Below are 121,686 nucleotides of genomic sequence, written 5' to 3' on the forward strand. Positions count from 1 at the left end.
GATTTAATAAAATTACTTAGAATTGTGTATTCTAAATTTTTATTATTAAATCAAATAAAATTAAAGATTTGGATTTTTTTTTTGAAAAATCGTTTTGAAAAAAAAAACATAATATTTTCTTGTGATGGTGGATGATGAATCGATCGACATAAACCTATTATTAAACACAGTTGGTATCGATAACTTTGTTTTGCTAGAAGATTATAGATCCATAGAAGCGTTTGACGAGAATTTGCATAAGCGTTTTGACAATGATAACATATACACTTACATTGGCCAGATTTTATTATCCGTTAATCCATTTCGTAAGATACCTGGCATATGCAGGTATTTATCTTTTTTTTTGTTATACTATTTACTTTTTTAAAAAAATTAAATTTTTTAGGCTGCATTTAATAAATTTAAGCAATCTTTTGATCAATTATTTTTACGAGGGATTTTATATTTGACGGAAGATTTTCTCAAGAGTCTTCCTACAATCTATTTTTTATCATTTAACTCCTCCGAGTAATAATAGACCTTTTTTATTTTTTTTAAAACTAATTTTTCCCTTTTTATATAGATGTATTCCTTTAAAAAAAAATATTTCATGTTTACATTATGCTTTCTTTAATTTTGTTCAATTTAAAAAATAAATAAAGTAAAAATAAAAATAAAAATTCAACTCATTAAGATTTTATGAATGCGATCAGCTTTCCAATCTTGCATCTTCATAACAGTTTAAAGGACACAATACATGCTTTTAAGATCCAAATGAGATAATCATTGTAAGAGAGAACGTAACTATATGGCTGGTGGTGTGAAAAAAGAAAACGGCTATAACGCTTATATATAGATTTAATTGTTTCAAAATTTGTCGAAAGATATACTTTTATAGATACTATCTACTATGTTCATTAAGTGACGAGGGCTCTGCATTCAAAAATGTTATTGATTAACAATATTTTAGCACTTTTTACTAATCTTTTATTTGGTATTTTCTTGCTTCGAGACAAAAGTACTTTTTATATAGGATATATTCTTTAAGATTTATTGACATGGATGGAGAGGAGTGGTGGGGTTAGCTTGAATTTCTGGTTTTGATCAATATTGAGAGGTGTTATAACTGGTGACATGAGACGCATTGAAGGTGGGATTAGGAGGAAGGTTGGACGGAGTGACAGTGGAGCTTGATTGGAGCTCAGGGTTTTGATCAAACATCACGACATAATTCTTAACGAGGACGATGGAAGTGCATGTCATTGGCTCTGGTAATAACCAACACAATCTAGTTTTTGTTAAGATGGATATTAAACCAGTAGTAAATATACTCATAAGTAATCGAGCGAGGAAAAGGTAGTTTATTCAAATATGCCTTTTAACTAATTTGACACTATTAACTGATTGCCTGTTCTATGTTCAAAGCTTAGACTTATAGGAACATGGTTTAGCAAGTAGAGGACCTAGTTTTCTTAAATTTTTTATAATGATGAGGCTATCTTATGATAATTATAATGTTATAAAACAAAATTAAAATTTTGCCGCTAGAAATTAAAATACCTGCTTAATAACTATCCGGTCTACTCTATTTTGGAAAACACATTAAAACCTTGATTGTTATTTTTTAGATATTGTCTTGCATTAAAAATATTTTGGTAAAAAAATGTTTTGACTTTGAAATTCCTGTATTTAATGATTTGAAATAAATTTTATTTTAGAGCCTCATTAATATTTTATTTTAAAATGTAATGATATATTTATTAAATATGTTCTCTAAATTTTTATCGGCATAAAAAAATTAGAGAAAATCAAAATCAAAAAACAAATTTTAAAATCATTTTTGTATGATTTAGTATTTCACAGGTTTTTATGTATATTATCTCATAAAAAAATTTCGAATTATATTTATATTTAAAATTATTCTTAATTTGATTTTATCTATACACAGCAAGAAGATGATGATGAAATACAAAACAACAAACTTGTTGGAGCTACCACCACATATCTTTGCTTTATCTCAAAATGCTTATGTGTCTTTGTTAAACGAAAGTAATAGGCAAAGTGTTCTTATTTCTGGCGAATCTGGTGCTGGTAAAACGGAATGCTTGAAGCAGATACTTTTGTATATATCATCAACAAGTCACCAAACAACCAATATTGATAGAATAAGGGTTTAAAAATTTTTTTATTTTTTTTATAATTAAGATATATTATAATAAAATAAAAACAAGTTTAACAAGTGGAAGGAAACTTTAAATATAAAATTAAAGGTTATTTGCTCAAATTTCATCTTTAAAAATAAGATACGAGAAATAAATAATTTTAATTATTTGTTTTTAACATCTTTAAAAATCGAAAATAATATTATTAATATCTTAGTCAATTATTCTTTGGAAATCCTTATACAAAACACCTAAAATATACAAATAATAGATACGACTATATAGGGGAAACAGGAAATAAGTAACCATGTTTTTGCTCCAAACATTAATATATAAAATAAATGGCGAAGGTTAGGTTTTTAGATTATTTTGAGTGAGTATTTTTTTGACCAATCAACATATGCAGGGTGTTGATGACGAGCCATATACCCCGATTTGACTTATAAAATTATTTACAAAATTTCCTTAATTACTTATAAAATCCAAAATTTAAAAGACTTCTGCTAGTCGAATAATAATTGGCTGAACCGGATTGAAAATTGACACATCTGCAGCAGGTCAGGTCTCATAATATACAAAAAAATACATTTTAAAAATTTGGCAAAAAAAATAATTATATACGTTGCATAATTTATATTCTTTTCGTTATGTTGGCATTAGACATATTTTTTCCATTCTGAGTCAGGGCATTCCCTATCCAAATACACATAAGGAAGACCCAATGAGATTATTTATGTCAAGTTGATTTGTTGATTTTTATTGTGTGGGACTGAATTTTGTGACTTCTATTGTATTCCTATGTCTAATATTATATATAGAATGATAAGTTTCTTTACACGTGTTAAATTTCGATGCATCCTGAATCTTCACGATTGAATTTTGTCACTTCCATCTTATTTGAATTCTTTATGTCTAATGTTATATAAGGAGTGATTATAGTTAATAATATCTGTACAAACTAAGATTTCGACTCTTCTTGCTAACATGATAGATAATATTAAGTGATATTCATCAATTATAACTTTTTTAGACTATGTGAAATTTTATAACTCTATTTACTCAAATATTGTAATAATCGCACGATAAAAAAAAATACAAATAAATTAAATTTTTATTTTTTTTGAGATGATAATCCTAATTTATATTTACCGAATATTTCAATTAAGAAACAATTGAATAGTTCTGTGCCCATACTAGAAGCTTTCGGCAATGCCAAAACAATAAGGAATGACAATTCAAGTAGATTTGGTAAATATATGGAGCTCCAATTCGATGCCATGGGGTCTATCATAGGTGCCAACGTTACCAATTATCTTTTAGAGAAATCTAGAACCATTTCCCAATCATTGAATGAAAGAAACTATCATATATTTTATCAAGTATATACGTGATTAAAATTTTAACTTTAGAAATTATAGATTATATAAATAAACAAGATGCTAAAAGCTGACAAACCTATCTTGGATCATTTAAATTTAGAAGCCAACCCTGACAAATACAATGCTATTAGTCACGGAAAGTCGGCCAAGGTTTCAACGATTGACGATGTTAAAGATTTTAAGGAGGTTCATGAAGGATTGAAGGTATATACGTGATATAGAATAATTAATATTAATTTAACCTTTAAAGTATCATTTTTAAAGTAAAGGGCATTATTTCAAACCTACAGGTAACACTATAAATTATTAATGAAACTTCAAATTTCAATAATTATTATTTGTAGATGGATATTGTAGCACCCTGTACAAAGTGTAAAATGCGGAAAAAATATTTCTCTCCTAATATATTTGGAGTTGTAGTTCCAAAAACGCTTTTTTTTTCCAAAATACATATCTTTTGCTACTTTTGATGCATTCTGGATCAAAATATCGTCTACAGTAAGTCATAACACTTAAGGGATATATTTTTGACAAAATTATCGTGGTCTGGGCCATTCCAGCAGCAAAATTAGTCACAAAAATTGACATTGAATGCAAAATATATATTAAAATATAAAAATTAGAAAAGAACTTTTAGTTTTTTTGTTTTATCCGCCCTATGTCTGAATATTGATTAAATTTGATTTTTAGATTGAACTTCATGGCTGAAAATTATTACTGCCTATCTTGTACAATGTTTTTTAACAATTTAAAAAACAATTAAGGTATGCGAATTTTCGGAAGAGGAAATTATGGATTTATTTGGAGTTGTAGCTGCTGTTTTGCATCTGGGGGAAATGGAGATATCAGAGGTTGAGAAAACGAAATCTAAAATAGAGAGTACCAAAGTTCTTAAATGGATTAGCGAATGTTTAAAATGCTCTGAGAGTGATTTAGCGGGAGCTATATGTACCAAAGAAGTGAAAGTAATAATATAATACTATTTATATGTTATAATTTATTTAAGACCGAAAAAGAGACCGTTTATAAGGACCTAACTAAAGCAGAAGCAATATTTGTTAAAGATTCTATGGCAAAAGCCATTTTTTCCAGAACATTTAATTGGCTAGTAGAGAGAACAAACAAGATTATGAAGGCTGACATGAAATGTTATTTCGGAAAAATAGGTTTAAATAAATTGTTAAATATAAAATGTTTTTTATGCACTATATTAATTTTAATTAATAAATCAAATTTTCGTAAATGTTTACATTGGTGAATAAAAGCTAAATTTTAAACATCGAGATGCGCCGATACAATTGCGATTTAATTCTGATGCGGATTTCCAATACCTATATTCCAGTATTACCTTGCTGATATAAAAAATTAAATTACTGAACACTAGCTTATTTAGCGGTAGTCATCATCAATCAATTTTGTTTAATAATAATTTTCAGAAACATTTTTTTTTAATATACGTAAATCAACTTTTTATTAAATAAAAAAATTGATATTAGATATAAAATAATTTATAATTCTATTTTTAATTAATATTAATGGAAGAAAAAATTTATTTACTAGCTTATTACAACTCAAATTTTATTTTTCAATTTTAAAATTTAACAAATATATATTCATAAGAGGGCGTTATATTCATAAATATGAAAATATCATCTTGGGAAACCAGAATGACAATTGGTTAGCGCATTTTTTATATTTGGGTGTAAATACATGTGGAAAACCTGAAAATTAAAAAAAATATTGTTCTACGATATTTAATTTATGATTAGGTTTAGAGTCTTAAAATAATAGATAATTTGTAAGGCACATATTGCTGGCGTTATCCATGAAAAATTCTTTATTTGTGGTCTATAAGTACATTTGTGTGGTAAGCATGATCCTATAAAATATTTTGAAAATATTACGATTTAACCGAATGCCGAGCTCAAAACCGACCACTTATTAAATATTCAATTGACAAAATTTGCTAAAAATATCAATTGAAAAATATTCATTTTTGTATTATCATAAATTCGTTATATCCCAAAAAGTATTTAAAAAATATCGTGATTTAACTGATAACCGATTTGAAACCGACTTAATATTTAAATACTACATTGCTGGCGTTAACCATCGAAAATTCTTTATTTTCGGTTTATACGTGTACATTTACGTGTTGCGAATTAACCTAAAAAATATTTTGAAAATATAATGATTTCATGCCTAGCTCAAAACCGACCACTTACTCTATAAATCATCATAAAATTTTTAATTTTATATTGTATTGGGATCTACATATGGGTTTATATAATTTTTTAACCTTATTTTATTCGCACTTAATATTTTGTATTTTCCAATATTTTATTTATTGTGTTCGAAAGTAAAATATTAGAACCCTCTCCCCACCTCGGTATAAAATTCCTGGCTATAATGTTTTACACGTATTTATAGATATATAAAACAAAAATGAACATTTTTCAATTGATATTTCTAGCAATTTGGTCGATCTAATATTTAATAAGTGGTCGGTTTTGAGCTCAGCATTCGGTCAAATCATAATATTTCCAAAATATCTTTTAGGATGCTTACCACGTAAATGTACATGTATAAATCAAAAATAAAGAATTTTCCATGGATAACGCTAGCAATGCATTATTTAGTCATTGGTTTCAAATCAGTTTTCGGTCAAATCACAATATTTTTATAATATTTTTTGGGATAATGTTTTACACGCATTTATAGACATATAATACAAAAATGAATATTTTTCAATTGATATTTTAAGCAAATTTGGACAATCGATCAAATCATAATATTTTCAAAATATTTTAATAATGCTTACCTCACAAATACACTTATAAACCAAAGAATTTTCCATGGATAACGCCAGCAATATGTGCCTTACAAATTATCTAATGTTTTACTACTCATAAATTAAATATCAAAGAAACCTATCATTTTTTTTAATTTTTAGGTTTTCCACATTATTTACACCCAAATATAAAAAAAACGTTAATCAATAATTATTCTGGTTTCCTAAGATGATATTTTCATATTTATGCATTTAATGCCCTCTTATGGATATATATTTGTTAAATTTTAAAATTGAAAAATGCAATTTGAGTTGTAATAAGCTAGTAAATATATAGGACCATGATAAAGAATTTACTTGGATTTCTTTGAATGGGAAGAGAAAAAATTTATTTTGATGGTTGATTCTTTTTCGAAGTGGATAGAGTTTGCTGAAGTACGTGAATTAACAACGGGAACGGTGATGAAATATTTTCAAGATTTAGAATACCGAATATAATTGTATCTTATGGAGGTCCAGCTTTTATAAGTGTTGGATTTAAAAATTTTTGTGTGAAATTAAATATAGAACATATGGTTGAACCACCATATTATCTTAATGGGCAGGCTGAGAGGATAGTGGTGGCTTATAGTAAAAAATTGGTTAATAAAAACTAGAGAAGACCGAGTGGAGATGTGGATATTGCAGTTGTATTATAATAATGCTATGTAATGATGGCAAATCACCTGATGAAAAAATTATCGGGCATAAAAATAAATACGTTTTTAGATATGTTTAGACCCCCATAAATATTTGAGATTCAGGAGAATAATGATCAAGTGAAATACAACGTAAATTAGTGTGGATTAGAATGTATGGAAAAATGAAAAAATAAAAGGGAATAGAGGTAAAAAATTTAGGGAAAAATTGTGTTCGGTAATAATGGACAATCAAAGTGTGGAGGTAAAACACTGTGATCAATTAAGAGATCTATTTAAATAAAAATTGGTACATGTAAAAAAATCAAAAATATTCTACTATTACAGAATGGCTCCCTCCATTATCACATTTTACAGATTTCATTAACAATATTTTTATTAATTTGCCTTACATATATAGAATATTATGCATGTATATAATATAAAATGAATTTGGGGGTGAGATATGGCTTGATCAGTTTGAATTCCTTGAAAAAATTTAATGAAATCGTATGTTGAAATTTTGTAGAATTACATTTTGTACATGTTTTTATTTTTATATCAGAAAAAGCTTATTTCTTCTTTTTTTCGTCAAAGTTTCAATGTGAATTGTATTTTTTGATATTTTAAACACAGTCTCAGAAAGACACCACTTTAAAGGCTATTTTTAAAATATAAAAAAAAATTTAATTCACAAACTTTCGCAACTTAAATGAAAATAAATAAATAAGTTATTTTATGCTGCGTCCAAAATAGCAAAAAATTAAATCCATAAACTATCGAAACTTTGATAAAAATAAATAAATAAAGCTATTTTAAATTTAAAAATAAAAACATGTCTTGTAGAAAATAATAATTTCAAAAATTTAACATACGATTTCAATATAATTTTAAAATTTGCCAAAGTTTTGAAACTTTTAAAAAAGATTTTGGACATAATAAAATTAAACAAAATTTCCAAAACATAATTATAGAAAATTTTATATAAAGAGACATAATTTCTTGGATTGAATTATTAAGACTTCTTGCGTCACAAGAATAAAAAACTGCAAAAAGCATGCCTGACAAATATCTTCGACAATCAAGCTGTTACAGTATTTTCGATTTAAAAAAGCCTATTTTGAAAACCCTTGGATAAATATTAAAAAGGCTTGAACCAGATATTTTATGAAGCACGTACATTATTTGATTCAAAACGATAGTCGATTTATTTGATTGGAATGTATCAATAAGTTATTCAATACACCACAATTTTAATCAGTATTTTTCAAATAAATGATATGGAATTGGATGATAATACGCGAATCCAGAATAATATTATATTATAACTTAGAGATAATCGATTATTTCACGAGTTATACAGGTTTGTTGAGGTGTAGGCAAGATTATATGATTTTGAAAATTGCAAGCCTAGACTTGTACCTAGACAAAAAATAGTTATCATATTAACATGGACTCAAGAGAATTATTAAAAAATAGCCGTTTTTATTTCAATTTTGAATACATTTCAAATCAATTAACTATTTGTGATTGGATTAAATTGCTCTATCCAATTTACAAAAAAATATTACCTATAAATACTTCTGAGGATATATTAAATCTTGATTTTGAAAAAATTAAATATTTAGCTCAATATTATTCAGAGGTATAAATGTATCTAAATACAGAATTTAAATCCTGATATGAGAGATTAATTTTAGTAGATAATCTTCCCAGAAACGCAATGGAAGCAATGCATAATTTAAAATATATTATGTAGTTTTTTCCAAATATATTAAAATGAGTGGATATTTTGGCAACAATACCTATTATTACAAACACAAATGAGAGGACCTTTTCTTCATTATGGATAAAAACTGACCTCAAGAGCACAACATCTTAAAATCTATTGAAATTACTTTACTTAATATACATTTAATCCCCATATGGAACTAATTATTAAAAAATTGTGCAAATGCAAAGATAAAATTTTCGTTGATTGATGATATTTTGATTAACTTTTTAAATTATCATATAATATTTAATTCTATACTTTACTCTAATTTATATATTTGAAAAGTACTGACTAACGCGCCTGTATATAATATATTTCTTCATGCTATCGCACCATATTTATATGATTAAAAAAGGAAACTCTTATTCGCAAATAGCATGGAATAATTAATTATTATATTATAGGTTTACTAGATATATACGGTTTCGAAATATTCCAAAATAACAGTTTTGAGCAGCTTTGTATCAACTATTGCAATGAAAAACTCCATCAACTCTTTGTGGAACGTACCCTTAAACTAGAACAAGAAGAATATATTAGGTCTGCTTATGAAAAATTTTATTTATTTTATTATATATTTAAATTTTAATTATTTGATAAATCCCTTCCTCATTACATAAAGTTTTGAATTATTGTTTTTTAAAACATATGTTGAGCTTATTTTTAATTTGCACATTTTTTTTTCTTTCATAATAATTATTAATCGTATATCTCTAAAGAAGTTCAATTTCAATTTTATTTTCAAATAGATCATTTTGGAGCTAAAAGTAGAGGATTTTTATCCCCCAAAACTTTAGAAAAAGGGCTATAAATTGAGAATTATCTTTTTATTTGGAATAATTCGCGAAAGAATGAAAACGCCAAGTCAATATATCTTGGCAGGTCTTATTTAAGACTAATAAATAAGTTTAATTTTTTTTATCATGATCTTCTGTTATGCATGAAAATTACATAAAGGATTTTTTATAAAAAAAATTCAGACATTTATAGATAAAATTTGATCAAAAAAATCTCTTCTTCAATAACAATATCTTCAAATATTTTGAAGATTTTCCAATCTCTAGGTTTTTTTTTTGTTTTTCAAAAATATAAATTCAAATATTTAATGTATGAATTTTTGTCATTATAATTTCAGATATTCTCATACAATTTTGAATAAAATGGAATAATTACAAATATATTTAAATAATAGGAATAAAGGAATATTAATAATTTTTATAATTATTAGATCGATTAACAAGGAGACTATAATTCCTCGGCGGACAATATTTTTCATAAATCGAATCAAAGATATTATTATTTGTATTCGTAAAAATTCAATTCGATAACGAATAATTTATTTCAGTTTTTATATGGTTTTAGAACAGTTATAATTTTGATAAATTATGAGTTTTTAAAAAGGTGGCTTTTTGAATAAGTAAAAAAAAAAGCATTAGAAAATGAAATATAGTAGACAATGGAATATTATAGTTTAAAAAAAATCTCATTCAAGTCTAATTTTTATATAAATTTGTTTTTATAACCCTTCTTGGGTATATTTCATATAACTTTTTTACTATTAATATAATTATGAATTAAATTTTATTTTTAGAGAGGGAATCAAATGGGAAACTGTAGACTATTTCAACAATAAACCTATATTGATTTTTATCGAAGAAAAAAATGGGGTAATATCGAGTTTGGACGAAGAATGTACATAACATTATATATTTATCATTCTTAAAATTTTTTTTCCCCTCTATATTAAAATTTATTTTTTTAATAGGCATTTTACCCGGTAACCGAACTGACGAAACGTTTCTGCAAAAATTAGAAGAAAATTTTAAAGCCTTCGAATATTTTACCACGCAAAAGTAGATGTTACAAAATTAATTTATTATTCTTCTTCCCCACTTAATAATAAATAAAAATGTAATAAGAAATTACATTTAATTTAATTTTAAGCGTCAATGGCAGCCACCGTAGCTAAGGTGAGGGAAAAATTGTTTTGGCCCCAAAAACTTGGTATCCAATTTTTTTTTCTAAAAAAAATATCGAATTTACCATGCAAAAGTAGATGTTACAAAATTAATTTTTTATTCTTCTTCCCCACTTAATAATAAATAAAAATGTAATAATTACATTTAATTTATTTAAGTGTCAATGGCAGCCACCGTAGCTAAGGTGAGGGAAAAATTGTTTTGGCCCCATAAACTTGGTATCCAATTTTTTTTTCTAAAAAAAATATTGAAATAAATGTCCCCTCACCCTACCTGAAACTTTCTGGCTACAGTCCTGATCCGTGGCAATTTGTTGAGTATAAAAAAATATTTCAATCCTTCGGAATTCTTCTATGATAATTTGAGTTTAAAAAAAAATCCGGGCAATGCACAAATTAGAAAGATGGCATTATTAAAATAAATATTTATAATACAGTGACATCGATGGGGAAAAAAAGAGTTTATTTTTTTTTTTGATTTTTCCAAAAAAAAATGTTTGGCTTTGATGTAAGCGTTTCGACTCCCTATTTTTTTTAGATTCAATATAATATGGAAATAATTGATTGTAAATCATTTATAAAGGTTTTAAATCTAAATCTAATTTTTAATTTGATATAACATTAAGATTAACGAAGGATCCTAAGTTAAGGAAGGCTCTAGGAAGAACTGATTTTTCCATTACACATTACGCTGGACCCGTCACTTATAACATTACCAATTTTTTAGAAAAAAATAAAGATTTATTATACAGGTATATATATCTTATAAATAAATAAATAAATATATTCTTTTAATAAGCTTAAGTTTACATTATCACAATATTTATTCGAAAACTATGTATAATATTTCGAAAGATATTTTCTCTTCTACTTCCTACTTGTATATAATATTGAATGATATAATATTTCAAACATTTTTCCATTTCACCATTTTAAATTTTGGATTCATGGGAAATGTCATAAACGGGTTTATATCGTGACTACAATGATAACCTATCTCGCATTAGCAATTTTCACGATGATCTTGTATTATATGCATTCCATCATGGGCTAGGACATTATATGCCCCCAGATTATAATGAATTTTGTCAGGTTTAGCTAACGGTAAATTTTATTGGATAGTAGAATATAATAGAGGTCTAAAAACCAGTCCAATAACCCCAGTCCAATCAGAAACTGGCTCAATTTAAATAAAAATAGTTACATAAAAAAACAACTTTCTTTTTTAGATAGTAAAATTTATACACATATTCGGTTAGGTTATTATAATGTTTCTATATCTACTTTGTTGCAAAATGCTTTTATATTCTTTATAACCACAGTAAAAATGTTAAAATATAGTTGAGAATAATTATTTGTTTCATGATTGGTAATTTCCTATTTAAACAAGTAATTTTTTTTTGATTTCTTTCCTGAACGAATTTTAAAAAAAATGGAAATAGAAGGCTATATTACTCAGCCGATGATAAATTTATAAAAATATTCGTTAAAATATTTTAAAAACGTAAAGAAATATGAAAAAAGTTTTGATAGAAACGAAACATTCCATTCTGTCAAAATGTTTTACGGAAGTTGATTTAGATGTTAAAAAAAGACCTGATACCGAGGCTACGCAATTTAAGAGCAGTTTGCAAAAACTGATCGATGTACTGATACAGGATGACCTCCATTATATAAGATGTTTAAAACCAAACGACATAAAAGCACCAAAAACATATGATCAGAACATGATAAAAAATCAAGTATATTATTGAAATTCTTTCCCGTTTTAATAATAATTTGTTAATAGACTAACCGCGGGAGGAAATAAAATAATCATTTAAATATCTGTTAAGAAGTGTTTGAACTTATAAAATACATCTTGAATTCTTTTAAAACTCTAAAATATAAAAATTTAATTAGTTTTAAATCATATGGAAACGTAATAATCGGAGTGGGTTTTATCATTTCATATTATAACTTTTAATTTAAATAATAAAAAATTTATTTAGATTAGATATTTGGGTTTGCTGGAAAGTTTATGTGTGTGCAGATCGGGATATGCGTACAGACGTCCATATAATTTATTTAACAAACGGTATTACATAACTTGTCCGAAAACATTTCCAAAATATGCCCACTTAGATCCTAAAGCAGCTACAACAGATATATTAGACGGTATGAGTTTTGTTGTGAATGAAGATTATCAATTCGGCAAAACGAAAGTGAGTTTAAAAATAAAAGGCGTTATTACCAATTGAAATATCAGTGTTAGAATTTGTAAAAATCCCATAGAAAATATATTGTGAGCAATTTAACAATTATTTCCAGAATAGATTTATTTAATAAAAATTTTGTCATTTCATTTTGAAAGATTTTTAATACTTGAAAATTAAAAAAAAATTACTTAAGGTTGAGTCCTAAATATCAAAAATATAAATAAATAAATTATTAATTTTGAAGAAAATAATAATATAAGCTATTTTTAATGTAAAACCATTTCATTATTTACAAAAATTTTTATTTTTAAAAAATAATTGAGATAAATAAATTTATTTATATAGGTAATTTATATGAAAAAATTCTATTATTTTTTTTAAATTTTGTAAAATTAAAATAATAATTCAAAAAATTGGCAAAATTCTGAAATTCATAGGATAGGTACTATTCCAAACATGATGGAATACATTTATGACAAAATCAGATTTTTAAATTTAAAAAAAAGCGTTCAAAAAATGATTTAAATATTTGCTATTAGGAATTAATAAATATTATATTGTTATTTTATTTGTTATATTTTTTGTTAAAACTTCTAAATATAATATTCAGATATTCATACGAGGTGCCAAATCAATTATGATGATTGAAGAAAAATTACTCAAAATCAAGAATCAATTTATAACGAATGTCAAAGCGTTATGGAAAGCTTACAATCAATTAAAAATATTTAAAAAATTAAGAAAAAATGGTTATATTTTATATTAGAAATATAATTTATTTATAATTGCGTCACTAGTATTTATAGTTTAGGAGAGCTAAAAAGTCAAAGGCTTGCTCAGTAAGGTCAACGGTCCAGTCTAGACTCTCCCATTGGTTATAGGTTTAGTCCGCTCTTGGTTTCGATCTTTCAAATTAGGACTCCGTTTTGTACAATCTTTTAAATTTAAGACAGTGAGCCGACTCAAAAAGATATTTTAGGTGCCCTCCCCGTCCTAGCGATGCCTTTGATAAGAATTTTTATTTATTTAAAGATGACAAATCATTTTTTTATATTGTGTATATTAGCTATAATAACGCAGAAATATATTAGAAGATGGCTAGCAAAACGTTTGAGGAAAAAAAGACGAAAAGCGGCAGATGTCATCAGGGCTTTTATAAAAGGATTCAAGGAATATAGAAGTGGCATAGATACTCCATTATCGCAAAAATTTTCTAAAAATGTTACAAGGAATTTCCTCAATAAATTGAAGGCCAAATTACCTGTTAATTGTAATTTCGTAGAATTTATTAATGATTTCTTTTAACCTATTATGCCATGGGTTTAAAAATAATATATGTCTCAAAGTGAAAGTTACAACTTATAAGTTTTCAAAAAATATTTTTCAAGCACTTATAATAACTAAAATTAACAGAACAAAAAAGTTACGTTTTGTACCACTGCATTCATCAAGGGCTTTTATTTTGTGGTACAAACACGAATGACAGTGATAACTGATAAGGGTTAAGACATTATTGTTTTATATAAAATTTATTTAAAAATAGGAATTCAAAAATAATAATATTATAAAAAAACGGTAAGATAATGGTCTGTGAGCCATAAAATTACCATTGGTTATCTTTTATTTATTTATCTGTCATATGATTGGTTGAATTTTATTTATATTTTTTTGTTAAATGATATTATTATCGAAAACCCAATGACATGTAATAATAGCTAGACTAACGATGCATTCATAATAATGCATTTGAAAGCGTCGTTGAATACATCAGCTGAACCTGCCATTTTGGTAACCCATATAGTAAATATTCTCATGTTAAAAATTACTATATATTTTCTAATTTTTTAAAACAACATACATTATTATCCCAATTTTATGATCCAGATTGATGTTATTTGAAAATATGTTATTTGAAAAAGAACGGGTAGGGTCCCTGTTTTTCATACACTTTATGAATACATTGTCAGTCTAGGTATTATAATGTGTCATTGCATTGCGAAAACCATTAATTTTTGCACATATTTTTTTTTCAAAACGAATTATTCAAATGTTAATATATTTTTTTTTAAATGTATTTATTTTAGATTTTTTATAATTTTTAAATTTTAATAAATTTCTTAATAGTGAGAATAAATATTTAAATATTTGAAAATAATATTATACTTTATTGTGGACCTAGAAGCATAAATAACCAGTCTAGCGTCTTTGGCGTGACTTCAAAACAAAATATGTTATATTTGGGAGGTCCCAGGTTATGGGAGATTTCATAGAAACATATATTTATTTAAAGAAGTGAATAAATTTAATCTATTGTATATCTTTAAAAATGTTTTATATTCAAGCATTTCCTACATTTTTATATTTCAATTTTGAAAAATTAATATTTAAAATAAAGATTCAAGTTGTATGCTCAGAGATTATGTAATTAGAAATAAAGCTTATAAGTAATGATATGAGCTGAAGTATGCAATCTAAGTAGTTTTGTTAAAGAGCTCGATTTTTTAAAACGACTAACCCAATATTTTAACCAAAAAAATTATAAGCAAACCTCGGGATTTCGTTAATGGATGTTCCAAACCTGTATACCATCTTTGAGCAAAATTCCCAGGCTTGCAAAATATTTTTTGGCTAAAATATTGGGTTACTCGTTTTTAAAAATGGACCGTTTGACATCACTAAATCTAAGTAAGAAAAACAATTGGAAATGGTATCTAAATTACAAATCTGCATGACGTCTATATAATCCATAAATTTTTTTTACCCAATTTGCCCTTCCCTATATTTAAAATTTATACTGTCTAGTGTTGTTAAACAGCTCATTTTGAGCCGATTTTTTAAAATGGCTAACTCAATATTTTAGCCAGAAAAATTTTGCCTAAGTCACGAGTTCGTTTGTATATGTCTAGACCTTTGTTCCTTCTATGAGCAAAATCTTCAGGCTTCCATATTTTTCTGGATGAAATATTGAGTTAGCCGTTTTTAAAAATCGGCTCAAAACGAAGCTGTTTAACAACATTAATCCTGCCCAACTCATTTTTATTTATCTTTTTTACAAAAAATGGCTAAATAATTTTCTATAATAATAATATCATTCAACAAAATATTCAAAAAAAAATATGTGTAAAAATTAACAACCAATGGTTTTCGATAATAAAAATATCAATCAACAAAAAAAATAAAAAAAAATTCAACCAACCATTGATAAATAAATTTAAGATAACCAATGGTAATTATGGCTCACAAACCATAATCTTATACTAAAAAAACATTATATAAAATAATGAAAATAAAATAATAAAAATTATCGATAGTGTTGAAACGGCTCGATTTGAGCGGATTTTTAAAAACGATTATCTCAATATTTTAGCCAGAAAAATTATGGCTAGCCTTGATATTTAGCTATTAGATGTCCAAATCTTTGTTCCACCTAGGAGCAAAATCTTAGGTTTGCGTAATATTTTTCTGAATAAAATATAGAGTTAGCCTATTTATAAAATTGGCTCAATTGCAAAAATCTTAATGGAAATTTCAAAATAACCACCATTTTTATTTTCATATGCAATAAACCTTGTCAAATTTGGGCTCTTGATAATTCGGGAAATTCTCTAATTTGACCAAAATTTTGAGTTCCAATTCAAATTCCTATTATCTAATTCTAATAAGTATTAGAAAATGCCTTGATAAATTAGGCAATTGTGTGAGTTTAACAATAATCTTGATTCCAACGATGCCCAAATTATAAAAGTTTTATTAAATTATAACATCTAGTGGGTAAAATGCCAACAATCACCATAGATGAAGAGGGTAAAATATGTTATTACAAAATTTGAATAATTTTAAGAAGATAAGAAATCTATTTTATGACTTATCCAAAGAAATAAAATCCAGAAAACCCTTAGTACATCCGAAGAGTATACTAAAATGCCATTATTAAAATATTACTTTAATATTCTAAGAGACCTGCAGAGATACCATTTGCAATACCCAGCCCGGCCAAGCTCGGATTTTTTAAAAATAAATATAATTTTTATAGATAATAAATGACGATTTAAAATATTTAGTTTTAAAATATATAGCCCAGTCTGGGTTTTTTTAAAAAAAATTTTTCTTAGGCCCGGCCCGAGCATATTTAAAAAAATTAAATACGCCTGCATACTGTTCATAAATTATGACAATGAATGCATTACCCTGCATTTACAGTTAACGCGAATTCGCGGTGATAAAATACTATTTTCAAACATAATTTTAATGAAATTGCATAATAAAATATGTCAAAAGCTCATTTTTTGAAATAGTGTTCAGTAAATAAAATATGTATCTCTATAAATCAATTTATGTTTTAAATATTTTGTTTAGTTTTGACCACTTAAAATTTCCTTCGAAAATTAGCCCCAAATAGAAAATCCATCTGAAATAATTAACAAAAAAATAAGATTTCCAAAATGTTTAAAAAGTTCTTTCAAAATTTTTGATGTGCCCTTGAGGCAATCGTAATGAATTGCTTTCATGTTATTATCCAACCCTAGTCAACAGCAGCTTCAGGCTTGAGAAAAAATTTTCCTATTTTTTGTTTTATTAGGAATGATGTTAAAAAAATTCTTTACTTCTCAATGAAATCAGGGATATATATTTTTATATTATATCCCTTCTTTTCTCTATTAAAACTCTTTCTTTCTTTTTAATTTTACGCATTCTTTTTTTTTTATAGTGAAAGATAAAAATTGGCTCAAATGTCCTGAAAAATTGGCGGAATTCTCGACTTTACTAAAATTTCAATTTTACCGTAATTTAGCCAGAAAGTTTATTAAAAGTTTACCGCCAGACGACCCAAGATGGGAAATACTTAAAAGTGCCACCGTACAAGAAGAAATTGAGCAAAATAGAATGGTTTCATTTTAAAAAAAATGAATTGGACTGGATTCATAGCTAGCATAGTCAATCCGAAGCGATTTAACAGCTGATTGATTAAAAATTATTTTTTTACAATGAGACTTTTTCTTTATTAAAATCAATAATTCTTATTATTATCCCGAATAGAATTAAAAATAAAAGACAGAATTCTAAAATCGAACAGCTGTTGAATCATGTCTAGGATCGGATCCCACTATGAATCCAACCTTAAATTATATATTTTTAAAAAAAATTTTATTGTTGAAAAATAATGAAGAGTCACCGAATGTGTACCGAACTTGAAAGGTTAAAGGCTAGACGTAAATCATCCCTTAGGAAAGACATAAAACTAGTAAATATTATTTTTTTTTCCAAACTCAAAAATAAAAAATAAAATTATTTTCAAAATGGCAGGTGTATCATCCAGAAGCTGTTGAGGATACATGGAAAGCCCTTAATACTTATGCCATTTCACAAATCTATAAACAGAACAGTCTTTTTGAAATGGAAAGGAAATTCTTACATTATCCCGACATCATTGGTAAATGTTTAATTTCAAAATAAAAGATAAAGATGAAGATGGTCCTTTGAAATTGAAGAGGGGGGTAGAAGTTATCACTAATGGAATAAAATTAGGGGAGAGTAGGGGGATAAATGAATGCAAAATGGGTACGTTAATTTAGAATTGGTAGAGGGGTAATAGAGTCATTGGCTCAAAGATAGGGGGTAAGTGGTGTTTAAATGCCTGTATAAAAAAATATATAAGTGATTTAATATTCCCCGCGAATTTAGAAAATATTAACGATGAAAATTTAAAAAACTGGGCAAGCGGAAAAGTTTACGAAAAAAAGGAAGATAGAATATTGGCCAATCGCTACAAAATAAAGCAATCCTTCTCGATACACATGAAAATGAATTTCAGCGAAACTATAAAGCATAGAACACCCTGGGGTCATGTTGAACAGATATATTCTATACGATATAAGTATTTAATATCAAATTATATTAAGCAATGTGAATACGATTGGTTAAGAATAGGTAAATCCGATTTCGGACGTTAGGGAGGGCTAAAAGAAGAGAGAGAGAAAAAAAATTAAATAATAAATATTATTTTTATAAATATGATACAAGGAGCAAATATAAGAGCAAATATGAAGAATATTTTGAAAAATCCCCCTTTAAAAAAATTCGCGACGTGATACCAGAGGCTGGTGACATGGTGGTTAAACCTATGATAGAACAAGTAAAATAAATCCCCTTTTTATTTCCGTGAAAGAAAAAAAATAAAATAATTATACAATTAATTCAATTTTTTAAAAGCCCGATAAATTAAAAGCTCGCTTTGACAAGGAAGCAGATCCGAAAAAGGGGAAGAATATTGATATGAATCTCTTGAAGGTTGAAATTGATAAAAAAGTTACTAGGCGCCCAACGTTGACTCCAGCTGTATTTAAGGAATTGAAACTCAAGGAGGAATCTTCGAAATCAAAAACCGACTTATCGACTCCAAAGTTAATTCGTTAACACATTCTTATATTATATTATACTTCTAATATTTTAAAGACTAATAAAAAGTGCACCAAGTGGAGATATGAAAGTAAAACTGTCGATCGCCGCTATTCCTAAAATAGGTGAACCCGAAAAAAAGGAAACCACGGTAAGTGAATTGCTTTTGATGATTTAAAAAAAAATGCCTAAAGTTAAACAAAATTAAGTTAATTTTATTTTTCACAGCTGACTTTTTGTTTAAAGCTGAAAATATTAAATAAATCATTGACCTAATTTTAAAAAAAAATGGTTGTAATAGTATTACAGTAATCAGTATAAGCTATTATAGCCCTTTAACTAAACACAGTCATATTTTGAGATATTTTTCAACAATTAAATCATAGTTAATATAGATCCGCATTACCAGGATTTAAGATTTGAATATCGAATATTTATAACCTGCGGTTGAGTATAAAATTAAAATAAATGTTTTAAACTGGCTGTAGCGTAAGATTAACAGGACTCTAATTAAATTTTAACATCATATTTAGGAATTAATTTTTAATCTTTTTCTTATAATAAGCCAAGGCTAAGTAACCCTGCATTCACAATTAGCGCGAATTAGTGGCGAAGTATACAAAAATTAATGTAAAATGATTATAATTATATCTTTTATATTTCGACGGGAATTCGCGGTAATTGCGAATGCAAAGTAAGCTATGTTACAAAAATGTATTTAATTTATTGTATAATATGGTATAGATTCCTGCGAAAGATTTAAAATTAGAATCAAAAGAGAGTGAAAAATCGATAATAAAAAAAGATAGCGAAATAATAATTGAAGGTGTGAAAGAAATTGAAAAACCGGATGTTAAGATTGACGAAAAGAAAGACAAGGTAGACGAAAAACCCGAAAAAGTTGATGAAAAGCACGATAAAAAAAAAGAAGACCCAAAGAAAGAAGATGCGATTGGTAAATATAATAATAATTTAATCGCTGACCGAATATTTTTACTTAAGAGATACCGGGGTGAGGTTTATTATTTATTTAGTCCATATTAGGAATAAAATCCTTAAGGATAGGTAAGTAGATTTTGTAAATGATTAATTATTGTGATATTCGTTCATGAAAATTTATTTTAGCTCCTTCCCCTAATTCTATAGTTTACAGTCTTAAGTATATAATCAGAGAGTATTATTATAATACGGAATCATTAATTTCAATATTATTTTTTTTCTAAACCTCTTTGATTGCAGAACCTCCCAAGCAAAATGATCAAATTAACAAGGATGATATTCAGGTTATTTAAAATTTTTTGTTCATTGATTTATAATTGAGAAATTAAAAAAAAATATGTAAGAAAGACTTTTGGCGTTCTTTATATATTGTAAAAACAACATTAATTTTAATGTCTTATGTAAATGGCAAAATTTTCAAGTCTAGTCCAGCCCAGTTGGAATTAAATTGTTCCCCGCACCTTCCAAATATCGGGCGCGGTTCGGTTTTATTTTTTTTACTAAGGTTACTCGGTCTGGTTTTTTACAAAAATATATCGATTATGATAGAAACTGCCAAGTCAACATATAGCAATTTTCTAAATAACAACCTAATTTGGTAAACACAGATCAAAATTAATTTAAATACAATAAGATTTAATTATTTTTTTAATATTTTACGAAATCACGGTCGAGTCCGATTTACTACATATCCCCCACCCCCCGAGGAATGAATTACCGAGTTGGCTTCAGATAAAATAACGTGATCCTTTGGATTCGAACCCTGAACCATATGGAAAGCGATACTCTTATCGGGCCACAGACACTTTCAGAAAAATACGATTTTTTAAATATCATTATAACCAAATGTTCGGCCTATATAAAATTTTTTCAGACGTTATCCAGACCCGCCAGACTCATTGCAGATCTCTAATATGAATATATTACAGTCAATTTGTGTAATCAGTCAATTCCAAAGTTGTCAAAAACTTTATATGGATACAAAAATGTTGTATCTGGATCTTATGCAATTACATTTTTTAAAAATATTTGTATCTTTGTATCTTTATATAATGATATAATTTTATTTTAGGTTTTTTTTTACTATCTTAAATTTTTTAAAATTTTAATCTATATTTTGTATTAATTTTAATTCATAAATATCTCTCCAAATTTCCAATTCAAGACTAGTATTATTTTACACAATAAAATAACGAAAATATGGTAAATATAAATATAATATTTTTTAGATGATTAATAGTTAGTGATACTGATGACGAAGAAACAACCAGCTTTAGCAATTTTCTGCAAACTTGATTGAACTGGCTTAAAATGCCAGAAAATATTTTTTTTTATAAAAGAATTGACATAGCGATTAGTCAATGAAATTTTAATGTTTTTTTAATTTTTTTAGCTCCAAAATTATAAACATCCATCAAGCCTTTGACTGATTATTATAAAAATGAGTGTGATGATTTTTAATATATTTAAAGATTATACTAGTGTCATGGTGTTATTCATAAAGTGCCCTACCTTCTTACCCACCAGTTAAAATAATTTTTAGTATTAGTGCTAAAAATGTGTTTAAATGGAGATGCCTCAGTGAGAAACAAATGTTTTATATATAAATAAAATATCCTGAATAAAAAAAAAAATTTTTCAATTATTTGAGTTCTATTTGATCACAATAAAATATCTTAATACTATCTTGAAAAATTGTATCTGTATTTAGAAACTTCTATGGGACATATATCTGTATCTAAATTCATTTTGAATCATGATCTGTATCTAGCTATATTTGAAAAGTATCTTTTAACAACTCTGATCGAGTATTAACCATCTGTCACTTCTCCTAAATGCCATTATATAAATAAAAAATCAGGGATGTGAACCAAAATGGGGTTCAGGAATTTAAAATTGTTTTGTTAGACATTATGGAACTACAGGCCAAACAGGAACTGATTTTTGAATCCCTCGAACTCGGGGTACCGGGGCAGGTTCAGACTTTGATGAAATAGGTTTCATATAAGTTTCTGCTTTTAAAAATTCCGCTACAGTTTAAAATTCATGAACCCTATATGGGTTCATATCCCCTGTCAAAAATGATTCAAGAGTATTAAATGTCTAATCATAGGATAGCTATTCCACATATATAGCAATACATTTTTTGGCGAAATTAATCATTAAAATGTAAAGAAACCTAAACAAATTATTGTTTTCAACTTTAAATCATTTTCGTTAGCGCGATTTTAATTTTAATAATATATTTTTCCCAGAAATATATCTTAGCAATGTAGATGACCTATCATATAATTGCGATGAATCAGCATATTGAATGATTACGCAAATTGACTGCATGTGTAAGTCACATTTTTTTTAAATATAAATTTGACTCACCCCTGTCCATTAAAAGCATAACGATTATCATTATAGTTAAATTTTTTACAAATTCTTCTCACATTTATGGCTAATAATTGATTGAAATTTATAATAGATCAAGGATGAGAAGGCCATTGACAAATTATCTAATGAAGGTGTACCAAAAGTAGAATCTCCATTAAAGATTGTAGAAGAAACCAGTAAAGAGAAACCCAAAGATGTAATCCATCCCACCGAAGGCATTAAGTCTAAGTCCCCTACCAAAGATGTAGTTACTGAAAAACCTAAAGATTCACCGACTAAGATGGTTAAGGAAGAAGTAGCACATCCAGAGGTTACTGACACAAAATGTAAATATTTCTAAAATAAATTTAGGACATAAATTTATACCATTTGCATCAAAATTACCTAATATTTTATCAAATTTATATTAAAAGAAATAGGTGCTTTTCTAATTTCGGCCATTTTTTTTATATTCCATATCATAGGTTACTCGTAATTCGAAATGTTCACATTTGTATGAATCATTATTTAATACTTGTTTTATTCTATTCGTATAATTTAGAATCAAATTCGAATAATTTTTATATAGGCCTAGTTGTACCACGCATATATTTTATGATTGAAATATTTTTTTATTGAATTTTTAAAATTTAAATTATAAACTAAATAATTTATAAAATTAATTAGCACCGGAAGTTGTTAAAGTAACTTCGACTACCACAGTTAAAGAGACACTCCCGGCAGAGGTAACAGCGAAACCAGAGAAGACTGAGCCAGCAAAAGTTTCTCAAGACAAACCTGCTAAAACTACAAGTAAATGGACATCAAAGAAGCCAGCCGATAAACCAGCCGCTAAAGATAAACCAGCAGAAAAGGCCGAAGTCAAAAAACCCGAAAAAAAGGAATATAGTTTTCAAAAAAAAAAAACTGATACGCCATCAGCCTCAGAACCGGGAGCACCTAAAAAAGATCCGCCAAAGGAAATCAAAAAAGACCCGCCAAAGGAAATCAAAAAAGACCCGCCAAAAGAAATCAAAAAAGACCCAGGGAAGGGTATGTATTTTAAATACAATTATTCAACTATTTAAGTTGACTTTATTATACAACCAATAATAAGAACTATATATTCAAGTTTCTTTAATATCCAAAAATATAATAGTATATAAAATTAATAATGGTTCTTCCACGAGTTTCACATGTTGGCTCCCGTTCCAGCAATAAATTTTTAATTTTTGGTAAACATCAAGATGAATATATTGGACAAAAAAATAAATAAACTTAATTTAAAATCCACCCTAAACCGAATTTACCCAGGTTCCGGTGGGGTTAACGCAAAAATCTTGGTGACCTTTGCCAAAACGCCAACATCATTGTGGGGTTTTGGGCATCCACGAGGAGTTTGCAGGAGAGTCTGCTTGGGAAGGTGCATTTATTCCTCTTACTTGTCAAATATGCAGAGTTGGGCAAGCCCTTATATAAGGATCAAGATGTATATTCTTTTTAAAAAAGTATATCTTAAATATAAATACAATTATCTTATTAAAAATGTCAAAAAGATAAATGATATAAATACAATTTTTATTTTTATTCATACTTCACAAACGGCAAATAAAAAAAAACCTAAAACAAATTAACATTCTTACCAGACCAAGATCTCCAAACAACTTTAAACATATAGGGCAATAATATATTACCAACACACTTCGCGAATATGCGTCCACGAAAAAGATTGGGACTCTCCTCTGATTGCACGTTCCGTTAAATTTCTCCATTCGAACCCGCAATCAGAGGAACTTACTAATTTTCATTTCATCAAAAATCACAGTAGATACGAATGGCACTGAAGAACTCAGGATATTATTAGGACTCCGTCTTAACAGCAATATCGTCACACCACACATATGCATCCTCTGCAACACTCAGGTTGACAGCAAAGGTCATCACTCATTACAGTGTAAATTTTCTAAAGGCAGGCACCCCGCCACCGGATAATTAACAACTTAATCCACAAGACGCTTTTATTAACCAACATTCCGTCCACATTAAAACCGTCGGATTAAATACATCTGATAATAAAAGACTAGATGTCGTTACTCTTACGCCGTCGAAAGGGCAGTCTCTGATTTGGATGCCGAATTATCCAAACTTAGCAAGATTTGCAATTAGAAAATGCACATTTTCTACCCTTTGTTACTAGCATATTAGGGAACTTCGGCGAAGATACAATTCTATTTTAAAAACTTTGGGTGAAAGGTTATATCTCAGACAAAGAATATCTCTTGAGATTTATTTATTTAATTTTAACTCCATCCTCGACTCTATGCCTGACAAAATAATAATCCCCATCCACCGTTTTTTTTAAAAAATATTCTAATTTATATATATATTTTTTTTAAACTTTTTGAATATTTGAAATTAAAAATTTAAATAAAATTAATGATTATTTATTTAATCGCACAGCCTTAATATTATTTATAATAAAATATTCTACACTATTAAATAGGTGTGTCTTGTTAAGTGGGGTAAAAGGGGGGCCGACACTATTTTGTGTTTTTCCCCAAATATTTTATTGCACACAATCGCGGTACTGCCCAACTCTGTAAATAAGTATCACTCCTTATTAGTATTTTGACAGTATACTTATTTTAATATTTTTATAAAATATATCCTTGTTTTTTAAATTATATTATATTAGCAAAACCGAAACCCGCGAAAAAATGGGGAACCATCGAGTGTGATTCTAGTAAGCTCTTGTATTGCTATCATTTATTATATTAAGATATTGACTCAAAATTTTAAATATACAAGTTATAATATAGCAATGACTTAAATAAGCTTTTTAGATGTGACCAAATTTAACAGCTAACCCAGTCTATAAAATCTTTTAATTTATTTATTATTGAAACCAATAAAAACCAAAATCGATCCCATTAAATTTTAAACTCGATCATAGTGTTTGCACTGGTCCGGTCGGACCTGTAATCGACGGCCCGATCTCATTTGACTATTACGTCCGACAACACGATCCGGTACGACCGAGACCACTAAAAAAGATAAAAGTCTATAATGAATTACTTTTTAATTAATTTACATGAATACTTATAACATGATTTTTTAATGTCTAACACTTTTGACGATATAATTATCAAAATATTGGTAATTTAGCACATTTCTTTTTTAATAAATTTATTGTAGATTAAACTTTTATAGAATAACAAAAAAACATATTTGAAATGGGACCGATATCCCCTGGCATAATGGTCCAGTCCCATTTTAGAAAAAGACCGGACCGGACGGGATGGCTGCAAATACTATTCGATTAACATGTAAATCTCGTCTAATTTTTTTGTGATTAGGCATGCTCGAAGGATCCTTTTGCCCAAATAAAAATATTTTCATCATGCAAAGAAAAAAAGCTGATACATCTCCTCAGTGATGCCACTTTTTACGGCTATTTGTTAAGGTTCCCATTTTCAAGCCTGGCATGGATTTTAATTTTTTTTGTTTCAGACATTGCCGTTTCCAAAATTTGGTCATTTATAATTTATTGTAGTATTAAAAAAATAAGAGAAGCGATGATCTATCACGTGATTTTCTAAGAGAATTTATAAGTCGAATACATATGGGCCCTTTAAAAAATGGATCTACCTTAGGTTGATTTGTGTCTGACAGGGGTTCAGTAATTATGATCAATGAGCAGACACCTCTTTAGATTTGGCTTAGACAATAATTTATTTGTCGCACATTCCAATTCTAAAAATAATAACGATTTTAAAAAAATTAATTTTCTCTTAATTTATGATAAAGTAATTTCAGAAATAGATAACATAGAAATTGATCATCTTAATAATTATTTTGCAAATAATATTTCATATTGCACATTTTATAAGTTTAAAGTAAAAATATATTAAAACTAATAAATAACCAAAAATCGACCAAATCAAAAACTTACATTCGTTGGTTAATATTATATTGCCAACCTCCTTATTTTACATCTGCCTGTTATATATGTTTAGAGAAAAAACATATCTATTGCATCTTGTTTATACTCTTGTATTATAACATAATTCAAGGTAAACCTCCAGACCCAAAGGTAATTATTATTATTTTTCATAAAATTATTATTTTTTATAGACATAACAATAATGCATTATATTATGATTCAAGAAATTTAATAGAGATTTATTATGGAATATATAATGGGTTTAAAAATGTTTAACTAAATCTGTATATTATACATAATTTTACAATAAAAACAAAGTGTCTTGCCCTTAAATTTTGTTAAGATTATACCAATAAAATTGAAATTACGGAAGAAGTATTATATGATCTAGAGAAAGGAGCTTTGACATTAGCTGGAAAAAAATTATATTAATAGGGATTTAACATTTTTATTGAAATTCTGTGCCATTCAAGATTTTTTCCTACTAATTTGAGTTACCACTATCTTCAGTGAATGTATGTTTATTATACAAGAATACCCATTTAAAAAAGGTAAAGTCCCATGTAAAGTTTTTCAATTCCATAATGAGGAGGAATAACAATATTAAAAGTTTATTCAATCAAGAGAACAAAATTATAAGAAAAATATTTTAAAAAAATAAGAGAAGCGTAGAATTATAAATTTTTTATGATCTTTATTTAAATAAGAAACAAGGGTTTTAAAATTTGTCAAATTACTAACTACTATGCATATTATTATATAAAATTAAATATTATTACACATATCAAAATGTATATTAGCATTACTTATTTTTCATAGAAATTTTTGAATTGAATGTCAGTGTCCATAGCTTATGCTACTTTTTAAAATTAAAAAAATAATAGTATTCATAAATTAGTTATAAACATTTTGATAGTAAAAAAAACAAGCTGTAACAGTATAGGTCTATTGTGTTTTGATATACTTTGTGACTTAATACCTTTAAACAAAGTAACAGCTTTACTTTATAAATGTATATCGCTATATTTAGCATGTTTGAGTTAAACATTAATAGCAAAAGATTCGCATGATAAATTAAACTTAAAAGGACCCCCAAAGTTTGCATTTTTTAACTAAAACAAATGTCTCTACTCTCAAAAATTTGAATATCTGATGAAGGCATTATTCCAAAAAAATAACGCAGTGTTAAGAAAAAAAAATCATCAAAAAATTAGATAGTCTAATTAGAACTGAGAATTTTCATATTTAATGATCCAACCGCTAATGTTAATTTTGATTTATATTAAAAATTACGAATGATAATATAAATTATCTACGATTTTTTTTAAGTTCATTATTATAAATTCAGCGAGAAAGTCCAACTAATCAATTGAGCGTTATATCACCACCCAATAAAGCTGCCATGGAAGAAGTCCCTATTTCCATAAATCCTGTAAACAAGTTTAGCAGCAAAAATGAATTAACTAAACCTGCAGGTTTAATTTATATTAATATTACATTTGTCATAATAATATTTATTAATTGATCTTAGATCCAGGAAGGTCACGCGGGCCTTCGCCTAAAGTTAGTACCGCAAAACCAGCCACACCAGATATGAAAAAAAAGCTTAAACGTAAGGCTCCTCAGGATAAGTCAACAAAAAGTTGGAATAAAGACGCCAAACCAGTTTCACCGGTGTCAGAAAATACGAAAGAAACAGTCGGAAAAAGGGGTACCGAGAAGGAGAATACAGAAGAAATAATGGACAAAAAGAGGAAAGCAAAATTTTCCAATATAAGGAAATGTTTGGATGATGAAGATGATGCGTAAATGCAATTTGTAATAGGTTATGTCCTTTCCTGGCAATAATACTTAAATATATTAAATGCGCCTCTTATAACTTCCTTCGAAAAAATGTGTGGTGTTTTGTTTTAACAATGTTTAATTACTCCTTATAACATACATGACATATATTTTATAATTATTTTTGAATGATTTTGATAAATTTATGATGGAGAATGAAAAAATATAATGCTTGCTAACAAAGAGGATGTTTGAGCTATACTCTCCCCTAAAATTTATTACTAAGTGGTATTTTTCAAAAACCTCTATATCAAACCATAAATATTACAAACCATATCCCATAACACAAAACAAACCATAATTTCATAATAATAAGACTCAAATTTATTTTTTAAAAACATCAACAACAATCTCTATACATTAACATAAAAAAATATACCAAAATTTAATATAATTATTATCCATTTCTTCATCTCCCAAAGGTTCACAGCTGACATCTTATTCAATATTTTCCCATCTCCCACTAGGGGTTTTTCCTAACAATGAAATACACCCCGTGATCATCATCTCCTCTTCTTCCCCCAAGGAAAACTTAATTCCCCTGTCAGAAAATAACTGACATTTTATGTATTATATTAAATTTATTTCTTCTTTTTTCAACAATTACAACAGTATTGATTAATATTTTTAAAATTTAATCACCCCTTATAACATGAAAACATTTTGTAATTATCATTGAATGAATTTGATAAATTTATGACGGGGAATGAAAAGATGTTTGCCAACAAAAAGGAGAACGTCTGTCGTTACTTTCCACCAAAATTTCGTAATGATCTAACGAGTTCTCAATTTTTAAAGATTCATTTAACTCAAACAAAACAATGAACAGAACTTACCGGAAATTTACTATGTACTATACATTATATAGAAAATCAAAGTATAATCATGAAAATATATTAAGAGTAATGACATTTTAAAAAAATGTTTTGACATTGTGTTATTAACTAGGTGTAAATGAATTCAACCAAATTTTGATAATATGTATCTGTATCGAGTGAAGTATTTATACTTAATTTTATATGGAGCCTATCATCGTTTGTGTATGCTTAAATTAACGAGTCCATAAACCAAACAACACTTAATTTATTGAGAGCTAATAATTTTTTTAATATTTTCATTATATTTAAGTTCGTGTTGCTGATAAATCTTCATCAATTTTTTCGATTGAGATTTTGTGACAACATTTCCGTTGATATCGTGAGTTGGAATACCCTAAAAAAATTATTTTATAGGAATGTAAATCTTACAAATTTTACCTTTTCATCAAATTTGCTATATTTATCGGATTCTTTTAAGAATAATTTCTCTGGCGGGATTTGTAATAATTCTTCTTTTTTTAACTAAATCAAAAATTTATATCATTATTTGTATTCATAAGAATAATAAAAACATCGACTTGATTAATCGAAATAAAAAGATAACCTCAATTTAAACAAGGGATGCGTTACGCTTTTTTATATTAAAAAACTAAGGCCAAAGGCAAACTCAATTTGTGCATGTTATTATGCATGAAAATATAAGATTTTTTTTTTTACTATACATTTGACCAGAAATCTTTCTTCTTTAAAAATACTCTGAAAAAATTAGATTATTAAAATATGAAAAGTGATTTATAGATGTGGAAATATAATGTCTAATATTGATAAATTTTGAATCAAATTATACGAACAATGCGATCGAATAAAAGCTAAAAAAATATGACGAATATTTTCCTTATTCGTAAAATATGAATCGATTCGTTTAACATAAATTATATATTATAAATCGGTCCAAACCAAGAAAATCATTTTTAATTATATGACATGTCAGATATGACAAGCTATTAATTAAATTGATTAAATTTGATTTAAAACCATTTTTAATATATCTCAACACTAACATATATCTCTCAAACCATTAATTAACCCTAACCCATGTTATTATTATAAAAAAAAATTTTTTTTGACTTTAATTTAAAAATACCTTATGTTCCTTTAGCTTTAACTTTTCAACATCTTTAGCTTGTTTGGTGATTAGATCTTGGTCAAATTCTGGTGTTGATTGATTATCAATTATTTTGATAACCGATACACCGTCTATAATAAATTAAAATATCTCAAACATTAAAAAAGAAAAATTTATAATACTCTTGTCTTCCAGTCGCACGCCGATATTCGGTAAGATATTATCGCGCAAATCATCACATTGTTTCAAAATTTCATAATCTACAATTAGTTTTTAATTAGATAGAATATAATGTTAATGAAATAATAGTAGTTCGACAAAATTTTTCTCCTTATGGACAGTGCTGGACCTAAAAAAAATAGTCTGACATCATGCTCTAGAATAAATAATTATATTTATCGCATTATAAATATGGGATCGAATCTGTTAAATATTAACAAAGATTTGGAATAATTAAAAACGAGTCGATTTTTTAAAATACATCAACCTTATTTAGTTATTGTTATTTTTCCATCTCAAAATTAAAATGTTGCAAAATATTTTGGTTAGCCCTTCAAAATTTTAGATTATGAGAGTGAGTAATAATTTTTAATATTTCCTATATATTTTTACCAGATATAAGTGGCGAAAAAAGTCCTATAAATTGAGAAAAATTAAGCCCACGAGAGAAAATGGGTAGTGCAGATTATTTATTTAAAAACTTATATTCTTTCTTAGGATAAATCCATCAAATCATTTGCAAACATAATACAGAGAAAAATACTATATATCATAATTCAAAAAAATACGTCTTTTGTTCTTGTGACAATTTATTGCTCCAAGAATTTGATCTCTTAGAAACAGTTACTATTAATGCATGTTTTTATGTGCTTTTGCAAGCGGATTTATAATTGCAACTCCTAACATTGCGTCAGGTGGCTATAGGTGATATTTCTTTATCAGGAACTTCAAAGTTAGATAATTTGGGCATGTTATGTATTTCATTGTCTAAAAAGGTTTTATTTTATCCTACACTCATCGCTATCCATATTTTATCAACTTCGGTTCTCAATATTTTATATTTATTATTATTAGGGCAAATGTTTGGCCTGTCTTATCTATGGATTGGAATCAAACCATTTTGAACACCGTATGTATATTATGATGGTATTTCTTTTTATAAATGATTTTATTATTAAAGTGTGTTATTTTATGTTTGCAAATGATTTGATATAGTTTAATAAACCTTTCAGATTCATTAAAATTTTAAAATAAGCTCTAGGATTAAGTGCCCATACCTTATTTTAGGGGTTTTTAGTTCCCTAAATTGCTTGGGTAAATCAGCTAATAAAATATTTAAAAATTTTAGATCTCATAATCAAAAATTAAATTTCAGGAAATTAAAATTTTAGTTATAAGGTTAACAACAAATTATAATAAAAAAAAATAAAATCAATGGAACAATATATAAGTAAATAATATTGCATAGTTATGTTTTTATATCTGTCTCATTGATTTTATTTAAATGCTATATTTATATATTTCTAATGTTTGATATTTTTGTTATAATCTTTTGTCCCATAATTAATCAAAATTGCAATGTTTATTAATTATTAGCCAAGTTTAATATAAATTAGCTATTATATATATATAAAGTTTAAAGCAGTGCATTCAAGGGTGAGTATATATTAGTAATGATAAATATGACGTGTGAGAGGCAATAAGAAAAACTCGTTTTAATAAAAAATTCTTCCGTTTGAGAAACTATCATTATATATATTAGCGGCAATGTGTTATATTTTCATTTTTATATTAATTTTGAGCGCGTTTTACCGGAAACCTATCACCATGTCTGGCCTACCCTATGAATTTCAGACAATTTAGTCATGTACTCTTTAACTTAATATAATTTACATTAGTTCTTCCATAGATTTTTCATATAAATTATAAATGACTCAAATGTCAACGATAAAAAAGTATTCTAAATATGAAGGAATACATTTCGGTAAAATCAGATTTAAATTTAAAAAAACGCGCCCAAAAAAATGATTTTATGTTAAAAAAATAATACATTGTCGCTAACATATACAAAAAAAACATCATTTTTTTAAGATGTCACTTAGAGGGTACAGACTTGAACTTAAGCGCAGCAAGCTATTTTGATCGAAGTTCGATCCCCGGCTTAGGACAAATTTATTTTCTGAAACTATTACTAAAATAGGTAGCTTAGAAGAGAATGAGGTTATAGATTAGAGTGATATGAGCAAGAATTAGTGAATATCAAATATTTAAGTTTAACTGAAAAAATGACAAAACATAAAACGAGAAAAATAAAGTTTTTCCATTCTCAACCCATTAATAAATGCATTCAGCATGGAATAAGCTATAAAAAAACAATATTCCTATTAATATCATAGCATTTATTAATTTAACATAACAAATCATAAATTTTTTCATTAAAATTAAAATATACCAAAACCAATTTAACATCAAAATCATACCTAAAAAATTAAAAATAAATAAGGCTTATATAAAATAAGCCGATTATTTCAAATTATAAATCCCTAAATGATTATACATCACGACATATATAATAGAATTAGGATCTTAAATAATAATTTCCAATAAACACTCCATTAATATTTTATAATCCATTCAGACCATAATTGATACAAAAATTTTTCCCTATTTCTAATGGGGTTTTTTTTATAAAAGATTTGAGCCAATGAAAATAGGGAATTTGATATTTATATTTCAGAGACCTGCAGGCATCATTTGCCCGGCACGGATTTTTTCTAATATATTATATTTATTTTTTATAGCTATAATAATGACGATTTAAAATATACAGCCCGGCTCGTGTATCCGGGTTTAAGGCATGCAGGTCTCTGATATAAAATCACATTTCGGGTGAAATGGTAAATTTTTCATAAAATTCTAATATTTTTTGGAACAAAACTTTTATATTGTATGGCAGATGTTTTAACACAATCTCTAAAGTCGGCGATGACCTCCAAATAAGGTAGAATCTGATCTTCTTTCTATTCAAAAAAAAATATAAATAATAATTTGTAAAAATGAAATGGTAGGTTTTACATTCATAATGCTATCAACGTTATTAGAGAACGTTGGTCCAATTTTAGCTTCTTCTTCATATACTCCAAAAATCTAAGTTCATAATAATTTGTAAAAATAAATATGCATAATCTGTCAAAATATAATTAATTTATCTTAATAATGAGTTTTAAAATATAAAAAGAAGAAGTTGATTTAAAGTATATTATTAGCAATTTTTACAAAATATTTTTCGGGCTGCGCAAAAGTTTATTAATAGCTGGTCCGAATCTTCTTATTAAAACATTGAATAATGCAAATTTTTGATTTAAATGGGCCATGCCACCAAACCGGGCCAAAAACAATTACTAGTTGTTGATTTTTAAATTATAATCCATGATTTCTTCCATTTAAAATTTTTTAAAAATAATACATGAAATCAGCCTAAAAATTGAATAACCTTAAACAGATCCGTAATCTCCACACAAATTCGACGGATAATATCGAAATTAGGGCCAGCGTTTTGAGTCACATTTTTCAGGTATATGTAAGTGAAATTGACCAAGTCCTTAACATCGTCCAGACAAGATTTCGTATCGATTGAATCTATTATCGTTTATTTTAAAAAATAAAATAACGCAATTTAATAAGGATTAATATTTACCGCACAAATGATCGTGTACCTTTGACTTAGTTTCGAATAATCTAGATGTTGTAAAATGTTATAATATTATTTTTTACAAAAATAGGAACATATAAAAACTAACTTGTTATTTAAAAGCATTTCGTGGCCATTCCATTTCGTAAATGTTTGGCAATCTTTGGGAGCCTTCCGCAAAACATCTTTCATATTCAAAAAAAATTCCTGTAAAAAAATTTAATAAAATTGATCATTGTGAGACATTGCATAAAATTCATTTATAATCCAAGAAATCGATTTACCGAATTGCGAAATTGAAATAAACAAGAGCTAGCTTTTGGAAAACTTTAACATAAAAGAAATTTAATTATTACAAGTAAAAAGCAAAGAGTATATAATATTTAAAGAATTTTAAATGCTAACAACGCAACGCGCAAAGAAAAAAATATATAAGTTAATAATGGGCGGTGGGGAAATAAAATAACAAGATGCATCAAAAATGGGAAATGCGTTATAAAATGAATAATCGATTACATTCAACATTTTTTCGTAATGCAGGGATAAGGCCATGGTATTAGGACTATAATCCAAAGTATCCTTCCAAGAATGCAATAAAAAAGTGAGCCTGAGTTGTCTGGATGTATACTGCTTCAGGGCATCTTTAATGGTGACAAAGTTTTTAAGAGATTTCGACATTTTGCAACCGGCGATAGTTAGATGGCCGGAATGTAAAAAGAAGGAAACCCAATGATCGTCGCCAAAGTAAGCCTGTGAATTTTCGATAAAATAAATCATTTAAAAAATAAATTGGTCTCGAAATAAATAGTGGCATAGTCAACTTATTAATTTTAGGCATTATAAATTCCGATTTTTTAATTTATTTAGAGCATATGTTTTGCAGCATATTTACGTTTTACGATGATACCAAGGATTCAAATTAAAAATGAATATGCTAATAGACAGTGGAAAAAAGTGAATCAAGTTAAAACACATAGTATACCTCAGATTGGGCGATTTCGTTGTCGTGATGCGGAAATTTAAGATCGACTCCTCCTGCGTGTATATCTAATTTCGAACCGCATATGGATGTCGCCATTACAGAACACTCAATATGCCATCCGGGTCTTCCCTATTTTTATAAATAAAGAGAAAATTATCATAAATTAATTTTATATAGCTTTATATTATTGATTTAAAATTTATAAAAAAATTCAAAATTCTATTTTCCTAGCTGTATAATTTGTAAATAAAATCACTTTGCCCCAAGGAGAATACCAGCTGGGTTCTTCTAGTTTCGAAGCTTTCCATAAGGCGAAATCGTTGCAGCTTTTCTTCTCCGAAAGTTTATCTTCCGAGATGCTTAATTCGCCTAGGCATAGTTATTTAAACTTTTTTAAAAATGTTTTAGATGAGTCAATTAAAAATTATTGGCCGATACCCGATATAAATCGATTGATTGGTTATTTTCAAAAAATGGCGCATCCCTAAAAATATTTTTTAAAAAAATACCTTCGCCTTCGTTCAAAACTTTTTGATCTCCGAAAGCCTCCGGTAATAATTTGGCGTAATGATGGTTAGGGTCTTGATCAAATTTGATCGTATCAAAGTAAACGGATCCGTTAGAAACGTATCTATATATTATAAAAGATAAATCTTAAATTTTTATGTACTATATTATACAATGATATTAATATTACTATAGACTAACGATTGTTTCATTAAAATGTGTTTGAACGTTACATAAGGATCAGCTGCAGATGCCATATGGTGGTATGCAAGGTGGGTATTTTGGGAGATTATTTAAATATTACTAAATTCGGGTGCAGGGAATGGTGTCGGAGCACGTGAGTTAAAAAGTTCCATATAATGAATACTCCATATAGTTAGAAGAGACAATAGTGTTGTCACAGAGACGTAATTTGGAAAATAATTTTAAAAGATTTTAGTAACTTGGATGCCTTTTAAGATATCTTAATTATCGTTGGTTATTTTAGATTTTATCTGCTGTTAAGGAAGATAGCGTCTTATATCATTTCTGATAAAAATGACTCCTTTTCAATTCTAATTAGATCTTCCTAATTTCTTTTATAAAGTGGTTGTTTAGCCTTCCTCTGGTTTTAAAGGGAAATCATTCAGGATTTATTTTAAAATACGGAATTGAAAATTAGGTCGATTCGATCAGCGAAGTCTTTATATTATGCTATCGGTCATTAGAATTTTCATTTAAAATTTAGTTATTTTATTAGAGATATTCTCTTACATTTAACAAATTTATTTTTATTAGGACTAGAGTTTAAAGATTTGATTATTTTTGATATATAAATAAATATTTTTTTACTGTTATATTTAAAAAAATATATATTTGCGATTTTTTGATGTATATATTAATTTTTTATGTGGATTATTCTTTACTAAATTATATATTTTTTAATTTGAAGAAGTTGGGCTGCATTCATAGTGGAGACGGGATCCAATTTTACGTCAAAATACTGATATGACGGCGTCCGACAAGGCTTTCATAATGAATTTTTTTAACGTTTCGGTTTTGACAGATTAAACATTATTTTATTTAAATGAACAAACATTCTTTAGTTAATTATTTAAGAAAGTAAAAAATATAGTTACTTCGAAAAGAAGAAATGAGGGAGCGCATTTTACTTTGCTACCCAAATTACTTAAAAATAATAAAGTTCTATAATTATATGCGTATGAAAAATGTGAGTATATTTTTAAATATAGTATTTTTATAATTCCACTATAAAAAATAGGAAGAGTTTTATTACATATTGGATCTTATAAAACTTAAAATTACAAAAATAAAAACAAATTTTATTAAGACTAATTACTTCAGATGAAAAGTTGCTGAGGTAGATAATCATAGCTTTTTCGTAACTAGTTTATGTTGTAATTTGCATTTTTTTTTATTTTTGGTTGAAATGTCAATCATTTTAACTTGATTTTTTTTATCGTTTTTTTTAAAAATGATTTTTAATGATCATTAATTTTTTTATATTAAAATTTATAAAACCATTTTTTTTGATTATTAATTTTATGCGCAAATTTATAAAAGACCATTCTTTAATGATCAATTTTTGTTATTAAATTTTGAAAATTTAATTTTATAAGAAAAAAATAAATGCAATTTGTTTTGATAATTTTGTGTTTAAGAAAGTTATATATATTGATCATTGTAAGTCTTATATTGTTCGTAGGTTCGTGATTTTTGTAAGTTCCCTCATTTTCGGGTTATTTAGATTTTTGATTTTCGGTAAGTTTTTTAATTATTTTGGATCTTGGCTAGCGTTTTCTGCTTTATTTTGATAGGTTATATCTTATTTATAAATATATATAAAAATATTAAAACTAGATTTATATACTTATTTCTCAAAATCAGCTTATTATATATATATATATTAAAATAATTTTAAATTTTATAATTAATATTGAGATCTAACCCTAATATTTATACTAATAAAAGTTAATTTCGGGCCAGGCTGGGCTTGAAAAATTAACACGATGCAGATTACTAGTAGAAACAACCAAAGCTTTATGGGATATTATACAACCCACCCATTGGAGATGTTTAAGTAAATTGCTCAAGGCTTTGATGAGATTTAGAACTTCCCAAACTGTATAGGTTGTAATTTTAATAAAATCAAGCAAAAGATAAATATTTTTTTATTTTATTATTTCTTACTATATTAGGCTGAGTTCATAGTGGAGACGGATCCGTTTTTTTACACCCGTTCCGTTAAAGGTCAATATCATTAAAAATGATATAAATGTTCATAGTGTGTCCGTTTCGATACCTTCCGTCTTAAAAAGAGATCCGGCAAATTTTAAAGTCAAAACATTTTGAATTTTTGATCCGGCATATATTTAAAAATCGTTAAAACAACATATAACATTTACTAAAATGGAAATTAATATAATGAATTTAATAGATAGTGGAGGATGTAAATATATATGATAAAATGGATGATGATTATAAAAATTCAAACAAGAAAGCACAATTTTGCAAAAATCTAGGTTTGCAGTTTGGTCAAACAGGTATTAAAACTTGATAAAATATAACATAGATTTTTTTAAATAAATTATATTTTACTATTCCATTTGTCATCCTTTTTCTATCTTCTAGTTCTTGGTAAAAATAATTGAATAGGATTTTATTTTAATTCTAATATTATAGTTTATTGACGGTTTAATAAAAATCACCCTAAAAATATTAATGCTATATATTGTTATGTTTTATTCTCATGTAATTTAGAAAAATAGATTAAGCTTAACATTTTTTCTGAAATTTGATAATCAATATCTTTCAATAATCATTTAATGGAGCAAACAATGTGATCAATTACCTCTATTATAAATTTTTTAGGTGATGATTTAAAGACAAAATGGAATAATCTTAGAGATTATCAAAATAAAGATGATAAAAAACAATGGATAATCCTAGTGCTTCAGCAGGGCCATATTATGAATCTTTATCATTTTTAAACAAAACGTTAACACCTCGTTTATAAAAATCCAATTTAACTATCAAATTCCACTCCATTATGTGATATCACTTCAGATGAAAATATAGGTACAGATAAAAATCTACCAACAACCTCAGATAAAAAAAGAAATTTTTTTTTTAAAGAAATATTAAAAAAATAGTAATTGAGGAAAATAAAAAAAAAGTATCCTCTTTTGAAAAATTCATAGGTGATGAAACATATCTCTACCCTCAGACCATATAGATAAAGTGAAAATGAATATTATACAAATTATTTTTTTGTATGAAAGTCAATTAAAAAAATTATATATTTATCTTTCATATATTCTTATTTTTAATAAATTTATTTTAATTGTCAAACATATTATAAATTATATATTACAAAATAGTGAATAAATGAATATTAGTTTAAAATATTATTTTGCCATGGCAAGATAACAATATTATTAAAATAATTACAAAATAAATTTCTAATATTTTTATTCTGATCAGAAGTATTTTTAATACTCTGTTGGTTCCATAAAGGAAGATCTGAATCCCCAAATTCAAAATTTGTTATATTTAGTATTTCTTTGGTTAAAATGATATTATGTAAAATACAACATGCTTTATTTATGTCTTTAAAAACAGGTAAACTAACTTCTACCTCATTTAATAAAAATCTCCATTTTGAGGTTAAAATCCCAAAACTACACTCTACTATTCTCCTTGCCCGATTGTATCTGATCCTTTCGATATTTTCATTTTTTGGACCAATCATTATATGGCACTATATAAATGACAAACTCAGGCACATCACCTGCAAGCTAATCAGAGCCTTGAAAATAACCACTATGATAAATGTCATGTAATATACTCGCAGGCCATATAAATGCCTACAGCTGATTTCTATGTATGTACGCTTTTAATAAATGAATAGTCAACAAAGGTTAGTAAACAATGAGTATATAATTACGCGTATCCGTTTTGAATTATTTGGGTGATGAAATTTACTATTTCGGGAATGTATTCGGTAACACGAGTGAGTGCGTTTGGAATTAGTATCTGTTTCATAATTAAGTATGATTGTTAATTAAATTCACATAAATCCTTTTAAGTTAATGAAGAGAGCAACGAAAGGAAATCTTTCATATTTAAGAAAAAAAAAGAAATGAAGGAAAGAAGAAAAAAAATATAACAATATTAATGATAAAAAAAGGAAGATAAACAATCAATCAATTTTTACATTTAGATTTTTCATATCATCGTGAAATTCTTTTTCCCAAACACGAGGTAAATCGAAATAAATGGAGTCGTCATTTATATTATATTTATGCTGAATATCTAACCAATCCGATAAGACGTCGGATATTTGATTCAAAAAATTCTATATTTGTATCAATGAATAAATAATATAAAAAATTTTATGGAAGACCAAAAAAAACAACCTCTTTTTCCAGTTCAATATTCTCGGTTTTAATATTTGAATTTACCATGTGGCGCAATCTTTCTATACCATCGTTCACTTTTTTTATTATAATATTTTCCAATGTTTTAGCATCGGGATTTGTATCTTTCTTCATTTTGACCGAAAAAAACTATTTTTTTAAGAAAAAAATAAATAAAATGTGAATTTGAAAATATTTATAAAAATAACTTCCAAAGCTATTATCGCGTCCTGAAATATTTGATCTAAGGTATGATTTTCTTCGACATATTTTTTGAAACGATACTTTTGTCTGGCGCGTTTAATAATCTTTAAAAAAATGAAGCGTAAATGTCAACAATTCCTACAATAATTAATTTAGAGTGCATAATTATTAAAAGGTAGAGTTGTTAAACAGCTGGATAAAGAGCCGTTTTTAAAAATGGCGAACTAAATATTTTATTCAGAAAAATATTACGCAAGCATGGAGTTTTTGGTCATAGACATAAAGGTTAAGACTTCTATTAGCGAAATCTCGAGATTTAGGCAACATTTTTCTGGCCATAATATCGATTTAGCCGTTTTTAAAAATCGACTCAAATCGAGTCGTTTAACAACACTAGTTATAACAAGTCTAAAATCGAGCGTTAAAATATCGGTACTTAAAATTTAGTTATTTGGAATGTTTGCAGTTTATAACTATAAAGTCTGCTTGCTAGGATTCCGAATAATTTGCATATTTAAATTTCAAATTTATAAACTGTAATATTTGTAATGATTACCATACGCTCAATTTCCGACTTCTAGAACGCTCTGGCATGGTCGTCATACAAAAATAAATTTTTTAAAAAAAACAAGTGACCAGACAAAATTTCCTAAACATTATAATTAAATTAAGGCCTAATATCAGCTTGGGTTAGTCTATATCGTAGTGAGTATTATAATCTTCTATATGCACCTTTTTTAATTCCTATATTCACAATAAAAATGTTAAAATATAGGGGAAACCAGGGCTAGTTGGTACAAGGAGCTTGTCGGTTTAGCTTTTAAAACTAATAACGATTATTTGTTAAAATTTTATTCTAAAATAAAATTCTATGATATCCATATTTGGGGAAGAAAATAATTTATATTATTTAACTTCAAAATTTTATGACATGTTTTTGGCTTGAAAATTACAATATTATCACTTTACATTATTTGGTTGTATTAAAAAATTAAAAGTTTAAACATGACAAAAATGGACAATAAAAACTCTATTTTGATATTTAGGAAGGTTTCAGATTGATATGTAAGGCTTTAATATATGTTAAGATTATATTTGTGATATTACCACCATTGGGGTTAGTAGAATCGTGGCTTGTCGGCCCAATCAATCAATTTTAATATTATTATATGGTACTCGAATATATAAAAATTTCAAAGGAAAATTTCACCATAAAGAGGATTATGAAGAAGCAATAAAATTGTATAAAAATGATATCTCAAGAAAAGTGAAATCTATTACAGGTCAAAATATAATATTTTATAAATTTATTAATGTAATTTTTCATAATATATTTTAATTTCAATATGATATCAGACCTAAATAAATATCTTGAATCTTCATATATATGCGATTGACATATTATTTGTTTACATTCAAATTATATTTAATTAATCAATATGAACACCTATTTACCCTATATAGATATTAGCCTGATAATAACATCAATTATTTAAAATGAATTATATCTAGCAAACAAAGATTTATATATATCTAAATTGACAATATAATATGATTCAAATTATTACATAGAGGATATTTATTTTGGCCTGAAAATAAGATTCAAATATTGTTATATATTTAAATATAGAATTAGATAAATTTTGAGTGAATTTATTATGAGGTATACCTACTACAAATTTTTAAGACATTATAAAAAATATGTCTAGACAGTAAAAAAAGTATTTGATGATGAGGAAAATAAATAGGTTGAATATCTAATTTCATGAAGTAAAAATTTTTTATGGTATCTGTTAAAAAGGTATTAAAAAATTATAGCTAAGATTTTTACCTTATCCCCATTCAAGAAGCAGCTTTTATTAAAATAGCAGAATAAAAAATCAAAAAAATATTAATAAAAGATGTTTGTATTATAAATAATCAGGGCTATAAAATTTTCACGATTTTGAAGATTGGTTTCAATGTAGTGTGTAAAGGCTGAGCTCATGGATTTTGTGTCAAAAAATGCTATTTTATTTGTTATAATTGTAAATAATATAATATAAATAAAGCATATATGAAAATCTGAAGAAAATTATTCTGTGTCTCACAGGAAGCCTAATTAGCCATTTGATTCGACAAGCCTTATTTATGATCCGATATTCAGGGGTTTGGGGCTATAAGGATCAAAAAATTACTTTTACTAATCTTATTTTGGACAAATTATCAAATATTTATAAAATATAACAGTGTATATTTATTTATATATAAGTGCTTATAAGGTTTCGATTGATATTTTTCAAGATCTTATACGATCATTATATTCGGAGCTCTGATGATTTTGACAAAAATTGTGCCGACTCTGGCCTCCCCTAATAGAGAATGATCCTTTTATTTGTATTATTACATTGTGATCTCCTATTAAAAATACATGAAATATATATTTTTTTAAAATTCTCTCGTCAACAATTTTTAAAAAAAAATGGATATAGAATATTATAATACTCAGTTGACGATATATTGTTTTAAAAACCCAATTTAGCCCTAAAATTTGATAAAACTACATACTTAATTCAAGAAATTATGTGTTTCGTACCTTGTCATCGATATCTGTTATATTCATGACGTACATTATGTTGTAATTGAAATATGATTCTAAAACCCTTCTTATTATATCGAACGAAATGTAAGACCTAGAATAGTGTAAAATTTGAAGTTTGATATAAATATTAATAATTTTTACCGAGCATGCCCCATGTGTGAAGCATCGTAAACCGTCGGCCCACAGGTATACCAATGTATTTTTTTGCTATTAACCGGTACGAACAGCTCCTATTAATTATTAAAATGAAAAAGGTATATTTTAATGTCGGATCTATTTTTGGTGATGTTTCTGCAAGAAAAATAAAAATTCGGCAATCCCCCCCCCCCGATTTTGGTCAAAAAATTTTTCATAGCTCCGTGCTCTAGAGTCGATTTAAAAAAACAAAGAACTAGGTCGGGTTCGCCTTACCCAATTTGAAAAAAATAAATAGGTATGACTTGGGGAGCAGTCTGTCCAGGCTTCTGATAAATGACACACTCAAAATTTTCTAAAAATTATATGACAAATAATTTAAAAAAAAATTCAAGATATTTTATTTTTGGGTAGGGGGGGGGGGGTTAGTTTAAAAGAAAATGGGGAAAAAAAATTATATTGAAGAAATTTTGAGGAACATTAAGTATACGCTAATCGGTAATTTATTTTATAATCAAAATATATTGCAAATAATTGTAATATAACTTTGTTCCAACTTCCAAAGATAACCACTGAAATTCACCAGGAAGTAGGGTTGTAAAATGGCTCAATTTTTCAAAACGGGCTAACCCAATATTTTAGCCAAAAAATAATTACGCAAGCCTAAAAATTTAGTTCATAGATGGCAGAAAGGGTTATAGATCTACTAACGAAATCTAGAGGCTTGAAAAATATTATTTGAGCTGCAATCTTAATTTAAATCGAGCCGTTTAACAACACTACCCGGAAAAATAAAGGAATAGTTGAGAAATCTCAAATTAAATATGCTAATTTAAAAACCAACAACACTTTTTGATTAATATGGAATATATTTTGTTCCTCGGAAATAAAGAAATGATGGATAAAAATTAACAGGTTTGCATCATCAAAAAGATCAGAAAATAGTTTCGCTTTGAGTGTTGCCCTAATAAATCTCATTTCAAAAGTAATATGGAAACAAGTCCTTGATGTGTGTTTTTTTTAAATACGATAAACCCATCGCCAAATTCACACGTGTAAGGGGCAATGATGTGAGCGGCAAATCATTTTGTCTAGTATATCCCTATAAGTTTTAAGTGTATAGTTATCGGGTGTAGACTGTTAAGCTACATTCATGGTTACGTTAGTTACAATTAATTATAGGTGTACACTTTTTTCTATCGTTACCGTTATTTGGGGCGATTTAATTTTTAATATAAATATCAGAACCGTAACGTAATCGAACCTATATAATTATTTATTGAAGGAGTAAAAAGAACCTTTATAAAAAAAGATTAAACCGGTTCAGTTTTTATATTTTAGGAATCAAAAAAATTTGAATATCCAGAATTATATAAACTTGCTCTTATAGTACTGGCGGTTCCCGCAACACAAGTTTTTGTAGAAAGGGCCTTTTCGGGGCTAAAATTTGTGTTATCTTCACAACAAACAAATATGAATCCATTTATATTAGAAAATATATTACTTATAATATATTTAAAAATGAGTTATTTTAAATCTTATATATTTTTTTTATATATAATTCAAAGATCTTATAATAAAAATAAATTAAACGATGGTGATGCTTCAAAAAAAAATTTTCTAACCGTAATGAACCTTTAAAATTAGCTGAACCGTACCAAACCTTTGTAAATTTTTTCTTAAGAACCGTAACCAAAACGTAACCATTATAATATTTTACATACTGAACCGTAACCAAACTGAACCGTTATAAATAACGGTTCGGGTCCCTGATTATAGAATACAAGAAAATATATACCAATAAAATAAATAAACAATATACAAAGAAAATCATATTCTAATTTTAAAAAAAAATTATATATATTTTTAAAAAAAAATACACTATTAATAATTAGCAAATTAAACTATTTTAATATTTTTAGCCATATGAGGCAAAGTTAATAATATTTTAATTAAAAAATATTCATTTTCTAGATGAACGTTAAAGCTGTTTACATTTAATTTTCAGTTATAGGGGCTGCTTTACTTGTAATTAGTTCAAACTATTTGCATTGGTTTAAACATCTCTATATTGTATTTTATTACTATTGGTTCTTAATTAGTATAAGGTTTTAACTATAATCCATATATACAACACTGAGAGGAATAAAAATCATTATTTTTTAATATAAACACTGATGATTGTGAGTTAGCATTCTTAATATCTTTGACTTCAATGGGCGATATCTTAAATAAATAATTTGAATATATAAAATATTGCTAAGTTGGCCTTGATATTTTATTCGTTTATAATAAGATTTGATTTTTATCAATTTTTATATTATCATATGTTCAATAAAATTTTGAACATTGGACATAATATGCCAAACTTATATAACAAATGTAGATAAGATGTCGAGATATTATATAATCCTTCAAATGATTAATTATTGCACCCATATATTTTGCGACAAATTAAAAACATAAATATCTCAGATATCACTAAGAAAACATTTTTAGCTTTACCCAAAAAATAAAGCCAAAAAATTCCTTAAATAAATCTATAATATAAGATGTCAGTATTAACTAATTTTTGAATAATATTAGTTATTATAGCTTTTAACACAATCATTATTACTGGATTGATTCATCAGCTATTGATCATTAGCACAGAGTGGTATTGGTTAAAAAACAAAAAAATTGTGTTTTTGCTCAGTGCTAGCTATATTCAATTTCTATCAATTTTTGAACACCTAAAAAGAAGAGTTTGTTTTCCAATGAATTTATTTAATATATCGACTATTTACAATTAAACTTCCGAATTAATTATTAATCAAAGATAAAAAATCTAAAGGATATAAAAGCTTTTAGATGGAATTAAGTTATTAATTTTTTTTTAAATATAATAGAAAGCTTTTATTCTTATTTTGATAAAATTCTGATTTACAAAACCCAAATCGAAAAAATATATATATTAAACACCATTTGAAAACTAAAAACAAAAATATGAGCTTTTGGGCAAAAAAATATTTATAGACCCACTGTAAAGTTGCACTATTCTAGCTAAAAAATAATAAGGTATCAACCGCTTTATATTTAAGGGTTTTAGGAATTTGGCATTGAAAGTGTTATAAATTTTATTCTAAGATGGTTATAGAATTTATTCTCCAACAGTGGTGCACTGGTTAGAGATTCCGGATAAGAGGGGAGAAGGGATAATTTTTTAAAATGTATATCAAAAATTTGATATACACACACATATATATGTAAAATAGAATATATATTTCCTCAATTTATATAATATTTTAAAAATAATGTCATAAATAAAATAGCACCCTATATCTATACAAATTAAAAAAAATTCCACAAATCTTTCATTTCTATGGGCTGATTTTTTTTGAAAAGATTTCATCAGCCCCACGATGATTCCTTTTCTATATTTTGCTATTTGGATCCGGAATCCACTTCAATATCGTGAAGACCAGCAAGTAATGGCGATAAATGGCAGCATTTTTCGTAAGTTTTGAGCCAATTCTAATAAGACTTACCGAATTTTCAAGCGAAATTAATCATCTTAGCCTCGATTGAGGTTTGAACTTAAAGGATAGCTCTTGAAAAAACATACTCTCGCCTGAAATTTAGCGAATTTTCTCAACTGTTAGGATTGAGCAGATTTAACAACATTACAAACAAAATAGCCCAATTTTAATAAAATATTTTAAATGGTGATTCTTATTATACTTAATTAAATCATTAAGAACATGTTGACAATAACATTTACATATTATACAGGTGAATATTTACAGATGCTGGTCAATTCTGAAATTAATTTTATATAAAAATAAAAAATCAATTTATAATTTCACTAGAAAGCATGATGCAGTCCCTAAAATTCTTTCAGATATATTCTTCATATCAAAAAGAATGCCTAAAACCTGAGATGCACAATTTTGAGAGAAATAACAAAAATCAGCCAAAGATTCAAATATGAATATGAAACGATTGCTGGGCTTCGAATATGGATATACTCCTAAAAAAAATTTAAAAAAATTTCTTGATTGTATTGATACTTTATTCCGCAGTATTGCGAAGTGTGAAAGGGGTTTTCATCTTATGAATTTAAATAATGGTAGATGATCAAGACAAGAGAGTTTAAGAGTGAATAATTTGTCAAATTTAATGTTTATTATTAATAGACCATAAATATCAGATTGGATTACAGATCCATGTATCAAAATATGGAAAAAGAATCATCGACTGGAAACAAAATCTATTTAAAATAATATAGGCCAAAGAAAACAGAGGAATAATAAATTTATAATTTTTAATTCATATTTATCTATATTTTATTTATATAGATATAGGTGGTATAATATATATATCAAATTATTTGATATACCCCAACCTCTCCTTACCAAATTTTTAAGAAATATACCACTGGGAGTAATGTAGGTTACTATTATATATAAAAAGTTTGCCAGCTTAGTTTTGGACAAAAAACAAATATAGAAATTCCTTATTTATAAAAATGTGAATAAGTTAGTGTTATTATTGTATTCACAATATTTGTATCCAATCTTTATTATAGTTCTAATAAATTAGATATAATTAACTTTTCTTAGCCTGGCTCACCATCTATAACATTTTGTACAATAGATAAAACTTTACAAATTTAGTTTTCTTTGTTCCAAGCCTAATTTTTTCATTTATTTATTATCAGAGGCTTGTTTAAGCTTAAATTTTAGGCCTGGCCCAGATTTTTTTTAAAAATTTCAAATCCAGCCTCTTTTTGAAATTTTTTGGACCAGCCTAGATTTTTATATTTCTCATTTTATGAACTATCCAGTTATTCTCAAATTTAAATAATTGTATATGTTTTTTAGATTGATAATTTCCCATCCTGTATAACTAAACATTATTTGTTATTAAGCCCAAACCTGGATAATAGTAAAATACAAATGTAACACTTTTAGAAAGTTAAATAAATTAATCCATAATTATTACATTCCTAATCTTAGAAGAATTATATTGAAAAGTTCAACAAGTTAATAAAGTAATCATTATGATTCCATGTAAGTGTAAAAAATTCATAAATCTAAAAGTATATTGATTTTTTTTTTGGGGTTCGGTTCATCCGGTGGTAAATATTATTTTATTTTAATCATATTTATCTACAGATATAACTTACATTAAAGAAATTAAGCTTAAAATCAGCCATCACCCACCTTTAAAGTAATTAAATTATACTATAGTTCTCGGGTATAGGCTTTTTCTTTGTCCCACTCCTTCTAAATTAAAGCCTATAGAGGTTTAAGCAACATTTTTCTAGATGTTGTGCCTACAAGTACGTGCGGCTTGCCCACAAACATGTGGAGGGCTCCTCATATTTTTATTTTTATACCCAAAGTAAATTGTTCCAATTAGATGGAAATGAGGAAAACCTAGCGTAGCTCTGTTGAATCTTCAACGTTAGAGGGCAAAAGCGCTATATATCACGTATCACGTAAAAGTATATATATATTTTATCATCTTAATATACTTCAAGCCTGAGCTGGAGTTCTTTTTAAATTATTTTTTAGACCTGTTTGGCCTTATTATTATTTTATATGTCTGAGCTAGATTTTGGTAAAACACAACTCTACAAAGAGATGCAGCATAAAATTTCATTAGCAATTAATTAATTTATATTAGTAGCAACAACAATATGTATAAATGTAGGTCTTCTAAAGTTGAATTAGATATAACCTCATATAATAAAGTTATTTTTCATATTAGAAATAATTTCAAAAGATTAATGAATAAATTAAATATTATATGTACTCTACTTTCTTTCTAGATAGGCTGTTATATAGCATAAGATTTTTTGATTCTGTATTTTCAGGCATTATAACTAATCTTTTCACTCTTGACACATTAATAAATTAAAAAATATTCATATATCTAATAGTCAAAATAGATATTAAATGCGAAAAAATATATTGTTTTGTTTAAAAATATATATAAAAGGCTCATTCTACATTGATTATTACAATATAATTACTTTTTATATCAAAATAATAAGAAAAACAAATTTAAATAGCAAAAATAAAATGATTTTTTTAAATTATAAATAAGAATACAGTTATACTTGCTGAATTGAATCTGCCCTAATTTTTTTAATGATGTAATGATGTGTAGAAGAATTTATATAAATATTCATTCATTCATTCATTACCACGCCGTGCAATTTCATCACCCACCAGGAGTTTAGCGTGCATCAAGTATATTCACTATCACTAGTATATAGATCCTATACATGATGTATATCCGTTTTATTATAGTGGACGGTACCACTATGTAGCCAGCTAGCAAAGTGAAGAAGGGAGAAGTACGAAAATGGTGATGTATTAGTTACGTTACTAGCAGAATAGTGTTAAGAAATATAATGTCATGTAATAATGTACCTGGTTATTCAGTGAGGCAACAAAAAAAATAATAATAACTCTTATATCTTGGTGACAATGGCGTAGCTACGGGGGTGGTTTTTCGGGTTTGGACCCCTCCCAAAGCAAATTTTTTTTTTTAGATTATACGTTCAAAAGACTTAAAAGTTACTTTATATCAAATAAATACCATGAATATTTATATATTTGATGTTCGTGGAAGGATAATATATTGAGATAATCTACTAAATTATAATAATATATTGAGATAATCTACTAAATTATAATAATATATTATTGATGCATTAACTATATATATTATATAATATCGAAGATATTGTTATGATTTTTAAGATAAACCCGGCCGAAGGCCCGTTAAGGGGGGTCTGGGGGGCGAAGCCTCCCAGTCTTATATATGTATGGACCCCCTCTAAGGAAAATTCCTAGCTACGCCACTGCTTGGTGAGTATTGAGAGTTTAAGTTAAGTTTGCATGATGAGTCCCTTCTTTGTTTGTTGTTCGGTGTGTCGATATGGCGTGTCCTGTAGACCTTGTACCAGCTGTGCAAATGATATTTGGGTTCGTCGGTGTTATTGCGTTATTATCATAACCAATGTTCATTATCATTATCCATTATTCTATTTGTTGTTGTAGCTGTTGTCGTTATTGTCGCCGATATCGTGTGTCCAGAAGAAAAAGTCGTGGGTTCATATGAGGAAAGTTGCATTGTCCAGATTATTATCATCATCAAACTTGCTTTGTTCTAGCCATTGCAAGAAAAGAAAAAGAAGGGAAAGGTTCCTATTTTAATTTAGGCCATATTTTAGCATGTATTTTAGATGTTCTTTTAGGTGTTTCTTGTTCTTGCTGAGTGCCATGAAATCTGCAAACGAGAGGTTGATCAGGTCCATATTCTTCAAACATTTCGCCAACCAATAGTATTTAGGGGTACTTTTCTTCCTACCGTCAGGGGACCATTTCATGGACGAGTATATCATATTTTCCTGCGAGTTTCTTAAGCTATGGTCTATTAATTCTAATCTCCTTGAGTCGATTGATTGGTAGGATGTCGCATCTATTCCAGAGCGTTGAATTTGAGGTATGGGTAATATGTTTTGGTGATTCTTCTTAGGCATTTGTTTATAAATGTTTGAGTTGCGTTGATGTTGCTTTTAGTGTCCTGCCAAGTCTCCAGTCCGTAGGTAAGAATGGATACAATTAGGGACTTAAAGAGTCTTATTTTTAAATTAATATATTTGGTTGGATGACCATAATTTCGACAGTTGATGATACCGGAGTCTAGCATTATTCTTGATTTCGTATCTAATATTGTGAAGCCTAATGATGATATCTTGGTTCCTAGGTATTTGAAATCTGAAACTAATTCTATCGTATTACCCTCAAACAGGGGCCCCTACAACGGGGGGGGGGGGTCCGAAGCAACTGCTTCAGTAAATTTGAATGGGGGTACTTTTTTTACATCCATCATGATCATGTGATTTCTGGTTTATAAATGTAACAATAAGACCCCCCCCCCCCATATTTAATTTAATATATTGACTGAAATTTTGGTCGATGTTTAGTAAATTTTTTATCCGAAATTTCTTGTTATAAATTATTTTTCCAATTTTAAAATATGCCTAAAAATATTAACCAATATTGACAATAGCAAAATTCCAAGAAATTGGATTACTTATAGTATTAAAATGTATAAAGTTTTAACATGTCTCTTATTTGGTGGTCCACACGCAAATTCAAAATGGACATGTGAAGGTCTAGATAAATGACAAAATATTAATCGTGATATTATTCTGCATGAATCTTCACAGGCACATATGATGGCCTATTATGGAAGGCTTTCTCATAATAAAAATTCGATATTAAAATTTATAACACCTCAGAATGAATGTGTAGATAATAACCGTTCTATTATAAGAATTATAATAAGATGTTTAGATTATTTAATATCTCGAAACCAAGCCTACTGGGGGAACAGGCAACAAGAAGGCAATATGATGGCCCTTATTAAGCTTATTGCGATTCTGAACCTTTACTAAAAATGTATATACAGCAAAATGAAGAAAGAAAAAAGGATAAAAAAAAAATAAGGGATTAAAAACGAAATTATATTTAAACCTATTATCATATAATAACATAAACATTCTCATTGAAACCATGAAAAATATGGTTATAAAAAAAATTCAAAATGAGATTACATTTAACAGGTGCTTTTCAATCATAGTTGATGGCACATACGATGTTTCGAAATCAGAAGCAATAGCTTTGATAGTAAGATATGTTGAAAATAGTGAGACGCCGAAGCCTGTTGAAAGACTGATTGCCATATATTGTACGGAAATACCACAGGTCTCGATATAAAGCATAAGATAATATCCAAACTTGGCTCGATGAATTTACCCCTTGAATATCTAGTTGGGCAAAGTTATGATGGCGCCTCAAACATGAGTGGAAGAATCAATGGTGTGCAAGCCTTGATTAGAGCAGAGGCGCCAAAGGCAGCTTTTATTTGGTGTTATTGTCATCGATTAAATTTAATCGTTGTTCAAATATGTCAATCAATTAAAGAACTTCGAAATGTTCTAGGAATACTAGATGAGATTTATGTCTATTTTAATGGTGCAAAAAGATATTACTCAAAAAATTTCAGTGTAATGATCTGAAAAAATCGCAACGATTTCTACGCGTCAAGAATACAACTCGGTAATAGTTCCTTATTTATTTAAATTTTAAATGTTTTTTTATTTAGAAGCTGGCTATCGTCATATAAAGCTATTGTAAATTTTTTTCAACTTTATGATGCCTTGAGGGCAGCTTTAACAAATTTAAAGGATTCTGAAGATCCTGCCACTTCCACTATGGCTAGTGCTATAGTCTTTAGAATATAAAAATTTGATTTTATCTTATCACTTTGTGTTTTGGATAAAATATTGTTGATAACAAGTTTGGCTTGTACAAAATTGCAAACCATTTCGAAGGATATAGGGTATGCAATAAATCAAATTCAATTGACAAAAGATTGCTTGATTAATTTGAGAAGTATAATATAAATTATTGTTAATTATTTTTTAATCTAATAGATAATAACACTGAATTTTTGGATGTTTTTTCAAAGGCGCAAGATTTTATGAAGGAGAGAAATCTACATTTTGATTTTGAAAGTTCTAGACTTCAAACATTACAATCCAAAAAGGAGAGGTATATATATACTTTCATCATTAAATATAGGAATTTTTTTTAGCTTTAAAATAGGTGTGTTTTATGCTGCACTCGATTTAATCATTATGCAGTTTAACGAAAGATTTAATGATGATTCCATGAAATATTTACATCAAACATCATTTTTTACGCCAAAGGGAATGGCAGAAAAATCAATTATTAAAGAAGATATCGAGGATATCTGTGAATTTTACAATTTAAATTCAAGTCAAATTTTCGAAGAAATGTTGAAGTTTAGAAATATTTATAAGATGGCCAAAATGGGGAATGTAATTAATACTCATGACCTAGAGGTTCAAGAATCTAAAGATTTGTCAGATTCTGAGAATTGTAAATTTATTAAATTAAAATATTTTTACCAATACATATTTAGCTTCTTCTGATGATGATGATAATTCAGGGACTTACGATTCAGATTGGAAAAACTATTCATTTATTTTACCTTATCGTTTACTTTTAAATTTTTCTGCTTTCCCTAATTTAAGAATTTTATATAAATATCTATTAACCATTCCCACAACCTCATGTACTGCTGAAAGAGTCATGAGTAAAATTAAATTAATTAAAACAAGACTGCGCAGTACCATGAAAGATTCTTGTCTCAATAATTTAACCATATTATCAATGGAAAATTTTTATTTAAACAATTAAATACTGATGAAATTATAAATTCTTTCGCTTTCTCTTCCCCTAATTTATCTAAATTATTAATTTAAAAATAATATTTATAAAGTTATATTTTTTGCATTTTATTTATATTATATATTAAAAATTATTTTTGAAATTTATGGGTGTCATAATTTTCATTTTTTCGAAGAGGGGGGGGGATACTTTTCAAGGGGGTACTTTTCATGGGGGTATTTTGCTTCATTCGCTCAAAAAGTGTAGGGGCCACTGCCCTCAAAGTTAAAGGGGTTTAAGTTACTCGCATATGTATTTGAGGTGATAAGCTTGGTTTTTGTGTAGTTAACTCTTAATCCATATTCATAACAGTTGTTGACAAATAATGATAAAATATTTCTTATTTTGTATTCCGAGTTAGCTAATATACACACGTCGTCGCATAACATAGAAAATTCAGAGAGTTATGCATGTCATTGTGGTGCTGTTGATCCTTGTAATGTGGGTAGAGTGCATATTCTTGTTTAAAGGATTTATTTAGGATATCATTCATTATTACATTAAAAATAATAGGCGAGAGAATGCATCCTTGTTTATGGCCCCTATTTGCTTTAAAAGGTTGTGATTTTATATTTTGAGGTACTACGCTATGATTGTCATAAATGATCTTAATTAGCGATAACAGATGCTTATCTATTCCTATGTTTTCCAGCAAGGGCCATATCTTTGGTGTATAATGGAATCGAAGGCTTTACTTAAATCAATCATTAAGGCAAAGATGGGGGATTTATGCATTCTAGACTTTTCCAGAATAACTTTAAGTGCCATAGTCAACTCCGTAGTATTTCTACCCTTCCTGTATGATGTGATAGTGTTAGAGAGGAACTTGTTAATGATTGGTTTAATCCTGACAGATATGATGTATGTGAACATTTTTAGGGTAACTGGAATCAGTTCAATACCTCTGTAATCCTTAAGGCTGTTTGGAGTCTTGTTTTAAGGAAAGTTTAATATTATTGATGTCATCCATTCGTCAGGAAAATTACCCGTATTCCATATCTCCCTAAAGAGGGGAAGTAGTAAACTAGCACTTAGGTCTACATCTATCTTCCAGAGTTCTGCAAAGATCCTATCGACTCCAGCAGCTTTATGCATTTTTATTCGTTTAATGGTACCGATTATATCCAACTTGTTCAGGTTCTGACTGGGATTGAAAAGGGTAGTCACATATAGGTCTGGGCCACCTCGTTCTGTAGAGGTTCATGTAATGGTCTATCCAGTCTAATTGTTCCTTTGGGTAAGTTATAATCTTATTGTTATTTAAGTGTAGTATTGGTAAAGGATTGGTCTTGAAGGTGGTGAGTAGTTTAAGAGATTGGAAAGCCTTATAAATGTTATTGTTATCAAAATTGAATTGGATAGATTTAGATAAATTAGCAATAAACAACCTTTTGTCGGCCCTTATGCAGTGAGTAATGTATCCTTAATGGGATATATTTATTGTTAGATTATTTGGGGTGAGCCACTCTCTGCGTTTAATGCGTGGTCTTAAACATGATGTAATACTAACTAATAAATTCAGCTTAATGTCCTTCCAGGTCAGATTTGGGTTAATCATGCCATTTAATGTATTCCTCCATGTTGCTAATTTAGTGACGAACTCTTCCTTCACCTCTAAGTCATTGAGCTGTGCCAAGTCTTTTCTGGCTATGACACTGGTGAGACAGTTCTGTTTAATGTGATTTGGGAAAATGCTATTGTTGTTTCTGAGTTCACAGCCCAGTGGGTAATGGTCTGTAAAAAGTGTAAGGTTTTGTTTACAGATTACTCTGATGTCTCTTACCCACTTGAAGATCTTTGTGGAAATTACAAAGTAATCTATCTGTGAGGTGGTCCCTGTAAGTCATGATGTGATGAATAGGATGCTAGAAGAACGTATTTCCAATTTTCATGTTGAAGAGTTCACAGATTTCTATTAACCTTTTACCGTTGGGGTTCGTACTTTGTACTAATGCGGCGTTTCTAAGGCAGAAAGAATTATTAGGTTTGCCTACCGAAGCATTGAAATCGCCTGCTAAAAGGATACCATCCCGACACGGTAGTTCCTTTAAGATATTTTTCAATTCCATATAAAAGATACTATCATTGTGAGGTGCGTATAGGTTAATGATGCTTGGTACCTTAAGGTACCATCTATCAAATTTGAATTTTGTTCATTTTTCATTTGGATAGGCACTACCAAATATATTTATAATATATATTTGAAAAATCGTGATTTTTGGAAAGCCTCTATGGCCTAGTAGGCAAGAGCTTGGCAAACTTATCCTATTCTCCCGGGTTCGAATCCCAGGAATGATCATGTTTTTTTCTTATTCTAACTTGGTGGTTCCATCCTTGGGGGGATGATATATAGAAGGCCGGACTCGACCACGTGATTCCGTATTAATATATTAAATAAATGGTCTTATTACATTTTAATAAATTTTGGTCGGTATTTAGCAAATTAGATTGGTATTTAAAATATTTCCATACATTCACTTGGTAGTAAGCATCATTAACCGTGCGTATACGTTAAATAAATGAACTTTTTTGTATCCTAAGCTTAAGGTAAGGCAGCATATTCGGAGATTGGATTGAAGCTTACGAATTTTATTAATTTCTTATGTATCAGAATCGTCACCCCAGCTCATACGTGTTCAGCGTTCGAGCTGCAATATAAGGTATAATCTAAGAGGTTCCTTACTTCAGTTACTTTAAGGTGGGTTTCTTGTAAAAGGAGGATATCGTAATGTTGTTCATTCATGACTTGCCTAAGTATAGTTAATTTGTCATTCAGGGATCTTATATTTAAAGAGATCATTTTAATACTGTGGTCCTTCATTGAAAAATTTTTTTTAAAATTTATTATGATTACCGTGCCGATTCTGTAACAGAGAGAAAGGGAAAGAGAAAAAAGTAATATATATATATATTCATTTCAATTATGTCATTCTGATGTAAATATAGTTTATAAGATTCCATTACTTATTTGTGTGATTTCGAGTGATAGTCCTTATCGGAGATAAAGAGACAAAACTTTATATTCATTTTCATTTTTTTGTGCTACTCATAAGAAATATTCCGGATGATATCCTTGGTTTCAAATATTGTAAAAGGGGAGGGTAGGGCCATCTGATCAGGTTATTATCTATATCTTACAGAGAGTCCGTCTTGTAAGAATAGCAATCACACACGATGATAGATAGATTATATATAAGAATTATTAAGAATTGTTTTAAAAAAATTCAATTAATATATATATGGCATCTAAATTAAATGAGTATAGTATATGATAATAGATTAAATGAGTATTTGAGTAAGTTTCATATAGTAATTTAGCAGAAAGAGATGTGAGGGTTTTGTTCATTTATATAAATATATTTATAAACCTTTTATATAAAATTTGTATATTTTACGAATTCGCTTTTCGCATTCAATCCTAAAATCCTATTGGTTCTTCCAAAATGCGCCAATAAGAAGCAACCAATAATTATTGAGGCAAATCATCTATATAAGCCATATAGGCGCAGAAAATTTAAAAAATATACGTGATAAAAGCGTTTTCGCCCTCTGGCGTGGGTAACAGAGCTACACTAGGTTTTCCTCAAAATCCATCAAACTGGATAGTTAATTAGGGGAAGAAAAATGAGGAGCCCTTCACACGTTTGTGGGCAAGCCGCACGTACTTGTAGGCGCAACATTTTGAAAAAAGTTGCTTAAACCTCTATAGGCTTAGTAAAAAGGAGTGGGGTAAAAAAAAGAGCCTATTCCCGAGAACTACAGTATAATTTAATTACTTTAAAGGTGGGTGATGGCTGATTTTAAGTTTAAATACTTTAGTGTAAGTTTTGATGATTACTATCACTAATGAGATTTAATGTTCATAGAATCTGTAAATAAATATGATTAAAATAAAAAAATTCGCCTAAACAGTATATATATAGTGTTATTTTTTTTATTAATGATTCAACCCATACAATACAGTAATCATAGTTTATGTTCAATTTAATGTAACCATTACCAAAGAGAATTGAGTGGGATAAAAATATTTATAATAAAATTGGATGATCCTTTGCTCTTATAAATTGCAAAAGGATGCAGATATATACAATCAAGAGTGGAATGAAATGTTCAATAACCTAATTGTGTGATCTTTTGGTTCTTATATTAACAAGAATAAGGAATTCAATATAACTAATTGTGTGATCCTTCACTTAACTTTGGATCTGATATTTACTCAACAAATTAAATTAGATCAAATGTAACCATTCCAGTTTAGAAGGTATATGCGTAAGTAAACTTATAATTGCAAAAGGAAGTGTCAAGTGTAGAATATTATAATAAATCTAATTTTATGGTTATTTTTATTAACTGAGTGGAATAAAAATATTCAATATAAGATATTCTATATATAATCAAGAGTGGAATGAAATGTTCAATAGACAAATTGTGTGGTCTTTAGATCTATCTGATCAGTGGCGTAGCTAGGAATTTTTCTTAGAGAGGGTCCATACATATAAAATCCTGGGGGCTTCGCCCCCAGACCCCTTTTAACGGGCCTTCGACCCTTTTGCCCGGCCTTCGGCCGGGTTTATCTTAAAAATCATAACCACATCATCGACAATATATAATAAATATATTTTTTAAATGCATGAATAATATGTTATTCTTTATAATAATACTACCCAGAATAATTTCAATAGTAATATAATATCCTTCCACAAACATCAAATCCAGAAAAATATAAATATTAGTGGTATTTATTTGATATAAAGTCACTTTTAAGTCTTTTGAACGTATAATCTAAAAAAAAATTTTGCTCTGGGAGAGGTCCAAACCCGAAAACCACCCCCGTAGCTACGCCACTGTATCTGATATATACAACAAATTTAAAGTAGATCAAATGTAACCATTCCAGTTTAAAGGTATATGTGTAAAAAAAAAAGATGTATTTATCTACATTATAGTTAATAAATGCTACTTCCTTAAAAAGGATTTATAGATGCAATATCATTACAGTTCTAAAAACATGTCCATAATTAGGGTTCCACAGGTACCAAAACCTTTCTTTAGGTGTAACTAAGGGATTTACAAATGCAAGATCTTTACAGTTCTATACATGTCCGGGTTCCACAAGTATCAAGTTTGCTTATTATATAGGAGCAATGACGTAAGCATTGGGGAGGGGGGTTTGGGGGATCAACATCCCCCATAAAAAATAAGAATTTTTTTAAAATTTTAATCCTAAATTAATAAAATAAATGCTTAAAATTTAAAAAACAACTATTTTTATGTTTTAAATTTATAAATAATAATTATACAGTTTAAGTATATGATTTTATATATTTCAAAAATAATTTTTAAATTATTTTGCAAAAAACTGTCTAGAAAAATAATCATTGATTTATTCCTATTTCAACAAATGTTTACATTTAGTTAAAAAACTAGACTATTCTGTTTTATTAAAGGTTATTAAAAAAGTTCCTGGGGGTATATTATTATTTTTTATTATGTTATTTTAAAAAATTTTTTGGTGGATGAAACTTTGCATTTTAAATTTTTTTTGGTGTTAATACTATAATTAAAGGAAGATCACATAATAGAAAAATATTTATAGGAAAATTACTATATTTTGTTGTTAATGCCTACAAAGTTTTTAAAGGGGGCGTAGGGATAAGGTAAATTTTTGGGATGAAACTTAGCATTTTAAATATTGGTGATACTATAATTAAAGGAAGATCTCATAAATAAATAAAATTTGACCAATTTTAGGAAAATTGGCATAACTTTTTTCTGGAAATAAATAATAATCTAAAATTTTGTATTAAGGCTAAAATAGACCCCACCTTTGAAGTTTAATATAATTTTTTAAAGTTTGGAGTGCAGGGTTAAATCGAAATATTAAATGACGCAATTAAATGTATTAAAATTTATACACGAAATATAGTATTAAATGATGAGGTGAAAGCATATCTTGATGAATTAAGAATCAATTCTAATAAAATTCCGCTAGAATGGTGGAGATTGAACGGGGATCATTTTACTGTGTTATCGAAAATGGCAACTGATATATTGTCAATTTAGGGATCTTCGGCTTCTGTGAGCGGTTGTTCTCAGTAGGAACATTATGATAATGAAAAATAGAATGTCTTTGACGGAGGAAACTATTAGAAAGACTTCATGTTTAAAAACTGGTTATTATCAACGGATTTAGCATAATTATATTTTTTTGTGTATTATATTTTGATGTTTATAAAATAAGATTATTGTACATTTTTAGAAATTTTAAAAAATTTATTAGATTGAAGAAATAATTTAAATATTTTTTATAAGCAATTCTAATTCTAAAAATTGGACATTTTTGGCCAATTTGTTTGGATAACGTTATAAGAAATCATTGGGCTTTATTTATTTTCTGTAAATTTTTATATGCTAATGACAATTAGTTTAGAGATCCTAAAAAGTGTCATCATAAAACATTACATCTGTTAATTTTTTTTGCAAAAAATTATATATTTTTATAAGTTTTAGAAAAATTTTCGAATCGAACCATGATTTTATTGTATGAATATGAATAATAAATTATTCGATTCGTACGAATAACGCAAATAGTATTATTCGATTCGTTTTTTTGTAGGCCTAGTTCTGAATTTGCTAGTACTTTTTATTTCCATAAAACTGTAAAACAAATATTTAAGATTATTGCAAAGTTCTCATAAATTTTTTTAAAATGAAATTAAGTAAATTCTGGAAAAATTATCACCCGCGGTAATACTTTACCTTTAATCATCCAACATGGTTTCCATTACCTGCTCTTTATTTTTTGAAACGAATTTAAATTTATGTGTAGAAATTTTTTTGATACAATCATAACGATAACCAGGATAATAAAACGTTCAGAAGGGAAAATAGTTTCGTAAATATTATAGGTATCACTTAATCAGTGATCACATACCTAATACCTACTCATAAACATTATTTTTAATATATACATTAGTTTTCCATTGATCCTTATGCGAAATATTATAGTTAGATATGAAGTATAGTTACTACGTTGGAAAAAAAAATAATAGAAGTATAAGAGTTACATTTAAACCGCCTAGCAGCGCAATGGCTTTTTTTATGCTGATTGGATCGACATATAGAATGAGGTATAAATGAAAAAAAAATACGTTATAAGTCTGAATAAAAAGAATCCTTTTAAAATGCATATATTAAGTATTTAAAAAAAGTGGCATTATTAAAGAATTTTAAAGCAATGAGTAGCAGGTTTTTTAAATGATATTTCTTACCGTATACAATTAGGTAATCTGACTAAGAATTTAGGAGTTCAATGGAAAAAATGAGGTGGAATAAATAAGTGCAATATAATATAAAACAACTTACTATGAAAAAAAAATCTACCCCAATTTTCTTTCCAATGTTAATACTAATAGTTGATTAATAATGATTAAATTTTATTACACGTGGTATATCTTCGTACCTAATTATTGTCATAAAAATATGATAGGGTATAGCAAATTAAGTTAATTTACCATACCTTTAACCAATTCAACATGACTAATTTTTGATACAAATTACAATGTAGGTTTATTAAGAAATTTTTTTGTAGTAACAATAACCAGGATAATAGGATGTTATTAAATAGAATAAGTTATTTAGAACACAAGAAATTATGGGCTGATGAATTTTCTACTTAGCTCTTTTGAAGTAAATTTTAGAATAATTAAAAAAATATTTCATTTCGAAATTGTGCAAATTATTTTGTATACCCAAATAAATTATAATATTGAAATTTCTATATTCAACCCAAAAAATAAACGAAGAGATTTATTTAAATAAATTATAATATGGCCCTGAGATGTAACTTTAATTTATAGTCATTATATAATGTCAATATTCATCTTAAATAATTAAATATATTAAACATAAATATTTATAATAAATCGATTTCATTTTCCATATTTTGCAAAGACGAAAATTGAGAGATTCTTTTGTTGGCCTCGATTATGTGATAAAAAACTGGACAATCTAATGATATACATCTTAAATTATTATCCGGGGAGGAGACACACGTTTTACATACCTAAAAGTAAAATTAATAATATTGATAAATATAATATAAATGGTTATACCTGTGAAAGATAATCATATCTTTTAGACCATTTTCGTAATAGATTCATGATAATATATGTCGAATATTGAGGTTTCTGTTTACATTTTAAACAGATTAGGCCTGAAGACAATTTACGACATATAAAACAATGATTGCAGTGAAGGAAATGTGTTATAGAATCCTTCTAAATTTTAACAGTAAATATTTTAAAAAGTGGCATTATTAATTAAATAAAAAAGTAGCAGGCTTTTGAAATTAAATTTCTTATCATATACAATTAGGTAGTCTGACTAAGATTTAGGAGTTCAATAGAAAAGATGAGTTGGAATAAATAAGTGTAATATAATATAAAAACAACTCATTATGAAAAAAAATAATTTACCCCAATTTTCTTTCCAATGTTTATACTATTAGTTGATTTATAATGATTAAATTGTATTACACGTGGTATATCTTCGTACCTAAAATTATTGACATAAAAATATGATAGGGAGTAGACTAATAAATATTAATACCATTTTAAAACGTCGATGCCAATCAAACTCATAATTCGATTAATCGGGGGTATAAGTTGTTTGGTTATGTAGTAATTCGCGTTTAGGGTAGATGCTGGCATTTGTAAAAACTCTTGTGGGGTACGGATCAAAGAGATCAAGGGTAAAGTGTTGTTAAACCTATTATTTTGTCTTTGATTTAGTATGGTTTGATCAGGATTTACAACCACATATGCTACCTGTTATAACAAAGTTAATTTATATTTTTCAAATGCATTTGCAAACCCTTTCCTTCAACAATGGCTCCGCCATGGGATCAAATTTAGATAAACGTTTCGCTATCTCTAAGGAAGGTACACACGCTTTAGGCTTATAACCTTTTCTTCCACGGTATTCTCTCGCTATAATATAATCCTGAAGACTAATTTTGCCTTCCATAATTTTGCAGAATTCCATTTGTAAATAGTCTCTTATTTGCGATATATTACCAGTTTTAAATAAATCCGTGATGACCTTTTCTAATACCTTTTTTTAAAGGTTATTAGTTCATAAATATTAAAAATAAATGAGTGAAAGTTAACAGAGTCGAAAGTGTAAAATAAAGATTAGAATAATGAATAGAGGTATCGTTGGTTTATAATAGCGAGTAAATCTTTATTCTAAGAAACAGAAATGTTTTTTTAAAAAAATTAAATCTCAAACATGTATTTATTTATAATTTAAAGGAGACTTCCCCAGTCCTGCAGGTTAGAATTTACAAAAAAAATATTCTTAATAAAATTTTTAGAAAGATTTGAAATATAAAGCCGGTTTATTTTTAAAAAATGAAAGAAAAACCTTAGGTACTGCGGCACAATAGTCTCTTCGAACAGTTTCGATTCCTTTTGCGTCGAAATTTGGCTCTTTTTGGTTAATGTTTTCGTAAGATAACCCTACATAGCGTTTTTTAGTTTGAAGTATGCAAGGATGATACACCTGAGCGATTAATTAAAAATTAAATATAACATGAATATTGCGATTACATAATTTGTTTTATTCATATTATTTAAAATTTATAGTATTTCGACATTATTATTAAACATTTGAAACTAGTAAAAATTAAAACTTATTCACAAATATTTAAAATTATTTATTAGTATTTATCATATTCCTTAAATACATTTTATTTTTTTACTTATTTCTAGATATATAAATCATCTTTTAAATTCGAATTATCTAATTTTTTCTAGATTTTGAAAAAAATATTTTGTGCAATTTATTCTAAAGAAGAAACATTTTTGATCAACCTAAAATTCCAAATATGTTTGCTAAAAAATCTTTTATAATTTTCGTGGACTATAAAATTTCTAGACGAAATCATAAATTTTAAATATTCAAAGGTTCATTCAAATTTTTTTTAAGATTTCTGCATTTTTTAAAATATTTCTAAGAATTTAACTCAAATCATTATTCGTATGAATATAAATAAGAAATTATTCAATTCTTCTTTATAAATTTTACAATTATTTTTCCAATGTTTTTATTCAATTTGATAAATAAAAATTTTAATAACTGCAAAAATATTAAATTATATCATGAAATAAATTTTTCCATTAAATTTACTTTTTTATTAAATATAATTGTTAACATTTATTTTACTAATATAAAAAAAATACTAGAAATTTCAAAAATATTTAGAAGTTAAATTTTTTAATGATCCAACCCATGATCGTAGTCTAGTCATGTAAATCTTTCCTATAATTACAAAAGTTTCAGTTATATATTTAATGATATTTATAATATTTTTATCTGAAGGAATAGAAATGTATAATTTTTGTACTGATGAAATATTCTTTTTTTAGTTTATTTGTTCCTTTTCAATATTTTATTTAGATCGGAATATTATATGTTCCCAATTATTATTCATATTTTAAAAAACTTTGTTTATCATACCAAATTTTGATAACAATAAATAGAAATGAATGGATTAATAGGTTCAATGATTTAGTTAATGTTAAACTTCCGCTATTTTTAAATTAAGATTTTAGACAAAATATGACAATGCAAGTCCTCGCAAACCTTCCTGACATCCATGAGCAAAATCTCCAGTCTTGCATTATATTTTTGGCTTATTGGGTTAGCCATTTTTATAAATGGAACCGTTTAGTAGCACTAATTTGAAACAAAGAATATATATTTTTAATAACATACTTTTTCAAATTTGAGTTCTATTGGGTCCCTGAAAATTTGAGTAATTTCATGCGCGAGGTCTTCACCAATAGAAAACGCTTTGGCCTTGGTGGTATCCTTTAGTAATACAAATATACTGTCCGTGTCACCATAAATGACCCGCGCGTTCAAATTTTGTTTCGAGTTTATGTAATCTATCGAAGTTTGCAAGATTTCTCGAGCCTGATTTAAAAAATTTTTTTTAATATAAAATTCATAATTTAAAAAAATGATTAATTATCACAATTTAAGGCATAAAAAATGATAGATACTTTGCCAAGAATACTGTCCGCTATTTCGACACAAGGCATTCTTCCGCTAAAATAGGCGGACGTATAACCAAACGTAACATTTGAAATCATTTTCAGCGCCATTTGCCGTGTGTGCAACAATTTTTCGAGACCACTATTTTTCATAGAATTCTTTGCTTTCAAGAGCTTCAGCGTTTTTTTAACTTTTATTCTCGTTCCTAAAATCTGTTCCAACATGTTAGGTAATACACCGATTAATATATCTTTTCCGACAAAACCCACTCCCACAGGTGAAACGTGTGTCGAAGATTGTATTTTCTATGTGTATAAAATAATTAATATTTTTTTTATAAAAAAAATACAGAACACAAACAAATAACCTCTAGAGCTGCCATATCTAATTTTAAATCAACGCAACCAAACTTAAATGGCTGATCAGATCTGGTCCATTTATCAAGATAACCCAAACAAGTGGTGTAACAATAATTGTATGCTATAATAATAGAAGGATACAAAGATTGAAAGTCGAAAACGAGGATAGGATCACTGTAAAAACCAGCTTCGGGTTCCAAAATCAATGGAATCATTTGAGACATCTGCATTCTTTATTTTAAAAAAAATTATCAAAAATTTGAACATGTGTCCTTATTTCTCGCTATATTATCAAAATGTTAATAAAGTTAGTGACTTTTAAACTTAAATACAAGTAATATTTTAAAACTAAATAATTTATACTAGTTTTAATCTATGATCTAATGTTTATTTTCTCTGGAGAATAGTTAGTGGCTTTATAATGTGCCGATTTACCGAGTTCGTTGCAGAGGAGACGGTGAAATAGGTATGTACCCCTGAGATTTGGCCAATCTTAACATCATACTCTCTACTCTGTACTGGGAACCACGGTGCAAAACATCGTCAAATTCTATGCCGTATAACTTAGCGAATTCGCTTGTTTGTTCAACAATATCCAACTCGTGCAACATGGCATGCACATAAACCGACCTAATCAAATGATAGTGGTAAACACGCCACCTCTGGCATGGCTCATTGTACCAATTCGAAAGCGTTCTTTTTGTTATTTTTTTTTGTGATCATGGGGGATTTTTTAATTTTTAAATCATAAATCTTTAGTTAAATAAAACGTTACTTGTGAGAGTATTTGGATGTGCGAAGGTGTAATAAATGAAACATTACATTTTCAAACGTGTAATTATTTAGGATAATGAGCTTTCGAATCGAACGCCATACATTTATATATATTCTACCGACGATTTTTACATTGTATTCTTGATAATTATCCAAATTTTTTTGGTTCACCTCATAATCATGTTTCTGATTCGTAGCATCATTATCTATGTCCTTTTCGCTCAAACAATTTTCGTTATTATGGTTAATACAAACTCGTGATAGGTAATCGAAGGGTTTCCTGACTAACCCCAATTTCTTAGCTCTTGCACATATATAACCCCAAGATGATTTCTCATTTTCGTAAGCAATCAATATGTCTGGATCGTGTGTCCTAGTTACAAGATCGTAAAATTTTTTCAATAACTCTATTTCTGAGCTGGAGATATAAACATTGTCCATAGGTAAGTTCAAAATTTTTGATTTTTTGTCGCTCACAACACAACACCCATTTTTGAGATTTAACTGGCAAATCTTTTCCCGCATGTCACCAAAACCAATATAGTCATCAGATGCGGGCTTGAAGGATGTTGTTCCTTGAACCTGTTTTCGATATTCATCGGAATCCTCAAAATAACTATAGATAATGAGATGAATCGCATCATGTTGAGAGTTTGGGGTCATATCCCCTCGAACTTCTGTATGAACTTCACAACTAAGCCATTTCAGATAATTTTGCTTACATTATAATTATATTAGATATAAAATTATATAAGGATTAAACCTTGGCATTGCTAGGGAGGATGCAATGAATTTAACTTTTAATACAAACATACAAGGTTTCTTGAAGAAAATTATGAAGGTTATTTCAAAAATGGGTTAAAAGTAAAAACAATTTTAGGCATTATCATAATTATGATGTAATCATACTTTTTGTAAATCAAATACTTTGATTGGAATGTCGGATACCGCTAAAGATGGAACAGTTAATCCTTTAATATTAAGTAAGGACGTTTCCCGAATGATGCTCATATTAATCTATGATAATAAAATTATGTTTTTTTAAAAAAAGAAAGAAATATAGTAAAACCCCGTTATCGTTTTAGTTATAAGCGTAGCAAAAGCGAGCTACTTTCAGGGGTAACGTGTTTCAATCTAAAAGAAATTATACTTTCTTACAATAAAAATTGCAACCATCTTTTATTTTTCATTTAATAAATTTAAAAAGCTATTTTTTTCTCTCGTACTTCCCTTCTTTTATCAGAATGATATTAATTTTTATTTAAAATTGTTATTTATTAATTTTTCGTCTTGTTTGCAACATTTTTTCGAAATTAAAAATCATTGTAAATTTAATTTTTAAATAAATAAATTTTTTTAAAATAATATTAATTCAATAAAATAGGGCAATTGGAACCGATAAGATCGTATCGATATCCGTAGAAAAGAGTGGTTTCAGTGCAATTCTGGAATTTAACCCATTATGATATTCGATTAACTCCTGTTTCAAATATAAATATTATTTAATATTTTGGTAGGTTTCAATAAAGATGATCTAAGCAGCAAGTTTAAATTTATATTTTATAAGTGGGTTTTAACTCATATTATCGCCTGAAAGGGTTCTCAGACTTTAATCACACTTTGAATAACGGCATAAACTCGAAAAGTATCCAATTATTAAAAAAATCTATCCCCCCCCCCCTTTTCTCATGAATTATCAACTTGGCTAATAATTTATAAAAAATATCATAAAATTTTTTTTTATTGCAAATTAAAATATTACAGTTTTCCCGAAAGACTCCGCAAAGGGCATTGAATTACTTTTAAAATTTAGGGAGACATTTTTGAGAACTTCATCTTTTACAATATTTACTGGGCCAGAAAGAGCTGGGGTTAACCACAACGTATCAGAATCGTGTTTTCTGGTATCATCGACGGAGTTTAGATAAGCTTGTAATCCAGGTTTTTTACTGGAAAAATTATCTAATATTTCCAGTTTATTCTTTTTTTTAAAAGATGATAAATTTAAATATGGCATATTATTTTATAAACAAGTCATAGGTGATTTAATTTAAGCCATTTATGACAGACTCCTGGTTAGTAAATACATTTTTCCTATACTGGTGGGGTTATTAAAAAGCCTACGATATTATGGCCCCTTTCCCTATTGGGTATTTGAGCCATAAAATCTCTGATAAATAATGATCGAAACAATATTTCGTGGATTAAATATAATAGATATCAGACTCTGCTTTTGGTCGAAGCTAAGTTAGGGTGAATTAAATGTAATTTCCTTTTCCCAATTTGCAAAATACTTTTAATAAAAATAAATTAACACGTGATTTAATTTTAGGTGCGTTAGAAGGTGAATATCCTCCAATAGATCGAGCAAAAATGTTTTTTCCATATAATTTTTAACAGTTTTCTTATTAAAGGAAAAGTTTAGAATAACAAGTTTTGGTTTAAATTTCTTCATATTTTTAAAAAAACTTCTTCGCCTAGATTAATATCTTTTATTATATGGATTATATAATATTTTATACTTTGATAAAATTTAATATACAAATCAATCCTCCATATATCTCAAACATGACTAAATCAATATTGCCTGTCAACAATGTTGTTCTTGTCATAATTCAAATTTAATAGCTATTGCTATAGGGGATGCTGAAGGAGCTCTAAAGAATGAAGAATATAAAAATCAACATTTTCTAAATGACAAATTTTTGGAAAAATATTTTAAAGTCAGATGTATTCAAAAAAAGATTGTAGACATATATATTGACTCTAAACAATACAAGATGAATTCTGCTTACAATTCCTATAATATCGATAGCATTATTTTGGGATGATAAAAGATTGGAAATAAATCGTAACCAGAGCTGAGGTGCATACTTTCATAGAGGAATATACAGAGGTTATTTATAATGAATATATAATTTCATATTATTTATATTTACCAGAGTTGTTAAAAGATACTTTTTAAATGGATCTAGATACAGATACATCATCTAAAATAATATCTAGATACAGATATTTTAACCAAAAATCTATCTAGATACAGATACCACATTTTTATATCTAGATACAGGATCTAGATACTTGTATCTAGATCCTTTAACAACTCTGATATTTACACTAAAAACTTGTTCATAAAATTAATTTTGATTATCAATATAAATGGGGGAAAATACCTTTTTAAAAAAAACAAGAAATTATTTTAAACTTTAATTTAAAAAAAAAATTAACAACTATTTTCAGAAATAATCTAAACTTTATCTAAAATAAAATTTAAATGTAAACAGGCCAAATTACATAAAGTTTCTTGAAAGGTAAAGTTATACGTATATACATATTAAATATATAAATAAATCTTAATTACATAGATATTCTGGAATATACTGGAGCGTTTAGATCTATAGTAAATGAAAGAAAATTAATAATAATTATGGCATATTTTAATAAAATTTCATACCCCTTCTCAGTAAAGGCTATTTCGTCTGTCGTGTCACAGATGTACCGTAATTTCTCTTTATACAAATTACTATCCAATAATTTTTTGGGTTTAATTAATAATATTCTCGTCCTTTTACTAAGTTTTCGTTGAAGTTTAGCCTTTTTAACGACAGGGAACTTTTCTTCAATTAAGGAGCCAGTTTGAGAGGACAAAATTTGTAGGGAAATATTCTTTTTCTTTACTGTATTTTTAATATTAAGGGAAATTTTGTTATGATTGGAAGTATTATTTTCCTTGGTGGGATCTTTGTTCGGTAAATCATGTTTTGATTTATCCTTGAAGATTGAATATTTTAAAAGTAACAAAAAAGTAAATTTATCCAACTTACGCAGAGAGTATGCCCAGTTTTCTTTATAATTTTGGGGTAAAAAGTAACATGTGAGTCCAATTTCTTGTTATCATCTGAATCATTTTCTATTAGTGAATTTTTTAAAAAATATTTCATGAATTTTAAAATATTATTTAGGCTGCGATCTAAATATCAAAAATATAATTAATAACTTTCGTAATTTTAACGAAAAAGAGAAATAAGCTATTTTTAATATAAAAATAAAATAGTATCCTGAATTATTTTTTCGAATTTAGAATTTTTTAAAGTTAGAGAAATTAATAAAATTTAGCTTAAAGTCTATAAATTTGTAAAATTTTAATATAAAAAAAAGTAAGCAATACTAATTAATTATAATAAAAAATGGGCAGATACTATATAAATAAAAATGGGAAGTATAAAATTAATTTGGTAGGAATTATAAATTACAAAATTTATAAAACTTTAAAAAAAATTTAATGGAAGATTTTGGGCATGTTTTATAATTTTATAAAATTACAAAAGTTTTGAAATTTTGAGATTTTTTTCAAAAATGTATTTAGGTTATAGCCTTATTTAAAATATTTTTATTAAACCTTCTATTGTCTTTTTATTCATATCATATTTACCATCAATTTGTGGTAAATATGTATCACAGCTTAGGCTTATTTGTTCGGATATTTCATCTTCATCATCGGTATCATACTTTGACAAAATGTCGTCAAGTTTTTCTAACCCATATAATGATACATTATGATCAATGTCTTCAGAATACAGTTGCAACATATGACCTTATTAAAAAATATATATAAACCATCAAATGTTTTCCTTTATTTAAATTCAATTTTAGCCAAAAAGTTGAAAAGTAGATATCATTTTATTGTAGAGTTTGAAAAAAATCCCCAAAAAATTTTTGAGCAAAAATCTTTTAATTTTTTTTTCGAGAAGAGAAATATTTGATCAAATTTACCTAAAAATACCAAAATCTTTTATAAATAAATCTTTCAAAATTTTCATGAACATAATATCAAAAATTTTTTAAAAAAGAGATTTTTGTTCATTTTTTTTTTCAAACTGGTTAGTCCAATATTAATTTAATAAAGAATTAATGAGGATATTGCATTATTATATAATTTAATTGTAAGGACTGGTTTACTATAATCAGTGCTATTTTTAATTAGGGCCTGGGGAGCATAATATCATTCCAAGAAAATGGAAAAGGGTATATAGTAAAATAAGTTAAGGAAGATCAAGTAGTAATTAGCTGAATTCATATCGAGTTTAGATACCAAATGTAAAAAATATTTGGTTTCAATACAATCTAAATTCAATCACTTTAAAAAAGAATTGGATTGTGGGGCAACCTGATCCAGTTTAGTTGATCTTCACTATGATGATTGATCTGGATATTCCATTTTTTTTTATCTTTAAGCTCTTAAATATAAATTTTATTGTAGAGCTCATATATTTCACCTCACCCAGTAAATTCATGCATATACAATTTTTGTGCCCTACTGGGTTGAGGTCTATTTGTAGGGCTCTAAGCTAGAGTCCTGCAGAGCAGACTAACCCAAGGTAACTTCATCAATAAAATATAGATCCTATATTTCCTTCTTATCCTTTTTTGAAAAAATTATGAAAAAATCAGGAGATAGTTTAATATTTGATTTCATATATTTTTTAATAAATAGATAAATTATCAAAGTTATTGCGAAATATTTAAATTTAATGCATAACATTAAATTATAGAATAAAATAGTTTGAGTTAAGATTTCTTCAAGCTTTTCTAAAAAAAATTGAGAAAAAAAAATTGATACCAGGCTATGTGTAAATATGGGCCTAAAAATAGATTCTATAGGTCTCTACTCTACATTTCAGGATGTTCAATACTCCTTTTTATACTTAATTTTGTCCTAGCAAAATGTAAAATATATTGTGAATTTGAAATAAATATTATGTTCTTGAATTGATGGAGAAATGGGAATCTTTTTGGCATATTTTTTATCATATTATGGCACAGTTAGTCAAACACTAAAGAATAATCATTATTTTAGTATCAAATAGAAGCCCAGCTAGATCAAGGCTTAATTAATTGGCCTAGGTGTGACTGATTATTCAATACTTTATTTCCCTGCTAATTAGAAAAAAAGAAAAAAACAAGGATATTAACCTATATTATGATATTATATAAATAAAAATCTATTTTTTGGTCAAAGCTCTAATGTATTTCAAATAGAACATGCAAAATTACTTTAATATTCTTAGGAAAACTGTATCCCTCACAAAAACATGATAGACTACACTTTATTTGAAATAATACGATAATGTAATACTATAAATTATGATATAATTTACTTAAATTGTTAGATGTATTTTGAGATTTTTTATCACAAATTGGCAATTCAGAATTTATTTTTTTTGATTGAATTATATTGAGAACTGTAGATTCTGACACTAATGGCTTGACATTCAATCTTTCTTATAAGTACAAATAAAAAAATTAATTTAAAATATATTATACCTACAGATGAACTTATACTATTGATCTCAAAATATGTTCTAATTATCTTGTCATCATCTATAATCTCTTGAAGACCTGGGAACATTTTGTCATTTATTGAATTCAAGATATCAACAACTTTTGCATCTATCTCTAATGGGCAAAAGCTCATTTTTCTTATAAAAAATAGAATATATTATAAATATATTATATACTTCTGATCTATAATATGATTGCCATAATTGAATTCATCTGAATGTATTGACACATTGTTACGAGTTACAAATTTTTTAATATTAATATAATTCATACCAAAAAGATTAAAATCTAAAAAGAACTAAATAATTATTAATAGCTGTTTTAAGAAATTATTAATACTTTTAGGTGAAATGGAATGTGTGCCTCAAATGGCTGATGACAACCATCAAGTAATTCACCTTTAATTAATAAATCTGCGATTTTTTTAATGTCAGTTGGGTTGTAAAAAAATATTCTTAAAAAATTTTGACTTTTGTTTGTGTAACCATACATTGACCTTTAAATTAAATTTAATAATATAAAATAATTTAAAAACTTTGCTTCAAAATGGACAATGTTATGTACATGAGGGATCATTTGTTTTTGGTTCAATTTAGAATCAATATCATCTGCCATCTTTTGTAAAGTTAGAGTTTCAGTAGACAATTCCCATTGAATAGATAAATATGGGAAATAACCATGAAGATGTAAACAACATGTCTGACCTAAGTCTACAATAATAATGATAGAGGGTTAACTAATACCTTTAATATTATTTCCAAAGATCCTAAGAATAGGAACAAATTTTATAGATGAATTCCGAAATTCACTAAAATTGATATCCAAATTTGTTAATGGTGGTGCCATGTAGTAGTCACAATCTATGATTTTCACAGATAACATGTTTATACATTCAAATTACAAATAGCGGGTTTATGTATTTTTGCATTGTTTTTAAGACTGGTGTCACTTAACATATGGTATTATTAATATTTGTTTTTAAAAGGGTCATAAAATAAAATCTTAAATACATAAGATAGTAGGTTATATCTGTTTTGTTTTACCTTATATTGTTTATTAACAATCATTCTTTATTATAGGTTTTTTCTTTATATTAATTGTTCTAATTTATAATTCGTAATTATGGAGGATTTAATTAATTTGGAAAATCACCATTATTTGCATCAAGGATATGGGTTAAAATTTTTTTCATCTAATAAAAAGAGCAAGCATAGTTTTTAAAGGTTTCATTTTAAATGGTGCTATTTTATTTATATATGACATTTATTATAAACGACTCGTTTTGAATTTAAAACAGGCTAGCTCAATATTTTAGCCAGGAAATATTTCCTAAATCTCGAAATTTTGCTAATAAATATCCAAGCCTTTGTGCCATCTATGAACAAAATCTTCAGGCTTGCTTAATAACTTTCTGGATTAAATATTGAGTTGAATGTTTTTAACGTCTCAAATCGAGCCAACAGCACCACCTTGGAGATTTAATTGATCTCCAAATTATGTCACTATATAAAAAAGAAAATATAAATAATTATATATTTTAGAATTTCGTCACTTTTTTTATTTAAAAAGATGTACAATATATATATAAACCTACTAATTAAAATCAATTTATTCATTTTCACCTTATCAGAAAGCCAGAATGTGTCTGATGAATTTTATCACTCTCAACTAGAGTTGTTAAATTAACCCACTACAAGTAGCGCGCTATCTTTTTTGCAGCTATAGCACGATACTTTTTTAATAATAAGCAGAGTGTGCTACTCTTTCTAAAACAACAAGAAAATTAAAATATAATTTTCTTTATGGATTATAATTATATTATATTATTCAATTTTGAAATTAAATCATCTATTTAAAATGTTAAAATTGTCTAAGCAAATGGATATCAAGGTAATAAGTCCATGTGAGATAGATAATGTAAACCCATTAAATATCATTTTAATTCATTAAATATGCAAATGAGTACCTTTGATAATTTTTCATATTTAAAAAAATTAAATACCCCATTGACTCATGTGCAAATGTTGAGCGATCAACGCTTATACTTAGTAATTGCCGATTTAGACTTGGCGATGATAAAAAAATATACCTTTAAATATATATAATAGTTACTGCGATTTGCCTTATATATTGTTAAATTTTGCTGAAGTTGTAGAGAGTAAAATAAAATAACAAAAACAAGACTAAATTTATTTTAATTTTATTAATTTAAAAATATAACTAACTAAATCTAATAAATTTTATGTCTATATATACTTTACAAAATTCAATTTAGTAATAACAATCGAAGAAACTATTAAATTAATATTATATAAGGTGAAAGAAATATTAAAATCAGTTCGTTGGGTAAATATTAAGTTAATATAATGTAAAATAACAGGGGCGTCGCTAGCCTTTACAATCTCAGGGGGCTCAGCTAAAAAATTTTTTATGGGGGCTTCGCCCCCTACCCCTTTAGTTTGCGGGCCTTTGGCCCGCTTTTGCCGGCCTTCGGCCGGGTTTTATATTAATATATTATACATTTTTAAAATATGCTAACTCTAGACAATTATTCTGAATTATTTTGTCATTTATAATATTTTGCATACAAAATAAACTAGCATATAAATAATTAAAACAATACAATAAATTTCTAAAAATAATATTTTTTAATACAAAATCTATTTATTACAGTATAAAATATTTTCGATTGCTGATATAAAAAAATTTTGCGTAAATTATTACAATTGATAAAAAAGGTTAATTAATTCATACATATGCCTCAATTGATAATGGTTTTTAAAAACCACATAAGGCTATATAATTCTAACAATTTACATTGACAAAAGGTCATGACACTCACGATGGTAACCCATATCAGAATTTATTATGTTAGATAAATTGATAAAACAAAAACAGTAAAAATCTTTAGAAGAAATTATGCAAATATTGAAGTTTTGAGTTATTTACACGGCAAGGATGCCATATTAGAAATGAGATTGTAATAATATCAAAAATATATTCGTATTAAAAATTTAACTCAAAAATGTTTTTCAAAGAAGAAGAAAATAGCTTTCCTAAAAACACGTAAAAAAAAGAAAAGATATCTAATTTATTACATCCATTGTGGGATGAATAATAAGAAATTTAATTTTTACTAATATATTTAATAAATAGATGGCGTTAAACAATTAAATGCGAATTGTTACTTATATTTATTATCAAAATTTTAAAATTATTAACTATAATATATTATATAACTTTAAAAATGTCTGTAAAAATTGGCATTTTACCTAATATTTTATAAATAATTATATATTATAAAGGATTATAAACTATTTATCTACTTACTTTTTATAAATAAATATCTTATACTCATTTGGATTTAGACCTTGAAAATAATTTTAGGAAGAGACATGATAATTATAATTAAAAATCTAAATATAGTTGATTAGTGTTTTGAACTCCGCTAATTACAATATTAAATTTGTTAATTTTCAATTAATAAATGATTATATTTATTTAAGGTTATATAATAATTTAAATAATAAAAGTCAATTAAGCTTCAACTGTTAATGCTAAATTAATATTTAGTTATTGATATTGATATATTTTTAACACAGAATTTGATTGCAAGCTGACAGAGTGAACATATAATTTATATGTATAATCTAATCTAATAATTAAAATAGTATTCATTTAATAAAAATTTAGATAGTTTTATTAATTTTTAAATAATAAAATTAAATCTATATATTACTCAATAGAATTATAAAAGAAATAGTTCAGGGGGCAATTAAAAAAATTTATTTTTAGTTCAAAGGGATATTAAAGAGTCATTAAAAAAAAATTTGCTTCAGGGGGGCTATTCAAATTTTTTAGGAGGCTCGAGCCCCTGCGCGCCCCCCCCTAGCGACGCCACTGTAAAATAATAGAAAACAGTCCGTAAGGTAAATATAAATATTAAGTTAATAGACAGTGAAAAAAAAAACCCAATCCGATTATCTTAACAAATTTAAATGACTAAACTACAATAGCCGAATTAATTTTTAATGAAAATGACGAACGTGTTAATTGTTATAATTAATTTAAATTAAAACGACTAAACTACGAATTGCTATATATAATGTTAATGGCTCAACTACGAATTGCCCTATTTTATAATATGTTAAAATGACAAAACTAAATTACTGAATTTATTGTTAAATTAAAATGACTAAACTACAAATTATCGTCATTAATATTAAATTAAAATGTCTAAACTAAGAATTGCCGTAATTAATGTTGGATAAAAATGACTAAACTGGGAATTACATCATTTTGTCTTAATTATTTGCGCAATTCGTAATTTAGTCAAGGTAATTCGCAATTTAACTGGAAATTCGTTGTTTTTAGCAATTAGTAGTTTAGTCATTTCTTGGTATTAAGTTATTCAATATTACAAATACCTATTTAGAGGCTATTTTCAATTAAATTTATAAAAGATCAGAATATAAATACTAGATTTTACCTTCATTAGTCCCAACAATCTTCTGATAGATATAATATTAAAAAATATTTTGTTTCTTATCAAAAATTCTTGCCATTTACTTTTTTGAGCAGGATATCTTAGTACCAAATGATTGTAATCAGATTGATAAATAAAGAATTATCGCCCAATAAATTGACAGAACTGTTTCAATTTTAAAATTATTACGGCTTTATCAATTTTTAACATTTGATTTTTATATTATAGGCTTAATCAATTAAATTATTAAATTTGATTTATTGAATATATCTTCTTCTATCAATATTATCAAGGCATCTCTTAATCTCTGAAATTTTAGGTGTGGACATTCTAAATTAACAGTAGATAATAATTTATTAAAATTATGAATAATATCAATACATATTATTTTAAATTCAAGCTGCTTGATTTATTGAACCATATTTTATGCATCTAATATTAAATCCTATATTAATTTTTTTTATTTCAAAATATTTTGCAAATTTGAGGAAAGGAATTCCATAATATCATTTTTAATGAAATTTTGTTATTATCTTCTGCCTCTAAATTATCTTACATGCATATTTCTATTAGCGGTTTGTTAATTTTTTGAAATATAAATTTTTAATAAATTAAAATTAATTTTAATATTTCAGTTTATAATGATTATGAAATTCTAAAATAGGGAAGCAACGCGCTGCTTAGTTATTCTCTAAAATAGAGCGATCTACCGCGATCGCAATTTTCTTTAAAGTAGCTAGCGATTAGCTATGCTACTAAAGCGCACTTCTTTAACAACTCCAAAATTTATTTTCTTATATTTTTTATTAAATTTTACAATTTGACAAAAACATGAAAACATTAACAATTAGAATTAAGTTTAGTCAAGTGTTGTTCTTTAAAGCTGATGATGTTCAAAATGACAGCCATTAGCTCGAATACAACTCTAAAGCGATAATGCCATTTATTGATTGCACGATCAATTCCTTGATCAAAACGATTCCATTCTTCCACAAGTCGATGTTTGAGATGACCAACTCGCGTATGTGGGTTTAATAAACCATTCCTGAAAGATGCTCCATCTCTTTTAGGGGCTAAAGAGTAGGTAAAATAAAATTTGGAGTTTCTCTTGAAGCAGATCCACAAGTTCTCTATCACGGTAAGCTTAAGCATTGTCGTGCGGGAATATGAAAAATTCCCTACCTAAAAATTCTTTAATAGCAAGCAATAAGTTCTCACGGAGTAAAACGAAACGATAGTTACGCAACCTTATTTTTGTCCCATGGATCGATAAAGATGCTATACTTAGACTTAAAACTATGATGGATTTAGAGTGAACGGGAACAAAGGAATCGATTGGCTACAACTTGTTTTTTATCATTGGAACTACAACATACATTCTAGCAAGTGATAAAATGGTAGAAAGATCTTTTATTTGTCCAAATTTGAACATACATAATTTTGGATCCTGTTGATAGAATTAGAGGGAGCCCTGAAAAATTTGAAGTGTCCCCTCAAAATTTAAAAAATTAATTTTTTATACTGCTAAAAAAAAGGTAATTTTAGGTAATGTTAGCTAAAATAGGTAATTTTAAAAATAATTATAAAAACCCTGAAATTGTAAAGGCTAGTGACTAGAGGTCTGCATTAGGAGGGTAAAATTTAACTCGCCCGCCAATAGTTTTCAAAAAAAAATATAATTTGTCTAAAATTCTTTAACCGCCGCCCATTAATCTAAAATTTTTACCCGCCCGCCCATTATTTATAAAAATTTTTAAACCCAAGCCTGCTTATAAAATTTAATATTTCCCCAATTTTAGGAAATAATATTTCCTTAAGATCCTCAGTAACTTTGGATATGTGCCTGCTAACGGTTGTGGGGCAAGGAATAATTTTTTCGGCTTCCAATTTTCCATATGTGGCCCCTAAATCTAAAAATCTTTGTAAAATATTTACAAATTCTGGTCCTTGAATGGCTTGAAATGGCCAAAAAAAAATAAAAGAATTATTTATTAAAAATTAAAACCTAATATCTAACGCAATATTCTACAAAATTGGCGATTAGACCCGATTTTATCGTTTTGTTTAATTGAGAATTGTCTTTTTGAAAATATCCGGATATTTTTTTATTATCTATCAAATCTTCAAAATTTGCAGATGAACATTATTATATTTAAAGATAGATTCGCAATCATTGCAGCCAATCCAATCTAGCTTTTTGTCATTTTCATCGAAAATGATTTTAAATTGTTTCCACATTGAAGATTTGGTTTTATATTATTTGAATTTTCTTTTAATTTATATAAATTATTTTTTATTTTTTAGATATATTTTCTTTTTTTCATAATAAAATTTAAATAAAAATTAAATTAAAATATATTTATTTATTAAAAATTATGCTATAATAAATAAAATTTGTATATTATATAATAAAATAAAAATGAAAAGGGCAATTATAAAGATAAACAATTATTACTAAAATAAAATAATACAATGCAGTGCAAAGCAAACCCAAAAAAATGAAATTTTAAGAGAAAAGTTTTATTACATTCTCATAAAAGGAAATTTTTAATAGACAAAAATGTTTATTTATTCCAAGAAAAAAGTTTTATTGTTGTGTTTATTACATGATTAAAAAAAACGATTGGTACAATAAAAAAAGAAATATTGTTATAGATCATTTAAACAATTATTTTTTTTAGTTTGTTTTTGAACAAAAATTTTAAATTTCCTTAACCCGCCCGCCCATTCTTTAAATTTCTTAACCCGCCCGCCCAGACCGCCCATAGTTTCAAATTTTTTTAACCCGCCCGCCTGCCAATTTTCGAAAATTTTTTTACCCGCCCATCTGCCCGCCCAAATAGATGGGTGGGCGCGGCGGGCCGAAACCCCGCCCAGCAGACCTCTACTAGTGACGCCCCTGGAATAACCAAATTTGTAGAAAACATTATATAATCTCTCAATCTATAAAGTTTATTTAAATTATTTTTAGAATTGAAAGATTTATGCCAAAGTATAATTGGTATTAATTTAATTGGGGCACAATGTTTAAAAAAATCATATTATTTTTAGACATTACGTCAGCAAGGGCGGAATCTTCGAAATGTTAAATTTTTCCCTTAAAATATTGATAAAAGACTCAAGTGCAAGAATATAATTAAATAGTTTAAAATCTTAAGTTGGTAGATAACAACCTATTAAATAAGAGATTATTGGGTGATCTTGATAGGTGTTTGTCAACACGTTCTAAACAGGATGCTTAGCAATACTGTTAATGCAACTAGTTAAGCAATATAAGTTTTTGTTAAAGATAAAATATTTAAAATTTAATTTACAGGATAATATGTATTTTATTTTATAAAAAGATTAAATGAACTTCGAGCTTTTTATTTATAGTCGCATTTACATGACTGAAAAATAATTAAGCATTTTAGGTGTTAGCTTATAATAAAGTACAGGAGGCGAATGCCCTCCAAACCTGGACTCATAACATTCCTGGTCTCCTCCACTATTCTTGTAAAATTGAATATTAAACTTATATAACCTAAAATGATGCATATTTACAACAAATCCAATTTAGTATTCTAATTTTTTTTTTATTAGTTACAATTTACAAACAAAGTTAAAAGGTATCTAAATTATATTTATGAAGAAAAAGCTTTCGATATATATAATGACAATGATCTATGTTTTATAATTAAGGCTTTATATAAAAACATTAAGGTAATATAATAATTATAGAGTCATTTAACAAAGTGGTTTTAAATCTTTTTTCCCGAGTAGCCAGTAGGTTCTAATCATCCCTTTTCCCTGTAATAATAAATATAAATAGATTAAGTATTTATTTACAAATTACAACATTTCCAAAATAATATCTGTATTTGGTTGGGATAAGTATAATTCACGCGATTTGGAATATAATTTTTTAAAATTACTAAGGGCGACCTTTAAATTTGAAAATGATTATTTGACCAGAAAAGTATTTTAGCATGTGTAGAATAACACCCACTGGGAATTTCAAACAATTTTGCCTTCAACTTTTGAATCAATCAATTTTATTTTATATCAATTATTAAGGTATTTAAATGGGGAAAAAATATACAGTGTCGTGACAAGAAATTCGTTGGATAAGTACTCTAATACATTCCGGAATAGATTTCCGATCAAATAATTTTTAAATCAACTACAGTATTGAGAAATTCCGGATCCTCATGGATATCATATCTCATAGGATATGTCACAAGTGTGAATAATAATCTTAATCATCTTCCTTGCAATACTAGCCTAAATTATCGTGTGAATTTTTTTATTCACAATTAGTTGGAGCCAGGAAGAGCATCCGGTCTTAAAATATTATATTTCATATTTAAGAGTGAGAAACATATAAGAATGATTGAATAATAGATAATAGACTAAAATAGTTTGGCTGAGAGGAAATCATTAAAGGGTAATTTATTTCTTAAATTAACCCTATATTTTTATATCTGTTTGCTACATCTATCAGAAAACTTTTATAAACACAAATTTATTGGATCAAATGCTGCATTTTTCTCTTCCTCTTGGAATCCATCATTTCGCCCCAGCCGAAGACCCCCTCCCATCTATTGGCTGAAAGTCAAGATATTTATATAAATATTATCGCGAAAGTTAAATTTAAGTGGAGATGTTAAATCTTAGTAATTAGTGGTAGAGACGACTTATTGTGGCTAAGGAGTAAGGGGGCACACATTATGATTTGTACATATTATCAAAGGAAAATGATATGAAAGCTTTTTAATGATTTATATTTACACCTTGATATTTATAAATCCACGTTCTTCATATTCATAACCATGATAGGTATCAAGCAAACATTTTGTAAATTCGCTAATTTGAATTTTCATTGCTAAAAATTTTTAAAAAAAAATCATACTGAATAAAATGCAATTAGATATATACGTAGTCCAAATGATTCCATCCTTGATGCAATATTGATTGTATCACCAAATAAACAATAACGAGGTATTGCTGTTCCTATAACTCCAGCGGCGCATGGACCTAAAATAAATAAATTCAACAATAAAGAAAGATTATTTAACTATGATAGTTGAAAAAATGAATTAATTAATGTTATTCAAACCTCAAATTTAAAACAAGGGTTAAGTTATTTTAATTAAAAAGGGTTTAAAGTAAAAAATAGAATCTTACGTTATAAAAATATATATCAGAAGAAAACATGAGAGAGAGAAGAAAAATAAGACAAAATACTTTAGAATTATATTTTAAATCAAAATAAAATTGTAGCGCCAAAGGCATGGGCTCCTCCTCATAGTCCCAAGAGCATATCCAAAAGGCAGACTTTCTGGGTATTGATAACTTTATTGCTCCTTTAAAGGGTCGTTTTAATATAATCCTTAATTTTTGGTTCGATAATGACTTCTTTCGATAATGAATTCCTTTGCCATTCTTTAACATACGTTAAGCTCCATTACCCTTATCAAATAATCTCCCATACTTTGGTCTTTAGCAAATTTGAGATATTCTCTCCTTATTCCACCATCTTTACAAGATCTTAATCATGAAATTGCCGTGTCTCAGGATATCATTAAGCTTTTTATCGACAATTCTACTAATACCAGGTATCGAGGACATTTCTCATCATCAAATATTTTACCTCTTAAATTTTTTTTTATTTTCCAAAAAATTTGAACATTTTTAGGATCTCGTTGATATTAGCCATTGAGGCAAAATTATCAAAAAGTTATCATTTTTCCGAAAGAAATTAATAATTGATCTCGCTAACCTCTAAGATGGAAGGTTTTGAGCTTTCACATTTTTCAGATCTCCTCCCTTCTCGATTATTATATTTATCTTAAATATCGTAAATAATATCTTCTTATTTCATTATAGAATTCGCCATAAAATCATGAGCACCCCCCCCCCCCCTCAACAGGCCGTTATTCTTTGCCCCCATAAACTATTTTGCTCTGCCTTATCATAAAAAATTGTAAGACTTTTCTCATTGATGCACCTGATCTTCAACTATTAATAACTTATCAGACCTGCAAACATGCCCATGAATGGCTCTATGCCCTCCCCAAGAGTTTGATTGTTCTTTTGCCATCATACAGAGGAAAGTTTCTATTTGCCTGCTGGTTTTAGCTCGTACTTGTGACAGCGGTAGTACAGTTGTGTTGATATCCTGGATCACCATGATATGACATGTTTAAAAGTTTTAGAGAAGGTAATAATTTATTATTTTAGATATTTCAAAATGGGGGGGGGGATTCTCAAAGGGATATAATCCACACATTAGTTGCACTGCATAGAATAATTTTATGGAGAGACTGTATTCAAAAGAAAACCCTGGGGGGAGGGGATGTAAAATTAAACCAAATAAATTAAAATTTATATTTATTCGAGGAGTAGAAAAGAATTATTTGACAAGGGGAAAAATTAGTTTAAAAAGAAAATTGTACAAAACTCTTAAAAAAAATTTTTCTCAGCGTTGAATGTAGAATTTATACTTTGATATTCATTATGAAAAAAAAATTTTCCATATTATTTTCCGAGCATAATCCCTATTTTTCTTTTGGTAGAATATTTTCAATTTAGTTCCCAATTATTTCATTACTTTTTTATTCTTATGAATTTAAATAAAAAACAAAAAAAATCACTTTCAAACCTTATTTTTATATCTTCATTTGTAAAATATTTGATCATTTTAAATTTATATAATTTTCAACCTGAATGGATTCCGATCTTGAATTGTAGATCACAATTTCGTAGATAATCAATTTTTTTATTTTTGATCGAATTTATAATCTGCAATGACATGAGAGCTATTTCATTTGAATGATCATTTCCATTTTTTACAGGAACTCCCGATGCCACCATATAAGAATCACGTATAGTTTCAACCTACAAAAATTAACGAGCATTAATATTATTTAAAAGGAGGGGGAGGGGAGCATAAAAAATTATTTATTGATTTTGATTTACTTAAACAATAACAGGGTTTTAGCTGTAAAATTATGTGGTAAATCATTTATATCTTCACAACGTATATAATTTTTAAACATTTATGGAATTTCCAATAATATTTTATTTTTAAAAATATTTTTCATATCATTTCTTATGCTAGAAAATTACAAAAGACTTATTTATATAAAATTTATTTTTAAAAATGATTTTATATAATGCCAAGTATAGATTATTGTAAATTATGATGGAATGGTTTCCTCATCATATAAAACTAAATTGAAAGGCAAAGTAGGCAAATAATTTTATCTCAATAACGTTATTACTACAGTTTATTATTTTGATTTAAAGGACATTTAATTGAATGCAGGTGGGAATTTAAAAAGTTCGCTTTATAATCATATCTTGTAAGCCATTTTAAGATTCTTCATTTCAATTATTTTATTATCAAAGAATAGACAAATGTATTATTTTTTGTTTTATTTCGTTGACTAATAAACTAATTTTACGAATATATATTATAAATTAATTTAAAATCATAATACTTTATATACGTCAAAGTGCGAAGATATTTCATCCAAAAATGAGTATATATCGTTTAAAAGTTTAACAATCTAAAAATAAATAAAATCTTAATTATAAAAAAAAATGAAACATATTCAGGAGAATTTATTGAAGAAATTTCTGAAAATTTGTGAATTTCGCTGAAATATATGGTTACCGATTCATAAGATTGGCAAATGTATGATTGCCCTATTTTTAATGATTCAATGATTGCTCTAAATATGAGTTTTTTAAAAAATAAATAATATATTTTAAATGAGTTTCAATGCCAAGATAAAGATTATGTAATAGTCTCCAACAACAACCGATATAGAATATATATTAATTCTTTGATATTTATTAACATGTTTTTTTTATTTATCTTAAGGGTGCTGGAAAGGGGAGGGTATAGCATGGGTATGAGAATTTGTGGTAAATTTATAAATATTCAAAACTTTTAGTTCGAATAAAAACAACTCTATTCTCCTTAAAAGGATGTATGACAAACCTAAACAAGAATTTGTAACTTAGAATATTATTATTTTATAAATATTTAGAAATATATAAGAATTGTTTAAATATTTAAAAATAGTTTTATTTTAGATTCAAATTCATGTTTAATACGATGACAACTATAACACTAAAATCAGGATAAAAATGGAAATTTTTGAAGAAATGAGTAATAATATACTAAAATTATTAGCTATTAGCTAATAATAGAAAACCAATTTTAAAAAGATATGTTATAATAAAGCTGATGTGAAAAATTTCAAATAATAATAGGTTAAAAATTAAAGCTTTAAATTTCAAATAATATCACTCGTTCAATAAAAATTGTACATTGTTATGTGAGAAACTTTTTAAAATATAATATAAAAAATAATAATTATATTGATCCATTTTAAAAACGATTAAAATGCCACCTAATTAAAGTTTATGTAAATTTTTCCCAAAACAACTTATTCATTTTTTTTGAAGTAGAGGGGTTAATATATAGGGATAGAGGGCACTAAGGAATGGTAATAAAGAGACAAATTTATTATTATTATTATTTACTACACGCATAATTTAAACATGATCATACTTTGGTAACATAGCGGACAAAAGATTTTCCACCTTCTCTTGTTCACCTACAATTTTCTCCGTTTTTTCTTTAATAACCTTTTCTAGATTTTTGTTATATAATGTCAATCGTTCGACCATATTTTTCACATAATTAACATTAATATTCTCCAAATTTAATAGATTGTTAAATTCAATAGATATCTCTTTAAACGTTGGTCTCAAATTTGGATCTTCTACCCAGCATTTTTCCATAATCTCTTTCATCTCTTTGGAACAACTATCCTGCGGGATACGAGGACGATAAAGTTTACCCTTTCTTGGGGACTTAATATTTTTTATCATATTAACCAGGTCAATTTTTGAAAGGTTAAAATCAACAAAATTTTTATTATATGGTAGTGTCCTTAATATAATCTCTTGTAATACAATTCCAAAGCTATAAACGTCACCCATTTGTGTTCCTTTGTTTAAAAAATAAAAAATGCTAAAATATTTATTCAATTAGATTTTATATATGATCTCAAGAAATAAGAAGTAAATTTTAATAGGTTTGGCTAAAGCGACATAGCGCAGATAAGAAGTAAGTGATCTAAAAATGGAATGGGGGGTAATTAAGAAGTATCGACACATATTTGTTGTGGTAGGGGAGCCAAATTTTATTCATAACTAGAACAGGAGATAAATTTCTTTGCGAATGCTATATAAAAGTTACGTTCGGAGTTAGCCTGAACATATTTGGAATAAAAAGAGAGCAGGATAAGGAGAGCAAAGAGATTACATAAAATCTGGCATTGAAAAAGAGGTATCAGATCAGATAGAGATATGTATATATTATAATATTGTTAAGCGTTTAAAAAATAACTATTTACAGTTACTGGTTACACCCTTAAAAAGGCAACTATTCACAGCTATTAGTTATATCATTTCAAAAATAGCTAGTTAAAGTTTAATTAAAAAAAAATTACGTTAAAAGTTACTTTGTGGAAATGATATAACCCGTCATTTTTAATAATTTTTTTTTTATTATATAAAAGTTTTACAAATTTTAACCACAGGAAATTAAATGAAATCACAATTTAAATAAAGAAATAATTGTATACTGAAAATAATTTACAATATATTTATTTAAATTGAAAAAAAAAAATATGAAATAATTATATACAGTGATGTGATGATTTAATGAAAATATTGACGATTTAATTTAAACATATGCATATATGATTATAATCTTTACAAATACAACAAAAGAAATAATATAATTATATATGCATGTGTTTAAATTAAATCGTCAATATGTTTCATTAAATCATCACAACACTGTATATGGCATATTGGGATATGGAATCCATTTGGGATTCGGTTGATTTTAAATCAATCACTGAGATCAATTTTCAAATTTGACCAGAAATATATTTCATTATTCATAGATACCTGTAAATTTCAATTTGCTATCAAACTTCGAACTTTTAGTTATTTTGTATGAATTTTACATATAAATTAAAAAGATCCACAAAAGTTTAGGGCGAAAATTATCTAAAAATTTATTGGATATAGGTACTCTACAGATGCTGAAATACATTTTGTGATGAATAGAAAAATTGGATATGAATTATTTTAAAATCGCTCTAGGGACTTTTAGATGAATATCAGATGTAAATAAGTGAAAAAAATATATGAAGTGGGCGTCTCATAAACTGGTGTTTTAAATAAACAAAGATGATTTGAAAATGTGAGAAATGGAGTGGGAATTACATAAAAATGACAACATATAAAAGAAATATTACAAGTTAATAAAAAAAATGAAGTGTATATATAGCTTAGTTAGAATCAGGGCTGTGAACCAGAACCCTTCGAACACTCATATTTTATTAAACCAGAACTCTGAACACGTATCTCTTTTAAAATGTAGGGTTCAGGGTTCAAGAGTTTTTAAAAAATCTTTAAATTTTTTTGATTATTTTCATTTCATTTTATTTTATTTCATTTTATTTCATTTCATTTCATTTCATTTCATTTCATTTCATTTCATTTCATTTCATTTCATTTCATTTCATTTCATTTCATTTCATTTCATTTCATTTCATTTCATTTCATTTCATTTCATTTCATTTCATTTCATTTCATTTCATTTCATTTCATTTCATTTCATTTCATTTCATTTCATTTCATTTCATTTCATTTCATTTCATTTCATTTCATTTCATTTCATTTCATTTCATTTCATTTCATTTCATTTCATTTCATTTCATTTCATTTCATTTCATTTCATTTCATTTCATTTCATTTCATTTCATTTCAATACATTTCATTTCATTTCATTTCATTTTAATTTATTTTATTTTATTTTATTTTATTTTGTTTTGTTTTATTTTATTTTATTTTATTTTATTTTATTTTATTTTATTTTATTTTATTTTATTTTATTTTATTTTATTTTATTTTATTTTATTTTATTTTATTTTATTTTATTTTATTTTATTTTATTTTATTTTATTTTATTTTATTTTATTTTATTTTATTTTATTTTTATTTTAAATTATTTTAATTTTAATTTGATTTGATTTGATTTAATTTGATTTAATTTAATTTTATTTAAAAAAATTTGAATAGCATTAAATAAAATAATATGTAAAGTATTTATAAAAAAACATATTAAATATTTAAAACATCATTGTTTTTTTTTATTTTCAATATTAAAAAAGTTTTTTATGAAAATATTTTTCGTGGAATAGTTTTAGTTTATCCATTTTGTATAAGTTAAAAATTTTGAACACCGAACCCTAAACCTACCTAAACCCTTACCAGTTTCAGAGATTTTTCTCTGAACCCAAACCCGAACCAGAACCCTTTTTTAGAAGGAGGGTTCACAGCTCTGGGTAGAATAAGATGTAAAAGCTAATCCTTTAATCTGTCCATTAAAAACTCCAACTTTCATGCGTATTTGCACTGTAAGATCATATTCTTACCATTGATTGGATGTACATTCCTCAAAAATTCTGGAGGGTGCCATAATTTAGTCATTTCCTTTTGATTTGAGTGGAAAAAATTCTGCAGAGAATCTAATCCAAAATCAGTTATTTTAATTATAAATTTGGAATTCAAAAGACAATTATCTGATCGTAATCTTCCATGCGATTTAATAGGTGAGTTATGCAAATACAACATTCCCTGATTAAAATATTTTTTTAGGAGGATCAAATCATAATACTTACATTAACTAAATCCATTACAAAAGAATATTTCAGATTCATATCTATGTTAAGATCACTATTTAAAAATCTTTGCAGATTTCCTCGAGAACAATATTCGTACATGATATAATTAATATCCTTGTTGACGGACAATCCAATAATTTTAATTAGGTTTTCTTGATTAATTGCCAAGATGTCATTTAACTCATCCTTCATGTTGGAACTCATTTTAGAGAGGTAATAATTTATCTTTCGTAGAAATATTTTGTTATTATTATATGTTCCCACGTTATACATCCCATGTTTGTCATTTTCGCTCTAAAAATATTTTGCATAAATATTTATGGCTGATTATTATTATAAACTTGAAATGAAGATCGGGCTATGTCTTGCGTTGATATAATTATTTCATTAAAATTTATTAAACAATTTTGTAAGTTTTTATTGAACACTTTTGAATTTCTGTATTTTTTTTTAAAGAAAAAATATATAGTTAAAATTTTTTGCATAAGGTGACCGGCCCGATCCGCTAAATATTTTGTCCGGTTCGGCTCGGTCCAATTAAAAATATTGCCCAAATTTTGGCTCAATATTTTCTAAAAAATTTTCCCGAGACCTGGCCAAAAATTTAGGAAAAATTAGACCCATCTCTATTGTTAAAAATTTACTTAATATCTATTCTAAACTATAATCCTAATTTTTTCTCAATGTAAATTAAGACTTCTCCCTAATATCGATCGATTTCTATAACAATCTTTTATATATCATTGTGTTAACTTTGATTAATTTTAAAAAAAAACTATATTATTAGTTAAAAATTTTTTTAAAATAATATTAATCAAAATATTAGCCTGAAATTCAAAAAAATATATCAAAAAATGTCAGGGCTTTTCTTAAATATTTTTCTAAATGGTCAGCCTAGAATTTTATATAGAATAAAATTATTTGAAATTATTTTTTATATATAAAAGATATATTATTCTATTTTTTTTTATTTATAATTATTATATTTTTATTCATAATTATCATTTCATCCATTATAAAGCACGGCTCGATATTTTTCTATCTAAATACCCGGCCAATAATTTTTTAGCGACATTTTTATCCGATCCTGGCCCGTTTTAATTTATTTAAAAAAAATTCTGGCCCGCGGGCAGAGCTTTTGGGCGGGCCGGGCTATGTGTATAATTATGATGAATGATTAAATAAATAAATAATTATAACTTTATTTAAATTTATTTTATATCTTATAATATTATAAAAAAATATTCCATAACAAAACTAAACTTGTGTAAATTGGTTTTATAAATACTTTTAAATTTTACTCTGGTAAAACAATTAAAAATGTTAAAAAGTCAATAAATCCTTTTCTGTTAGAACCGATTCCTGAAAATTTTAAAACGGGTTCTGTTTATTATAAATCTTAAAAAGAGGATTCCAGGTTTTCTGATTACAAACTCTGATCATAAAACAATTACCGAAAAATCTTGACTTGACAATCCATTAATTATTAGCTGAGACCTGCAGGCCCGGCCCTAAACTTGGCTGAATTTACGGGCCGGGCCGTATTTTAATTTTCTTAGATACCGGGCCGGGCCCAAAATTTTCTTTTGAAAAAATACCCGGGCCGAATATATTAAAACCAAATATTTTAAATGGCCATTAGGTATAAAAATTACAAATACATATAATTTAAACATGGCCTGAAAATTTAAAACCCAGGTCGGACCGAAAAAAATTTTTGAAAAAAAAAATCCAGGTGGTGTCGAGTGCAAAAATGGTACCTTTGCAGGCCCCTGATATATATTAAATAATAAGTTGGTCTTGCATTTGGAAAAAATTTTGCCAGTAATTAGCATTAGGTTGTGAAATATATGTAGTTTTGCAGTATCTATTATTAACCTAATAATTATTGCTTAACAATAAAGGAAATAGCTTCCATATCTTTTTTTAACATTAAAATCGAATCTTACGAACTCACAATAATATAACATGTTTTATTCACTGATCTCCAACTAAATTTATTTGTGGGAATAATTATTCATCCAGTCCTATGCATAGAGGACCTCCCAGTGTGTTTACAATAAATTTTATATAATAGGAATTTTGCTGAAACAATATTTTTGGTGAAGGTCCCGGGGAGGAGTGGGGTTGGTAATAATACAATTTAATATATACTTTTTAATCAAATATCTATATAGGATAATTATAATTAAGATTGCTCCAATTAGTAACAATCCAATCGACACCTTTGAATACGAGTAGGTCACTGGGGGATTATTTTTAGCGAAATTTTTAAATTGAAAGGCGTTCCAGATAACATCCTCCTGCGACGAAAAATTGATAAGACTCTGATCAATATCCACTTTATTGCATTGCAACGATTCTAATGTTAGTAATGTGAAGAAACTATTAATTTATATTGAAAAATTTTGAGATAAAATAAGGAAAATATGCAAACTGATGGGCACAGGCGATAACAGAAAAAAAGAATACACCTTTATGAAAATTCAGAACAAAGAAGAAACAAAAGAAAAAAAATCTAATATATTTTTGGGGCTATTGATGTTACGATATATCAAAGTATAAACATAATAAATAATATTATTTATTTTTTTGATAGCCATAACGGATCAAAGCCTTTAATCTGGAAGAAATTAGTACATTTTTTTTTAAAAGCGGCTCATTTTGTCTCTCATTGGTAAAAATTGAATGCCTTTATGTTCCACCATAATTTATAAAAAAAAGGAGAGCGTTTAAATTAGTGAAAGCGTTCACGTTTATTCAAACTTTTACTACATTTAAAAAATGCATGTATTATTTAATTTATTAACAAAGACTTAATATTTCAACATCATATTAACCGTTCTTGGAGTCACTATTTTGGAGAATCTCCCTTGTCTACATCATTGCAATTGTAATATAATTCCAATTTTATAATTTTATAAAAATACTTGAAATAATAATATATTTATCTATAATTTTCTAAATTAAACCTTTAAATAAATAAATTATTTCTAAATGAATATTATTTAAACACCACTTTCATTGGGAACGTGTGCCATACTAAAATGACACTCTATAAGAGCGCTTGGGCAAAGTTGATTTATCATTTGAATTAAAAAAATTATTGAGTGAATTAGCATTAAAAAGTTTTCAAGCTGATATTATGATTATCATTGAATTCAAATCTTTATTGGTTAATCAAGTTTGTTTTCCAAATGGAAAATAAGCCTGTCTTTTAAAAGCTGATTCTGTGTCAGATTAATATAAGGCAGTTTGGAATAGATTACTGCTGCATTGATATTTTATCCCTTGTACAATAAATCTATTTTAAGAAATGTTAATTTTTATTTATTTGTGATTTTTAAAAGTATCGATGGATATAAATAGTTCCTTAACCAAATGGTTTCCATCGCGATTCTCATTTTAAAAGGACATCGATCTAGGCAATTTGCATAAATAATAATATAATTCAGGATCTTCGATCCTTTGATCACTATTAGCAACTCTGGATTCATACCTATACATAATTATATTAATTAATGAACATCGATATATCACACATACAGAAACGTGTGAATCACCATAGCATAGGCTAAAAGAGGGTTAAAATTTTGAATGCTGTATAATAATCCTTTTCCGAATAAATAAATAGAATAATTTTTTTTTGCTAAATCTTTATAAAGTTATTAATACAAGAGAATGCATAATTTAGGATTTCAAAAATGTTTAATGGAATAGAACAAATCCAAAGAGTTCACTCACCCTCCCCCCTATCTTACTCTGAAAATGGAATAGTAAAAAGGCAATATACTTCTAAAGAAATGTCATTTATTCACAATTGCTATTTTAATAGATTACCTTGATAAAATTCTTGGAAAGAATTATTCTGAGGCTTAATGATAAAAATAAAAAAAATCTTCCATTTTTCGTCTACCAAATTGTTATTATTTATTATCTTCAAGTATGAATAAAATCTTAATATCCATCTAAAGTTTAAAACGTTAACTGTTGAAACATAATAAATTTCTTGAATGGTGTTGTGAATATATTTTAGTTTTCGTGACATCGGCGACGATAAATTTATATTCGTAATAGAATAATTGAAAAGGTCGGTATTGTTGTTATTCGATTTTAATTTAGGGTAGCAGTTGAAAAAAAGATTGGAGTCTTGAAAATATTCAACCTGGTTTAAATCATTCCAAAAAAATGGAGATCTTCTATTATATATCCGATTTTCATCTAATATTAATATACGAATGTCGTAAATTAAAGCAACATCATTTGTTGTTTGCTTATTCTCAATTTTACATGCTTTGGCATATTTTTCGACCAAATAGGCCGTCATGCCTTTCAATTCTAATATCAATCTTGAATTACTAATATGGAATATAAAGGGAAAGACTATTAGAAAATTTATTAGTATTATGTATAGTTCTTTCGTTAAATACATCATAATAATATACAATATATAAATTTTTTAAATATATTTTTAGAGAAGAAATAATATAAAGTCAATAAGTGGTCAAGGGGATTCCATGATAAGCTATATATGAGTACTTTATAAATATTATAAATAAATTATTTATATGCATATAGTTATATAATATTCAATGATTTCTCTTAATATATAAAAATGTTATTAATCACAAATTTGACACAAATGCCATAAAGTATATCCAGAAAAACTTGCATATTCTGTGATTGCGGAGTTAATTCACTTATTGGTAATCTTATTAGAGCTGTAATCATCATAGAACAAGATTATATTTAATTTATATGGTTAAAAAGGTATAAATTGAACATTGATTTTATTAAGATAAGGATTATGTGAAGTATAATACCTTTGAAGGTTTTTCTGTTATTAAATTTAATATAGATACCATAATTTACTACAATTATGAAATGGATTTATATAAATTATAGATGATTGTTTTTTGCGAAATTAATTCGAATCGAATTAAACGAGGTCATTATTTATTGTATAAACTATTTTTATTCATTTTAAAAATATATTACAAAAGTAATTTTGAAAATAAAAAATGTAATAATTTCGACGAAAAAAATAATTTGAAATTTGAAAAAATAGAATAAAAAAATTTTCAATTATAAAATGCTTGTTAACCAACTATTAGAAATATTTTTTTTATAATTAGTTACGAAGTGTAAAATATTTAAAAGTTATCGAAATTTTTCAAATTAAAAGATTAATTAGAGAAACTTAAATTATAAGGCAAATGTAACGAATTCCATCGAGAAATTATATATATATAAATAATATCTCCTCACCCACAGACCCGTTAATCACTTATTCCATTGACGTCTTTTCTAGACCCCTTGCTTAGTAATTTTTCACCAAACCTGAATCATTTTTTTAGAACGGGAGTTCACTATTTGGTTATAAAATAATATATTGATAAAAAGATATCCCTAGGCTTACCTTTAGAAAACTTATCGATTGATGGCTATATGTTTGGTGTAGAAGAGACCAGGGCTAGGCGCATTTTTTGTCAAAATCATCATAGGCTTCAGAAAGTAACTTACAAAACCATAAGATAGCCTAAACACATGCCTAACCTTATACATTGCTAAGTTTTTAAAATTAGTTTATATTTCTTTTTATATTGATTTTAGTAAAAGTAAGCGCCAAACAAACCCCAAACCCAGTTCTAGATTCATTGATTCTATTAAGTCTCCTATAAGATAATTAATATTATTCCATTATTTTTATGGTAAAAGAATGATAAGCATAGGATGAAAAATCCTATGAGGTTGGGAAATAGGGATTTCAGGATTTCTATCTGCCATATTTGTCTAGGATTAATTTGGTTATACCGTAGCCAAATAATTATCAATTTCCAGTATTTCAATGCAAGCTTCATGCAGGCATTTCAATATTTCTTTCAAAATAAATAGACCATATGAAATTTTAAATAAAGAGTATAGTTAAAAAAATGTGTTTACCTAAAAATCATATTTTTAATAATAATATTTAAAATATTTTGCTAAAATTTTAAATGGTTTAATATATTCTTATCTGATATATAGGATGGGACTAAAATTTATTATTGAAATTCAGTTAACCTCCAATCTTTTAAAATTATCAAATAAGAAAAATATTAATACTTTTCTTGTGAAATTATAAAATATTAATTTAAATGGTAAAATAATGAATAAAAAGCTTAAAAAATTCAAAAAGAAATAATTTATAGTTTTTTATCATTTGTTAATTGACAGATCTCTTTTCTTTAATTGACATTTGTCAGATTAACGATAAAAATAATAATCGTATCAATTATTGGATTTAAGAATATAATTCAAGTCAAAAACTACCTTCCAAAAATCAATACTTCCCCAAAAAATTAATGCCTTTTAGCTAACTCAAACTAAATTAAAACTATATGTTGTATCTTATCAGCAACATAAGATTTGCAATCTAATTTTAAATAGTTTTTAAATTTTTCAAAAGGGGGCATATCATATTTTGTGACATCCCCTTCCTTCATCCTCATTCCTATTTATTAGTAAACGAAGTGCTGGATGGTGTCAATTCTTCATAATGGTAAAAGGAAAAATTTAAACATCTTGTTTTATAAAAATACTACATAAAGGATACAAAATGAAATATATTAAAAAAAAAATAAGAATATATTTTAAAAAAGCACATATTTGAATCACTTAAAAAATGTGAGCTTAATAATCTCTTCTCCCCACATAAAACAAAAAAACTTTATAAACCTTTACAACCTTTATAATAATTTCAGATCAATGCAGAATTTCATTTTTTTGTAACTACACTTGGCAAAACTCCTTGTGATATTTTAGGGGGAATTACTATGATGTTAGCGGCTGGACAAGTCTACAACGTCCTTATGAAAATCTATACTAACACCTATGAATTTATATAATTATCCGAGAATTAATATGCCGGGAATCTATATATTTGTCAGCAACGTTGGATATTAAAGAATGGAAACCAATAAATAGATTTTTAACGGGCAAACAAATTCCCGGAAAACAAAAATATTATGCATTTATTGCAATCGAAGGAAAAATGAAAATCATATTTTATTCTAATTTATTCGATTATTTAGTATATGATATTATTAATATGTTTATTATAATATTAATCCATTGCTATTCATGTAATATAAATAATTAGCTAAATAAGTTATAAATATTTTTACAATTATTTTCTTTCTAAAATAAAATAGGTAAAGTTAGGCGTCAAATTTGATACAATGTCTATTAATGATCTGCATAGGGCCTAATTTTTCAAACCCGACCTGAAGGATTTATAAAAAAATATATCCGGACCGATCCCAAACAATTTTTTTTATTTGTCCAGAAAAGCAAGACCCGAAATAAAAATTATTTGTCCTCGGACCTAATTTATTATATAGAAATTATTATTTTTTTCAATAGAGTTTTACATTCCACTGAACAAAATTAAGTTTATGATTATTCTACAAACAAATAAAAAAATATTAGCTACTTATTTCTTGCAAAAATGTTAAAATAAATTTTTTTATTTAAAATTTAAGCCTGATAAAAATATTAGGCCTGACCCAAAGATCATCCATGTTGTCCACTTATTTTTTTATTTGTCTAAATTTTTTAAGTTTCATTTTTATTTAAAAATTTGAAAAATTGACTATATATTTTAATATATGTATTTTGGAATTTTTGAGTTTCTATATATCTCGTGAATTAAGCTGAATTGGGAATTAAAATTTCACATTTTTACTTTGTGCATACTACCATACCATCATACAAATTTATCGAAGAGGGTCGCGTTAATCTTTAGTTAATTTTATATGAAACACATATACATATATATATATTTTAGAGGCAATGTTTATATCGGCCAGTATTGAAAGCATTATTGAAATCAAGTTTTAAAACTACGTAATAGGGAATGCTATCTGCAAAAGTTGTACGAGCGAGATATAGCAAAAATTTCTGCTCCAGGAACGCAAAATCCTAATTGATGTTACAACATAAATGAGGAAAGAGATTCCTTAATATGTGAAGCAATTTTTGAAGCAGCTTTTCTGAAGAAAGAGCCTACTGGGATTAGTCGAATTTCTCCATCCTTTATTTAAAACTATTAGACGCACAAAAAAAATAGGAATGATGGATGCTATGAATAGCATGCTACAATGAACTCATAGTTGTTAGCTAAATAGTTTTCAGAAGTCATAAAACGAAGGGCTGAGTTTATTTTAAGGCTATTTATTTATTTTGAAACGATTTTGGCCCTACGTGGATATAGTTTGGTGAGTGTGAGGTGTAAGACTGGTATACACGGTTTGATATAGGATATTTAATGCATTTGGATAATATGATATATTAATTTTTGTATTTAATGGGATTGGTAGAGCTTAGTAATTTTTTCCAATTTGTAAGGTTTTCCTGATTGTTTGCAATTAAATGGATTATTTTATTGAAGAATTCCGTGAAAGAATTACGTGGTCCTTGGGAGTTTGATGTTGGGTAGTTATAAAATTGGTGTATGATTGTAGGTGAGGTGCTTGTTGTGTTAGTGGTGTGAAAGTAGCAACTGTATGGGAGATAGGCTTACTAAATTTAATAGACTAAAAGGACGAGGAGCTATAGGTGTTATGCTTGGAAACCCTGCTCTTGGCATCTAGAGAATAGAAGTCCGTGTAAATACTAATCATTTCTAGATATTGATAATATTCCAATACCGATTTTCCCTTTTAAAACTTTTATTTAAAAAAGCCTCTAGGCAAAACAGAAATAAGTATTAAAAATTAGTCGAATTTAAATAAAACGATTGTCATTATAATAAAAAAAAAATTTTTTTGAACTAAATAAAAGGTTTGGGTAGTTGAATAGTATAACAAACATTTGGAAAAGTTTACGTCGAAGTAACAATTTTATTTGCTCCTTGAGAGAAAATTAAAATTTTTAAACAAATGATTTTAAAACTGATAAAAATTTGATAATTGAAGTATTATAAAACTTTTGGAATTAGTTTGACATAAAGATTGCCAATCTTAATAGTTCCACATGGGAAAAAATTTACATTTTCAAAAATAGTCTTATAAACCTGATAACTCTTTTTACTTTGTTAAATTTAAAACTTACTAGTAATGAAAATTGGCACTATTTATGTCACCCAAAAGTTTTGCAGATACGTTGTTATAAATGATTAAAAAAAACATTATTAATCTTTCTAAAAATATTTAAAAATCACTTTAGTCATTTTTTAAATAAAATATTATTTCAATAAAGCTACTATAATTTTCAAAGTTTTTACAGGCAATTTATAAAACAAGCTTGTTCTTGATCATTCAAAAATAAGATAGAAGGCTCCATGTCTTCAAAATTTTTCCAGAATCAATAACGAGTGAGTAGGCTATGTATATTAGAAGCTATGATGCTGATAAATATATATCCATGTAGTGTGTTGTAGATAACCTCGATTTAGCATTATCAAATTCTCGAGATTTCGCATATAAATGACAAAAATTTTTGGCCTTGATCTAATCTTGCTTTGAGAAAAATAATATTTATTTTGGCAAAATTCTATATTTAATCGTTTTTTAAAAGACTAATTATAAATTCGACAATACTACCAAGTTTATTGTAGCACATTCCTATTCATATTAGAGATCTGCAATTACCGCCCCGACACGGTTGGCCTGGGCCGGGTAATGCTGGAAATTATTTTTTTTAGGCCAGGACAGACGAAATAATTATCCGGCCTGGCCGGAGGTGCAAAAAGTAGAAATATTCGACGCGCTTTAAAGAATAGAAAAAAAATTATTTTAAAGACTACAATTGTTAAATCAATATATTTTATTTTGCGTATAATTTTAATAATTAAGTGACCTGCTACCAGAGTTGGGCTGTACTTCAAATATTTATATCTATGATACATTCTTTTAATGAATATGGAAACCTAATGATTTTGACAATTTTTATGAGAATGACTTAATAGGATTTAGTTAAATAAATGATGGTTAGTAGTATTTTTTTTCAATTTTTTGTTGATTATTTTTAAATGAAATAAAGAATATTTTAGTATACTGAAGTGTTTTATTAAATAAGTAAAATAAGTAAAGTAAGTAAAAGTATATTTAATACAAAATATCACGTATATATATATAATGAATTCAATCCTTCATGTTATGTAATTTACAAACGAAAAGTTAATATTATATTCAATTTAAATTCAATTTACAATTACATTTATATTACAGTTCTCCCCACTATAAATTGAATTCATCGTGATAACGTAGTGGGGGTTTCGAAACTCTTTTTTCAAGAGTTGTATTCTCATGTTCTGCCTTTTCCACTTCTTCGGTCAACGTAACGGGTATTTCCTTCTCTTGTGTATGTGCATCCCTCAATTGATCTGTATGCTTGTTTTTAACGATCCCCTCTGATTCCACATCGTACAATATTGCGCCTTTTCGTTGTAACACTTTTCCTTCATGCCACCCTGCTGTCCTTTCGTTTGCTATCCAAACTTTTTGCTGCTCTTCAAACTCCCGAGGTTCAACACTTCTATCTTTGTAGTACTTTTGTTTCCATAGAGCGTTTTCCGTCCTTTCTCTCGTTGATAATTTCCACTAATCTAATGTCGTCCTAAGCGACCTTCCAAACATCATCTCGGCAGGGGATTTACCAGTAGTTGCATTGGGAGTATTACGGTGAGTAATTTAAATATTCGCTAAATTTAACTGGTCCGGAGTTCCACATCTCCTTCCAGCATAGAAACGCGTCTTTATCGTCCGTATATATCGTTCAGCCAAACCATTCGATTTGGGGCTATAAGGGGCCGATCTAAAATGTTTTATATTGTTTTTAAAAAGAAACGTTTTGAATTCAGATCCAGTAAACTGAGTACCGTTATCTGAGACAATGTAGCGAGGTAACCCAAATCTAGCGAAATAATTACGCAGATTATTTATTACACTCGCCGAATTAATATGTGTTAAAATTGCAACTTCAACCCATTTGGTAAAAGCGTCTACGCAAATTAACCAAAACTTTCCAGATACGGGGCCTGTCAAATCAATGTGTAATCGTTCCCAAGGTCGGGTAGGAATGTTCCAATTGTATAATGGCACTTCTTTAGCTCCCGGCCTTCCTTCTTGACAACTCTTACAACATTTAACAAAGTCTTCAACATCAGTATCGAGATTTGTCCAAAAAACGTAATATCTACACAATGATTTTATCCCTACTATCCCAGGATGTCCTCGATGAATCACATATAAAACCTCCTTTTTTAAAATATATGGAATAATAATTCTATCATTATAAAATAATAATCCTTCTTCGAACGAAATATTATCTTTAAATCGAAATATATTTTTTTACAATCTCCGAATAATTATTTATATTATCAATATACCAATGATTTTTTATTAATTTAATAATCTCTTTTAGGTTTATATCATTGCTCGTTTCACTTCTTTACTGCGAGTGAAAGATAAATCTTCTATTAAATTAATTTTTAATCCTCTGATTTCTTCTTCGATTTTTTTTGTAACATCATTGGTTTTTGCTTTCTCTACCCCCAAACGGGACAGAGCATCGGCACATTTATTTTGATTACCTGGTCTATAAATTATCTCATAATCATAATTTAATAGTTTCGTCGCCCACCGTATTAAACGGTTATTTGTTATTTTGTTAAGATCTCTTTTATCACCTAAAATATATTGTAATGGTTTATGATCAGTAACCAAGATAAAATGTCTTCCAAAAATATATTGATGAAATTTCTCGATAGCGAATATGATTGCCGAAGCCTCCCGATCAATTGTGGCATAATTCTTTTCAGCTGCCGAAAGTGTCCTCGATGCGTAAGCAATCGGTTTCTCCTGGCCAGTAAGAAATCGGTGTGCAATAACAGCTCCTAGACCATCTTCGGAAGCGTCATAAGAAATCACGACAGGGATATCGGCTGAATAAGGAATTATTCTATCTTCTTTTGACAATATGTTTTTAACTTTAGTAAATATTTCATTTTCTTTAGCTGACCAAAACCAACCAACATTTTTACTCGTTAGTCGGTGTAAAGGCGCACAAATAGAATGCAAATTTTTAATAAATGCCTCATGATAATTCACTATTCCAAGAAACATTGGAAGGTGTTTTAAAATTTTTTATAGCGCTAATCTTATCTTCTGTAGGGTGAATTCCGAAACTGTCAATAACATGACCTAAATAAGTGACTGACTTTTCTCCGATTTTAATTTTATCAATCGTCGTGGTCAGTCCAGCCTTCTCAAATCTTCTTAATACTTCTTCCAAATTAACTATGTGATCGGAATTATTCTCACCTGCAATAATTATGTCGTCTAAAAATACACTAACCATAGGAATTCCCTTTAATAGGTTTTTCATAAAGCGTTGGAATATTATCGGAGCGCTAGTCAAACCAAATGGAATTCTTTGGTATCGGTAATAACCGACATGTGTCGAAATTACTAAAAGGTCCCTACATTCTGGACTAACTCCGAATTGTAAAAATGCATCTCTTAAATCTATTGTCGAAAATATTTTACCACCCGCGATCTTATTTGTTAGGTCGACGAAAGTTGGTATTAAATCGTTATCGATCGCTAGATATTTGTTGATTGTTAAACGAAAATCTCCGCATATCCGTACGGCACCGGATTTCTTTAAGATATTAACCGTTGGCGTAGCCCAAGTGATTGGAGTTATTGTTGGATCCACCTTCTCGATAACGCCTTCGTCTAAAAGTCTGTCCAACTCAGCTTCAATGGTTCGACGCAACGGAAAAGAAACTCTTCTTGCTGGTAATGCAATCGGTAACGTGTTCGGTTCTATTCGGATGACTGCCTTTTGCAGTTTGATTTCATCTAATTTTTTTTTAAAAACTTGAGGGAATTTTGAAGCAATCGTATTTAAAGAGGGAACATTCATATTTATTTTATTAATACGAACTTCTTCCGGTAGTTTTATATCAAATTCTCTGATGAAAGGTATCCCAAAAATAAGGGAATTCTCCCCTTTGACTACCCAAATAAGTAAAAATTTCGAAATATTTTTTACTTTGACTTCTACGGTACATTTACCTAGTACTTCGATTTGGATATGATTATAACCCACTAATTTATAAGCCGGTGATAGTTGTGGTCTGCCAATACGATTCCAGGTGACCTCATCAATCACACTACACGCGGCGCCGGTATCAAACTCCATAGCTAGCTGCAACCCATTTATCTTCGCATCGATGGTTGCTTTATTTGAAAATGACAGGCGAGGTGTCCGTGGCAGAATCATTTGTATGGCCTGGGTTCTACAATCTTTAGCTATGTGGTTTGCCTTACCGCAACGAAAGTATATCACTTTCTTTTGAATAGAGTTAGGTTTAATACTAGGTCTAAAATTATTATTAGGAATATAATTGTTACTAAAGTGTTTATTATTATTGAATCTATTGACGTTTGTATAATTATTATTTCTAAAATAATTATTTTTCGAACCCTGTGTTGGCTTATTTTTAATTATTTTATTAACTTCAATCTGGGTTTCATTTTCCAACGAAGACAGCGCGATCGCTAAACGCACGGTCTCTTCAAAAGTAATATTGCCTTCGATATACTTTGACCGAAGTTCTTTGTCCAACTCAGGTAAGCCTACTCCTAGGATAAATATATCTCTTAAAAGTTCATCAAAAGGCGGTTTAAAATTACAAAGAGAACAGACAGTTTTAACCCTAATTGAAAAGTCAATAATCGTCTCACTGCATCTTTTTAACGTAAAAATTTTTTTCCTATTTACGAAAATGCTCGAACTATCCTTGAACACCAAATTTAAGCTTTTTATTAAAGTATCATAATTTATCATCTCTAAATTTATTGGAAAGTGAAAGTTCTTAATTTTGATAAGATTGTCTGTTCCGATATAGGCTAAAAGCAGGTCTTTTTTTGTATTTAAATCTATAATATTTCTTACTTTATAAATTAACTCCAAGTTAAATAAGTAGTCCTGAATATTTACTTTTTCTTTGACGAATTCTTGAATATGGAATTTAATAGGAACTACTTCCATTGAGTCTTTAACTTTAATAGGAACTACTTCCATTGAATCTTCAACTTTAATAGGAGCTACTTCCATTGAGTCTTTTACTTTAAATTTAATAAATCAAATAAATCTCTCTAAAAATCGTCGCCAATGAAGTGTTTTATTAAATAAGTAAAATAGGTAAAGTAAGTAAAAGTATATTTAATACAAAAGATCACGTATATATATATAATGAATTCAATCCTTCAGGTTATGTAATTTACAAACGAAAAGTTAATATTATATACAATTTAAATTCAATTTACAATTACATTTATATTACATATACCTAGGTACATCAGGTATGCCTGCCACACTTTATTCTTAGTGCTACAAGAATAGTCTTCCTGCAATATCAAACTTGTTGAAACAGTTCATTATGGTGTGATTGGAAAATTTACAAAACTATTAAATGCATGTGGAAGGTCCAAATCTTTGAAAAAGATAGGTGGTAGATAATCGGTAGAAAGTTTCATTAGAATAGATTATACGATAGCAGGACTTAATTATTAAGGGAAGTTTACAATACTACTTACCTTTATTAAAAGCTGTCCGGTATGAGCGAAATTTGAGGAAATCTTTCCTCTGATGATGAATATAATAAGTCATTTAGGCATGAAGATCACGCCCATATTTTATGATGAATATAATAAGTCATTTAGGCATGAAGATCACGCCCATATTTTATGAACTTATGGATTGAGTTAGGTGTTTGTAAAATAGATTCCAAATATATTAATAAGATAAGCTCTAGTAGTAATACATAATAATACTGCGAAGTCATTAAATTTAACATTGAATAACCAAGGTAATGATGATAATTTTTTTTTTTACTAAAGCAAATATTTTTCAGTTTATGATATAACATTGAGTTGGAAGTTTTAAATTATCTGGGTTAGAAATCCTTAATTATTATGGTTCCATTAGGAATTTTTTTCAAATAAAATACTTCAAAATTTAGCTCCATTTTAAAGGTTATTTAGCAGGGCCATCACTAGCATTTATAATCTCAAGGAGATCAAAAAATATTTTTTTAATTAATTTCTAAATTACCTTTTTTATTATCTAAAATTATTAAATTTATTTTTAATATAAAAAAAAAATTCAAAATTGTTGAGTTTGGACAAACGGGTCCCACTGAGAGGATGATATTGTCAGTGTTCTGGGGTCCGGGATGGTCAATGATGGGATCCTAAAGACCGGGTTTGGGTATCGTTTTTGTCATGGTATCCCTGGGACTACCTCGAGAAATTAATGTAACACGAATTTATTTTATTTGTTAATCAAACAGTAAAATTTCATATTATGTTATAAACAGCAAAAAAAAACCATCAAATATTTAATGATCACAATTTATTTTTCCTAGATATATAGCCCCCTCCTTTTTTTTTAATTAAACGAGTATAAACAAATATTAATTTCATTCTTGTCCATCTCGAAAACTCGCTAGAACCAGTTTTGAGGAAGAAATCAAAACAGGCTCGGTATAAGTGAACAAAGAAAAAATATAGATAATAAACAAGTTATCGTAAAAACAATGAATAATATAAATTATAAACAGTGTTGAAACACAACACTCCTCCCCGCTTAACTTTTACTACCGCCGCACAGCCAGATCAGGGCAGATTGCAGGCCAAAAATTCATTTTACAACCCCCCCCCCCCAAAAGAAGAAAGAATGGCATACGCCGTACCGCTGAATTAGAGCGGTGTTCAGTTAGGCACATAAAAACATCTAACAAAATAAACGGCATAGTTGCACCGCGGTGTCAGGGCGGATTTTAATCCTAAGTTAATTTAATTAAGCACATAATTAAAAACCAAAAAAATAATAATAACGGCATACGCCGTACCGCTGAATTAGAGCGGTGTTTATCCTAAGTTCATTTACTTAGACACATAAAAACATCTAACAAAAATAACGGCATTGCCGCACTGCGGTGTCAGGGCGGATTTAATCCTACTAAGATAAAAAAAACTCGGGGGGGGGGGGGGAGAAGGTATATATAAAAAAAAGGTAAAGTATATAAAAAAAAACAAAAAGGAAAAAAAGGGTTATAATACGATAAAAAAACGGTGTTTGGACTTCTATTCTCCTCCACACTTAAATACTGCTATTCAGGGGAGGGGTTTCTGATGGTCTTGTGAGTTTCCTTTCGTAGATTGAGCCTGCTCGTTCGCAGTAGCTACGGTTTGCCCCTTGGGTCGGGGGAGTAGATTGATAGGATGTTGCAGGGAAACTGTTGTATGTTTGTCTAAGTGGCAGGCGATTGGTAATGGCCACGGTTACAACACTTTTAACAAGTGGGATTCTTATTACGTTGCATATTCTGGTGTTGTGAGTATTGTGATTGTTATATCTTGTGGCTATATGGTTAAGGCTATTATGGGTTCCATGAATTGTTTTGGTTCAGAGATTCCGCTATCTCCCAAGTTTGGGCTATTTTTAGCTTTCCCTTAAACGTTAAATCATCACACGTAATTACTCGACCTCGAATTCCAAATGATCGAATTTCGGCTCCGAATTGGGATGACAGGAATATATTTCAGCTGTGGCCTAGGTTGCATTACGTGGCTAACGTAATCAAAGCATTTGCATATTCGGTAATGGTTTTCACATCCTGTTGTATACGATGGCGAAGTTTATCAATTGCTAGTCCTTGGATACTATTATTGTTGCCTAAAATAACCTTGATATCTTGCATTGATAGCTCTGCCATGGATTTTGGAGCATATGCCAATTTTATCTTTGTATACAACCAGTTACCACAAGAAGATAAGAATACTGCTAAAAGATTTTCATCTGTCTGGTTACGGTTGATGAGCATAAACCGTTCGAGGTATTGGTCTGTGGCCTCCTCTTGATCGTAGGGTATCGAAAGCACGTTGGGCGCCAGTGTTAATTTTGGACAGACGGGTCCCACGGAGAGGATGATATTGTCAGTGTTCGGGGGTCCGGGATGGTAGATGATGGGATCATGGGGACCGGGGTTGGGTATCGTTTTTGTCATGGTATCCCTGGGTCATCCCTGGGTCTACTTCGAGAAATTAATGTAACACGAATTTATTTTATTTGTTAATCAAACAGTAAAATTTCATATTATGTTATAAACAGCAAAAAAAATACCATCAAATATTTTATAATAAAATTTATCATTCCAAGGTTTATATATAGCCCCCCCCCCCCACCCATTTTTTTTAATTAAACGAGTATAAACAAATATTAATTTCAAAGTTCATCTCGAAAACTCGTTAGAACCAGTTTTGAGGACGAAATCAAAACAAGCTCGGTATAAGTGAACAAAGAAAAAAAAAATGGTAATATACGTATATTATACAAACAAAGAGAAAAATATAAATGATAAACAAATTATCGTAAAAACAATGGATAATATAAATTATAAAGAGTGTTGAAACACAACAAAAATATTGAGAGGGCTTTTCAAATTTTTCATAGGGCTTGAGCCCCACACCTTTTAGTAATGCTACCGGTATTTAGTTTTAGCTATAGTTATTAAACGACCCGATTTGGGGCGATATTTAAAAAAGACCCGACAATCTTAACCAAAATAATATTATGTAAGACTCGAAATTTGGTAAATAAAGTTCCAAATCTGCCATCTATGAGCGAAATCTCCAGGTTACATTATATTTATTAAAACTTAAAAATGGTGTTAGATAAAGTTTTGTAAGTCGATTATTAATGCAATCTTACATTGATAGCACACAGTTGAAATATTGTTTGAATATAATTATCAGCAATCATATACACTTTATATAAATTAGATTGGCTCTGGATATAATTAGAGGTAGGTGAAGGGAAAAATGCTTGAGTTTTTATTTCCAGTTTGTAGTGGCGTCGCTAGGAGGGGGCGCGCAGGGGCTCGCCCCCTGAAAAATTTATTTTGAATAGCCCCCTGAAGCAAAATTTTTTTTTTAAATAGCTCCTTTCTTCAATAGTAGTAGTAATAGTAATAAAAATAAAGATAAATTAAATAAAATAATATTTTTTACTTTTTCTTTACCTGCCTTCCCTAAAAATAACAAGTATATTTTAGATATTATTACAATCTATTATTATTTTAAGATATAATATACCAAATAGAGGCGGTGCGACAATAATATATAAAATCTTAATTACTTTCATCATATCACTCTGGTTCTTATTTTATAGTTACAAAATGTTTCATTTCTAATATGGCATCCTTGCCGTGTAAATAACTCAAAACTTCAATATATTTGCATAATTTCTTCTAAAGATTTTACTGTTTTTGTTTTATAAATTTATCTAACATAATAAATTCTGATATGGGATACCATCGTGAGTGTCATGGCATGGCTATGACTGCAAATTTACCAGCATCTATTATTTGTGTGACTATGTAATTTAAGATTATTACTATAGCTGCTGAGAGCATATGATTGCATATTTTAGATAAGTAATAATGGTCAACTGTGTAGTCGTTTATATATCATTAAAATGGAAGATAATCTTTTAGAAATTTAATATCTCACAAAAATTTTCTCGATTACTTATCTAGCTTCCATCCAGGGTTGTGTCTTTCCCCATCAGCGGGAGACTCCCGCAATTTTTTAATTTACATGCAGACATCTCTCTCCCGCATAACTACCACAATTGGAAATCTCCCGCAAAAATCTACCGCATTTTTAATTTCTCCCGCAATTTTATTTAAAAGTATATTAACGTTTTTAATATATAAATAATAATTAATTTTGAGAGACATTAATTGATTATTTTTATATTTTTAAAATAAATTTTAAATATTTATTCGAAAAACATGTCTAGTTTGTAAATTTCTTTCTATCCTGTTATATTTTTATCTAATAATAAATCAACATCATTTCATTAATAAGTCAATATAGGGGAGTATATCAACATCGATTGCAATACAAAAATATTCTCCAAAAATAATAAATAATACAACAACTACAGTTGCGGAAATCGTATATACCTATCATGTAGTTTAACATTCACAGAGCTATATCATCACAATGTGGGTCGAATCTTTTTCCCATGATATTTAACGACTCCAATATAAGTGCAAACCTTACTCGGGGTAGAACAAAAATGAGCAAGGCTATCACAAGTGTTTTAGAACATGAATCCTAGAGGTCAATTCTAGACGATTTGAAAGATGGGCATCCATATGCAATTCTGACAAATGCATTTAATATGGGAAATATTAAAACATTTTCCTTGATCTTTCGCTATTCCAACAACATTTCAATAAAACTATTAAATTTTTTTCCTCGAATAGTGAAAAATCCAACGATGTAGCTAACCACATAATGTAAATATAGCTGATTCAGGGTTATCAATGAATTGCATGTTAGCTTTATGCGCTGATAATGCCTCTGTAAATTTTGGAAAAAACCAAAGTGTATTTACCGAATTGAGGCAGCAAAATAATGAACTAATACCAATTGACTGTATATGCCATATACCACATGATTTTTGCAAGAAGGCAGTTATCTGTGGATGTCGAAATAATTATGATGAGGTGTTTTAACGAATTTATTTTATCAACGAAAAGAGTTAATGAATTAAAAGAGTTGGTGGAGTGGTCTGACTTGGAATGGTGTGAGTTGTTGCGATATGTACAGGTGGTTATCATTAATACCTGCCATCGATAGAATTTTAAAATTTTACAAACCCTTAAAAAATACTTTTTAAATAAAGATTTTAAAAGCTGTCCTAAAATTTGGGAAATTTTTTTCAAGTATGAAATGGCAGAAGCATATTTGGGATTAGTTTCACATATAAATGGCAGAAGCATATTTGAAATTAGTTTCACATATAGAAAATCTACTTCATGCAGTTAATATTCAGTTGCAATCAGAATATTCTTTATTAATAAAGATTCACAAAATCATGCTACAGCTCTGTTCATACAGTTAAAATTGATAATAAATTTTATGGCGCTACTGCTAAAAATATTAAATGTTCAAATAATACTCTAATTAATACATTTTTAAATAAAGCAGATACTTTTATTAAGACAATAATATTTACAATCAAAATTTGATTTTAATAACTCTATTTACAAATGTATAAATATTATGACCTTGGAACAGAAACCGTCAATTGATGGTTTTTGTAATTTAATAAATATATTTAAAAATACCGAAAGACATTGATGTCTTGTTTGAGGAGATTGTAATTCTCTCTATTTTTTACGATTCGCCAGAATACATAAAGTTAGATTGTCTAAAAGCAGAAGAGAAATGGGTAGAATTTTTTCGTAATAACAATAAATCAGGGTTGGCATGTCGGTCATTGACCGGTCAAATACGGTCATATACTCTAAAATATTAATGGCGAATAAATATTTTGATATAATTAACTAGTGTGCATTAAAAGCATGTTTATCAATCTTATTAGGTTACAATTATTTAAAAAATTATTTGTATCATGAATTGTTAAAAACAAAAGAATTTTTTTATTGTTAAAATATAAACATGTAATTTTTCTAAATATAGTAATATTTTTAGTTATTTTTTTGCCTAATCATTGCCGTTTCTCGGCTTCTTTTTTTCAATTCATTTTTCTTAAAAAAAATAAAAATACCCGATTTATTAAAATCATAATATAATTTTTTCATTCTTATTTTTAATAAATTTAAATTTTATTTAATATTTAGCCGAGTATAAATTATATTAATTCTCATTTGTTTTACTTACACTTGTTATATTTGGTTTTTAAAATTAATTTTAATTTTAATTGTTCTGGTCAGATTTACGGAATATTATTCAATTCTGGTAAAAAGTTATATATATTATATTATATTTATAATATTAAGAAATTATTGGAATAATTGGTCGATAATTATAAAATAGTTAAGATTGTTTAACTTTACAATAATCAAAATCATTTTTTGTTAAATTTTAATATATTAGGGATTATGGTCAAACCAAAGCATCATGTTTGGAAACATTAAGAAGTACGCGATGGTAAATCAGTTAAAGCGGTGTGCAAGTTTTGCAAGATGTCCTATATCACCCACGTTGATAGAATGGTCAAACATTTATTAAGCAGCTGTACTATGTGCCCTGTTATAATCAAGGAAAAATTTTATTCCAAAATATCAACCTCTACAAAAAAATCACAAATGTAATTTGTAATACTTCTAAGTCTAACTCTAATGAAGAATTGGGTGAAATTAGTGAGAATGATTATCAAATGAACAATATTTTGTCTTGTGACTCAGGAGAATTTGATTCCATTATTTCTAATCAATCTACAAGCAAGGCGATTAAATATAAATCTCAATCTTGTATAACCGGTTTCATAGATAGAATTAATCCCAAAGAAAAAAATGAGCTGGATCAATTGTTTGCAAAGGCTGTATATGCGAGCAATTTACCTTTCTACATCACTGAAAATCCCTACATCCAAGAATTTTTTTAAAAAATACGTCCTATTTACACATTACCCCGGAGAAGGCAGCTGGCTGGATATCTTCTAGACAAAGCGTCAGGTGATATGGAGGTGAGAGTTGCAGATATAATAGATAAAGCTCACTTATCAATTGTATCAGATGGCTGGAGCAACATTAGAAACGAGAGTATTATTAATTTTATGGTGATGACGCCTTTACCAGTGTTCTACAAATTTCTAAATACTGAGGAAAATCGCCATACGGCTGATTATATTGCCCAGGAATTTAAAAATGTAATTCATAAATTGAATCCGGTAAAAGTATATTCTTTAGTTACTGATAATGCCGCTAACATGAAAGCAGCCTGGAAAATTCTAAAATCTGAATCTATTTATAATCATATACAATGTTATGGTTGTGCAGCGCATACATTGCAGTTATTCTTTCACGATTTTAAACGATTGAACGCCTTCAGTGACCATATTTCAATAATTAAAAAAATTGTTAAATTTTTCACGAATAAACACATACCAGCTGCAGTATTTTCCCGTAATAAGAATCTTCATGGCATAGCATCTACATTAAGTACAATTAGCCAAACAAGATGGGCATCGTCAATAAAATATATGGAGCAAATTCAAATATGCAAGAAAGCTCTAAAAGCATCAGTTGTTGAAGAAGCTGTTTGTGATATTTGTCCCATAGAAATAACCAATAATATATTAAACGAAGAATTTTGGACGAAAAATTTAAATTTTTTAGCTATACTCCAACCTTTAGCTACCTCATTGTTGAAAGTGCAAAGGGATAAATGTACTTTGGCCCAAGTAAAAAACGAGATGCTTAATTTGGAAAAACACATAATACAATCATGCCATGATTCTATATTTTCTCCATCTCAAGAAAAAAAAATTAAGGTTATGTTTGAAAAGAGAAAAACTGATCTAAATACATGTGCTCACAATGCTGCTTATTTATTGGACCCCCAATATCAAGGGGAGCATCTTACTAATACTGAATTTGATGAAGCATGTAATATAATACAAGAATTGGGTATTTTACAAGGTGGTGATAATCAAAATATTTTGATATAGTAAATTTCAGAAGCAAAAGCGGTATATTTAATAGCCATAATATGTGGAAAGTTGTAACTTCCATAAGAAACAATCAAATTTCGGCCTCAAGTTGGTGGAATGCATTTTGCCCACCTTGCCCATTAAAAGAAGTCGCTAATATTTTACTAACATTTCCTAGTTCGACTTCTTCTTCTGAAAGAAATTGGTCGGTTTGGGGCAATATTAACACGAAAAACAGAAATAGATTAAAAACTTCTACAGCAGGAAAATTAGTAAGAGTGTATCATAATTTAAGATTGATTAAAAATATTAAAGAAAATAATGATATTGAATCGGAACAAGACTCTGCCATGGAGGGTGAAACATTGACTATAGAATGAATTAAAAAATATTATGATATTTATTATTATACATAGATTTATTATAATATTATATAAATGCAAAATAAAGTTAATATTGGTGTAAAAAACATTTATTTGAATTTGACCATATTTGACCGGTCAAATATCGGTCAATTGACCGAAATGTATTTGACCGGTCAAATGCACAACCCTGCAATAAATCCTCATGCTTGGAAAAAAATTACGAATATGAGCCTGATGAGGAGTGCGTGGAAAACGGATTGCTTTAACAACATTAGAGGCTGAGCTAATGGTTAAACAAATTTATAATATGTCATGCCAGGAATTTTATAAATATCTCAATAACGATGGTAAATGTTTAGTTCCATTATTTAAATCTCAAATAAAATATAATTAACATTATATTTAAATTTCCATATTTTTAATTTATACATTCGCATAAAATAAATATATTTTTTACATTGTAAATCAAAAATAGAGAGCATTACAATATCCTCAAACAAGACAAAATGTCTATCGGTATTTTTAAAATATTTGAACATTTTAAAATAGTTTTAGCAATAGCGCCATAAAATTTATTGTCAATTTTTAACTGTAAAGATTTACACATCTGCAGCATAATTTTGTGAATCTTTGTTAAGATTCTTCTGATTGCGACTGCACATTAACAGTATGTAGTAGATTTCCTACATGTGAAATCATTCATAAATATATCTCTGCCATATATTACTGAAAAAATTTTTCAAAATGTTAGGACAGCTTTTATAATCATTATTTAAGAAATATTTAAAGGTTTCTAAAATTTTAAAATTCTATAGATGGCGGGTACTAGAAACATATCGCAACCCAACCAATATTGTGCTGACAATTTTGTAAATACACTCTGTTTTTTTCCAAATTCACTGAGGCATTATCAAATCAGAAAGTTGACATGTAATTTATTAATAATCCCGAATTTGCTATATTTACCATTATATGGTTAGCTAAGTCTTTGAATTTTTCACTATTTGAAGGGAAAAAATTTAATAGTTTTCTCGAAACGTCCTTAATTTTGTTGAAATAACGATGGATCAAAAGAAATATTTTCATATTTTTCTTATTAGATGCATCTGTTAGAATATTGCATATGTGTGCCCATCTTTCAAATCGTCAAGAATTGACTTACTGAATTCAGGTTCTAAAACATTGATGATATCCTTACTCATTTTTGTTCTACAAGTAAAGTTTTCATTTATCATGGAGTCGTTAAATATTATGGGGAAAGATTCTACCTACATTGTATGATAAGTAGCTCTGTGAATGTTGTACTACAAGATAAGTGATTACAATTGCTGCAACCGTTTTTGCATCTATATTATATTTTTGGAGAATATTTTTGCTTTGCAATGTATATAGATTCACTCTCCTGCACTGATTATTATAATGTGATTGAACAATAATAAATAAAATAATTATCATTGTGTACAATATTAACTTATTATGTAACGTGATACGTGATAATTAAGCGCTTATCCTATAATTTTATACATATATAAGGTAAATTTAATTTCGGATGTTTTGCAGGACATTCGCATAAAATATATTTTTTATATTGTAATATTAAAATCGTTTGTTTTTTTTATAAAATTTTATCTTGTTTACATTCTTTTATATTTAAAAAGGATCGTTGGTTATTTTTTATAAATTAATATATTTTAATAAATCAAGATGTTATTTAATTTTGAAAAATAGCTACTGAATTTGTATTTTAAACTAATTATAAAAAAGAATAGGCGGATAATTAAATCAATTCAAAATCTCTGCCAGGCCGGGATTTTGCGGGCCTTTTTTAGCAAATTTTTTATTTTTACCGTATTTTTCATATTTCTCCCGCAAAATTTAAATTTCTCCCGTAATTTGAAAATATTGACCTGGAAACCCTGTTTCCATCATGTCATCTAAGAGGAAGCTCTAGCCACCATATAGTTTTATGATTTGGATTGGTCGTTTATATTTTCTTCTTCAAGAATTGTTGATTTGGTTAGACCTATAAATTTTTCCTTATTAATCCATTCTATAAACATTGTCTAAAATGGTAACAGAGAGTTATATTAGTTTCATGACCTTTTGTCAATGTAACTTGATAGAATTATATAGCCTTGGCAAATGTATGAATTAATTAACCTTTTTTATCACTTGTAATTTTTAGCGTAAAATTTTTTTATATCAGCAATCGAAAATATTCTATACTGTAATAAATAGATTTTGTATTAAAGAATATTATTCTTAGAAATGTCTTGTATTGTTTTAATTATTTATATGCTAGTTTATTTTGTATGCAAAATATTATAAATGACAAAATATGAAATTCAGAATAATTGTCTAGAGTTAGCATATTTTAAATATGTATAAGATATTAATATACCGGCCGAAGGCCGGGCAAAAGCGGGCCAAAGGCCCGCAAATTAGAGGGTATGGGGGTCGAAGCCCCTCATAAAAATTTTTTAAGCTGAGCCTCCTGAATTTGCAAAGGCTAGCGACGTCCCTGCTAGTTTGAGAAAAGATCTTTACAATCATAAAAAAGATATTTAAATAAAATACACATACCTAATTTAATTTTGATAGAGGTAAAAAAAATTTAAGGATGTTCTGTATTTTTGTAAAGATAGTCTAATATTTTTTTTAAAAAATAAATACTAATATATATTTTTAATAAATCTTCCTATAATAATTTTATTTATTAAATATAATACTATCTTTCCATATTATGCGCTCTTTGAATATGTGTTTTGCATAGTAAAAGCTGTATTGAGTACTATTCGGTAATACGTTCTTTTTTTAACGACCAATTTGTTTCTTTTTTGATAACGTTTATAGCACTACAATATTCACCTTTTCCTATAAAATATCCAAATTTGGGTTTTGCATCCATCAATGTCAGATGTTTAAATGTTCTATTAAGTCAATTCAATCTATTTCAAAATACTATTGTGTGAAATTTGAAAGTAAAAATAAATTAGATTCATTTTGATGAACCAATATGCAAAATGATGAAATTTCTGAAAAAGTTTATGCTGCTGAATCTATATTAAAATCAAGAATTAATAAAGTAACATTGAATATAATATATCTTATAGTTTTTTAGGGTAAAGCTGAATACTTGGTAAAATGGAAAGGGTGGAATTATAAGTATAAATAATTACTTAAATTATTAATAATTGCGAAAAGATTTAACACATGGGAACCTGAGAACAACATCTTAGATATGCGATTGTTGAAAAATTTTAAAAACAAGTTTACATTATTTTATAAGTACCCTATATTCATAAATCAGAGTTGGGGAAAAGGGGCAAAGACATATTCCTTCTAAAAAAACTATATCTTAGATACAGATACAAGTGACTGAGTAAATGATGGAAGTTATAAGATACTTGTATCTATTGGTAAAGAGTGTCTTAGATATTATAAATATTTTTTATTAAATATTTATTTATTCATCCACTCAATTGGGTATAAAATGGATAAAAAGGTCAATATAAATTATTAAACCCTTGATTTAGAAAAAAATGTGATCATTATTTGCCCAACTAGACCTATCATATTCTAAAGTTTGCTTCAATTTTTAGTGATTAAAGTGTTAATTGATATAGGCAGAACAAATGCAATAAATTTTATATAAATTAAATATTTTTTTTCAAATTGAGAATTCATCAATTTTTATTTGAATATTTTGCATATTTATAAAGTCCAAATAATAATAAAAATTTAATATAAACTAAATATTTATCAGAGGAATTTATTTATTTAAAAGTTTCTTAACACTTCATAATTTATGTTATTCTACTTTAATATCATTTCAGTTTCTAATGAATGAATGAATGTGAACAATGATTTTTTTGCCAAGACTTCATTAAATTAGAAATTCTCTATAGGCATTATTTGAATATGGAATTGATTGAAAATATATCATTATAAATTTCTTCAATGTTTATTGCTTGATTAGAGCTAAAAATTTCTATTTTTGATAAGATTAAATTGATGAATTTAGAGAGTATAACAAATTCTGCTAATATTATCAATGTGAACATTATTTCTGAAATAGAGTAAAATTTATATTAGAATAGATTAAATAAGTTATATTAAAAATATATTGACTTGAATATTAAATATATATTAGCCTTTTATCTAAGAATTTCATTATTAAATCAAATTTGGCTTGCTAGCTTATTTATATAGTTTTTTTTAAATACTTGGACTCGAAGAGTCATGTCATCTCAATGTATAATCTCCATATATTTACAATTCATTTAAAAATTTTACAGGAAAATATTAAATACTTCTTAAATAAATTAGAGATATTTGAAATAGTGATATTTAGGTGGATTTAATTTTTTTAAATTTCATGAAATATTTTGCAGCATTATTTTTCATGGGATAGAAATTCAAGTAGGATTACACAACATAAATTAGGACTTATGTCAGGTCAACTCAACCATCAATAAGAATATGAGTAATGTTATTGTTGATTGTTTCAATAAGCTGATAAAATCAAATAAATAACATCAAATTCTGTAATTCTTACCTCAAGATATCTCAAAATTTTTCAAATTGTTTACAATTTTTTTTTGAACTAACTAAAATATGCTATTTCAATGACCAATAAAATATTATAATTTATCTAAACAAAACAGACAACATTATAAAAAGATTGTTATTCTCTTTTTTGAAGAAATACAATAATCAATCATCCAAATATTGCTATACACCTAGTATATTTGCCAGTACTCTAAGATGCTGGACAATGAAAAATAAATAAATATGATAATTATCTTAACAATCATAAATATGGATGAGAGTATCTATTCAATTTGTTTACAAAAATGAAGTTGGTATTTCGAATATAAAATAATATATTAATTTTTAAATATGAATAGAAAGGCAACAAAATTAATGTAAGAATCCACAAGAAAAATAATGTTATAAATGCAATATTGTATCTAAGATACTAGTATTTATTGTGCTGCCCAACTCTGGTACTGACTATATGTACTAAATATTTAATATTTTTTATCTATAGATTAATAGAAAAAATATGTAATTGCTATTTTATTTTTAAGCCTGGCCTAGATTTTAAAATCTTAGTACTCTTGGCTGGACTAGGTCTCTGATGAGAACTTTATTAAAGGCCACTCATTTTTATAGAAAATGAAAAGAGTTAAATATATATTTTTTTATGAACATTATAGTTAATCCCAAACATTAACCGATATAATCATTTTTATAATATGTCACCTAAAAGACTGATCAAAAATTTTTTTAATTTAGAAGAATTTAATATTTTTATAACAATCAAAATTTTATTTAAAACTTTTAACTGATGTTTAAAATTTATATTAAAAATGGATTTTTTTTCCCTATACAAAAGACTAACAGCTTAATAGGGGCTGTAATTTTGAATGAGTCAGGCTAAGCAAAGATGTTTTATGGGCAGGTCTGCAAACACAAATAAAAATTAAAGATGGGCTGAGTTAGTCTGTGTTTGCAATAATGTACCTAATGTAAATGCTCCTAATATTTTAATAAAATAAAAATAATCAAATAGACTTAAAAAAATATTTGAATTCACACTATCTTGATATTTATCATAGTGCAGGCTGGCCCTAAACATTGCCCGGGTCATATTTTAATTTTTTTAAATATACCTGGGCCAGACTTAAAATTTATTTTTTCTAAAAAAATGTACAGCAGGGATAGTATATTTTAAAATCAAATATTTTAAATTGCCATTATTAGCTATAAAATTTAAAAAAAAATCCGGGCTAGGTTGGGCATGAAAATATAAAACCTAAGCTGGGCCGAAGACCAAAATAATTTAATGAAGGTTTAAAATAAATATTTAATTCATATATTAGGCTCAAAAGGATAAAGAAGGAAGCTTTAAACAGAAACAAGAATGGGGATACAATGAAAGTTTTATTATTTGATGTTATGTTATATCTTTCTTTGTGTTATTTTAGAGTATTGTGCCCAAGACTAAGAGATTATATGAATATGAAGAAAGGCATTTGGACCAAAATATTTCAGAAGATAAATATGATACAAAAAATGAAGATAACAATAATAATGTGAAGTCAAATAAAAAAATTGATGCTATATATAATGACAATATAATCTTAAATGATTATGCAGATAAGGATGGCAGAGATAATTATAGTGGGATTTCTTGTAATCATAAAAACAATAATGAGCAAAATGAAATGATCAATACTGAAAAAATCCTTAATGACTCTTGTCTCTTAAATAAGATAACTATCACCGATGTTACTTCTAACAAGCTTACTGTTACAATAATGGAAGCTCCAATCAATACATTTAAACAATATTTACAATGATTATTTATTTAGAATTTTTTAAATTTATTCATATTTATTTATTTATATTATATAATTATTTTGAATATAAATTTTAAACAACATTTATGTAAATAAAGCCATTTATGTAAATAAAATATTTCATTTGATTTATTATATTAGAGTTGCACCATAATTTTTTAATTATTAAAGTATTATAAAAAATTTGGGGCCTATTCTTGATAATAACAGTTATAAAAATATTAGGAAAACGAAATAATATTCAAGAAAATGTCTATCCAAATCTGATCAACCCTGGTTTGATTGAATATGATTATATTCTATCTTTTCATGCAGACCTCCATAACAATGAGTCACATACTGATTTTTTTAAAATATAATATTATTTTAGAATCAAAGTTACCTCTTCCTTAATTTTTAAAATCGTTATTTTTGGGTAATTTTTAATTACATTTATTTTATTCTTCATTTTCATTTTTCTAATCAAAAATAAGTAACTTATTTTTTTCTTAATTTTTGTTTATTTACATGTAACTCATAAGTTACAAGATGATTTCCTCATCTGTTAGTTTTAACATTGGTTGGTAACTTTCTGAAATATTGCGACTTAGTGAGGAAGATTATTTTTCAATGAATTATATCTTAATAAACGAGGCAAAATAAAAAGGAGAGAAATTTTTTTACCCATTCCACCAAATAATCTAAAATATAAGGGAAAGTCAAATATAAAATTCTGTCAATCCATGAGAAAATTTTACACAAATAAAGCGTGCATGTATTTTAAACAATATATTCTTGCAAAGCCCCATAAATTGGACTTCAAATAATAAATTCTTTATGGGTTTGGGGGCTTTTCCTATGATTTCGAACTATATTCTGATCATAAAAATATTTTAAAGATAGAATAATATCCGAACATGATTAGAGATATTTATTTAAGTGAAAATTGGCTTGTTTTATTTCATATCAATGTATAATAAATGGTATTATTCCCATGTACAATGATAAAAATAATAAAAAATTTTTGATCATTTAGCTATAATATCTAATAAGGAGTCCTTATAATTTTTTTTAGAAAAAATACAAACAGTGGTAAAAGGTTAAGTCATAAAAATGCCTCTCAATATTAATGAAACTTATAGTTGTAATCTATTTTGTATAATAAAATTATTCTGCAACCAAAATTTATGGTTTCTTATCAGTATGGAAATTTTTGGATTATTATTTTTTAAAAATTCATCTTTTTAACTTGAATTAATTTTTAAAATTCAAATATGCCAGTACCAGAATATTGATATTATCGCATCGCTCTTTATATTATCTTCATTTCTAAGTTTTGCCCGAGTGGCAGATGATATGGCTATTATGATTTTCAAGAACATTTTTGATTGTTAAAATACAGGGGCCTGGAATAGAGCTTTATTGAAATTTTGATTTTATTTATAATACCCCATATATATTCGTTCCATTTTTTTTAAATTACAGTTCGCCTCATATACCCACACTCAGAGGCTCAAACCGAATCCGGAGAAGAAAACCCGGATTTAGGGAAAAAATATTGAACCCGAACCGAACCCCATTTATAAAATTTTCAAAACCCCATATCGAACCCGGGAATTTTATTTGAACCCGGGTTCAGTGTATTATTTAAATTAATATAAGAGAATTGTAAATACAAATATTAATAATTTACTTGACATTTTATAATCTTTTCAAATATCCAATTAAGTGAAGTGTTAATAAATTTTAAACAACTTAATTCATTTACTCCATTTTTAAAATTTATTCTCAAAGATTCCTATTGGATTTTTAATAAATTTTAAACAATTAAATTCATTTACGCCATTTATTATTAATTTTTTACTTATTCTCAAATATTAATTAGAGGAAAATGAAAGTGAATAAGTCAAAGTAAAAATTATTATATTGGATATTGTTAATTTAAAGAAATACGTCTAAATAAAATTTTTTAAATCAATACATGACTGCTTTGTATTTTTAATTATATTTTACCTATATAAAATAAAAAATTTATTTTTTATACCAAATTTATGTCTAGTTTTTTAATTATGATTTAAATAAAGTATATTTTTTTTTATCAATGCAAAAATTCTTAAACCCGAGAACCCGAAACCAAACCAAGGTTTAAAAAGTTTCCCTAAACCGAGCCCGAACCGAACCCACCTATTTTTTTTAACCTTAATTTAAGCCCACCGAACCCGGGCAAATGTCGGGTTTGCATCCTTGCCCACACTACACGATTGCTCTTTCAGTATCATATATTCAATTATTGTAAAAACTTTTTTATATATCAAATTTAGAATAATTTTAAATGTTTTGTTATAAAACTACTATTAGTTGTTAAATTATAATGAAACTTTATCTTCCAATGTATAAGCTCGGATCGATTAACAAATAGTCGATAAATTTTTTTATAAGTTTAATTATACATAGTATTTCTTTTTTAAATTCTTCAACACTTATAGTCTATTTTACTTATATTTAAAAATTTATAAATAGACTACCAATTTTAATGTTTTGATATTTACACAATTATTTATTCACATTCAATATTAACATCAACTCTAGCAAACTTTTAAATAAATTGACTATCACCGAAGTCACTTAAATGTCAAAAAAAACGTTAAAAGCAATAATCTATCACGTAGGCTCATTTTTTTTCAAGCCTTGAATCGAATTTCTAAATCTTCCCAAAAAATTTATCATAATTTAGTTAATAGAATTATATAATTGTTAGAGAGCATAAAGTAAATTTAACCAAAATAAAATCAGCAAAATTAACAAGATTAATTTTAATAGAATATTTAATTCGAGAAATAATTTTGATTCGATAAATAATTTTAATTCTGTTAACATATTCCATATGACTGTTTCTTATTCGGCTGATTTTGCATCTAGCAATTTTTTAATATTTTTTCGAGTACTATGGAAGTAAATTTTTTTTTATATTCATTGCATATATTTTTTTTTAGCTTTATGATATTTGAATATATATTTGATTATTAAACGAATATTTATTAATTTGTATAATATTTTTTCGACCATCTTTCCCTAGTGAGAACCTCTATGTTAATGCCATAAGCTAATATAAGAATCTATCTTATAATCAGCAATCTTTATTTTGCCCATCCTTTCACTCTTTATGAAAAATGTTCAATCCTAAATCTAATATATATCCAGCATAAAAAGCGACTGCCGATAGTAGATAAAATAGTGGTCAATTCTCAACAGATAGAATGAAGACTGATAAAGAGAGTTATTCTATAATGGGGAAAACCGCCGAAATCTATTTGCTACAGATACTAAATAGATACTTACTATAAGAGAGGAGAAATTTTTAGTTTTAAAATTTTATTCCTGTTTGTGATATATTTAAATCATATATAGTGCGTTGACTAAGATTTACATAAATAACGGCGAAGATAACCTATTCAATTTCCCTTTTCTTATTTTCCATGTTTTTCATGTATTTTAATATCAGAAATAAAGTTACAAAAATAAAAATTAATTTATAATATTTTTTAGACTTTAAAATTAGATATCTGGTAATTAAAGCTTATATAAATTGTTTTTAAAATTATGTTAGTTAAATATAATAAAAATTATATAAGCCGCTTTATAACCAAAGCTAAATTTAAATCGAAACCAGAACATGGAACCCTCGTACCAGGAATAAATCTAGAAACTCCTTTAGGGAAACCTGCAGGTATTTTAAAATTACCGGGAACCAGATCTAACAAAAGTGCATTATATAATTAAAAATGTATGCAATTTTAAAGTGGGTTTATTGTTAAAATTCTTATTAATTATTTTTAACTCATTGCTTTAACAGAGTTTGAAATTTAAGAAACATAACACAAAACCCACTTTTCAAATTTTTAGGAATTGTAACTGGAAATTAAATTACTTTGGAAAAAATATTAGAATCAGAACCCTCTTTAGATTAAGTTCATAGTTTAGATTTATTAACCTGGTTATAATAAGCTATATTAACAATGCGATTTCTCATTGAAATTTTATTGAAAAGTTTAATGTCAGTTTGTTTTTAATATAAAAAGGAAATCAGTTTGTTTTTTAAATTAAAAAAAAATAAAAATAGGTGGAGAGGTAGCTTGTATTCACTGATCTGGAAAAGTTTGTCTGTTTTTATCCTATTTTATGTGCTTTTATATGCAATATTTGTGAATCTATTATCCCAAAACCAAAAGAAGTAAATTTGATATGAAATGTGTTACATTTAATATTTAAGCTAACTCAAGAAAGCTGATTTATTTAACTATTAGGTTTTTATAATTACATAGCCTCTCAGATTTGACAGGTAATTAATAAAAAGAATAAATTTTATTAAAAACTAATTTAATATATGAGTCCTAACCCAT

General features: G+C 27.1%; 5 protein-coding genes and 1 long non-coding RNA gene across 10 annotated transcripts; 2 read left to right on the forward strand and 4 right to left on the reverse strand.

Annotated features, from left to right (window-relative positions):
• The first annotated feature begins 124 nt into the window (after nt 1–124).
• On the forward strand, nt 125–12,980 carry LOC135927009 (unconventional myosin-Ic-like). Its single transcript, XM_065462944.1, has 12 exons — nt 125–327; nt 1,928–2,150; nt 3,308–3,520; nt 3,578–3,724; nt 4,285–4,485; nt 4,527–4,686; nt 9,167–9,302; nt 10,354–10,454; nt 10,528–10,615; nt 11,367–11,492; nt 12,251–12,482; nt 12,732–12,980. Exons 1-12 carry the CDS (start codon nt 125–127, stop codon nt 12,978–12,980), a joined length of 2,079 nt encoding a protein of 692 aa, XP_065319016.1.
• A 16,543-nt stretch (nt 12,981–29,523) lies between these two features.
• On the reverse strand, nt 29,524–49,282 carry LOC135927384 (cysteine--tRNA ligase, cytoplasmic-like). Of its 2 annotated transcripts, none has more exons than XM_065463350.1 (21): nt 49,135–49,282; nt 48,746–48,824; nt 42,948–43,036; nt 42,801–42,897; nt 40,231–40,329; nt 40,022–40,171; nt 39,820–39,960; nt 39,550–39,638; nt 35,606–35,727; nt 35,353–35,465; nt 35,097–35,225; nt 34,631–34,864; nt 34,224–34,321; nt 34,121–34,161; nt 33,917–34,062; nt 33,499–33,570; nt 33,362–33,443; nt 30,606–30,683; nt 30,442–30,554; nt 29,736–29,819; nt 29,524–29,691 (listed from the first exon to the last, which is right to left on the reverse strand). In XM_065463350.1, the coding sequence occupies exons 2-21, from the start codon at nt 48,803–48,805 to the stop codon at nt 29,563–29,565; spliced, it is 2,166 nt and encodes a 721-aa protein (XP_065319422.1). In that variant the 5' UTR covers nt 48,806–48,824; nt 49,135–49,282; the 3' UTR covers nt 29,524–29,562. The 2 variants fall into 2 exon arrangements, with proteins under 2 accessions (XP_065319422.1, XP_065319420.1); XM_065463348.1 differs by having other exon boundaries at nt 29,525–29,691; nt 49,048–49,282.
• An 11,819-nt stretch (nt 49,283–61,101) lies between these two features.
• On the reverse strand, nt 61,102–72,778 carry LOC135927657 (DNA polymerase zeta catalytic subunit-like). Of its 4 annotated transcripts, none has more exons than XM_065463797.1 (23): nt 72,540–72,778; nt 72,332–72,500; nt 72,136–72,292; nt 71,973–72,094; nt 71,779–71,933; nt 71,613–71,735; nt 69,887–70,048; nt 69,279–69,364; nt 68,909–69,225; nt 68,816–68,849; nt 67,217–67,435; nt 66,364–66,471; nt 65,456–66,171; nt 65,116–65,376; nt 64,689–64,911; nt 64,330–64,626; nt 64,040–64,240; nt 62,687–62,824; nt 62,135–62,374; nt 61,871–62,088; nt 61,738–61,816; nt 61,375–61,539; nt 61,102–61,325 (listed from the first exon to the last, which is right to left on the reverse strand). In XM_065463797.1, the coding sequence occupies exons 1-23, from the start codon at nt 72,676–72,678 to the stop codon at nt 61,176–61,178; spliced, it is 4,479 nt and encodes a 1,492-aa protein (XP_065319869.1). In that variant the 5' UTR covers nt 72,679–72,778; the 3' UTR covers nt 61,102–61,175. The 4 variants fall into 4 exon arrangements, with proteins under 4 accessions (XP_065319869.1, XP_065319868.1, XP_065319870.1 ...); XM_065463796.1 differs by having other exon boundaries at nt 69,854–70,048; XM_065463798.1 differs by lacking the exon at nt 61,375–61,539 and having other exon boundaries at nt 69,854–70,048.
• Nucleotides 72,779–79,934: 7,156 nt separating this feature from the next.
• LOC135926510 (atrial natriuretic peptide receptor 1-like) lies at nt 79,935–88,131 on the reverse strand. Its single transcript, XM_065462415.1, has 9 exons — nt 88,042–88,131; nt 87,796–87,997; nt 84,849–85,290; nt 83,877–84,000; nt 83,767–83,835; nt 82,987–83,161; nt 81,200–81,298; nt 81,055–81,146; nt 79,935–80,071 (listed from the first exon to the last, which is right to left on the reverse strand). The coding sequence occupies exons 1-9, from the start codon at nt 88,078–88,080 to the stop codon at nt 80,009–80,011; spliced, it is 1,305 nt and encodes a 434-aa protein (XP_065318487.1). The 5' UTR covers nt 88,081–88,131; the 3' UTR covers nt 79,935–80,008.
• Nucleotides 88,132–90,250: 2,119 nt separating this feature from the next.
• LOC135927129 (uncharacterized) lies at nt 90,251–96,745 on the reverse strand. The gene is made up of 3 exons (XR_010571955.1): nt 95,929–96,745; nt 95,771–95,824; nt 90,251–90,406 (listed from the first exon to the last, which is right to left on the reverse strand). It is a non-coding gene; the product is annotated as an uncharacterized LOC135927129 (long non-coding RNA).
• A 17,142-nt stretch (nt 96,746–113,887) lies between these two features.
• On the forward strand, nt 113,888–117,400 carry LOC135926594 (chromobox protein homolog 7-like). Its single transcript, XM_065462520.1, has 5 exons — nt 113,888–114,024; nt 114,061–114,104; nt 114,144–114,209; nt 116,828–116,885; nt 116,933–117,400. Exons 1-5 carry the CDS (start codon nt 113,956–113,958, stop codon nt 117,305–117,307), a joined length of 612 nt encoding a protein of 203 aa, XP_065318592.1. The 5' UTR covers nt 113,888–113,955; the 3' UTR covers nt 117,308–117,400.
• The last annotated feature ends 4,286 nt before the right edge of the window (nt 117,401–121,686 follow it).

This window comes from Gordionus sp. m RMFG-2023, chromosome 3, assembly GCF_954871325.1.
Source record: "Gordionus sp. m RMFG-2023 chromosome 3, tfGorSpeb1-WG-v2, whole genome shotgun sequence".
Taxonomy (NCBI): domain Eukaryota; kingdom Metazoa; phylum Nematomorpha; class Gordioida; order Chordodea; family Parachordodidae; genus Gordionus; species Gordionus sp. m RMFG-2023.

Excerpts from the sequence above, each read along its gene's own strand:
- LOC135927009 (XM_065462944.1), top strand. The coding sequence starts at position 125 with ATGGTGGATGATGAATCGATCGACATAAACCTATTATTAAACACAGTT. Across the intron at positions 3,521-3,577 it reads ACTATCATATATTTTATCAA|ATGCTAAAAGCTGACAAACC; the intron begins GTATATACGTGA and ends TAAATAAACAAG. Across the intron at positions 9,303-10,353 it reads GAACAAGAAGAATATATTAG|AGAGGGAATCAAATGGGAAA; the intron begins GTCTGCTTATGA and ends TTTTATTTTTAG.
- LOC135927384 (XM_065463350.1), bottom strand. The coding sequence starts at position 48,805 with ATGCCTGAAAATACAGAATCAAAAAATCTTATGCTATATAACAGCCTA. Across the intron at positions 42,898-42,947 it reads TCACACATGGGGCATGCTCG|GTCTTACATTTCGTTCGATA; the intron begins GTAAAAATTATT and ends ACACTATTCTAG. Across the intron at positions 30,684-33,361 it reads ATCTGCCATACAATATAAAA|ATTATGAAATTTTGAAACAA; the intron begins GTTTTGTTCCAA and ends AACTAATTGTAG.
- LOC135927657 (XM_065463796.1), bottom strand. The coding sequence starts at position 72,678 with ATGTTATCTGTGAAAATCATAGATTGTGACTACTACATGGCACCACCA. Across the intron at positions 72,501-72,539 it reads CTTTGGAAATAATATTAAAG|GTCAGACATGTTGTTTACAT; the intron begins GTATTAGTTAAC and ends TTGTAGACTTAG. Across the intron at positions 62,375-62,686 it reads ATTGTGCCGCAGTACCTAAG|GTATTAGAAAAGGTCATCAC; the intron begins GTTTTTCTTTCA and ends CTTTAAAAAAAG.
- LOC135926510 (XM_065462415.1), bottom strand. The coding sequence starts at position 88,080 with ATGAATCTGAAATATTCTTTTGTAATGGATTTAGTTAAT. Across the intron at positions 83,836-83,876 it reads CAATAAATTCTCCTGAATAT|ATTGTTAAACTTTTAAACGA; the intron begins GTTTCATTTTTT and ends ATTTATTTTTAG. Across the intron at positions 80,072-81,054 it reads GTGGATTTATAAATATCAAG|GGAAAAGGGATGATTAGAAC; the intron begins GTGTAAATATAA and ends TTATTATTACAG.
- LOC135926594 (XM_065462520.1), top strand. The coding sequence starts at position 113,956 with ATGCAAAATGATGAAATTTCTGAAAAAGTTTATGCTGCTGAATCTATA. Across the intron at positions 114,210-116,827 it reads TTGAAAAATTTTAAAAACAA|GCTCAAAAGGATAAAGAAGG; the intron begins GTTTACATTATT and ends TTCATATATTAG. Across the intron at positions 116,886-116,932 it reads AGAATGGGGATACAATGAAA|AGTATTGTGCCCAAGACTAA; the intron begins GTTTTATTATTT and ends GTGTTATTTTAG.